A 122,268-nucleotide genomic window follows, 5' to 3' on the forward strand; every position below is an offset into this window, starting at 1 on the left:
TGTACAATTTCCTTCATTTGACAATTGTAAAAGAACCAAAATAGCAGCCACGCTAGAAGTTAAAGGTGGCAACATTACACATTTGACCATTTTATTATATTCACATTCTCATTGTGAGCTTTCTCTGTTCAGATCATTTTGCAAAAGCTTATAGAGGAGAATTCATGTATTGTAGCTTCGCCACCAACAACAAATCTGCAACCATAGATGCTTTTTTGCATTTTAAGCAATGCATCCAAATGTGTGCTAAACGGTGAACTCAAAGTTGCAATCTAACAATTATATATTCTCAAAAGCAGCAAAAGGCGGCATCCAAAGTCAAAACACTCAGACAAAATATATAAAGACAAAACTCAAAAATTATTTTCCGGTCTGGTGATAGAATGTTGCAAAGTTAACAATGCAATACTTAAAGGGGGGGGGGTGAAATGCTCGTTTTCACTCAATATCCTGTTAATCTTGAGTACCTATAGAGTAGTACTGCATCCTTCATAACTCCAAAAAGTCTTTAGTTTTATTATATTCATAAGAGAAAGATAGTCTGTACCGATTTTTCCCGGAAAAACACGACCGGCTGGAGGCGTAACGTGTGGGCGGAGCTAAAGAATCACGAGCGCCAGTAAGCTTTTGCGTTGAGAGCGTTTGGAAGCTGTGACTTTACCGTGAGGAAAAAAACATCATCCAAAACAAACCATGGCTAACAGTCAGATTCAGCCGTTTATTTATGATCCAGAATCAGATCCAGAGGCTGAAATTTAACAAGAGCAGCATCAGCAACAACGTCTCTATGTGGTATGTACTGAAACTGTATATATTTGCTTAGCGGTTTTGGAAAATGACTAAGTTCCACTTTATGTCGTCTTTTTTTTTTTTTTTTAAGCTGTACATGTGGAAAGTGCAGTTTGATGACAACATCGCATGTTGTTTACTTGATGTGCTTATGCGCCAATAGCTAAGTTAACAACACAGACATATTTGAAGCAGTTTTACTCACCGCATGCAGTTTCAACACACGATTGTGGCCCTTTTTTGTTGGGACTGCATCATCCTTAAGAAATAAACAATGTGCAAATCCGTCGTCAAACTGGGCCTTGTTTGTAAAACTAGCAGGGAACAAACACAAACACTTGCACCACTCTGTTGATGCTCTGTAAAAATAAACTCCATCCACTGGTCCCTTAATGCTGTTTTTTTTTTTTTGGTAATCTGTGCAGGGTTGTCTTGCCCTGGCAACCAAAACCACACTTCTTTTGTGACATTTGGCGACGCTCTCGCTCTGATCAGTGAAGTCTGTTGTGCTCTCAGTGCTCTGCTATACGGGAGCGCGCGCTCTTCCGGGAGAAGTGCCCTCAGGACCCATATAAGGAAATTCCGCTCCATCGAACGTCACACAGAGCCATACTCGAAAAAAACTTTCCGAAACTTGTGACAAACCGGAAGAGTTTTTTTTGGAACAGAAATACTCCTTCAAATGTACAACTTAATTTTTGAAACTTTGTCCATGTTTAGCATGGGAATCCAACTCTTTAACAGTGTAAAAAACTCAGTATGCATGAAATAGCATTTCACCCCCCCTTTAAGCAAAAAATTATATATATATATATATATATATATATATATACATATATATATATATATATATATATATATATATATATATAAAAATGTCATATTTCATTAAATGCTTCTTGATGATTATTTTAATGATTTATGAATACACACACTTTCATCCATATATATATATATATATATATATATATATATATATATATATATATATATATATATATATATATATAATTTTATTTCATTTTTAATTCCATGTGTTAATGTAAGCATTACAAGCAATTTCTGAGCAATTCGGTTGCTTCAAAGTACATACAAAAAAAAATTCAGTGTCTGATTTCCTTTTCAGTAAAGGATAAACATGGTGTTGCATGTTAATTCGTCAAAAAACACACAGTCTGAAAACACTTTAAAAAGCTACCTGTGTAGTCAGCTCACCAGTTTCTAGAGCAGAGCCTAAATCTAAGGGAGGGATGTGCACGGGTGAAAAAAATCTCCTCTCTCTTAACAAAAGTGGCCAGAGCAACCAATTGAGAAATGAGATGCACATTTAAAAAACAGAGCCTCGTCGCAGAGCGGTACCTGCTCGCTTGGAGTCCCACGGGTTAATTAATTGGGGTTGAACACACATGGGCGAGGAGTGGCACTGCGCGCCTGGTGACTCTCCGCATCTGTGCAGCCAAGTTGCGCGTGCTTTTTGTCTTTTCTCCTTGTGGAAAGTCCACTGAGAAGGGGCGCGCGGGGGAGGATTCTTAAATGGTAAATTAGCATTCTGATGAGAGCGTGCGGGGCCCCTGAGAGAGTCGGGAAAAAGGGAGGGTGGCATTAATGACACCGCGTGCACTCCCGTGACATAATTTTCCACCGGGCCCCTTCTCTCTGTTTCTCATCCCATCATCCCCACACCGTGCTAAAAAGACCCCACTATAGACCCTCTGTCCCGAGGGAATATGTGCCCTCGGTGCCTCGGGCCCCCGAAGAGTCTCAATACAAATAGCCAATTTGTAATACATATTGTGAGGAGGAGGCCGGCCTGGTTTTGTAAAGCGGTCCAGCAGCAGGATCTCATTTCCAACACTTCTCTCATGTTTTTCGCTGAGATTCACCTATCAATGGCGGCCGCGACTCGCACCTGCTCGCGAATTTGCTTTTAATTCGTTTTTCTTGTGACTACGAAGGGAAATGACTGGACTTTTAAGAGACCAATCAGACATGCACCTGTTATATGGGCCTACATGCACTCACATTTTGCCAAAATAGGATTTTTCTTCTACTTCATCTTAAAAAAAGACAAAAAAAAAACATTGATTTCCGCCATCAAATACTGGAAATGGGGGGAATAATGTGTGCGTGTTTGGCAGGGTCTCTATTATGAGCTTAATTTCAAATGCATTTATGTGTTAGGACTTTTTTTTTGCAATTTATTAGATTGAGAGAGATGCATTTTGGTGGCCGCATCTCTCCATTTTAAACATCTCGTAAGTCAGGCTTTTACACAGAGCCACTTGATTTGGAGGTTGATGGGGCGTTCTGATTGTTTGTAAAAGAGGAATTCATTTAAAAAGCCAAACCACCGACAAAACCTAAATGGGCATTTCCATGCCTCCCGCAAGAGTGCTTTTTCTCTCAGAGAAGTATGAGGGCAGATTTAAAGAGGATGAGATGGGAAGAGGAAAGCTCTCGCTGATAAGAGGGTGGTGGTGGGCTTTATTAGCGTTAGCGTGGAGAGCTGCATGCTGTTTAATGAGGAGTACTCGGGGTCTTTGTGAAGCTTTTGTGTCTCTAATGCTACTCAGCTTTGTCTGGAGGTGGATTTAGCCAGACCTTTATAGAGTTAAATTATGGCTGAATAGACCAGTCAAACCTCGGGCCCGGCCCCCTCCGTCAACATCTCATTCATTCATATTAACTAACTCTGAGCACTGGATTTGTGCATGCAAGTACTATTAGATGAAGAGTTTAATTCACTATTATTTATGCAAAAAGTAAAATTCATATAGTTATTATGATAAAGAATAAATTATATATAATATATATACAAATATACAGTTTTGTTCAAAATAATAGCAGTACAATGTGACTAACCAGAATAATCAAGGTTTTTAGTATATTTTTTATTGCTACGTGGCAAACAAGTTACCAGTAGGTTCAGTAGATTGTCAGAAAACAAACAAGACCCAGCATTCATGATATGCACGCTCTTAAGGCTGTGCAATTGGGCAATTAGTTGAAAGGGGTGTGTTCAAAAAAATAGCAGTGTCTACCTTTGACTGTACAAACTCAAAACTATTTTGTACAAACATTTTTTTTTCTTCTGGGATTTAGCAATCCTGTGAATCACTAAACTAATATTTAGTTGTATGACCACAGTTTTTTAAAACGGCTTGACATCTGTGTGGCATGGAGTCAACCAACTTGTGGCACCTCTCAGCTGTTATTCCACTCCATGATTCTTTAACAACATTCCACAATTCATTCACATTTCTTGGTTTTGCTTCAGAAACAGCATTTTTGATATCACCCCACAAGTTCTCAATTGGATTAAGGTCTGGAGATTGGGCTGGCCACTCCATAACATTCATTTTGTTGGTTTGGAACCAAGACTTTGCCCGTTTACTAGTGTGTTTTGGGTCATTGTCTTGTTGAAACAACCATTTCAAGGGCATGTCCTCTTCAGCATAGGGCAACATGACCTCTTCAAGTATTTTAACATATGCAAACTGATCCATGATCCCTGGTATGCGATAAATAGGCCCAACACCATAGTAGGAGAAACATGCCCATATCATGATGCTTGCACCTCCATGCTTCACTGTCTTCACTGTGTACTGTGGCTTGAATTCAGAGTTTGGGGGTCGTCTCACAAACTGCCTGTGGCCCTTGGACCCAAAAAGAACAATTTTACTCTCATCAGTCCACAAAAATGTTCCTCCATTTCTCTTTAGGCCAGTTGATGTGTTCTTTGGCAAATTGTAACCTCTTCTGCACATGCCTTTTTTTTAACAGAGGGACTTTGCGGGGGATTCTTGAAAATAGATTAGCTTCACACAGACGTCTTCTAACTGTCACAGTACTTACAGGTAACTCCAGACTGTCTTTGATCATCCTGGAGGTGATCATTGGCTGAGCCTTTGCCATTCTGGTTATTCTTCTATCCATTTTGATGGTTGTCTTCCGTTTTCTTCCACGTCTCTCTGGTTTTGCTCTCCATTTTAAGGCATTGGAGATCATTTTAGCTGAACAGCCTATCATTTTTTGCACCTCTTTATAGGTTTTCCCCTCTCTAATCAACTTTTTAATCAAAGTACGCTGTTCTTCTGAACAATGTCTTGAACGACCCATTTTCCTCAGCTTTCAAATGCATGTTCAACAAGTGTTGGCTTCATCCTTAAATAGGGGCCACCTGATTCACACCTGTTTCTTCACAAAATTGATGACCTCAGTGATTGAATGCCACACTGCTATTTTTTTGAACACACCCCTTTCAACTAATTGAACTAATTGCCCAATTGCACAGCCTTAAGAGCGTGCATATCATGAATGCTGGGTCTCATTTGTTTTCTGAGAATCTACTGAACCTACTGGTAACTTGTTTGCCACGTAGCAATAAAAAAATATACGAAAAACCTTGATTATTCTGGTTAGTCACATTGTACTGCTATTATTTTGAACAATACTGTATATTGCGTATATATGTGAAATGTATTTAAATAAATTATAAATGGTAATGCTAAATAATAATGAACATTTATATCATTTATATTTGTGAATAATTTTTATGTTCTTTATTTATTAAAATGTATTAACACACACACACACACACACATATACACACATGTATATATATTCACTATTATTTAATGAGATATAATAGAAATTATGCACTGAAATATGCATTTTAAATATATATATATATATATATATATATATATATATATATATATATATATATATATATATATATATATATATATATATATATATATATATAAATTCAGAATTCATGCATGCAAATATGTATTTAATGCAGCATTAATGTCGTAGCTATGCAGTAGCTGCACCCTAATTCCCCAATGTTTTATGCAGATATATAATTATAAAGTAAATGTATAAATATAAATAAATAAAAATTGAAAATTTAATGTACAAATGCATTATTAGCATGATGTTATATTATGTGTTTTCTATATGTATTGATATACTGTATACTGGCATATTTGTTAATATATAATAAATATCTACAATAAATATACTTGTATTAACCCAAATTGAATATGTAGCGTTGGTGATTAGTACACTGGATTTTTGTTTTTCTGTTTCAAATTTTTCTATAAGACATGTTAATGCATTTTATGGCTTATTCAAGCACTTGAGGGCTTTCACTGAGCAATCGGGGCTAATTAAGACACTATAGCCTTCACACTGAGCAAGTCCCATTACATCTACTGCTTTTACTGCGCAAACACCCAATCAAAGGCCACAAATGTGTGTGTGTGTGTATGTGTGTGTGTGTGTGTGTGTGTTGTGTTATCCAGAATTCAGGAAACACCTGCAAAGAGGGTACTTAAACCTTAACGTGGAGGCACAATGAAAGGTACGGCGGCTTTCAATGAGAGTTTAATATGAAATGAAAACACCCTCTTTTATGACAACACATTCTATAAAACCCATTATCAGCCAATTACATAAACTCCCTCCTTTACTGAGCCTGTGAAAGATGAGCGTGGTTTTTTTGGTGGTGGGGTAACAATTACTAGAATTCATTAAAGATTCCTAATGTGCTATAACATCTTTTTATTGTATATTAAATCAGATGAGATATAATACACGATTGAAGTCAGATGGCTATTTTATTATTCTTTAATTACTATGTTTATTTGACAAAACTACATATTTACACTTAGTTGTGCTTCAGGTGTAAAACTTGCTGCTAGGGAGTTGTATAGGGTTGTCAGGGTGTTGTTAGGTGTTTGCTTGCTAAAGAACAATTCTGTCATCATTTACTCACCTCATGTTTTTACAAACCTGTAAGTTCTGTATCAGTTACAAATTATCATTACTTACCTATAAGGTCCTAAATGGTTCAGCTCCTGTGTACCTAACTAGCCTTCTACCACGCTACAACCCATCACGCTCCCTATGGTCACAAAACGCTGGATTTTTGGTCGTTCCTAGGATAGCAAAGTCCACTAAAGGAGGTAGAGCTTTTTCACATTTGGCTCCCAAATACTGACAATGTTCAGGGTTCAGACACACTCTCTCTGTTTAAATCTAGATTAAAAACACATCTGTTTTGCCAAGCATTCGAATAATGCATCTCTTCAAAATGTGACTGCAGTTGCATCTGATCAAATGTGCATTGTTACTCTTTATCTTTGGTTAAACTAATTAATTTGACTTTGTTGGAACAGCAGCTACACTAATCATCTCTCTCTTTGTTTCTCTGTTTTGCCCGTGGTAACTAGGATTTACACAAGCTCCAGTCTGGACCCAGGACACCTGAGAAGAGATGATGCTGACCCTCAGAGGACCTCAGATGATGCTAACCCTGAATCAACAAACAGAACTAACAATTATTGCTACAAGTGTGACTGCATCATATAATAATTGCTGTTAATAATGTTCATCGTCTGGCTGACTACATCTTGTATTAATTTTTCTGAAAAATCCTGTCATACGTGCACAAACTGACAGTCATCACTTATAATTTTATAATTTTCTGTAAAGATGCTTTGTAATGACTGTAAAAAGCGCTATACAAATAAACTTGTTTTTGAAAAAGAAAATATGAAATAGAATGAAAGTCAACATCCTTCGAACTTTTCATCTGTTTGTTTTTCGCTGAAGAACGAAAGTCATAGAGGTTTAAGATGACACAAGCTCAGTAAATTATGACAGAATTGTGTTATTATTTCATTATTATCCATTTAATACAATGACAATCCTTCTACAACAACTTAAAGTCTTGCTTAAGGAAGGAATGGAGGCATTTTTCTGTTTACCAGATTTTTAAAACCACATACACTTTCATGGACAGATGCAAGGTGACCCTTGACCCTGATCAAAATTCACAAATTCTCTTAAATACCAAAACTGAGCTTGAAAGCTTTCACTCTCCATCAAGAAATCATCAGATATAACTAATAATGGCACAAATTCCCACAGATATTAACTACGGGAACTTTGAAAAACACAATTTGGAGCCGGTCACATTACATCATTCAGTCTAAAAAACAACACTCAAGAGCTTGAATATTTTTCAAGTGCATTGATCCACTGTACATAGTTAAAGTTTTTTATTATGCTGTTGCGGCAGTAACAAACCTCCATTCTCAAATATCTGTGTCATTAAACAGTTTAAACTGACTTTAACTACCTCACTTAGCAAGATTCACTTCAAGAAGAACAGTCTCTCATATATTACCTGAAAAACCATTAGCAGACAGTGGGAATGGTCAGGAAACCTGTTTGGAAACAGTCACTAGTCTTGCATTTCCATTAAGTGAAAACTGTATCTGAAAAATGACACATTTAAGCTGTAATTAACAAATTAATGGTGCAGAAAACAGAATTAAGGTCTGTTATGATGAGAGGAAAGATTTAGCATCAGTGTGTGTGAAGAAACTGTTCAAAAACACGTTTTTTCTTTCGTTATTACCGTTATAACTAACAGCAGGCAGAAATTACGATTTGCTATTTCAATCCACAGACACAATCATCTATATGAACGAAGGAAAAGAGGAAAACAAGACAGAAGATGAGGAAGAGAGAAAGATGGAGAGCAAGGGGAAAAAAATCAGTTGAAAATCAAAAAGATGAATGTCTTTCTCGTCTAATGAGCGTCTGATTGAATACTTCAGAGGGAGAACATGCAGTCGTTTAAGTTCAGCTCCTCGAAGACGACCAAAAAAAATCTAATTACAATAAAACAGACATAACATAGCTGTGAAGCAGCCACTTACGGCTAATCATATCAATTACTGCGCCCGGGGCTCCTCAGAGACACAGAGTGATTGTTTGAAGAGAAAAATTGTATTTGGTGAGCCTGAGACACTCACTCACAGCAAACCATCCATTACTCTCCATTCACTTTCCTCTGCTTCTGCAATATACTTGTACACACACACGAGTGTAATCACAAAGAGGAATGTATAGGTTACTGCTGGAATTTATGCTGTCGACTTGTTTAAACGTGTCGTAACTACGTAAATTGGATGTTAAATGAGAACAGATAAACGTAAACAAGAGTGTTATTGTTGTTTGTTAAAGATGTAGATGCGATAAAGCTGCAGGTGTGTAAATGTTTTCCATTAGGCTCACAGAGATGCTTAGGCCTCACCAATTTACATAGCAATATCTACTTTAAATAGACTCTTTGTTTTTGCTTTTAAGTGAAGTTCCTTGTATAACAAGGATAAATGCATATAGAGAGAGAAATCTACAGGTGTACACATTGCCATTCAAACATTAGAAGTTGGTAAAAATCTTATGCTCGCTAAGACTGCATTTATTTGATAAAAAATTCTGTAAAATTGTAAAAATATACTGTAAAATTTTGAAATATTATTACAGTTTAAAATAAGTGGTTTTATATTTCAATATATTTTCAAATATAATTTATTCTTGTGATGCAACGCTGAATTTTCAGCATCATTACTCCAGTCTTCAGTGTCACATCATCCTTCAGAAATCATTCTGATTTGCCGATTCTTTCTTCTTATTAATGTTGAAAACAGTTGTGCTGCTTCATATTTTTGTGAAACAATCACATAGGCCTCATCATTTAAAAGAACAACTTAGAAATTATTTTGCAACGAGTCTTTACTAAATAAAAGTTATAATTCGTACTGTAAAAACCTTAATGATTGATAATATAAATGCAAAACATTTAAAATTTTTACTTTTTTCCCCGTCATAATATTATATTCAGTGCACAGCTGCTTCTTTATTTTTTTACCCAAAGATGAATATTGTTTTAGCATAAAATGTGTCAGAACAACCTCATATGTGTGTATATGTCCATGCATGTGGACTTTAAGACCAGTCTCAAAAAGATTCACATTCAGAATTTTCAGAAGTTTTATTGTGAATCCTGATGCCAAACTCGGTGTGATTCTTTCCTCCAAGCAGTCAATATTTTACCCTGAACATCAGGCATAAATGACTGAACAATAGGTCACAGGTCCTCGTCCCAGCACTTGAGTCGCTCTTAAGTGTCTTTGTTAGAGCACAACAGATGCATTTGTAAACGCTTGTGGCAGTTTTAACCGCACAATTAATCAAGAGAGCTGCTTTCCTTTGTGTTTTTATTGTTTCTTGTTTTCTTTTGTTACAATATCTGCTGTCACGGAGCACATAGTTTATTTCAGCAGCTGAAATCCCCCAGGCCCATGTTAACAGACGCAAGGCTTTTACCGCCAGCTTTTCCAGCTCTTCTACTGAACTCCAGTCACTCCAGTTCAGTTTAATAACGCTGTGCTGTAAACTACTGGATGCCATTTACAAGACTAAGATGCATTAGGTTTTTTGACTTTACATGGTGTTGCACATAAAATTAAATATTCGACTTTTTTCTAAAAGTGATAGTTCACCCAAAAATTACAATTTTGTAATCTTTTACTTACCCTCATGTTACCCTCACACACACACAAAAATGCACTTTAAAGAACGCTTTCTCAAATGTCTTATTTTTAATAACTGAATAATGCATTAGAATCCTTACGTACTGATTAAAGTAATTCACCTAAAATGTTATTATTGTTATACTAAACATGTCGTGTCAAACCCAAATGACTTATTTTATTACGTCAAACACAAAAGGAGATATTTTGTAGAATGTTCATGCTGCCCTTTGTCAGGGTTATTATTAACTATAACCATAAAAAAGCAACATTTCGCTCCGTTTAGTTATTCTTAAACCACTCCAATAACTACAAATAAATAAAATAAAACTTAATTCATACAAATGAATAAAAACTATAGAGACATTTAAAAACAAAATAATTAACACACACACACACACAACAAAATAAAAAAAAAACTACAATTTAAATAGAAAATGTATGAAAAAAAATCTAAATATATAATAATTCACAAAACTATAATAGTATATTAATGACGCTAAAATAACACTGTACTGTCATTAAACCTAAAATTGTTTCCAGTTTTGAAAAGCATCATAAAAGTGCTTTATTTGCTATATTTTAACAATAAAACAATTTTATATGCTATATTATGTCTTATAATCATTATATCATATTGTATACATTTTAAAGCCAGGTACAGTTTTCTGAGTATAATAATATTAACAATAATAAAGAATAATAATAATTTTGAAATATGTATTACAAGGCCTGTAATGGATTATATATTCAGCTTTCTCACTCAAACAGTCAAGCAGTATTCATATAGAAACGCATGACATCAGTCTGTGCTCGTATAACCTCACGGACGTGCAGAATGCTTTCAGTAAAGCCTGATAGGAATGAAGTGTAAAAATGTAGATGATAAAACAAGTGCAGGAATGGAGAGATGAAGTGGAGGGGAGAAGAGAAGAGAAAACGGTAGTTTTATCAGAGCATGTCAGCACATGTGTGTGTGTTTGTGACACTGTCAGCAGATCGGAGACACGCTTGATAAGATTCTGTCTAATAGGAGCTGCTCCCCACGGTCGGGTCAGACAGCCGCTTCCACACACACACACACACACACACACACTCTGACAGACAGCATGAAAAGCTCAGATTAAGAAGCCCATCATGTTGCCCAGAGCTGCCCACCGAGAGACCATGAAATCAAGCTGTCAGAACAACAGAGAGAGAAACAAAGAGAGAACCACGAGTTTGTTCAAGTGTCTGAGTGAAAGTGTGGATGCTTTACATTGCATGCTCTCAGGAAAACGCTTGTCTCTGCAGTACAACTGTACAATGTTTTCATGGTAATAAAGAAGGCTGCAATTAAAAGTCAACTGAGAGAAAGTCATAATCAGTGTGCGACTGTGACTGTGTGTGTGTTCACACCTGTTGTCCTCTTTATTCAGAGCTTACCCATACTATGATAATCAGCTTCTTCCTAAATACAATTACTGCTATTGTAAAAGCATTATACATTAATAAGAGTTCTTTTAAAACAGTTCTTTCAAAATCTTTCTCAATTTATTATGACATTTTTAATGAGTTGCCACCAAAAATTTTGATTTTCACTCAGAAATTGCAAGTAAATTTCACAATTAACCCTTTGCAAAAACCCAGTACCCCTTTGTTACGGTCGCTATGTCCGATAGGCCACAAATCATGTTCTCACATTTTTAACCCAAAAGTTGGGTTAGTCCATATTTGACCCAGCCTTGGTTTGAAACAACCCAGTATTTTGAATCACAAACATTGTTTAAAGTGCTGTTGACTTTGAATTTCCTGAGAACGGGAAATTTTTACTCACTGAGGGGAGTTTTTACCCATTGTTACCACAGCAACACACGTAAAAGCACGCCACCCGAGCAATCTGCAACATCTCCAGGTTTAATTGAAAGCGCAGTGTTTACATTGCCCTAATTGGAGTCGAATCACGTCGCAATGGAGTTTAAAAATAATTACAGAAGCACCAGACGAATGCCTTTAAATCCTCAGATCTGATCCATTTCTAACCTCAATAAATCTAGTTTAATTGAGGGAAAACGCGGCGTGCCATGCGTTTTGTGAGAATGCTGTGATGAACTCCGCATTTTGAACTAAAATTACAGCACTGTGTCAAAGTCCTGCTGTTCAACAGCTAACAGTAATCTGAGTGAAGCGCTTCCCATCTCACACACACTTGGCTTTATTCGAACAGCTTTAATTGTCTTTAATAATGGAGTTGCATGTTGCTGATGGACTGTAATTCTCTTGATTTTAATAACTAAACAGAGCAGGACTGCTGTTTACAGCACCGTTACACTCACAACACACTTATTCAAAACTATGATGCCCCAAATTACTTGATTTTGGATATCTGAAACATTATCATAAAAAGGTTCCAGTCCCGGCTGCTGATTGGTCAATGCACAATTACGGTACATAAAAAACAACAAAGCCAATGATTAGTAGGTAAATTAATTCAGTATGTCTCATACAAGTACTACTTTTTATGTTTTTATTTAATTTTAAGATTTCCTGTAAAAGGATGGAATGTTGTGAGACAAACTGACTAATATCACAAAACATCACAGAATTCATCAAATCTTTTGCTAAATCCACTGACAGCAAATATGATGTCTCTTCCTGGTGATGCCATATACAAATTGGCATTTATTATTATTTTTTGTTTTTTAAAGAAATGTTAGAAATTACTGTGATTTTCTAAAGCAGAAATGTAGCGTAGAAGTTAGTATGGAGTACACAGGAAAATAGTATAACAATTTAATTCAGTTAATTTAAACAATATTTCAAAAAATAAATAAATAAATATATATATATATATATATATATAAAATTCATCACTTGAAATAAAACGTTATAATTTATTTTAATTATATATATAAAAAAAATTATTACATTAGCTTCCCCTGCTGTACTAAAATAACTGAAACTGATATAAAAATATAAATGTATATATATATATATATATATATATATATATATATATATTTATTTTTTTAAACAAAAAAGGCAAAAATGTAAAATAAAAAGAAAACGTAAAATACAAAAATTATATATATAAAACACAAAACCAGTGTTAGGTTACTGGGGAATGTTTTTAGCAATATGTAAAAAAACATTATATGGGTCAAAATAATAGATTTTTCATTTATTGAAAATCAATAGGATATTAAGTAAAGATCATATTCCATGAAGATATTTTGTACATTTCCTACCATAAATATATCTAAATTTAGTTTTTGGTTAGTAATATTCATTACTAAGAACTTCATTTGGACGAATTTGAAGGCAATTTTCTCAGTATTTCTTTTTTGCACCCATAGATTCCAGATTTTCAAATAGTTGTATCTCTGCTAAATAGTTGTCCTATCCTAATAAACAACAATCAACAGAAAGCTTATTTATTCAGCTTTGGGTCACTTTCACTTACTCACACACACACACACACTAATGTGCTGAAGTGGCTGTATATACACAGTTTTCATCAACACCCTTTACCTATAATTACTTTTACAATACAGCGCAGCATCTTGTACCTTACTGGGTAATTATTACTTCATAGCTTAGTGATCATCATGCATTATATCGACAGCGTAATGATTATGCCATCATCATGATAATGCCAGAGATAAAAGCAGGCTGAGATGAAGCAGTTAAGCGCAGACGAGGCGAGGTGAGTGTATGATGAGTGTTTTCTCTTAACAGCCTCCAGTGATGGAAGGAGATGCCGCTGAATTCTCTCTCCCATAAAACTGTCTGTGTGCACATCATATCAGCTCTGTGTGATAAACAACAAGAGCCATAATGCTCCATAAACATGTGGCTGGCTGCCTGACAGAGAAAAGCCTCATACTGGCCATAAACTACAATTTCTCTCTTAATGGGCAAATGTACTGCAAACATCTCAAACACCCATACACACACATCAGCAAATATGATGCAAATGAGACAATCAAACTACTACTCAGAGTCCACATATATATATATATATATATATATTTTTTAATCACTGTAATTTTAAGCAAATGTAACTTCTGTAAGGTACAATCATTTTAAGAAAGGCACTTCACATAGGATTGAAAGCAGCACATATCAGCATCATGTCATCTGGGAAGTGTATCAAAATCATAACCACAAATAAAAACTGTCAGCGTTGTGCTTGAAAAGCCTTTCTGAATACATTTAAATCTCACGGATTAGCAGAGAACATTGATGATCCGGTAACGAAAGCGGAGACTTATTTTTGGGGATAAAGGAGAACAGATATGAAGCCATCTTTCCGTCATCTTCTTAAAACGATACACATCCTCCCAAGTGTCAGTATAACCCAGAGTGAGCTCTATCTGAATACAGCATTTGTCCGTGCCTGAACATGTGAACAGGTGACCGTGGGATTGATGTCTATCTAGGGGTCGCTGTTGGTCAGGGCTGTTTTCAGCTGTCGCAGGAGCATAGAGCCCATCACGGTTCTCTCAGTGTTGATGGTGATCACCGCGTCAGGATCCTTCAGGGCCACCGACACCAGGACCAGACATCCAGAACTCACCGTCTTACCTGCAAACCTGGAAATACACACACAAAGGGATTGCTTGGTTGGCTTTTTGACTCCATGTCAGCTATTTTCATCGTTCAAATAGTATAAAAGAGCTAGTTTAAAACATACAGTAAGGTTTTAAAGTTTGCTTCAGATAGAAGAAATATAGACATTAAAACAACACAATTATTTCAAAATAGACACAATTTACTTAACCAATACCCTTAATCTTATTGTGCGCAATTCATCAGTGTGTATTCTCCTGAAAAAGGCTCTTCAAAAGACAAAAAAAATTTAACCAATGATTTTGAATTTACGTACATTAAATAAACTTTGAATGAGATTTTTATAAACTTAATTTGAGAATGAATGAATGAATGAATGAATATATTACCACAGTTAGTGGTAATATATTAAAGATTTACAGAATATCCTAGTATTTATCATTTTTTAATTATTGTCAAATAAAAAAACTGATGAGACATTGATGAAAGCAAACATTGATGAGACAGATTTTTGAAAAAAAATACATACATAATAAAACACACACAGAAAGAGAGAGAGAGAGAGAGAGAGAGAGAGAGAGACTTAAATTGTGTAGATCAATTCCACTCCTTATGGAATAACTCATTTAATATAATATAGCAGAATGCATGCATAGGCTTACATTTTCTGTAAAAAAAATATAGGTTCATAAACATATACTGTACAATAATTCATAATTATTTGCGAAAATCCTATCCAAAACAAATACTGGGTTTCCAACTGTTAATAACAATGAATAAGCATGTAAAAAAAGTATGTGAATAATTATGTAAATAAATACATTAATAAATATATTTAATAAAGTGCATAATTATGTGCCATACCAATATGTGAGCACTGGAGAGTGAAGGGGGAGGTGTGTGTGTGTGTGTGTGTGTGGTGAACAGGCATGGCAGTCTATTATTTGGTCTGATTAAGAAGCCATTAGGGGCCAAGGGACACCCTCCTGTCACTCACAGACTCGACCTGGTAGCCTCTCACAGACAGAGAGCAAGGTGTGGGGGTGTGCACTAAATAGAGTGCAGAGGACTAGACTTTTTACATGTAGTCATTATGGGGACATGTTTTCCAAAAAGACTATTTGCAGAACACAAGTTGCAACTGTAAGCTACAGTAGTACACGAGCAATGCAAACTTTCATTGGGACCTGAAAATTTAGCATACCTGAAAGAGAAAAAACCCACAATGCATTTCTTGTACTTTCAACAATAAGCTAGAGATGTTGTGCTATATTTAAAATAAAAAGATGTTAGGGCACAATGGAGTTGCTATATGAGCAATAAAACACAAGCCTCTTCTGCAAGTAGATAAAGCCAATTATATTTTTAGTAGAAGTTGAGTGCTTAATGCAAATCAGATATTATCATTGCAAGAACAAGGTTAAATAAATCAATGAAAAAATCCAAAACTATATAAATTAAAACTAATAAAAAAATAAAACAAAATCAAAAACTATAAACAAACAAACAAATAAAATGATAATTAAATTAAACCAAATAAATAATCTTTATGGTAAAATTAACCAAAATTAAACCAAACAAAAAGGAAATACAAAACAAAATCTAAAATGAAAAAATAAAAATGAAAACCAATGAAAATAAACTAAAGAAATATATAACACTGGAAAAAAAGAAATTAAATGAATGCTAATTAAACCAAACAAATATGAAAATCTTTAAAGTAAAAATAATAATAAAAAAATAAAGAAGATAGAATAATAATAATAATAATTAAATCAACCAGACAAATCCTCTTTAAAAAAAACTTTTTTTTCTCTAAATGGCTTGCTAATGACACGTTCTCCAAACAACAATCTAACTAAAACTGTCCAACTGTCTAATGAGCGTTTCTAAAGGAATGAAAAGTAGAACAGTTCTCAGTGATATGTGAACTAAGGATAATAGTTGACCTCTATGGGTGATGTGCAACAGGATGAGCAGGTTTATTTTCATACGATTGGAACACTTCTTGACCAAACATCTCGGAAAGGAACCGTTGATTTTAAAATGCAAAATAAACCCCAGTGCTAAAATGTAAATAGATGTATTACAACGGTATGATGCAAGTAAACCAGAGAGAGCTAGAGTTATAATAGAGATGAACTGCACTAATGAACCGTTCTATAGCGCTGTGGGAGGATTCCTGGTGTCCAGTAACCGAGGAAACGTCACAGACACGACCCTGTCCGACCTCTGCGCCCTTGTACCTCCTTCCTGTCTGTCTCTCGTTCCCTCTCTCACTGAGGAGGACCCACGTGCCTGATACACTGCCATCTGCCTCCCATTTACACAGCCTATTATACAACAATCAACCGTTTAGCACACACCCTCACACACGGGGACCCCATTTAGCACCGAGAAGCACACATACCCCCCGTCCCACCAGGAGGCCCCTCTTTTACTCCTAAACTCTGTCGCTCACACACAATGGCCACCATTTAGCCATGACAGCATCAGACACAAGAGCCATCAGGGCCACTGCTAACCAACTGGAGTCACATCTGACACACACACACACACACACACACACACAACACACACACACACACACACGTTACATTACACACAGAAAGATAGAACAACAGACAGAAAGATAGAATGACAGATAGAAAGATAAAACGATAGAATGACAGAAAGATAAAATGACAGATAGATAGATAGAAGAAATAGAACGATAGATGATAGAACGACAGAACGATAGATAGATAGAACAACAGGACGATAAATAGATAGAACGACAGAATGATAGACATACAGACAGACAGACAGATAGAAAAAGAAAGAACGATAGATGATAGAACGATAAAACAACAGAACGATAGATAGAACGACAGAATGATAGATAGATAGATAGATAGATAGATAGAGAACGACAGAATGATAGATAGATAGTACAAGTAAAAAAAGGATAGATGATAGACAGAACGATAGATAGAACGACAGAATGATAGAACGATAGAACGATAGATAGATAGAATGAACGATAGATAGATAGAAAGAACAATAGATAGATAAATAGAATGAACGATAGATAGATAGAAAGAACGATAGATAGTTAAATAGAAAGAACGATAAACAGATCAATAGAACGATAGACAGATAGATATATAGATAGATAGAACGATAGATATATAGATAGATAGAAAGAATGATAGATAGAACGATAGATAGAATGATAGAAAGAACGATAGATAGATAGATAGATAGATAGATAGATAGATAGATAGATAGACAGATAGATAGAACGAAAGATAGAACGATAGACAGACAGATGGATAGAACGAGATAGAACGATAGATAGATAGACAGACAGATATAACGATAGATAGATAGAACGATAGATAGATAGAACGATAGACAGACAGACAGACAGACAGAAGCACAGACGGGCCGATATACGAACAGACATACAGTATATAGATAGTTCTATAGACAGACAGATATTATACACACACACACACACACACACACACACAGATATATATCAGATGTAGTGTATTATATCTGTGCTGTCAGTGTGCTGCTGACACTCAGATCTCTCAGTCCCTGCGGCTCTACTAATGGAGTCAGTTTATAAAAGTCTTATTTACACACGCACTTAACACGGCCCTGAGGCACAACGTGTGTGTGTGTGTGTGTGTGATTTAACCCAAAGCCACTACATTCACATGATTTCAGTGGTCTCTAAGCATACATACACAAATACAGACAAACACACAGTATAATTACAGCTGCAGGTCCTGATACTGGACAGTTATTCGGTTTAACTCTTTCTATCTGTCGCTCATTCTCACATAAAACAAACACACACACACACACACACACACACAGAGCAGCTTTACTCAGTGTGTGTGTGTGTTGTAAACGGTGCAGTTCAGGCTCTAAATGGGTCATTGGTATTCTGGTCAGTCACCATTGGGCCTCTGAACTGGATTAATTGAGGCTGTGGGAAGAAAAGCAAAGCAGAAGCCCGGCGATGGCGAGCCGGACCGCTATCGATCCACACATACACACACACACACTTGCTCCTAATCAGAGAGAGACAGAGAGAGAGACTAAATGACTGTCGCCTCTTTATTCAACCTTAAAGACTGGAGTAGTAAGATTCCGGTTCACACGCAACAGTTATCATTCAGTCCACAGACAGACCTAAGAAACAGTTCTCAGACCAGTTTACTGGAGGATATTTGATTAATAACAGGCTCGATTAGTAGATTCACAAACGTGTTAATGTAAATCACAAAATAAACAACATAAACACAAAATAAATTTAAATGTACATTTATAAAACATTTAAATATTAAACAATTTTTGAAAAAGTGACATTTCCGTATGTATGGACCATGGTAGTACCTACTGTATTACTTTAATAAAAAAAAAAAAAAATGACAGAGACATTGTTTTGGTACACGCAGAAATGAAAATGTATACTAACACACACACACACACACAATTATATAATAAATTGGCACTGAATAAGTATAAGAAAATATTACTTTTAAATATAAAACATTTCTAACATATACATTAATAAAAATAGCAATATTTTATATATATATATATATATATATATATATATATATATATATATATATATATATATATATATATATATATATATATATATATATATATATATATATATATATATATATATATATATCTAATGGTCCTAAAATGGACTTCATATTCTTTATGCAGAATACTTCATTTCTATTTTGGGGTGACATATTTCCTTCAGATTTAGAAGCAACTTAGTCCTATAAGATTGGTACTGATCATCACTGACCCATACTGGTTAACCACTATCACTAAATGTCCTCTTCACGTATCTGCAGAAGCCAGCATTCAGAAGTTAGTCATGAAAGCAAATGTTTCGCACTGGATGCACCATATGGTAAAGCCTTATTCTGCTATCTTGTTCCTCTGTGTCCTCAAATCTACAGAGAGGGCTTTAGTCATCAATTGCCAAATGTCTGTGCCAAGCATGTTTGTGTGTGAGCATGTGTGTCTGTTTTAAGAGTCCTCTGTACTAATAGAGGTTAATGTGAGTGACCAGATGACCAGCTGTCCCTCTCCAAAATGAAGGACAAGCTTCTCTCCTCTTCCCTGAAACAAATTCCACTCACACAGCTGGGAACTAACTAACAGACAGAGGAGAAAAGTGCACCTAAACTAAAAAAGCATGCATGAAACAGTGTAGGAGAGCGGAGAACTAGAGACGGATATCACAAGACACCTCAGAAGTTAAAGTGATGACTCAGTGAAGAACATAAACAACCCTTGAGGATTTTTAAAAGGAGGACAGATGTTGATGTTGTCCTGCTTTATATAGAATTAAAAAAAAAAATTAAAAGCAAGTTACAGTCACACAGTTACATTCCTCTTATATGTTATTAATCAGCCACCAATAATTTTCTACTACTATCATGTTTAGATTTTTACATGTAAGATTATAAAATATATTTGTGAATATATATATATATATATATATATATATATATATATATATATATATATATATATATATATATATATATATATATATATATATATATATATATATATATAGGACCAGCAGTCCTTTTAAAGCAGCAATATTCCCATTCTCATAATCCTTACATCACTGTTTTTTTTTAGCACTATAATGCTTCTGTGCAATAAAAAGCCAGATTAGATGACTAGTTGTTCAGTCAACTCACCAACTAACACAACACACACACACACACACACTCAAAAAGCTTCTTATATGTGGAATGTCCACTACTATAACTATTTATGACTGCTGTGGTTTGGCTTGCTAAAAAACAACAACAGTGAGAATAGCTGTGATTCATTCGGTCTCTGTTTAGTAACAGAGAGGACAGAATGCTTTCCTTCTGTGATCTAGAGAAGGACAAGAACAGAGGCTCTGTTTTTCAAGCTCATTTAGGAGCGGCTCCCCTGGATTCCTGGCATTCTCAGACAGAAGCAGTGCTGCCCCCTGCTGCCAAACAGAAGACCCCACAAACACCCAGATCCACTAAAGACCCGGGCCAATCAGCTCTACCGGACCAGCAGATAGTCTTAAATACTGAAAGTGCATGACTTTGTGCATAAATAGCTAATAATGGCTAGGAGAAGGCCTCTACAACAAAATACTACTACTAAAATTTCTCCAACTTGGAAATAGAAACTATACATATTGAATCGTTGTCAGAGTTTCACATGAATGGAGTAATGAAGGGAAATACAGCCCTAAAAAGAGATTTCTGAGTACAAAGGACACCAGTTTGCACTGTGGGATCTGTGTTTTACAGTCCAACACTGAGAAGCCACTCAAATGAAATGTGTACCTAATTATATTGATGTGTTATTTCCTGATCAAGACTACAAGAGGCAGTTAACATCTAAACGGCCTTACAAAAATTGTTATTTACCACAACAACTCACATAGGACATCTCAGTCATTTGTTTATGCGTATACAAGTGCCTCAGGGTTTGTAGAGGAAGGATAAAGGAGAGTTTTTTCGGGACGTCTGTTAAGAAACAGCCGCGTGATTGATGACATGCTCTCATTTGCCCGATTGCGTATTCTAAATGAAATATAGGCCTTTTCCACAGACCTGCGGGCATTGATTTCCACTCAGCCCGTGTGCGCCGTGTGTCCTTGTGAGGAAGATTTTAATGCTTCTCAAGGTGCTTTCATATTCGCTCATATTTTATAATTAAATTAGCCTGCATCAGACTGCCCCAAAGTCCAGACCAAACGTCACCGTGTTTGTGTGCATATATGAGACTGAAAGGTGTGTGTGTGTGTGTGTGTGTGTGTGCGCGCGTATGAAAGTGTTGGCTGCTATAGTCCTTTAAAAAAGTCAGAAGTTGTCCTATTGTAATTTCTCCACATAATATATCTTTATAAACGTTCGAAGGATTCATACAAATGCATGCATCCCAAATGCTAAATTATACTCTATGCAAATTGCATTTTATGAATAAGAATTATGTTTTTTTTAATTACTTAAGAACAATTTGTCATTTTGATGACATTCCAAAAAGTAGGTTTTGTTAGATTTTGGCACCTTGCAAAGACACACCGACCCCAAAATTTACTAAAGAGGATAAAAACCTATGAGAAAAAGGTTTCAAATTAGGTGGAAAACAAAATACAAAAACTTAAAATGTAAATGTCCAAATTATTTCTAAGAAACAGGTCATTTTCTTTTACCTGTGTATGTTCTCCTGACTGGACGGGATCACACCTAGGTTGGCGACAGACACCACCTTTCTGTTCACTGATTGGCTGGAGACGTTCTCTGGCGTCATGGTAATTGTTGCCGATGACTCGTTCATGCCCAACAGTTTACCTGAACACAGAGATAAACATTAGCTTTACACTCGTAATAACCTAGCCTCTCCAGAGCTATTCAGGAAACGGTTCAAAAATCAGCAATTTGCACAATTTGTGTTTGTCTCATTATTATTTTATGTAAATTGTTGGGGGAGCTCAAGTTGGATGCAAACTTAGGAGAGCCATTGGTAAGTTTTGAGCTTATACGGTTTCTGTTGTATATAGCAGCAGGTGCTTTTTTATGAACTTGAAAGATGAAAAATGTTCAAAAGTGTAGATTTTTAAAGTTTCCAAAAGTCTTCTGCGCAGCAAAAACATTCTATTACTTACAGTGCACATTATTTTCAGTATTTACTCCAGTCACATGATTCTTCAGAAATCATTCTAACATGCTGGTTTGCTGCTCTAGAAACATTTATTATTAGCAATGTTTTTAAAAAGCTGCTTAATGTTTTTTAATTCAGAATTATTTAATGAAAAGAAAGTTCAAAAGAACAGCATCTAAAATATAAATATTTTTTAAAATTATAAATGTCTTTAATGTCACTTTTGATCAATGTAATGCATCCTTATGGAATAAATATATTAATTTCTACTGAGTCCCAAAGAGGTACTAAGGAGGGACCAAAATTTCTGTATGTCTTTTCAAATTATTTTTCAAAGTATCATATGTGCTCCACTGGATGACTGAATTTTCATTTCTGAATGAATTATCTCTTTTACCTTAAAACCTTAAAACTTGAATAGATGTACTTAAACTAAAGGAAACACTGTTCTGCATAAACGGCTTAAAAATGAAAGTGTACCTCTGATTCGTAGCAAGACAAACCTAGCATGTATACGTGTGCATTCTTTCATATGTAACATCTGACGCGCACAGAACGAAAGATACTGGGGGTCAAAACAATCTCGGCCTTCGGTAAGAGCATGTGTTATTTGTGAGCTGTGTTGGACCACTAGACTTGATTAAGACTAAAACTACCGGAGAAACGCTACGGCCGTGGAGGACATTAGCTGGAGACGTGAATAAGCCTCGTCGAACGGTAACAAGCACATAAAAGCAGCACGCCGCTGCTCCTTAACAAGCTTCTTCAGAGAAACACGCGCAGACAATATGGCTTAATGCGTCCAAACTGGACTAAATGAAAATGTTGTGTTGCACAGACTGGGTGCTTTTCTTTCTGAAAGGCACAACTGCGACCCACTTCAGCTTGGCTTTCAAACGGTGCGAATGAGAGAGTGCACAGTGATACGTGCAAACACACACACACACATGCACACGCTCTCTCGTTTAGGGGGCAAGGTTTTGAGAGTGCTCATTTAAAGTCTTAAATCTGTCCATTAGGCTCTATTGTAGAGAAAAAGTGGAGTAAATGAATATAGCGTGGCTTATGCTAAAAGCCTTTGCCACAGCAACCAATTAAGAATAAATGATTGGCTATAAAAAGAGCCTTACTTCCTGTTCCTCGTCTGTAAATAGTGAGGCGGGAAGCACTCTCTTCACTCATTAAAATGTGCGCGTACGCGTGTCGTCCCGAGTGAAAGTATAGGCGGCTCTCTAAAAAGACAAGGCAGGAATCCATTGAGCGTAAATGAAAAATCAAACCCGCCGTTTCTTTCGAAGAGCGTCTGCTTCATTATGTTGGCCTAATGTTGGGCCGTAAAGTGGAGAAAGGTATTCGAACGGGCCAGTTTGAGTGTGTGTGTGTGTGTGTGTATTCCCAAAAGGTATCCGAACAAGTGAGATGAACGCTAAACCAAGCTTTTCACTTCTTGGTTTCCATTTATTTGGTTTTCTCGTGCTTGTGTTTGCTTTTATCAGCTGAAACGGTTTGTTGCTTAAAGGAAGAGGGAACGAATTTGACCAAAAAAAGTTTAAAGGTGAAGTGTGTATTTCTGCATTACTAACGTTGACATGAAAATGAACAAATGACTGTTTTCAAACAGGTTTCCATACCCAGTCTGTCACTGGTCAGAAAAATTGACAGCCCTACTCCAAATTGATAAAACATCGGCTGCATATATCAAAATCTGAAACACCCTAATAAAAACACACACCAAAAAAGATTAAATGTATTAAAAATGTATTTAAGAATTCTCACTCAAAAACGGCATACTCCAATAACAAGAGGAAAGCATGGCTTTTTTTATATGAAATATTTGTTATATTTTAATAAATGACTGTCATTGGTCAAACAAACAGATAGTCCACATGGGATTTCATTCAAAATACACTCTCAGGAAAAAAAAAAAAGGTACAAAAGATGTCACTGGGGTGGTACCTTTTCAAAAAGGTACACTTTTGTACCTTATAGGTACTAATTTGTACATTTTAGTTTCTTTTCAGTCGGTCACTCTTGACGACCGATGAAATAATGATATCCCAATTTTGTCGGTATCCCAATTTTGTGAAATCTCCATTCCCTCCTTCAGGGAACGAGGGTTACCATACATAACCAAGATGGTACTTATATGTATCTTTAAGGTACCAATATGGACTCTTTAAGTACAAAGTTGTGCCTTTTGAAAAGGTAACACCCTTTTGTAACTACTTTTTATTTTGATATTTTCCATTTTTACTTTAATTTTAAAAGTTGTAATTTTGTTGTATACTTTTGTCATTTTTATAATTTTTTAATCGTCTAATAATTTTTTTTATAACATTTTATTCCAGTTAAAATTGTTATTGCAGTTTATCTAGTTACAATTTATTTAGTACATTACGGTAAATTATTTCAACATTCATTTATTTTCTTGCATCAAAAATGTTGAGCTTTTTTCCCGTAAACTATAATAACCCTTATTTATACTACAGTATCTACAACATACTTTAACAGCAGCAAATTAATTACTTGTTCAAGAGAAATATGAAGGAATTTACACTTTCAGACTGCCATTGAAAGTGAACAGTAAAACGTATTTTAAGATTTAAAAAATTATAAATATGCTCTGGACAATGTTAAAAGCTAAGAGAGCAGATGTTTTTTTTTTTAAAAGGTGTTCATATCAATCAGTTTCTCGCAAAATAATGCTTAAACCTCTAGGACCTCCGGGGTCCTGCGGAGAACAGGTCAGACACGTCAGTTCTAGTTCTCCTTGGACAACTTGTGTTGGTTGAACATGTGAAGTATACTGTGTGTCAGATTTGCCTGTCTGAGCTTTCTGCATCAGCGGTTATATTCAGAGGGACAGTTCAAAGAGCAGTGACCAGATTTAAATGTAAAGAGTTTTTTTTTCAAACGTTCACGCCTGTCACCAGCATTCAGCTTGTTCATCAACTAAACATCACAAACATAGTCATACAAGTGGTGAACATCTGAACTGATCATAAGCAGTTTTTCAAGGACGCACTGGTTAGTCTGGGCAATACATTGAATTTTAATGATACATTTGCAATAGCAGAAAATTATCATCACAATTTCAAAAATACTTTTTTTTTTCTTTTCCTCATCAAGTTTTCTAAAGACTGTCATTGAACTAGTTTCTTAACCATCCTTACTTCACAACTTGCATGATAATGTAAAGAACTAAATGTTTTAATACAGTCTATGACCATCTTCTGAGTTTGTAAGTTCAATACATTTCAGTGAATCAGTAAATCAGTTTAACATTTCTTTTGCAACATTTCACAACTTGGACACTTTTCAGTACACTGCTACATTCATAAAAAAAAGGTATCATTCTTCTATTTGAATCTAGATTAATCTATCTTCAAATGGCTTTTATTACAATCCTTATTTTTTGAGAGTGGTGTGTGCTGTAGATGTTTCTGAAGAAGTGTTATTTCTTGGTGTTTACAGCCTCAGTGTTGTGTTGTGGAAGTGCTAAGAGGTGTTTGTATTACCCTGCTCTTTGCTGAAGTCTGCTTCACTCACGGTGATGGGCAGCAGCAGCTCTCCTACCGCAGGCTGGATGGACACACTGAATTCATCTTCTTTAGTACTGAAAGAAAAGAGAACAGCACCAGAAGGTCACCACACACCTGTCCATCTTTGTGTTTCCCTTCTAAATAATCGCTACTCGTCAAAAGTTTGTGCGCTTGGTAAGAGAGTTTAGGGAAAAAAAGTATACTTTTATTAAGTAAGGATGCATTCAAATGATCAAAAGTGACCGAAAACACATCAACACGGCTGAAGTAAATTTCATTTACTTTTGAACTTTCTTTTATCAAAGGGTTCTTAATTACCATGTTTTCACACAAAAATACGAAGCAGCACAACCATTTTCATCACCAACAATAATAAAACAGGTTTCTCGAGTGGCAATCATCAGTATATCAGAATGATTTCTGAAGGATCATGTGACACTGAAGACTGGAGTAATGATGCTGAAAATTCAGCTTTGTATAACAAAAATAACAAATTTTAAAATATATTAAACTAGAAAAAATTTATTTTAAACCGCAAAAATATTTCACAATTTGTAATCAAATATAATTTTTTATAAAATAATTGTAAGAGACTTCTAAACATTTAAAAATCTAACCACAAATTTTTGAACAGCAGTACATATATGGTATTTAATACAATACAAAGTATTATAGTATGTAAACTTTTATTTTATGGACATTTTATGTCTACTTAAGGAATGTCTTCTTCAGCTCAGTAATGTTATATATTTTTACATTTCTGAGTAAGGAAAAAAAGACCAGGAATTTGTAAAAAGTAAGTAAACATGATAAATTCTGTTGTCACATGAACTAAAAAAAAATTATATGATACAAAAAAAAATTTTCAGGGAAGTTGTAACAGTATTTCACAGTTTTTGAACAAGTCAAAACATTTTACATCCACGAGAGTGACTGAAACACAATCTATTTGGTTTTCGGACCCTCCTCTCATCCCAAAAGAGTAAAAGAATAAAGTTATTGATTGTCAGCTTTGCCAATTTACTTTGTAAGTAGCCAATTAGCTGAGAAACAGAACTGTTATTACCAACCTACTGGATCAATCATCACTGATCCGCACAGAGAAAGAAAGAAAGAAAGAAAGAAAGAAAGAAAGAAGGAAAGAATGAAAGAATGGAAGAAAGAAAGAAAGAAAGAAAGAAAGAAGGAAAGGAAGAAAGAAAGACAGAAAGACATAGAAAGACAAAGAAAGAAAGAAAGAAAGAAAAAAGAAAGAAAGAAAGAAAGACAAAGAAAGAAATGGGAGACAGAAGGATGCAAGTCATTTCTATTTTCGTATTGATTAACATCATCAATGTTCGTGGCCTGCCATGGGAAAGATGACTGTCAGGTACTCTTACAAAAAAAAGACTGAAATCGGACATTAAGTTGACATCATGAAAAGCGGCAGGCTGAGCCAATAAGGAGAGCATCCAGGAGCGGGAGAACAGGGGCACCACGGAGATCAGGTGATGAGGGGAAACGGGCTTGAAAAAGATTCGGAGACCAAATAAGCATGCTAAGGATCAATGTGCAGAGTAAATCCAGGTATTACGGCATAATCTCATGACGTAGCTGTGATAGAGAGCGGCCAAATCCCTCCTTAAACTGACTCCTTGAGCTCGGCTTTGGTCCAGGGCCACAGACACGCGTGCAGGCCTGACCTGCGCCCACTCGTCTCCATGTCATTGAACTCACATTGGCTCCATTAGCACACATAATCTACCGGTGGCCCGCTCACTCCCTCCCTCTCTTCAGCTCGGCTGTTTATGGTGATGTTATTCACGCCTGGCTATTTCTCTGTATCGATCACAAAAGCCTCCGGCATAATCGAAAAGAGAAAAAACAATTACAAGCTTTGTGGAGAAGTGTTATCACTTTAAATTAGATTATTTAAAAAATGTAATGCATATTATTACCATTCACAAGATCCGGTAATAATTTATTTTTTAAAACGTATTGAAAGGGGGAACAATTAATTTTGTCTTATTTCGACCCTGTGTAAGGGATAATGAACAATACTAATTTAATCTGTATAATGACATGCTAGCGCCATCATAACGTGGACAGATTGGGAGTGTGTATTAATGTTTTTGCTGAACGTAGTTTTTAGAGGAAAGTAAACACAATCGTGCCTCGTGCTCAGATGTGTCAAAGTGGCCTGATATAAGGGTTTAAGCGCTACTGAAGCGTAATGACTCGAGGTAAGGATGGAAATTGCTAGATTTAAAGATTGTGGCTCCTCTTAATGTTGGTTGTATATGATATGTAGTGAACTGTTACCACAGCTGGAAGTTTGCAGCTTGTGTGGAGTCATTGAAGTCAACACCCATGGACACGGTTACTGACGCCTGCGGCTCCAAACGCTCTGAAGACAGAGAGAAAGATCTGTCAGCACACTGTCTGAACAATCAAAACCATAAGATCAATCTAATTCTGCAGAGAGAGAGAGAGAAAAAAAAAAAATATATATATATATAAAAATCAAAGCAAGGAAGAAAAGAGAGAAGAATGGATTGGAAGTACAAAAGATACACTAAAGTAAGTAAAGGAGGATGGATGGATGGATGGAATGAAAAAAGGAAAGAAGGGCAAAAAAAACTAAGAAACAAAAGAGGGAAGATGGAAAAAAGGGATGGAGGATAAGCGGAAGGAAGTAAAGGAAAAACTTAAAAATGGAAAGAAGTAAATGAGGGGAAAGCAAGGTTGGAAGGATGGAAGTAAGAAAAAGAATGAAGAAAATAAAAAAGCAAGGATGGATAGAAAGGAAGAAAGATGAACTAAAGGAGGGGAAAAAAGAAGCAAGGGTGGATAGAAAAAAAGGATGCACAAAAGGAAGTAAAGAGAAGGATGGGAGAAAGGAAGGATGGAATGAAGGAAAAAACAAAGAAAGGAAGGGCAAAACACAAAGAAAGAAAGAAAGAAAGCAATATTAAAAAGTGAGGAAGAATGAGCAGAAGGAATGAAGAAAAGAGAAGGAATGAACTGAGGGGAAAAAACATATGGAATATAAAATATGGGGATGCAAGGTCAGAAAAACGGAAGAAAGAAAATAGATGAATGAAGGAAAGAAAAAGAAGAAAGCGAGGATAGATAGGAAGATTGAAGGATGAACTAAGGGAAGTAAACAAAGAAGGAATGCAGTAAAGAAAGCTAGGAGACTGGAAGGAAGAAATAATGAAATTCAGGAGGGAAGGAAGAAAAGACAAAAGAGAAGGAAGGGGGGAAAAAGGAACAAAGCAAAAAAGAATAGAAAGAAAGGCCAAAATGAAGAATGTTAAGAAGGTCAGAAGAAGTTAAAGAAAACCACAATGATGGAAGGAGGAAATAACAGAATGAAGGAAGTAACTAAGCAAGAAAAAACAGAAGAAAGGAACAAAGGAAGAAGGAATAAAGGAAAAAAGGGAGAAAGGACAGAAGGAAGAATGGAAGGAAAAAGAGGGGAGTGAAATAGTTGGTGCAAAGTTGAACTGTGAAAGTGCAGCATTGTGTAAAGAAGCTTGATGTGTTCTTGATTCCTCCCAGCCATGAAATTCATCTTTGTGATGCTTTAACAACACAAGCATGGTTCAAATTAATGTTATAAACCCCAAACCTGTCCAGTGAATGACTCAAACTGCTTTGAGACAGAGAACGAGAGAAACACAGGGAATGTAAGTGTGTGTTTGTGTTGTGCACCACTGTGAGCCGTGTCTGATGAGAGGACCTCTGCTAATCGATACACTGTCTGAAATCATATCAGCTGCATTAATACAGGCTGAAGGTGTGTGTGTGCTGGACAGTCTGATTAATAACTAATATTTATCAATGTCTATTTTAATTGTTAACAGTTAATAAACACGTTAAAAATACATGGGTTGCCTTCTTGAATTCTACAAAATGTAAAGGTCTATGATTAAGATAAGACAAGAAAGACTCAACTAAAGATTGAAAATAGGACCACAAAATCCCTGACTGGAAGATAGAGAGAAAAAATAAAGACAAAATATAAACCAATGTAAAAATAAATAAATACCTAAAGCAAAAATTGTATTAAATAAATAAATAAAAATAGTATCAAAGCACAAAATAATAATAATAATAAAAATAATAATAATAATAATAGTAATAATAATAATAATAATAGTAATAATGCCTGTAAAACAGAATTCAAATAAAAAATAAAAAACTAATTGTAAAAAAAAAACTGTACTAAGTATTATGTAAAAAAACATCTATAATTTAAAATAAATAAAATGTAAATAAAAACTGTTTTTTAATAATCCATGAATTGTTAAATAAACAATTACTCAAATAAATACACAAATTGTAAAAAAAAAAAAAAACCTTAAGTAATTAAAATTAACACTCAGGAAAAATTAAATACTCAATGTAAAAAAACTAATATATTAGAAAAAAAAATGATGAATAAACAAATAAACACATAAATAAATACCCTAAGTAAAATAAACACCTAATGTAAAAAATATATATTTAATAAAAATAAATAAATAATAATAGGAATGCCTAATGCACAAAAAAATAAGAATACCCAACACAAAAAGAGCATCTATGATTAAAATAAATAAATATGAAAGTAAATAAGCAGCAGTTGCCGAATAGGTGTTGATATTGATAAGCGTGACTGTTCATGTTGTACTGTTCTCATGTTTGTGCCAATTTCAGAATGATTTGTACTTCAAACTCTTCATTCAAAATCAAGAAAGAGCACAGCAATCCGGTTCTCCATGTTATGACCCCTGTGCATCACACATTCACAGCTAGTCCTGTTCATCTCCATTTATTCACGTGTAAAGCTCACCGATAGCATTAAAGCGGTGGATGTTTAGTCCAGTTGAACTCTTCTCAGAGATGTGGATGTTCTCCAGGGCTTGGTCACTACTGTTGCTTAGCGTCAGCTGCAGGGATACCATGCTGTTGCCATAGATACAGGGCTGCCGGGTGAAGCGGTACTGGGCGGACAAACCTTTACCCGTCATCCTGTGGAGCAGCTCATGGGAGGTTTCCGGCACAAACACGGGAGAACTCGCCTGCAGGGAGACACATACATGCCAAGAAATGGTGTCAAACTGACAAACGTGAAATGCATAAAGACAGAGAAGAGAACACCTGCAGTTGGCAACAAACTGATCAGCAGCAGTGCCTTCTGGATAATTTGTGGTGGTAAATAAGTCATATTCAAGACTATAGTTGGGTTGCATTGTTCCTGAATGTGTTTATTCGAAATCTTTTTTTCTTTTTTGTCTGACCAATGGAAAATGAGGAAACCTGTATGAAAACAGTCATTATTTTGGCAATTAATCAACAATATTTATTTTTCTGTCTGACCCATGGAAAATTATTTTGCCAATTAACTGAAACTTTAAGACCTAAAACGTGTAGAATGTCAAAGTTCATATAAATCACACAAAAATACTTATTTGCAAACAGACAGACATGAAAGTAGAAAGAAAAAGGAAGTCCATAAAGAGCCACTATCAACCCATTTCCTCCTCTTAATAAAGCCACCTTTTAACTTTTTATCTTAATGCAAAATCTCTGAGACACAGATGAAGATGATAGAGAGGCATAAGGCCATTTTCATTATGAACACATTAGCAAAACATCTTGGGAAACCTTAGCAAAATGCCTATATAATGTTAGAGTAATGCTAGGATGCTTTTTATGCAGTCTTAGGTCATTTATAAAATAAGAAGTGGAAAAAGAGCTAGATTTTTTTTTCTGAAGAAAATAGTGGTTCCACAACGCATCTGTGCTAAAGTCACCAAAACAATGCTAATGTCAGTGCATTCTGGTTGCTAAGTTGTTCTGAAAAATTGCTAGGTGGTTACACAAACAATGTCGGAGGAATTGTGTTGCAACATTAAATACTTCGGGTCAGGGTTTTGCATTAAGTGTTCTTTAAACTAAAATGCAACTCCATAACATCATGAACTCATAAACATATTTATATAAATGCTCATTACTTGTTTATGATTTCTAACCAATTCTAACAACTCTTTCCAAGACTATGAACCATATTTAAAGCTTTAATTACCAATATAAAACTAAGGTCACACAACTATATTGGAATCGGTTATTAGTAGGGGTGTAACGGTTCACAAAATTCACGGTTCGGTTCGATACGATACACTGATGTCACGGTTCGGTTCGGTTCGGTTCGATACGTTTTAGATACAGCAAAATGTAAAAACATCTCAACTTTTCAGAATGCCGCAAGCGCACCGCGGGTCATGTGACAAGAACCAACCAATCAGCTTCATCCTTTCCCGTAACAAGGTTGAGAGCTCAGCCAAGATGAAGGAACAGCTGATCGTAGTTGTATATGGATTGCAATTTTGAAATAAATTTAGTAGCAGAGCTACTGCAAGCGATTTTTAGAGCTGCAAATCCATTTATCCTTCGCTGAAATTTCCGCGTCTCATGGAGAGAGCACGTCATTGTTGCTTAGCAAAGACAGACGCCTCATGAGCGCTTCTGCCCAAGCGCTTTGGAAAGGAGGAGAAAGACGTGCTTAGCGTTTTCCACGCGTTTTTAGGAGCGATATGCGATATGTTTCTAGTCTGTTAAACGCATTGGCTATTTTGCAACGAGCCTTCAGCGCGTACTGAGTGAGCGAGCGCCTGCTGAGTAGCCTAACATAAACATATAAGATGGTGTTTTTTTCTTCTTCGGGAGTGTCAGGGGCGTTGCCTGTTACGTTGTTTGGGTTATTGGGCTACCTTGTTGAACGCATATCATTATATTTCTATCTCTCTCTTTTTTTTTTTTTTTCCAAATATAATTAATTACTCCAACGAACCGTTCGGTATACATAATGCGTACCGCGTACCGAACCGAAAGCGTCGTACCGAACGGTTCAATACGAATACGCGTATCGTTACACCCCTAGTTATTAGCACATAAAATGGATCCAAAATACAGCAAAATTACATATAATTTAAAATAACATTTCTATTTGAAAATATTTTAAAATGTAATGCAAAGCTGGATTTTCAGCATCATTACTCTAGACTTTAGCGTCATGCGATCCTTCAGAAATCATTCAAATATGCTGATTTGCTGCTCAAGAAACATTTCTTATTATTATCAGTGTTAAAAAAGGTTGAAAATGTTGCGCCGGTTCATATTTTTGAGCAAACCATTTTTTTGCAGTATATTTTGATTTATAGAAAGCTAAAAGAACAGCATTTATTTGAAACAGAAAGCTCTTCTATCATTATAAATGACTTTACTGTCATTTTTAAACAGTTCAATGAATCCTTGCTATATATTGCTGCATTTCTTTCATAAAGAATATCTCCAAACTTTTGAATAATAGTGTATAAAACTGACCATCATTTCAGCTCTCAGCCATAACAAAAATAATCTGCAATTGTATCAGGAAAAATATCTCTTATGGCGCATCCCTGATTTACACTAGTTTGCTTCAAGAAAATCACTGTAAAGGCCAAGCGTCATGCCTGAAATAAGTCCTGTGACACTGGCTGCCATCAATATGACGAGTGTGGAAAGACCACTGACATCTCAATGCATTACTCCTGACTCCCTGGATTCTCTCTGGCTCGTGTGACAGCAGAACAGATCGGTGGCTGATGGCAGTTTTCTGGCTCTACACTGCACTCCTAAAAACCTGGACAGGGATGACATTTCTGCTTGCAACTTATTTGTTGGCCACGGCTCAGTCTTCAACACCAGCAATCCCTCTGAGCTACGGATTCAATCTGCAATCCAACACTGGAGTATTTTCATAGAGTAATGAGAGGCATTATAAAAGCTAAAAACTGAAAATGTGCAAAGAAAAATGGCATCCTTTCACATTCTAAATTCTGAAGTACCTCAAGGCTCTATTTGTGGACCGGTATTATTTTCACTGCTCAGTTCTGAATGCTTTAAAAATTTTAAATGTTAAAACATTAAAATGTAACAACACCAGGTCAGAATCCTCCTTTCGATTTTGCAGTAAAAAAATCTTCAGAAATATAGGAAATTGGTTTAAATATGGTAAAAATTTGTTAAATGTAGCTGAAAATTCATATTAACATTAAGTATAAATTTTTTTAATATAATTATTAAACATATTAAAAATAAAAAATATAATAATTTCTAGCAACTATATTAAATTAATGTTAAGTTATTAAAGGGGGGCTACTATGATGTTTCATGTATTCAGAGTTGTTCACAGTGTTAAAGAGATGGATTCTCATGCTAAACATGGCCAAAGTTGAAAAAAATAATTTGGATGAATGCCGAAAATCTTACTTCTAGGTTGGTACAAGTTGGTACAAAATTATTTTTGGTATTTTTATTTTATAAATATGATAAAACTAAAGACTTTTTGGAGATATTAAGGATGCAATACTACTCTATAGGTACTCGTGATTAACATGAGATTAGGTGAAACTGTGTATGTTATGTACCCTTTAAAATTATTATTATTAAATATAATTAAATATTAAATTATTCATATAACCATAATACATTATTTTAATATTAATATTATAAAACATTATATTTTGATAATTTATATTACAATACTAAATAATATGAAATAATATAATTCTTAAATCTTGATATATATAACATTAAATTATAAACAATTATATAACGGTTTAACAATGTTAATAATAATAATATGAAATATTCATTTTGATCGATGATATTGAATTATGATCATTACATTTATTTAGGAACTTATGCATTTATTATTAATACTATAATATTTATCAAAATATTTAATAAAAAAACTACATTAAATATTTAAAAGTTTTATTAATATAAATTCTAATATATTATTTTATATATAGTATTAACATTATACAACATTTTAATAAATTGCATATTAAAATAAATTTAAATACAGATAAATAAGATTACATTGTTAATAAATAATATCAAATTATATATATGTGTGTGTGTGTGTGTGTGTTTCAATAAAAAACACTAACAAAGGAGGGGTATATGTACAAAAAGTGAATGATGGCCGTTCCAATTCTGTGGAAATTTGCAGAGCTTTTGTACGGGCCTGCACATCACCTACAATCACTATGGCAGATGGTGCAACCGAAACTAGACAAACCAAAATAAAATCGGTTTGAAAACCTGACAGTATGAATGAGTTGGTTAATCTGAAACAGCAGCGTTATACAAACCCAGCAGTTATGTGCAGCTGAAAGCACCTTTAGATGCGTCATATCCTTTTGTAAGCTTCCTACAAAAACACACGAGTACACAGACACACCATGAATTTATAGCCGTGCTTTTGGAGCTGTCAAGCCGGTCTGTGTTGATAAAAGTAGCCGTAATGTTTACAGCATCAGATTTACCACACAGAAATGCACAGGTTGGATCCACTGTTTCATGATAACCGCTCCTGTCAGTGTCCTCATGGACTGGACGAGCCAATATACAACACATCGCTTATGATCACCAATATAACACACACACTTCACATCCTATAAAGTGGTCAACTCCGCTGGGCGGTGGAAGAGTAAATAACCGAAAGAAAAGGGTAACCTTGACCGCAGTGTCCCACACACACACTCGGACATGTCTCCCGTGTGATTGAGGGGCTCTATTATGGATGAGCTTAAAGGAAACCTCAGTGATGGATGACAACTCGCTCTAGTCACCTTCACATATCCCAGCATCCTCTCTGTCCACCTGCTGCCCAATTCTGCTGACAGATGCAAAACACATCCACTGGCTGGGACAAAGAGGGAGAGAGAGAAAGAAACCAGAGGAGGGAAAAGAAGGATAAACGGAGGACGGGAGGACATAAAGCAGAGAGAATTAAAAAATCTATTTTCTATTGCTGTTTGAAATCTAATTCATTTGTTTATGAGACCGTCTGTAAGAGAAAAATGTCATTTGGCGAGGTGTGTGCACGCATTGATCCTGTCAGATGTTAAAAGTCACCGTGATTAATATTGAAGGCTGTGCAAATAAATGTAAAGAGATAGGAGTTAGTTTCTTTGGTATAGCGAAATATGTAATGTACAAAAAGCAAATGTCTAATGTTGTGGCATTTTCTGGGTAACGGATCAGTCAAAAGAACTAAAATCGAAATCACATTATGGCTCAGTACACTTATCAAATCTCAGATACTTTTTACTCAAAGTATACATTGCGTGTATATATATTGCGTTTCAGAACAAAGAGTATCACGGTGTTCATTTACACATGAGCAGCTCATGATCGGGTGTTTTCAGCATCTTAAAGCGACTCAGTAAATGCTACAAACTCAATGTGCTTAACATCCATTTGGGAATGCTACTTGTGCCAGGTTCATTTTCACATTAGCATAATTTTATTTTACATTTTTGTGAACAGATGATTACAGAATTTCACCAGATTTGTAATGAAAAGCTAAGAAAACTTGCTGTCAGCTAAACACAGAAGCGTAAAGCTTGAGGGTACACTCTTCAGTAAAGAAATTAATACATAATGAAACTGTACTACTGTAAACTAAAATAAGATACATTATTTGCTCTGTTACAGTGCAGATGTATTACAATTATGTATACAATAATGCATAAAGATAAAATAATGTATTACAATATTACAATTATTATTATTATTAATTGTGAAACACTATCACAACTGATTCTGTATGATTTCAGCAGTTTTATTAATTTTGAACATTGAAATTTGAGGTATTTTGAGATATTTAGAAACTTGCCTTTTTTGCCTCCAGTAAAATTTTTAGTCATTTTGTCATTTTAATTATTTTATTTGTATTTATTTTTGTATTTTATTTAATTTTTTAATATTAAGTAAATTAATTAATTACATTATTAATATTCATTTCATATTACGGTTTAGTTTATACATTCTTATCTCAGTTTTAGTTTCAGTTATTTTAATACATCACGTCAGATGAAAAAAAAGAAAAAAAAATAGAGAGAAATGTTGCTTTGGCAACTAGCTGAAATAATAAAAAAAAAAAATATATATATATATATATATATATATATATATATATATATATATATATATATATATATATATATATATATATATATATATATATATATATTGTAGTATATATTATGTTTATAATTTAAGTAACCATAATAACCCTTTTTGAGTCCACTTTAAAGTCTAGGTCAACGTCAATGCACAAAGAGATTTCTTTTGGTCACTGCAAAGGGGTTGATGCCTTTAATTTTACTCCTAAAGTTTACCATATTGATACATCTAACTTGAAAGTACATTTTAAAAATGTATACTCCTGGACCTCCCACTGTTCACTAACCCACAGTCTCACAAAATCCTGTGGGAAACACTGATACTTGCACACAATCAAATCAAAGTGTCTTCTAGTGCTCAAAATGCCATGCTAAACGTGTCCAGTGTAAAGCACATGTGATTGACAGCGCGACTCGCCGTCTCCACGTGCATTTCTACCTTGCTGCTGAGTCATAATGAGGACGGCACTGAGCGTGCTCTGAGAAGAACGGGGTCACCGTGGCAACGCTGGCCGGCTGATGGGCACCAAATGAACAAATTATGACGCGCCCCAGGTTTGTGATGGGGTCAAACGCCCCCCACCCCGCGCTGAGCCGGCGCTCACCCTCGTTCACCCCCCGCTCGCCCTACACTGACAGTTCAATTTCCCTCCAACGCCCTGCGTTCGGCCCCCATTCGCCCCGCGCTAATTATGAATGAAAAGTTATCAGCCGGCTCCCCCGGCGCACGCTTAAACAGTATTTCAGAGCAGATCCGCACGTCAAAATGTTATTAGAAACGGGAGGAGCCCAGGCAGATAGTTTGCACGCTGACCCTGGATCGGCTAAATACCACCGCTAACCGTCCCAGAATGCATCAGAGTGTCTCTCTATTTCACACACCGTTATTTCATCTGTACCCGCGCCGGCCAAAGTCACACACTCGCAGCCGTGTCGTATGAATATATTTTCATACATCTGCATGCACACGGCTAAGAAAGACCAGCTGTGTGACGTGACACGCCATAATGAATGCATGTATGTGCGAGCGAGAGAGATGAGGTTTATCCACCGTGACTAAGATTATAGCAGCCTATAATGTATTTATGCATAGCATTGACTTTAAATAAGCCCTTTCTCTTTCTCTCAATCTCACCCTTTATTTCAGCTCTGATTAGCCTGCCCGCCGAGGCTCGTGGGTAGTATTCTAATGACCTGTGCCTAACAGCTTCTAGCTGCGCAGCGGCCCGGGCCTGACGAGCCTGTCAATCAAAGCAGCGGCGCTGACACCCGCCCAACGCACCAATACAGGTCACAGGGGCAACCCTGCAGTGATGGACAGGAGGAGAATAGGAATTCTGACAGATGGAGGTTGGGAAGTTTAAAAGTTTTCTCCGACTCTGGGATCTCAAGGATTGTGTGTTATCAGAAATCATAGTTCAACCACAGCGCTGTCAGCAAGATGTCTGGAGTTTAACAGCATGCTCGTATACTCAAAGTAATAAATTAGTATGACCTTTGTATGCTTTTTTGATGCATTTTTACATTTTATTGAAAAAATAAAATAAAAATAATATAAGAATATCAGTGATATGGAGAATATGATGGAACTGATCAGGAAATTTAAATATATGACAAAGTTAGAAAATTTGACGTACACAAAATAAAAACTGTTTAAAATTAAAAAATATTTTTCACAATACTCTATGTAATCAATAAGACTTTATTAGCCCTGCTTTACATTTATTACTGAGCAAATATACAAATAATTAACAAAAAAATGGCTCAAAATTATTTCCAGAAAAAGTAATAATAATAATAATAATAATATCAAATCAATTTTAAGCTCTTTAAGGACAAACATTGGTCAATCTGATAATAGCCAGTTCTTGAAATCTCAGTCTAAATGTTTTGAACTAGTTTAGTGCTATTTTACACAATGATTCCTTCTGGTCTAATAATACGATCATTAGACGAGCTACTAGTTTAATTAAAACTGAAATGAATAATACATAAATACATAATAATAAATAGACAGTGCACTACCTTTTAATTGTAATTGTTTTTAAAGAAATTAATACTTTATTCAGCAAGGATACATTCAATTCCTCAAAAGTGACAGTCAAAAATAAATGACAAAAGGTTTCTATTTCAGATAAATGCTGTTCTTTTCAATTTTTCAATTCATCAAAAAACCCTTGGGGAAAAAATGCTTTGAATGGTAGAGCTGCTAGCTCTAATGTAGCTATATTGTATACTGACTTTAGCTTGTGTTTACTATGCAAAAATATCTTTATGGATTCAATGTCTTTACAAATATATGCTAAAATAACCACAAAATATTACAAACAATAAGATCAAGGTCCAGATCCCGCTAAGAATCTTTAGGTTGAAATATGACAGCTGGGCAGGTCTATAAACACACCTATAGTGTGTGTGTGTGTGTGTGTGTGTATGTTATTGTCGGGGGGTGTCTGTGGGCCGCTGGGATATTACAGTTCATGTGTCAATCCTAAAAGAGAAAGACACAGATAGTTTTTGAGAAGAAATGACCACACATGCTTCATTCATCTCTTACTGACATCTCTCCCTCCCTCTCGCTCGCTCTCTTGACATCCCTCTCTCCCTGACACAGGACTCTCACGGGAGAGGAAGGAGCCGTCATACTGCAAAAGGTCAACAATCACATACGCTGACAACACACACACAGGAGGAGAAGAAAGAGGGAAGGCAATGAAAAACCAATCTATAACACAGCAGAACAAAAAGAAACCTAGAACACATAGAAGACGTTTAGATGGACACAAACAAAAGACTGGAGGGGAAATGATAAAAAGCAAGAGGTATAATGTACAGCCCAAAATAAAACCCAAACAGGATGAATATAGAGTAGAAATCATTTTATGCAAACAAACCAACTCCAAGTATTCAAGAGAGACTTATTAAACATCAACACAGAGTCAGACGGACACACACCTGTAAGGCCGATTGGGTGGGTGAGATCGAGAGCCCTTGCAGGTCAGACAGCAGACTGGGAGACAGGATGGAGCTCTTGGGTGAGGGGACCGCCGCGGGAGAGACTGTCAAACAAAACAATAACAACAGCATTAAAACCAATGTATGTATCAATACATTAACTGGTCCTGTTCCAAAAGAAAGCGAGCTGCCTAACTAAACAGAATATTGATGTTTCTGTTTTGACTCTATTTAAAGGGTTAGTACAGCCAAAAATGAAAATGAAGCCATAAATGACTCACCCTGAAGTCATCTTAGGTGTATATGACTTTCCTCTTTCAGATGAATTCAGTTGTAGTTATTTCAAAAATTGTCCTTGGTCTTTCTAGCTGTTTGATGCAACACATCAGGTGTTGCACTGCATCGGTCCATGAGAAGTTAAAAAGAGCATCCATTAAAAAAAAAAAAAAAAAAGTCTCTCACACGGCTCCGGGGGATGAACATAGGCCTTCTGTAGTGAATTGATGTGTTTTTAAATGTTACGTTAGTCAAAACATAATAATAGCTTGCGCTCACAAGCTGTTTTCCGGGGGAATGATGTATGAGGTCAGCTTTGCCCATGCACCACTCAGAAGTGAAGCACGCGGAAACGCAGCGGAGAGATCAAAAAAAACAACGGTCACTAATTAGAAGTACAAATCGAGGATTTGTAAAGAAGCATGTCAGAGGGTTTTGATATAAGCCGGGAGGAGACTGGTTTTCCTTTGCTAAAGTAAGGAAACTTTAACTCTCGTTAACAAATGTTGGTTTACACGAGACTCGCGCAAGCTAGATTAAAGTGATTTTTACATTTTGAATATGGATATTTTTTCTTACATAAATGCATCGATTCGCTACAGAAGGCCTATGTTCACCACCGGAGCCGTGAGAGACACATTTTTTAATGGATGTGCTTTTTATTAAACTTCTCATGGACCATCAGTCAGTTGCATCAAACAGCTTGAAAGATCAAAAACATTTTTTTTTTTTTTTTTTACTCTGACTGGATTCGTCTGAAGGGAGAAAGTCATATACACCTAGGATGACTTTTTCATTTTTGGGTGAACTAACTAACACATTTTACTAATTTTAACTGCATTATGCAAATTTTCCCTCAAAAAGAAACAGAGTTACACTGTTTAATATACTCACCAAAATTGATTTTAATTAGCATTTTGGTGTTTGGTGAACGTTAATTTTAGGCTCTGCACTTTTATTTCAACACTGACAAATATCGATAAAAATTATAACATCTAATTAAAGACACCTTATTAAACTTTTAATTAAATGATTAACTGTTCATGTGCATGGGTTTTTTAATTATTAGACAAATAATATTAATTCTGTAATTATTAGACATCCTACGACAATAATTTTGGCCTTGGTTCTGGAAGTATTTTTCCAATAAATTTTTCTCAGAGGGATTTTACAAAGAGTAAGAGTACTAAATATACTTATTGAACTAAAATCCCATGCTACATTGCGGATGACAATAAAATAAAAAAATATGGGGATTTAAACTACTGATTTAAAGCTGCTGCATATTTAACATTTAAGCTAAGTGTTATACATTTATTGCAATCTATCCATCTATCTATACACACACACACACACACACACACACACACACACACACACAAACGCCATTATTTAATTATTTTAAGAGTGTAGGGAGACTGATTCTGTAATTTGTAGTGCTTCATGGAGGTTGGAGTTATTTTGCTGGAACTCATGGATAATGTAGTTTTTTTTATAAAGAATTGCGTGGCTTAGTGCAGGCTGATGGCTTCAACAGAAGCATATTAACAAGCTCGTAGTTTAAAGGGGGGGGGGGGGGGGTGAAATGCTATTTCATGCATACTGAGTTTTTTATGCTGTTAAAGAGTTGGATTCCCATGCTAAACATGGACAAAGTTTCAAAAATTAAGTTGTACGTTTGAAGGAGTATTTTTGTTCCCTCACGGTAATGTCACAGCTTCCAAACGCTCTCAACGCAAAAGCCTACTGGCGTTCGTGATTCTTTAGCTCCGCCCACACGTCACGCCTCTAGGCACTCATGTTTTTCCGGGAAAAATCGGTACAGACTATCTTTTTCTTATGAATATAATAAAACTAAAGACTTTTTGGAGTTATGAAGGATGCAGTACTACTCTATAGGTACTCAAGATTAACAGGATATTGAGTGAAAACGAGCATTTCACCCCCCCTTTAAAGAAGGTCTGTCTTTAAAGTTAAACAAGTTATTATTCAAAATCAATTCCCCTATGAGGAAAATGAATGGGATTTTCACTTTAAAAACCACTATGTAGACCAGAGACAGATCACTGGGGTTTGGAAAACAGCCATCAATTCACAAAATTCCAAAACCAAAATTAAAAAAAAAAGTAAACTGTAAAATTAAAAGAAACTCGGAAAGCAACTCACAGTCATCCAGATCAAGTAGAGACACTTCCTTTTTCTCAACCTGCTGAAAAGAAACATGGATGCCAGATGTTACACATGCAGATTAATATACAGCACCACTTCATACTCACAATTTAGGATGTTTGCTTGGACTTCTCACCTTTGTGACTAGTGTAGACTGCACAGGTTTAGACCTAGTGTTTTTCTTCTGGTCCGTCCCCGAGTCCGAGTCTGAATCTGAATCTAACTCCGATCCGGATTCAGATGAACTCTCAGACGAGGAACTCTCAGAGGCTGATTCACTTTCGGATCTGGATTCACCCTTTACAGCATTCCCATTCTTCTGCTTCCTATTCCAGTTAAGCACACAGAAACAGAAACAACTGAACTATGTGTTTGAGTTCACCAGACAAATTAATAACTGCAAAACATCCTGTAAACCCACTTCACTTCTAAACTTCATCTATTTCTTATGCACTTAACACTACAATTAATGATGTAAAAAAACATGTTTGAATATTTATTCACTGGGTCATTTTTGACAACCTAAAAAAAAGAAAAAAAAAAAAGAACAATATTTCAGTATTCAAGCATAAAAAAGGGAAACTGTTTGATACAGAGAGAGAGCACAAGAGAAAAGGTTGGCTAAATCAGCAAATGGAACAATGACTGTTTAATTGTAAAATGATTAGATGGATTAATCTGGCTTTTGGATTTCATCTGCTCAGAACAAGTGACATGCACACACACACACACACACACACAAAGCAACTAACTGAAGTGTGCAAAGTTCAACGGCAGCATTAAAGCAGGTTGTGAGTGTGTATTAATGAGAGCATTTCACGGTAGTTAAAGATGCAGACATGAGCCTTAAATTATGCTCAATAATGACAGAACAGCAAACAAAACAGGAAAAGAGTGTATAGTGTGTGTGTGTTAGGGGTTTAATTACCACGGCTAATAAAGGCAGCAGGGTCAACTACAGGAGCGTTACATCACAACAATTAACAGTAACTCTGAGTGTGGACAGAATAGAAAAAGTCATCATGTTTGTGTGTTTTATGCCTTGCAAATGTAAACATTTGGGTTTTGAATGAATTAACATTCTGCTGCTTTCAAACTTGTTACTAATGTTAGCAAAATTGCAAAAGTGACTTTTGAGAGTTTCGGAAGCATTACTTAAAATGGGTTTCTATTCAAAAACTGATTCGCATTGTATGCCATTACTTTTAAAAACAAAATGTGCATTTAGGAACTTACTGAGTTGCATTACAGCTCCTCAATTAAAAGATATTTATGCGTTTTAAACTTAAGCTAACTAAATATTCAATGAAAAACAAATGTTTCTTTTTGCACACAGAAATGCACTGCTAAAAATAAAATGCATAGTTGTGGTGGGACCAGCGAAAACGTTAAATTACTGAGAAAACATCCTTAGTGTTGAGGCCTGGCATGTGTGTGAGGGAGAGAAAGAGAGAGAGTGTGTGTGTGCGTATGAACAGATGGAGGGGGAGATTATTGGTGCCACATTTTATTAGTCACGTTTTATGCTGCTGCATACACAATCACACAAACACACACACACACATTATTTACCTCCTGCACTTATATAAAACCCAAGTTGTACATTGTGCATCCACTTGTGAACACACTTGAGCAAAACACACCGATATATGCGATTAAAATTACCAAAGTCAATCTTGCATACCATCTGTCTATACATTTATGCACAGAAACACTTGAAAATAGGCAATAGCATGAAGTATAAGTATAACGCGCTGGAATTCATAGCACTTATTTTGTCGGTAGCGTTCAGTGGGTGTTAAGTAAACAAGCTTAACTTCTGATGAAGGTTTAGGCATACCTGTTTTGAGTTAGTGTACATATGCTATTCATCTTGGGTTAAATTGAAAAACCGCCAGGAATTGATTTAGAAAGAATTCATGTGATTGGTCAAGACTGGTCAATTTAAATGAGGTCTTTTACACTGAGTGAGACCAGTACCTGTCTTTGCCGTCCGGTTTCTGCTGTTGTAGTTTTTTGTTTTTTAGAGTTTTCTTCTTCTTTTCTGAGTCTGATTGACTGGAGCTGCTCTTATTCGAATCATCGCTGTTCTCCTCACTCTCAGATTCGCTTTCTGATTCTACATGTGCACAAAAACAGGTTAAGACAAACCTCAGATTTGCTTAAGCATCCTTTTACACTAAACAACCAAAGCTCAAGTTTTGCCTTCACTGCTGCTGCTGCTGTCCTCACTACTGCTTCCCTCTTCCTCCTCTTCCTCCTCCTCCTCAGAATCAGAGTAAAACTTCTCACTGGATTTGCCAGATTTGGATTTACCATGCACTGGTGCTCCGGTCTCTTTCACCTGCCCCAGTCAAAAAATGAACAGGAAATGAGGTCATAATCATTTGAGACTTGGTAACATCACCGCACTCTGAATGATCTGTATGCTACAGCACTTTTATTACATAAGACATTTTAACATTATATGATGATTATCTTTTAAAAATAAGAGAGAGTCTTACCGGTTCTACTACCTCAACAATTCTCACTGATTGGTCAGGAGCGACAGCCGGCCAATCAGAAAGCTCCAGGTATCCAATGGCCTGGGAATTAAGCGTATGAGAGAGCGTGCCAAGCTGAAACCGGTCTCGATCTGAAAAAATGACAAGAGATAGATCAGTAAATATATGTTGATACCATTAAATATTATGCAGTGGCCAAAAACATTTAACGTTTTAATTTCAAAGCAACAGCCGATAATTTGGCCATCCACTAACACGAACATCAATTCAAATGGTAAAACTTTTCAGTGAAGGTTATTCAAAAATTAAAGTAAAAGTACAAATAAATGAATAAAATAGAACTGTATAAATATAAAAGAAAAAAAAATTAAAAATTAAAATTTCCTGAAAAGCCATTTGATTCTGCTTTCTAAACACTGGTAACATGAGATTAATCACAAATTATTATATTTTATTAATATTAAGCAAGTAATTTCCAGATAATATATATTTTTTTATTTTTCACTTAAAATAGATTATTAATATGACAATATTATAATACTTCATACTAATTATTGATATAATCGTGAATATAATTCTAATTGTTATATCGTAGTAGATTCTATTATATATTGTATAGTCGATCAGAATCAATCATGTATATAATATCACAATAAAGCTGAATCTGCTGTAATCTACTCCAATATAACCTAATAAATATTCAGATCCTTTATAGTTTCATCACGTATCAATGTGGCATAAAAAAGTTGGAAAACAAATTGTACTGTTCTGAACAAGCAGACAGTCAAAAGTTTTGCTATGCAAGACTCTTATCTTCTAGTCATAATAAACAAAAAAGCAATAAGTGTCCACACAGGCCATCGGAAGACCTGCTGGGTAATTGACATTAAACTGGCAGAAATGCCACGGCATTCAGGTCTGCCCGTGTGCCCTTCTCACAATACGCCAGGAATGTCCCGTAATAACCAAGGTATATGAACGCATAATCACTGCAGCACTGCAGAATATAAACGAGCGCATCCAAACCACCAATATTAAAAATGACAGCAACATTTAAATGTCTCGCAAATGTTATAAGCTATATTTATACCACAGTAATGAAATAAAGACTAATGGCTGTATGTTTCAGTATTCTGATTTATATGACTCTATAGTAACCATGGGGACAATTATGAAATCATTGTATTAAAACAAATTAGAGCCAGAAACAGCAGCACAGATTTGAAATCAGTAGATTATCAATTCACACTACTGATGATTCGCCTTCGTTGTGCAGATCATAATGTCACAACACGTGTCTTCAGGTGACTTAAAAACACACAAAAATACGCGTCGCTTCGAGTTTCACCACAGCGAAGCATAATCAGCCCTTACAAACTTTATTACCTCCTATTAAGAGTAGGACACGCTTTACCAAGCACCGAGAACGATACTCAGCACAACTAAAATGACCCCCAGCGACAACCGGCATCAATCACACAGAGCGCATCCTTCACACTAAACCCAAATGCATCCATCCGTCCATCCGTGTATCTACAGGAGCAAATGAGTAACACCCTTTTCCTGCTGGGGAGCGTAATTACTCTCGTTTGATTGCAAGTGAAGTGTGTGAACGTACAGGAGGTAGTAGTAAAGCGATGAGTGGGCGTGTGCAGGGCGGATGGGACGCCCCGTTATCAAATTACGCAGAATCCAACAATTCAATTCTGTGCAAAAGGAACAGAAGGCGTAGCCTACAAATCCACACAGCTAATCTGGAGAGAAAGAAAAAGCCCAGTTCAGAGGCGGGAAAAAAATAAGTGTGGCATTTGATAGAATCGGTTGCAGAGTATTTCTGCGTGCTGTATTGATGTTTACGGGTTAGCGCTGCTGTCATGGCCTGCGGGGATGAATTCCCATGGCAGTATTGTGTGTTTCAGTTCTGAAGCCCTGCTGGAATGGAATGATGTGATGAAATGAGAGAAATCGATGTCAGCATAACTCTTGAGTTCTTATAGAGGTGGTCGTGTCATTTAGAATCAGAGCGTGATGGTAAACTGACACCTTTGGATTTTATTAACTGCTCCAGCTGTTTTATCATGCTACAACGCTTTAAAAGGTGAGCGATATAGGATATAGATTACAGATCTGTGTTGGTAACTGGAAAGGTTGCAGGTTCGAATCTTGCACAGAATGTTTTCAGGCATCCCTTAGCGTATGAACTGAATTTCCATCACTTGTGAAATTATGTTTATTCATATAATATATCATATTTAGGGCTCAAGCCCGAAGGGGCGAAGAGCCCTATTGTTCTTCTAAGGATTATTCTTGTTATTAGGGCTCAAGCCCGAAGGGGCGAAGAGCCCTATTGTTCTTCTAAGGATTATTAGGGCTCAAGCCCGAAGGGGCGAAGAGCCCTATTGTTCCCCTAAGGATTATTCTTATTATTATTATTATTATTTTTTTTATTTTTTTTTAAACCTTCCGGGCATTTTTGGGGGCCTTAACATGCTCAAAAACTCTTGAAAATTGGCACACACATTGGAATCTGCGGCCATCAGGACGCCACAGAGACTGGGACCCGGGCGTGGCACATGGACTCTACAGCGCCCCCTGGAACACCTTCAGAAATCTTGAACCATAGCTCACACACACTTGCATGTATTTATATGAAACTCAGTACACTTCTAGATCTCATTGAGCCGAACAACTTTCGCGCTCTATGTCATAGGCTCCGCCCAACAGGAAGTTAGCTATTCAGGGCTGTTTAAAAAAAGCATGCTCTGGAATTTAATATACTTGTCATAGGTTTTTTACTTGATTGCCACGAAACTCGGTCAACATGATCTCAAGACATTGGGGATGAAAAATTGCGAGGGGATTTTTGATATCTCGAACGGTTTGCTCGTGGCGAGGCGTTGAAATTAGAGCAATAAATGAGAAACAGGAAATGCCTAATAACATCCACATACATTGCCTGAGTTTGATCAAACTTCATCGGTTTGTTCGCTGTATGATACCAATCGTATATATGTGACTATTAAGAGTCAACGTTATAGCGCCACCAACTGGCAACAGGAAGTGTGTCATTTTCCAAATGCTTTGAATTCAGCATCTTATTTTTACTCGATTTGCTGCAAACTTCATCAGAATAATGACAAAACACGGCCGATGAAAATCTGTTGTGGGGATATTGATATCTAATATAGTGTTGCCATAGCAACATGTCAAACTTGAATATTCTGTTATGGTGAGTTTGAGGCAGACAACAAGCTCAGATTTACATGAAACTCAAAACACATATCAGTATTAGTGATAGCTAGACAATGGCAAAAGCTTTTAAAAGGGCGTGAAGGAGGCACTCTATAGCGCCACCTTTTGTCAAAAGTGGGGGGGTTAGTTTTAGCTACAGACGCCAAACTTGGTACATAAATTGTTCTTTTCAAGACGGACAACTTTCTAATTCACAGTCATCAGCTACGACCAACAGGAAGTCGGCTATTTTGATTTGAATATTGAAATTGAGCTCTGATTTAATGCATACTCCTCACAGGAAATGTTCACTATACTCACCAAACTTTGTCTACATGTTGAAAAAACATTGAGGAACTTAAATTGCGAACGGATTTTGGTTAGCTTGAACGGTTTTGTCGTGGTGATTTTTTTAAATGACAGTAAAAAGGGAATCATTAATTGTCTTGTATTTTTAAATTGCAGCTTCCAAACACTTAAAAAAAAAAAAATTCATACAGAGATCAGATCATTCTGAGGACATATGCATAGTTTCATGACTTTACAACACTGTATGATTAAAAGAAAATTAAAAAACTGTCAGACATCTCAACTCACTCTGTCCCTCTGTTTGAGGAATGTATGTGTGCTGAATGAGTGTGTGTGTGTGTGTGTGTGTGTCTGTGAATGGGGGATGGGCATGAGCTGAGTGGCAGACACAATGAGAGAGAGAAAGCGATAGAGAGAGAGACTTAATCATCTCTTTAATCACCAGAAAAAAAAAAAGTATTTTAAATTATTTTTTGTTGCTGTTGCTAACATTGCTGTTTTCATTACAGCTTAAGAAATCTCTTAGGCCTTATCCTTTTCTGACAGTTTCAGGAATTAAAAACAAAATTCTAAAAATACTTATTTGTGCTGCAAATAATAATTTCAATCTCATTTGATACTGACCTATTCCATCCTGTGACATGACATTTATCTTAATTTACATAATCTCATGGATGTAACAGTAAAACTGTTCAGCTCGCAGATGAAGACTAAGCTGTAATGCAAGCAGAACTTTCACAAATGCTTGTTAATCATTTAAGGGATTTGATAACACTGTAAAATAATGTCTAATTTGTTAACATTAGTAAATGCATTGGTAACACTTTATAATAACTGCACTCATTAGTAAATAGTCAGTTCATGCTTTATAAAGTCTTGTCCCAACTTAAATGGTCATTAATAAGCAGCTTATAAATACAGCTATAAATAGCTTGATCTTGGTTTATAAGCACATTTATTAAAAAGGAGAGTAAAGGGTCAGTTATCTTCCTATGAAAAATAAAAAAATGAAAATAAACAAACAACAACACAGATTGATACAGAACTCAGAAATGTTATTGTGGATTTATGATCAAATCAGCCTGTAAATGAATCATACTCCTCCAAGAAGACACAAGTAGTTCACACCAAACTTTTTCAACATGATGCCAATATACTGAAGATGTTAAATTGCGAATGGGTTTAAGATACCTTAAATGGTGTGGCCATACCGATTTATTAAAGTAACATAAAAAAATACAATAGTTATTTTACTATATCTTTAACATTATTCATTCCAACTCTTCATAATTTTTTATATACGTAGAAGTCATCATTTGAAAGAAGCACAGTAAGTTTCATAGCTTTATCATGTCCAGGAGCCAGCATAAAATTAAAACTATCATAACATATAAATCAAGCTTGCAATTCTTAGTACCAATAATGGCCACCAGATGGAGCTATAGGATTACTTTTAAATAATTATTGTAGAAACGAATATGATTTAAATCATTTATAGAAATCTTTCAAAGAAAAATATGTATTTTACTGATAAAATTACCCTCACTTAATTAGAATAATATGCTGAAGTATTGTGAAATACTGTGTATTAAGAATAATTCTTTATAGGCTTTATGGACAGATAAGTTTCGAGTGACTCTTGAAGGATCAGTACCACATCCTCTTTTACCACTGTTTAAAGAATTTATCTTACAGAACAGGTGCGAATGAATTTTGGATGGTGATTTTTTGAAATAACAGTAAAAAAGGAACCAGTAAATGTCTTTTATTTTTTTAAGTGCAGCTTCTAAACACTTCAACAAAATGTACACATAGAAGACAAGTCATGCTGAGGAAATATGCATAGTTTCATGACTATACAAAACTATATGGATGAGAGAAAATTAAAAAACTACCATACATCTGATGTCACTCTGTCCCTCTGTCACTGTAATGTGTGTGTGTGTGTGTTTGTGTGTTAAGTGTTTGTGTGTTAAGTGTGTGTGTCTTAAGTGTGTGTGCTGAGTTTGTGTGAATGTGTGGGAGAGGGGATGGGCTTGGTGTCAGAGAGAGAGAGAGAGAGAGAGAGAGAGAGGGAGGGAGACTTAATCATCTCTTTAATCACCAGCAGAAAAAAAATAAGCAATTTTGTGTTGTTGTTGTTGTTGTTGTTTTTTCATCATTACAGCTTAAGAAATATCTTAGGCCTCAACATCAACTGTTGCTGCTTTATATAGCCTTCTCCCAAAATTAATAGTCATTAGTAAGCATTTTATAAATACAGCTATAATTAAATTGTTCATGGTTTATATGCACATTTATTTTGAGGAGATTAAAGGCTGTAATCTAACTAAAAAAATAATAATAAAATAAATAAATAAATAAACACAGAACTCAGAAACATTTATTTCAAGATGCAATAAAAGAAAACTGTACACTATATATATATATATATATATATATATATATATATATATATATATATATATATATATACAATTGCATAAGTTTATATTAATTTTTTTATCAAGTGTACAGCTAATAATAATAATAATAATAATAATAATTATAATAATAATAATAATGCATTTTATTTAAGGAGCCTTTCAAACCACTCAGGGTCACCGTACAGTACAACAAGTAACAACAGTAACAATATTAAAACAAAAAATAACAGCAAATAAAAATGTCAATAAAAAAACGCAATAATATTAGAATAGCACAACATATTGTGGAATACTATATTAAGACTTTATATATAGGCTTTATGAACAGATAGGTTTTGAGAGATTCTTGAAGTACTAGCATCACCTCCTCTTGTACGACGGTTTGAGGAAAATATCTTCCAGATAGTACCGCCGCTCCCTATATGCAGAATACGCAGTCTTCGTAGGGCACCAACTCCCAGAGGGGGCACCATCCCAGTAGCTCAAAAAAAAATAAAACATGCGCCATTCTCCCATCCGCGCTCCCGACCGCTCGGACATTTGCGGATGAATGTTTGTAATTGATGGATGGACATCTATGCCCGGGTAAAAGACATCAGCAATCCGGCACAGAGAAAAGAAAAATAAAGTAAAAAACAAAACAAAAACAGGCATAAATTTGGCTTGACATTGGACATTCGAGAGTCTCAATTTTAGGGACCTTCTCTAAAGTTACATGTGATATTGTTATACACTTTTCTAACGTCAGTAGCATTTGAAGAGAATTACTTACAGTCATAAAAACAACTGTAATTGTTCATCTACGTGACAGCTATAATGCACAATTAAATTGAATGTTTGATATTTATTAAAACAAACTGTAAGTCATAGATAAATTATGCTACTTTTTCACATGGACTCAATAGCATTTGAGGAGAAAGACTTGCAGTCATAAAACAATTTTAATGTGTTAATTTAGGTGTCAGCTACAATGCACACCTTATACATTTATATATATATTAAAATAAAGTGTTACTAAAGTTATATATATTGTTCTGTGTATGTGATTTCAAAGTCTAGATGGGTCGGATTAACCCTTTAACTGCCGTATCCCTTAAAACTTGATTGCCAGAGGGTTACTGTAAATGCTTATGCCCGCTGGGCACAGTTTTCCCGATGCCACCGGGGTGGCGTTGCACTGACGGCTTGAGCCCGCCATCGCTGCTTGCAGCTATATTTAGGGCTCAAGCCCGAAGGGGCGAAGAGCCCTATTGTTCTTCTAAGGATTATTTAGGGCTCAAGCCCGAAGGGGCGAAGAGCCCTATTGTTCTTCTAAGGATTATTCTTCTTATTATTATTTTTTTTATTTTTTATTAAACCTTCCGGGGGTTTTTAGGGGCCTTAACATGCTCAAAAACTCTTGAAAATTGGCACACACATTGGAATCTGCGGCCATCAGGACGCTGCAGAGGCTGGGACCCGGGCGTGGCACAGGGACTCTACAGCGCCCCCTGGAACACCTTCAGAAATCTTGAACCATAGCTCACACACACTTGCATGTATTTATATGAAACTCGGTACACTTATAGATCTCATTAAGCCGAACAACTTTCACACTTTATGTCTTAGGCTCCGCCCAACAGGAAGTCAACTATTCAGGGCTGTTTAAAAAAAGCATGCTCTGGAATTTGAAATACTCCTCTGAGGTTTTCAACCCGTTCGTCACGAAACTCGGTGAACATGATCTCAAGACATTGGGGATGAAAAATTGCGAGGGGATTTTTGATATCTCGAACGGTTTGCCCGTGGTGAGGCGTTGAAATTATGGCGAGAAATGAGAAACAGGAAATGTCTAATAACATCCACATACATTTCCTGAATTTGATCAAACTTCATTGGTTTGTTCGTTGTATGATACAGATCGTATATATGTGACTATTAAGAGTCAACGTTATAGCGCCACCAACTGGCAGCAGGAAGTGAGTCATTTTCAAAATGTTTTGAATTTAGCATCTTATTTTTACTCGATTTCCTTAAAACTTCATCAGAATAATGACAAAACACGGCCGATGTAAATCTGTTGTGGGGATATTGATATCTAATATGGCGTTGCCATGGCAACGTGTCAAACTTGAATGTTCTGTTATGGTGAGTTTGAGGCAGACAACAAGCTCAGACTTACATGAAACTCAAAATACATATCGGTATTATTGATAGCTAGACAATGGCAAAAGCTTTTAAAAGGGCGTGAAGGAGGCACGCTATAGCGCCACCTTTTGTCAAAAGTGGGGGGGTTAGTTTTAGCTACAGACACAAAACTTGGTACATAAATTGTTCTAATCAAGACGGACAACTTTCTAATTCACAGTCATAAGCTACGATCAACAGGAAGTCGGCTATTTTGATTTGAATGTGTATTTTTGAGATTTTACAGTTGTGAATTAATGCATACTCCTCACAGGGGAAGTACACTATACACACCAAACTTTGTCTACATGAAGAAAAACCATTGAGGAACTTAAATTGCGAACGGATTTTGGTTAGCTTGAACGGTTTTGTCGTGGTGAATTTTTGAAATGACAGTAAAAAGGGAAACATTAATTGTCTTGTACGTTTAAATTGCAGCTTCCAAACACTTCGAAGCATTTTTTTATACAAAGATCAAATCATTCTGAGGAAATATGCATAGTTTCACGACTTTACAACACTGTATGGATAAAAGAAAATTAAAAAACTGTCAGACTTCTCAACTGGCATGATCTCACTCTGGCCACCCTGTCTGTGTGAGGGAAGGGAGGGGGAGAGGGAGGGGGAGTGTGAGGGGGTTGGTGACTGTGACAGTGTGTGTGGACTGTAGGGAGGGGCTGTCTGGCAGAGAGAGAGAGAGAGAGACCTAATCATCCCTTTAATAATCAGGAAAAAAAAAATTGTATTTTTATTATTGTTTTTGTTGTTGCTAATGGTGGTGTTTTTTCCTTTCATTACAGGTTAAGAAATCTCTTAGGCCTTATCCTTTTCTGACAGTTTTAGGGATTTAAAAACATCCTAAGAACCCTAATTTGTGCTGCAAATAATAATTTCAAACTCATTTGATACTGACCTATGACAACCTGTGACGTGACATGACATTTATTAATCTCATGGATGTAACAGTAAAACTCTTCAACTGACAGATAAAGCTTCAAATGCAAGCAAAACTATTTCACAAATGCTTATAGGTCATTAAAATCATTACAAAACACTAATAAATTATTTAAGGATTTGGTAACACTGTAAAATAATGTCTAATTTGTTAACATTATGCAGTATAACATAGTATGCAGTCTTCGTAGGGCACCTACTCCCAGAGGGGGCACCATCCCAGTTGCTCAAAAAAAAAAACAAAAAAAAAAAACATGCGCCATTCTCCCATTCGCGCTCACGACCGCTCACACCTCATGTTTGCGGCTGAATGTTCGTAATTGATGGATGGACATCTATGCCTGGGTATAGGACATCAGCAATCCGGCACAGAGAAAAGAAAACTAAAGAAAATAAAACAGGCATAAAGTTGTCTTGACATTGGACTTTCTAGAGTCTCAAATTTAGGGCCGGTCTCTAAAGTTACATGTGATATTGTTATACACTTTTCTAATGTCAGTAGCATTTGAAGAGAATGACTTACAGTCATAAAAACAACTGTAATTGTTCATCTAGGTGACAGCTATAATGCACAATTAAATTGAATGTTTGATATTTATTACAACAAACTGTAAGTCATATGTAAATTATGCAACTTTTTCACATGGGCTCAAATGCAAATTTGAAGCTCAATAGCATTTGAGAAGAAAGACTTGCAGTCACAAAGCAATTGTAATGTGTTCATATAGGTGTCAGCTACAATGCACACCTTATACATTTTTTATAAATATAAAGTGTTACTAAAGTTATATATATTGTTCTGTGTATGTGATTTCAAAGTCTAGATTGGTCGGATTAACCCTTTAACTGCCGCATCCCTTAAAACTGATTGTCAGAGGGTTACTGTAAATGCTTATGCCCGCTGGGCACAGTTATCCTGATGCCACCGGGGTGGCGTTGCACTGATGGCTTGAGCCCGACATCGCTGCTTGCAGCTATATTCTTGTTATTATTATTATTTTTATTTTTTATTAAACCTTCCGGGGTGTTTTGGGGGCCTTAACATGCTCAAAAACTCTTGAAAATTGGCACACACATTGGAATCTGCGGCCATCAGGACGCCGCAGAGGCTGGGACCCGGGCGTGGCACAGGGGCTCTACAGCGCCCCCTGGAAGACAGTCAGAATTCTTGAACCATAGCTCACACACACTTGCATGTATTTATATCAAACTCGGTACACTTATAGATCTCATTGAGCCGAACAACTTTCACACTTTATGTCATAGGCTCCGCCCAACAGGAAGTCAGCTATTCAGGGCTGTTTAAAAAAAGCATGCTCTGGAATTTGAAATACTCCTCTGAGGTTTTCAACCCGTTCGCCACGAAACTCGGTGAACATGATCTCAAGACATTGAGGATGAAAAATTGCGAGGGGATTTTTGATATCTCGAACGGTTTGCCCGTGGCGAGGCATGGAACTTATGGCGAGAAATGAGAAACAGGAAATGTCTAATAACATCCACATACATTTCCTGAATTTGATCAAACTTCATGGGTTTGTTCGTTGTATGATACCGATTGTATATATGTGGCTATTAAGAGTCAACGTTATAGCGCCACCAACTGGCAGCAGGAAGTGTGTCATTTTCCAAATGCTTTGAATTCAGCATCTTATTTTTACTCGATTTACTTAAAACTTCATCAGAATAATGACAAAACACGGCCGATGTAAATCTGTTGTGGGGATATTGATATCTGATATAGTGTTGCCATGGCAACGTGTCAAACTTGAATGTTCTGTTATGGTGAGTTTGAGGCAGACAACAAGCTCAGATTTACATGAAACTCAAAACACATATCAGTATTCTTGATAGCTAGACAATGGCAAAAGCTTTTAAAAGGGCGTGAAGGAGGCACTCTATAGCGCCACCTTTTGTCAAAAGTGGGGGGGTTAGTTTCAGCTACAGACACCAAACTTGGTACATAAATTGTTCTTTTCAAGACGGACAACTTTCTAATTCACAGTCATCAGCTACGATCAACAGGAAGTCGGCTATTTTGATTTGAATGTGTATTTTTGAGATTTTACAGTTGTGAATTAATGAATACTCCTCACAGGGGAAGTACACTATACACACCAAACGTTGTCTACATGAAGAAAAAACATCGAGGAACTTAAATTGCGAACAGATTTTGGTTAGCTTGAACGGTTTTGTCGTGGTGATTTTTTGAAATGACAGTAAAAAGTGAAACATTAATCGTCTTGTATTTTTAAATTGCAGCTTCCAAACCTTTAAAAAACATTTTTAATTTAGAAAACCAGTGATTCTGAGGAAATATGCATAGTTTCATGACTTTACAGCACTGTATGATTAAAAGAAAATTAAAAAACTGTCAGACATCTGATCTCACTCTGTCACTCTGTGTGCTGACTCTGTGTGTGTGTGTGAGTGTGAGTGGGGGAGGGGTGTGAGCTGAGTGGCAGACAGACAGAGAGAGAGAGAGAGAGAGAGAGAGAGACTTAAACATCTCTTTAATCACCAGAAAAAAAACTGTATTTTAAATAGTTATTTTTTTGTTGTTGTTGCTAATTGTGCTGTTATCATTACATCTTAAGAAATATCTTAGGCCTTATCCTTTTCTGACAGTTTCAGGGATTAAAAAAAATCCTAAAAAACCTTATTTGTGCTGCAAATAATAATTTCAAACTCATTTGATACTGACCTCTGTCACCCTGTGACATGACATTTATTTGAATTTACATAATCTCAAGGATGTAACAGTAAAACTGTTCAGCTCACAGATGAAGACTAAGCTTTAATGCAAGCAGAACTATTTCACAAATGCTTATAGGTTAATGAAATCATAACAAAACACTTTTAAATTATTTAAGGATTTGGTAACACTTTAAAATAATGTCTCAATTGTTAACATTAGTAAATGCATTGGTAACACTTCATAATAGCTGCAATTCTTAGCTAAGCATTAGTAAATAGTCAGTTCATGCTTTATATAGCCTTCTCCCAAAATTAATATTTTAGTAAGCATTTTATAAATACAGCTATAATTAAATTGTTCATGGTTTATATGCACATTTATTTTGAGGAGATTAAAGGCTGTAATCTCCCTAAAAAAATGTAAAATAAAAAATAAAATAAATAAAATAAACAAACACAGAACTCATAAATATTTATTTCAAGATGCAATAAAAGAAAACTGTACACTTGAATTTATATATATATAAATATATATATAAATATATATATATATATATATATATATATATATATATATATATATATATATATATATATACACACACACACAATTGCATAAGTTTATATTTAAAAATGTTTAGCAAGTGTACAGCTAATAATAATAATAATGCATTTTATTTAGTTTTAGCTACAGACACCAAACTCGGTACTTAAATTGTTCTTATCAAGACGGACAACTTTCTAATTCACAGTCATAAGCTACGATCAACAGGAAGTCAGCTATTTTGATTTGAATGTGTATTTTTGAGATTTTACAGTTGTGAATTAATGCATACTCCTCACATGGGAAGTACACTATACACACCAAACTTTGACTACATGAAGAAACAACATCGAGGAACTTAAATTGCGAACGGATTTTGGTTAGCTTGAACGGTTTTGACGTGGTGATTTTTTGAAATGACAGTAAGAAGGGAAACATTAATTGTATTGTATGTCTAAATTGCAGCTTCCAAACACTTCAAGGCATGTTTTCATACAGAGATCAAATCATTATGAGGAAATATGCATAGTTTCATGACTTTACAACACTGTATGGATAAAAGAAAATAAAAAACTGTCAGACTTCTCAACTGACATGATCTCACTCTGGCCACTCCGTCTGTGTGAGGAAAGGGAGGGGGAGAGGGAGGGGGAGTGTGAGTGTGAGGGGGTTGGTGACTGTGAATCTTTGGTGACTGACAGTGTGTGTGGATTGTAGGGAGGGGCTGTCTGGCAGAGAGAGAGAGAGAGAGAGAGAGAGAGAGAGAGAGAGACCTAATCATTCCTTTAATAATCAGGAAAAAAAATCTATATTTTAAATTGTTATTGTTTTTGTTGTTGCTAATGGTGGTGTTTTTTTTCCTTTCATTACAGGTTAAGAAATCTCTTAGGCCTTATCCTTTTCTGACAGTTTTTGGGATTTAAAAACATCCTAAGAAGCCTTATTTGTGCTGCAAATTATAATTTCAAACTCATTTGATACTGACCTATGACAACCTGTGACATGACATGACATTTATTAATCTCATGGATGTAACAGTAAAACTCTTCAACTGACAGATTAAGCTGCAATGCAAGCAAAACTATTTCACAAATGCTTATAGGTCATTAAAATCATTACAAAACACTAATAAATTATTAAAGGGTTTGGTAACACTGTATAATAATGTCTAATTTGTTAACATTAGTAAATGCATTGGTAACACTTTATAATAACTGCACTCATTAGCTAAGCATTAGTAAATAGTGCATGATTATAAAGCCTTTTCCCTTATTAATAGTCATTATTAAGCAGGAATACATCTCTAATTACATTGTTCTTGGTTTAAAAGCACATATATTACAAAGGAGATTAAAGTTTCAGTTGTCTTATAAAATAAATCAATAAACACAACCCAGTTTGATTCAGAATTCAGAAATATTTATTTCAAGATGCAATAAAAGGAAACTGTACACTTGAAAAGGTTTTGAGCGATTCTTGAAGGATTAGCATCACCTTCACTTGTACGATGGTTTGAGGAATATATCTTCCAGATAGTACCGCCGCTCCCTATATGCAGAGTATGCAGTCTTCGTAGAGCACCAACTCCCAGAGGGGGCACCAGTTGCTCAAAAAAAACAAAACAAATATGCGCCATTCTCCCATCCGCGTTCGCGACCACTCAATAGCATTTGAGAAGAAAGACTTGTAGTCACAAAACAATTGTAATGTGTTCATATAGGTGTCAGCTACAATGCACACCTTATACATTTTTTATACATTTTAAAATAAAGTGTTACTAAAGTTATATATATTGTTCTGTGTATGTGATTTCAAAGTCTAGATTGGTCGGATTAACCCTTTAACTGCCACATCCCTTAAAACTTGATTGTCAGAGGGTTACTGTAAATGCTTATGCCCGCTGGGCACAGTTTTCCCGATGCCACCAGGGTGGCGTTGCACTGATGGCTTGAGCCCGACATCGCTGCTTGCAGCTATATTTCTTCTTCTTATTATTATTTTTTTTATTTTTTATTAAACCTTCCGGGGGTTTTTGGAGGCCTTAACATGCTCAAAAACTCTTGAAAATTGGCACACACATTGGAATCTGCGGCCATCAGGACGCCACAGAGACTGGGACCCGGGCGTGGCACAGGGGCTCTACAGCGCCCCCTGGAACACAGTCAGAAATCTTGAACCATAGCTCACACACACTTTCATGTATTTATATGAAACTCAGTACACTTATAGATCTCATTGAGCCGAACAACTTTCGCACTCTATGTCATAGGCTCCGCCCAACAGGAAGTCAGCTATTTAGGGCTGTTTATAAAAAGCATGCTCTGGAATTTGATATACTTGTCATAGGTCTTTTACTTGATTGCCACCAAACTCGGTCAACATGATCTCAAGACATTGGGGATGGAAAATTGCGAGGGGATTTTTGATATCTCGAACGGTTTGCCCGTGGCGAGGCGTTGAAATTATGGCGAGAAATGAGAAACAGGAAATGTCTAATAACATCCACATACATTTCCTGAATTTGATCAAACTTCATTGGTTTGTTCGTTGTATGATACTGATCGTATATATGTGACTATTAAGAGTCAACATTATAGCACCACCAACTGGCAGCAGGAAGTGTGTCATTTTCCAAATGCTTTGAATTCAGCATCTTATTTTTACTCTATTTACTTAAAACTTCATCAGAATAATGACAAAACACGGCCGATGTAAATCTGTTGTGGGGATATTGATATCTGGTATAGTGTTGCCATGGCAACGTGTCAAACTTGAATGTTCTGTTGTGGTGAGTTTAAGGCAGACAACAAGCTCAGATTTACATGAAACTCAAAACACATATCAGTATTAGTGATAGCTAGACAATGGCAAAAGCTTTTAAAAGGGCGTGAAGGAGGCACTCTATAGCGCCACCTTTTGTCAAAAGTGGGGGGGTTAGTTTTAGCTACAGACACCAAACTTGGTACATAAATTGTTCTTTTCAAGACGGACAACTTTCTAATTCACAGTCATCAGCTACGACCAACAGGAAGTCGGCTATTTTGATTTGAATATTTAAATTGAGCTCTGATTTAATGCATACTCCTCACAGGAAATGTTCACTATACTCACCAAACTTTGTCTACATGTTGAAAAAACATTGAGGAACTTAAATTGCGAACGGATTTTGGTTAGCTTGAACGGTTTTGTCGTGGTGATTTTTTGAAATGACAGTAAAAAGGGAATCATTAATTGTCTTGTATTTTTAAATTGCAGCTTCCAAACACTTAAAAAAAAAATCATACAGAGATCAAATCATTCTGAGGACATATGCATAGTTTCATGACTTTACAACACTGTATGACTAAAAGAAAATAAAAAAACTGTCAGACATCTCAACTCACTCTGTCCCTCTGTTTGAGCAATGTATGTGTGATGACTGAGTGTGTGTGTGTGTGTCTGTAAGTGGGGGATGGGCATGAGCTGAGTGGCAGACACAATGAGAGAGAGAAAGAGAGAGAGAGAGAGAGAGAGAGAGAGAGACTTAATCATCTCTTTAATCACCAGAAAAAAAATGTATTTTAAGTTGTTATTTTTTGTTGCTTTTGCTAACATTGCTGTTTTCATTGCAGCTTAAGAAATCTCTTAGGCCTTATCCTTTTCTGACAGTTTCAGGAATTAAAAACAAAATTCTAAAAATACTTATTTGTGCTGCAAATAATAATTTCAATCTCATTTGATACTGACCTATTCCATCCTGTGACATGACATTTATCTTAATTTACATAATCTCATGGATGTAACAGTAAAACTGTTCAGTTCACAGATCAAGACTAAGCTGTAATGCAAGCAGAACTTTAACAAATGCTTATAAGTCATTAAAGGATTTTATAACACTGTAAAATAATGTCTAATTTGTTAACATTAGTAAATGCATTGGTAACACTTTATAATAACTGCACTCATTAGTAAATAGTCAGTTCATGCTTTATAAAGTCTTGTCCCAACTTAAATAGTCATTAATAAGCAGCTTATAAATACAGCTATAAATAGCTTGATCTTGGTTTATAAGCACATTTATTAAAAAGGAGAGTAAAGGGTCAGTTATCTTCCTATGAAAAATAAAAAAATGAAAATAAACAAACAACAACACAGATTGATACAGAACTCAGAAATTTTATTGTGGATTTATGATCAAATCAGCCTGTAAATGAATCATACTCCTCCAAGAAGACACAAGTAGTTCACACCAAACTTTTTCAACATGATGCCAATATACTGAAGATGTTAAATTGCGAATGGGTTTAGGATACCTTAAATGGTGTGGCCATACCGATTTATTAAAGTAACATAAAAAAATACAATAGTTATTTTACTATATCTTTAACATTCTTCATTCCAACTCTTCATAATTTTTTATATACGTAGAAGTCATCATTTGAAAGAAGCACAGCAAGTTTCATAGCTTTATCATTTTCAAGAGCCAGCTTAAAATTTAAACTATCATAACATATAAATCAAGCTTGCAATTCTTAGTACCAATAATGGCCACCAGATGGCGCTATATGATTACTTTTAAATAATTATTGTAGAAACAAGTATGATTTAAATCATTTATAGAAATCTTTCAAAGAAAAATAATATGTATTTTACTGATAAAATGACCCTCACTTAATTAGAATAATATGCTGAAGTATTCTGTAATACTGTGTATTAAGAATAATTCTTTATAGGCTTTATGGACAGATAAGTTTGGAGTGACTCTTGAAGGATCAGCACCACATCCTCTTTTACCACTGTTTAAAGAATTTATCTTACAGAACAGCTGCGAATTAATTTTGGATAGCTTGAATGGTTTTGTCATGGTGATTTTTTGAAATAACAGTAAAAAAGGAACCAGTAAATGTCTTTTATTTTTTTAAGTGCAAGTTCTAAACAATTCAACAAAATGTACACATAGAAGACAAGTCATGCTGAGGAAATATGCATAGTTTCATGACTATACAACACTATATGGATGATAGAAAATTAAAAAACTACCATACATCTGATGTCACTCTGTCCCTCTGGGTAATGTGTATGTGTGTGTGTGTGTTTGTGTGTTAAGTGTGTGTGTGTTAAGTGTGTGTGCTGAGTTTGTGTGAATGTGTGGGAGAGGGGATGGGCTTGGTGTCAGAGAGAGAGAGAGAGAGAGAGAGAGAGAGAGAGAGAGGGAGACTTAATCATCTCTTTAATCACCAGCAGAAAAAAAAGCAATTTTGTGTTGTTGTTGTTTTTTCATCATTACAGCTTAAAAAATATCTTAGGCCTCAACATCAACTGTTGCTAGCCTACTCCCAAAATTAATAGTCATTAGTAAGCATTTTATAAATACAGCTATAATTAAATTGTTCATGGTTTATATGCACATTTATTTTGAGGAGATTAAAGGCTGTAATCTTCCTAAAAAAAAAATAAAAAAAAAAAAAAAAAAAAATAAACACAGAACTCAGAAACATTTATTTCAAGATGCAATAAAAGAAAACTGTACACTATATATATATATATATATATATATATATATATATATATATATATACAATTGCATAAGTTTATATTTAATTTTTTTTATCAAGTGTACAGCTAATAATAATAATAATAATAATAATGCATTTTATTTAAGGCGCCTTTCAAACCACTCAAGGTCACCGTACAACAAGTAACAACAGTAACAATATTAAAACAAAAAATAACAGCAAATAACAATGTCAGTAAAAAACCACAATAATATTAGAATAGCACAACATATTGTGGAATACTATATTAAGACTTTATATATAGGCTTTATGAACAGATAGGTTTTGAGAGATTCTTGAAGTACTAGCATCACCTCCTCTTGTATGATGGTTTGAGGAATATATTTTCCAGATAGTACCGCCGCTCCCTATATGCAGAATACGCAGTCTTCGTAGGGCACCAACTCCCAGAGGGGGCACCATCCCAGTAGCTCAAAAAAAATAAAACATGCGCCATTCTCCCATCCGCGCTCGCGACCGCTCTGACATTTGCGGATGAATGTTCGTAATTGATGGACGGACATCTATGCCCGGGTAAAAGACATCAGCAATCCGGCACAGAGAAAAGAAAAATAAAGTAAAAAAACAAAACAAAAACAGGCATAACCGGATTAACCCTTTAACTGCCATATCCCTTAAAATTTGATTGCCAGAGGGTTACTGTAAATGCTTATGCCCGCTGGGCACAGTTTTCCCGATGCCACCGGGGTGGTGTTGCACTGACGGCTTGAGCCCGCCATCGCTGCTTGCAGCTATATTTCTTATTATTTTTTTTATTTTTTATTTAACCTTCCGGGGGTTTTTAGGGGCCTTAACATGCTCAAAAACTCTTGAAAATTGGCACACACATTGGAATCTGCGGCCATCAGGATGCCGCAGAGGCTGGGACCCGGGCGTGGCACAGGGACTCTACAGCGCCCCCTGGAACACCTTCAGAAATCTTGAACCATAGCTCACACAGACTTGCATGTATTTATATGAAACTCGGTACACTTATAGATCTCATTGAGCCGAACAACTTTCACACTTTATGTCATAGGCTCCGCCCAACAGGAAGTCAGCTATTCAGAGCTGTTTAAAAAAAGCATGCTCTGGAATTTGAAATACTCCTCTGAGGTTTTCAACCCGTTCGCCACGAAACTCGGTGAACACGATCTCAAGACATTGGGGACGAAAAATTGCGAGGGGATTTTTGATATCTTGAACGGTTTGCCCGTAGCGAGGCGTGGAAATTATGGCGAGAAATGAGAAACAGGAAATGTCTAATAACATCCACATACATTTCCTGAATTTGATCAAACTTCATTGGTTTGTTCGTTGTATGATACCGATCGTATATATGTGACTATTAAGAGTCAACGTTATAGCGCCACCAACTGGCAGCAGGAAGTGAGTCATTTTCAAAATGTTTTGAATTCAGCATCTTATTTTTACTCGATTTACTTAAAACTTCATCAGAATAATGACAAAACACGGCCGATGTAAATCTGTTGTGGGGATATTGATATCTGATATGGCGTTGCCATGGCAACGTGTCAAACTTGAATGTTCTGTTATGATGAGTTTGAGGCAGACACCAACCTCAGATTTACATGAAACTAAAAACACATATCAGTATTAGTGATAGCTAGACAATGGGAAAAGCTTTTAAAAGGGCGTGAAGGAGGCATGCTATAGCGCCACCTTTTGTCAAAAGTGGGGGGTTTAGTTTTAGCTACAGACACCAAACTTGGTACATAAATTGTTCTTATCAAGACGGACAACTTTCTAATTCACAGTCATCAGCTACGACCAACAGGAAGTCGGCTATTTTTATTTGAATATTTAAATTGAGCTCTGATTTAATGCATTCTCCTCAGAGGAAATGTTCACTATACTAACCAAACTTTGTCTACATGTTGAAAAAACATTGAGGAACTTAAATTGCGAACGGATTTTGGTTAGCTTGAACCGTTTTGTCGTGGTGATTTTTTGAAATGACAGTAAAAAGGGAATCATTAATTGTCTTGTATTTTTAAATTGCAGCTTCCAAACACTTTAAAAAAAAATCATACAGAGATCAAATCATTCTGAGGACATATGCATAGTTTCATGACCTTACAACACTGTATGATTAAAAGAAAATTAAAAAAAAACTGTCAGACATCTCAACTCACTCTGTCCCTCTGTTTGAGCAATGTATGTGTGCTGACTGAGTGCATGTGTGTGTGTGAGTGTGTGTGTGAGTGGGGGATGGGCATGAGCTGAGTGGCAGACACAATGAGAGAGAGAGAGAGAGACTTAATCATCACTTTAATCACCAGAAAAAAAATGTATTTTAAATTGTTATTTTTTGTTGCTGTTGCTAACATTGCTGTTTTCATTACAGCTTAAGAAATCTCTTAGGCCTTATCCTTTTCTGACAGTTTCAGGAATTAAAAACAAAATTCTAAAAATACTTATTTGTGCTGCAAATAATAATTTCAACTCATTTGATACTGACCTATTCCATCCTGTGACATGACATTTATCTTAATTTACATAATCTCATGGATGTAACAGTAAAACTGTTCAGTTCACAGATGAAGACTAAGCTTCTTTCACAAATGCTTATAAGTCATTAAAGGATTTAATAACACTGTAAAATAATGTCTAATTTGTTAACATTAGTAAATGCATTGGTAACACTTTATAATAACTGCACTCATTAGTAAATAGTCAGTTTATGCTTTATAAAGCCTTGTCCCAATATTAATAGTCAGTAGTAAGCAGTTTATAAATACAGCTATAAATAGCTTGTTCTTGGTTTATAAGCACATTTATTAAAAAGGAGAGTAATCTTTTCAGTTATCTTCCTATGAAAAATAAAAAAAATAAAAATAAAAAAACAACAACACAGATTGATACAGAACTCAGAAATTTTATTGTGGATTTATGATAAAATCAGCATGTAAAAATGAATTCATACTCCTCCGAGAAGACATAAGTAGTTCACACCAAACTTTTTCAACATGATGCTAATATACTGAAGATGTTAAATTGCGAATGGGTTTAGGATACCTTAAATGGTGTGGCCATACCGATTTATTAAAGTAACATAAAAAAATACAATGGCCAAGTCTTAACTTATCAATTTCTGTATTGCATTTGTGTTTGATATTTCTCACAGGCTTTACAGAGTTAAAACTCTTTTTTTAGCGCATTTCATCTGTAAAAGAAAACATGCCCAATAATTCTGCACACATGAATATAAGGAGTTTTTCTCTTCCAGCTTTCCTGGACTATTGTATAGCACTCATAAATGATTAAATAAAAAATAATGGTAGTTATTAAGATTGATATGGTTTGGAATTGGTAAAATGTGCTTGGAAAAAAATCACAATAAAACAATGTTTTAATGTTTAAGTTTGGAATATTAACTGACATGAATGAATGCTATATAAATATTGTTTGTGTTAACATAATGTTTAGAAATGAAATATTATTGTAAAGTGTCACTAAAGTTATATATATTGTATATTAGCTTTATCATGTCCAGGAGCCACCATAAAATTAAAACTATCATAACATATAAATCAAGCTTGCAATTCTTGGTACCAATAATGGCCACCAGATGGAGCTATAGGATTACTTTTACATAATTATTGTAGAAACGAATATGATTTAAATCATTTATAGAAATCTTTCAAAGAAAAATAATATGAATTTTACTGATAAAATGACCCTCACTTAATTAGAATAATTAGGAATACTGTGTATTAAGAATAATTCTTTATAGGCTTTATGGACAGATACGTTTTGAGTGACTCTTGAAGGATCAGCACCACATCCTCTTTTACCACTGTTTAAAGAATTTATCTTACAGAACAGGTGCGAATGAATTTTGGATAGCTTGAATGGTTTTGTCATGGTGATTTTTTGAAATAACAGTAAAAAAGGAACCAGTAAATGTCTTTTATTTTTTTTAAGTGCAGCTTCTAAACTCAACAAAATGTACACATAGAAGACAAGTCATTCTGAGGAAATATGCATAGTTTCATGACTATACAACACAATATGGATGATAGAAAATTAAAAAAAAAACTATCATACATCTGATGTCACTCTGTCCCTCTGTCACTGTGGGTAATGTGTGTGTGTGTTTGTGTGTTAAGTGTGGGTGTGTTAAGTGTGTGTGCTGAGTTTGTGTGAATGTGTGGGAGAGGGGATGGGCTTGGTGTCAGAGAGAGAGAGAGAGAGAGAGAGGGAGGGAGACTTAATCATCTCTTTAATCACCAGCAGAAAAAAAATAAGCAATTTTGTGTTGTTGTTGTTGTTGTTGTTTTTTCATCATTACAGCTTAAGAAATATCTTAGGCCTCAACATCAACTGTTGCTGCTTTATATAGCCTTCTCCCAAAATTAATAGTCATTAGTAAGCATTTTATAAATACAGCTATAATTAAATTGTTCATGGTTTATATGCACATTTATTTTGAGGAGATTAAAGGCTGTAATCTTCCTAAAAAAAAATAAAAAAATAAACAAACACAGAACTCAGAAACATTTATTTCAAGATGCAATAAAAGAAAACTGTACACTATATATATATATATATATATATATATATATATATATATATATATATATATATATATATATATATATATATATATATATATATATATATATATATATATATATACAATTGCATAAGTTTATATTTATTTGTTTTATCAAGTGCACAGCTAATAATAATAATAATAATAATAATAATAATAATGCATTTTATTTAAGGAGCCTTTCAAACCACTCAAGGTCACCGTACAACAAGTAACAACAGTAACAATATTAAAACAAAAAATAACAGCAAATAACAATGTCAATAAAAAACTGCAATAATATTAGAATAGCACAACATATTGTGGAATACTATATTAAGACTTTATATATAGGCTTTATGAACAGATATGTTTTGAGAGATTCTTGAAGTACTAGCATCACCTCCTCTTGTATGACGGTTTGAGTAATATATCTTCCAGATAGTACCGCCGCTCCCTATATGCAGAATACGCAGTCTTCGTAGGGCACCAACTCCCAGAGGGGGCACCATCCCAGTAGCTCAAAAAAAATAAAACATGCGCCATTCTCCAATATGTGCTCGCGACCGCTCGGACATTTGCGGATGAATGTTCGTAATTGATGGATGGACATCTATGCCCGGGTAAAAGACATCAGCAATCCGGCACAGAGAAAAGAAAAATAAAGTAAAAAACAAAACAAAAACAGGCATAAAGTTGGCTTGACATTGGAAATTCGAGAGTCTCAAATTTAGGGACCGTCTTTAAAGTTACATGTGACATTGTTATACACTTTTCTAATGTCAGTAGCATTTGAAGAGAATTACTTACAGTCATAAAAAACAACTGTAATTGTTCATCTAGGTGACAGCTATAATGCACAATTAAATTGAATGTTTTATGTTTATTAAAACAAACTGTAAGTCATATGTAAATTATGCTACTTTTTCACATGGGCTCAAACGCAAATTTGAAGCTCAATAGCATTTGAGGAAAAAGACTTGCAGTCATAAAACATTTGTAATGTGTTCATTTAGGTGTCAGCTACAATGCACACCTTATACATTTTTTATATATATTAAAATAAAGTGTTACTAAAGTTATATATATTGTTCTGTGTATGTGATTTCAAAGTCTAGATGGGTCGGATTAACCCTTTAACTGTCGTATCCCTTAAAATTTGATTGCCAGAGGGTTACTGGAAATGCTTATGTCCGCTGGGCACAGTTTTCCCGATCCCACCGGGGTGGCGTTGCACTGATGGCTTGAGCCCGACATCGCTGCTTGCAGCTATATATTTAGGGCTCAAGCCCAAAGGGCGAGAGGCCTATTGTTTTCCTTAGGATTATTTTTTATTAGGGCTCAAGCCCAAAGGGCGAGAGGCCTATTGTTTTCCTTAGGATTATTTTTTATTATTATTATTATTATTATTATTATTATTATTTTTTTCCAACGTCTCGGGGGCTTTTGGGGCCCTTAACGTGCTTAAAAAGTCTTGAAAATTGGCACACAGATTGGAACCTGCGGCCATTAGGGCCGGGCAGAGACTGATACACGGGCGTGGCACAGGGGCTCTACAGCGCCCCCTGGAATATGGAGGGCCATATATCATACATTCTTGCTCGTAGACGAATGAAACTCGGTACACATATAAATCTCATCAATCCAAACAACTTTTGTATTGCATATCATAGGCTCCGCCCAACAGGAAGTTGGCTATTTAGGGTTTAGTATTCAAATTTTTCGTCAAAGTTGTGGGGGCTTTTGGGGTCCTTAACATACTCAAAAACTCTTGAAAATTTGCGCACACTTTGGAATCTGTGGCCTTTAGGAGCCTGCAGAGGCTGGGACCCGGGCGTGGCACAGGGGCTCTACGGCGCCCCCTGGAACACAGTCAGAAATGTTGATGTATAGCTCACACATACTTGCACATATTCATATGAAACTCAGTACACATATAGATCTCATCGTGCCGAACAACTTTCGTATTGCATGTCATAGGCTCCACCCAACAGGAAGTCAGCTATTTAGAGTTATGTAAAAAGCGCATGCTCTGGAATTTGAAATACTTGTCATAGGTTTTTTTCTCGTTTACCACCAAACTCGGTCAACATGATCTCAAGACATTGGGGATGAAAAATTGCCAGGGGATTTTTGATATCTCGAACGGTTTGCTCGTGGCGAGGCGTTGAAACTATGGCGAGAATTGAGAAACAGGAAGTGTCTAATACCATCCACATACATTTCCTGATTTCAATCAAACTTCATCAGATTATTCATTGTATGATGTCGATCACATATATGTGACTATTAGGAGTCAGAGTTATAGCGCCACCAACTGGCAGCAGGAAGTGTGTCATTTTCAAAATGCTTTGAATTCAGCATCCTATTTTTATTCGATTTGCTTCAAACTTCATCAGAATAATGTTAAAACACAGCCGATATGAATCTGCTGGGGGAAATTGGATATCTAAAATTATTGTTGCCGTGGCAACATGTCAAACTGGAATACTTCTCAGGTGATTTTGAGGCATATAACATGCTTAGAATTTCATCAAACTCAGAACACATATCAGTATTAGTGACAGCTAGACACTGGCAAAAGTTCATAAGAGGGCGTGGAAGAGGCACTCTATAGCGCCACCTTTTGTCAAAAGTGGGGGGGTTAGTTTTAGCTACAGACACCAAACTCAGTACAAAAATTGTTCTTATCAAGACGGACAACTTTCTAATTCACAGTCATCAGCTACGACCAACAGGAAGTTGGCTATTTTGATTTGAATGTGGATTGTTTTTTACATTTAGCTGTGAATTAATGCATACTGCTCAGAGGAGAGTAACACTATACACACCAAACTTTGTCTACATGTTGAAAAAACATTAAGGAACTTAAATTGTGAATGGGTTTTGGATAGCTTGGATGGTTTTGTCGTGGTGATTTTTTTAAATGACAGTAAAGATGGAATTATTAATTTTCCTGCATTTTTAAATTCCAAACACTTCAAAACCTTTTTTCATACAGAAAAAAAGTTATTCTGAGTAAATATGCATAGTTTCATGACTTTACAACACTGTATGGATAACAGAAAATTAAAAAACTGTCAGACATCTCCTCTCACTCTGTCCCTCTGTTTGAGTGAGTGTGCTTAGACTTCCATTGTCTGAGAGAAATAGCGCCCCTACAGGTGCAGTTACCGGAGTTAAAGAGGGAGGAGACTGTCTTTTGGTTTCACTTTTAAATCGGTTAAAATACAAATAAATACTTGGATTTAATTCACACTGACAAGCTAAACCAACATATATGATTATTATCAGGTCAGGGCTCATTAATAATTGATGTGTGGTCAGTGATACGTGAGAAACACGAGAGATGAATCACCGCTCTGAGCAAGAGCGTGTGGAATGATGAGCTCAGAAAAAACGAGTTTATTCTTGTTTTATAGCTATTAAAAATAAAGTATTGCAGCGATATCACACAATTCACCAATTAGAACACACCAAGAGCTAAATTCAGATGTTTTTGAACTGTTTGTGTGAAAATGAAATATTTGCGGCTGCCTATATGAAATCACTGCTCCGATCAGCGCGCACAGTGTCACAAGTTCAAAACTAACGAATTTATTCTTGTTTAAGAGCTTTTTTAAATAACTTATTGCCATAAATGCACACAATACATCCATTATAACACAACACGAGCTAAATGCAGGTGTTTGTGACCCGTTTAAGTGTGCAAGACTATTTGAAAGCGCGACTGGCAGAATAACATATATCTCTCGAGCTGCAGGATTCTGCCTTTCGTCATAAGAACGAACACATCACGGACAAGATTATTTCAAAATACATAATAGCTTGGCGAATATAAACGAAAACAATTTAATATTAAGTGACCGCATATACCTGCTTCTGTCTTCAATTTTAATCTATATAAAAAATTAAACTCATTAATCTTGGCTGCTTTTTTAATGTGTGTAGGTATTTATTTATTATTTTGCTCTAACAAGACTTAATCTATATTTAATTAAATCAATTACATTTTATTTTACATTTGATTTGTCCATTTCTGCATCTAAACGCCTAAAAACCTAAAACATGCTCTATTATATTATTGTTAGCAATTTCTTTATCGTCCAATTTATCTGGTGTACACGCTTTTATTTTCATAATAAACTTGTTTGTTAGATTATACACAGTTACAGTGGTCTATAATAAATATTAACAGGTTTTATTCAAGCTGTTTAGAATGATTGCGTAGGCTAATTTTTTTAAATGTAAATAAAAAATAAAATAAAATAAAAAAAACATTGGAAAAGAATAACTGTTGTAAATTTTTATAAATTTTGTATAATTTCATAGTTTATGCATTATAGTTATAAAAACAAATAAATTTAGCCACTCACATAGAAATCTTAGGCCTTATCCTTTTCTGACAGTTTTAGGGATTTTTAAAAATCCTAAAAAACCTTATTTGTGCTGCAAATAATAATTTCAAATTAATTTGATACTGACCTCTGACATCCTGTGACATGATATTTATTTGAATTTACATAATCTCATGGATGTAACAGTAAATCTGTTCAGCTCACAGATCAAGACTAAGCTGTAATGCAAGCAGAACTTTCACAAATGCTTGTAGGTCAATAAAATCATTACAAAACACTTACAAATCATTGAAAGGATTTAATAACACTGTAAAATAATGTCTAATTTGTTAACATTAGCAAATGCATTGATAACACTTTATAATAACTGCACTCATTAGTAAATAGTCAGTTCATGCTTTATAAAGCCTTGTCCCAATATTAATAGTCAGTAGTAAGCAGTTTATATATATACAGCTATAAATAGCTTGTTCTTGGTTTATAAGCACATTTATTAAAAAGGAGAGTAAAGGGTCAGTTATCTTCCTATGAAAAATAAAAATAAACAAACAACAACACAGATTGATACAGAACTCAGAAATGTTATTGTGGATTTATGATAAACTCAGCCTGTAAATGAATTCATTCTCCTCTAAGAAGACATAAGTAGTTCACACCAAACTGTTTTAACATGAAGCCATATACTGAAGGTGTTAAATTGCGAATGGGTTTAGGATACCTTAAATGGTGTGGCCATAGCGATTTATTAAAGTAACATAAAAAAATACAATAGTTATTTTACTATATCTTTAACATTTTTAATTCCAACTCTTCATAATTTTTTATATACGTAGAAGTCATCATTTGAAGGAAGCACAGTAAGTTTCATAGCTTTATCATTTTCAAGAGCCAGCATAAAATTAAAACTATCATAACATATAAATCAAGCTTGCAATTCTTAGTACCAATAATGGCCACCAGATGGTGCTATAGGATTACTTTTAAATAATTATTGTAGAAACAAGTATAATGATTTAAATCATTTATAGAAATCTTTCAAAGAAAAATAATATGAATTTTATGTATTTTACTGATAAAATGACCCTCACTTAATTTGAATATCAAGCTGAAGTATTGTGAACTGTATATTAAGAATAATTCTTTATAGGCTTAGGGACAGATATGTTTTGAGTGACTCTTGAAGGATCAGCACCACATCCTCTTTTACCACTGTTTAAAGAATGTATCTTACAGAACAGGTGCGGATGAATTTTGAATGGCTTGAATGGTTTTGTCGTGGTGATTTTTTGAAATAACAGTAAAAAAGTAACCAGTAAATGTCTTTTATTGTTTTAAAGTGCAGCTTCTAAACACTTAAAAAAATTGTACACATAGAAGACAAGTCATTCTGGGGAAATATGCATAGTTTCATGACTATACAACACTATATGGATGATAGAAAATTAAAAAAACTATCATACATCTGATGTCACTCTGTCCCTCTGTCACTGTGGGTAATGTGTGTGTGTGTGTGTGTGTGTGTGTGTGTGTGTTAAGTGAATTAGGTGTGAAACTATCAGGGAGCATTTAGTCTCCAGCGCCAACATTTTACAGAACTGCCACTTTCCTGGAGTCTCAGAATTACAATGTGTTAGGTTCTGAGAGATCTAAGATTCCAAAAAATGATTTAATTAGAATACCATGAAGTATTGTGAAATACTATATATTAAGACTTATATATATAAGACTATATATAGGCTTTCTGAACCGATTAGAGTGACTCGAAGGACCAGCACCACCTCCTCTTGTCTGATGGTTTGAGGAATATATCTTCCAGAATCCGGGATTAAGATTTAGGAGCTCATTTTTATTCCACCTCCTTTCCTGAAAAGTCTGTCTTGCAGAATTGACTAAAAATTAATCTTCACATTAATTCCTAATTATTTTGCAATTTTTTTTGTCAGTTCTTCTTGACCTGTTTTTTTTTTTTTCTTCTTCTTTTCTGACCTCATGACCCAGTCAGCATTTTTGTACAATGGTCAAGTCTTAACTTATCCATTTCTGTATTGCATTTGTGTTTGATATTTCTCATGGGTATTTCATAATTTTCGACTTTGAGTTAAAATAGTTTGAGTTAAAACTCTTTTTTAGTGCATTTCATCTGTAAAAGAAAACATGCCTAATAATTCTGCACATGAATATAAGGAGTTTTTCTCTTCCAGCTTTCCTGGACTATTGTATAACACTCATAAATGATTAAATAAAAAATAATGGTAGTTATTAAGATTGATATGGTTTGGAATTGGTAAAATGTGCTTGGAAAAAAAATCACAAAACAATGTTTTAATGTTTAAGTTTGGAATATTAACTGACATGAATGAATGCTATATAAATATTGTTCATGTTAACATAATGTTTATAAATGAAATCTTATTGTAAAGTGTTACTAAATATATATATATATATATATATATATATATATATATATATATATATATATATATATATATATATATATATATTGTTCTGTGAATGTGATTTTAAAGTCTAGATGATTCGGATTAACCCTTTAACTGCCATATCCTTTAAAACCTCACTGCCAGAGGGATATTGTGAATGCATGTGCCCGCTGGGCACAGTTTACCTGATGCCACCGGGGTGGCGATGGCATTGGTGGCTTGAGCCCGCCATCGCTGCTTGCAGCTATATTTAGGGCTCAAGCCCGAAGGGGCGAAGAGCCCTATTGTTCCCCTAAGGATTATTCTTATTATTATTATTAGGGCTCAAGCCCGAAGGGGCGAAGAGCCCTATTGTTCCCCTAAGGATTATTCTTTTTCTTATTATTATTATTATTTTTTTTATTTTTTATTAAACCTTCCGGGGGTTTTTGGGGGCCTTAACATGCTCAAAAACTCTTGAAAATTGGCACACACATTGGAATCTGCGGCCATCAGGACGCCACAGAGACTGGGACCCGGGCGTGGCACAGGGGCTCTACAGCGCCCCCTGGAACACAGTCAGAAATCTTGAACCATAGCTCACACACACTTGCATATATTTATATGAAACTCAGTACACTTGTAGATCTCATTGAGCTGAACAACTTTCGCGCTCTATGTCAAAGGCTCCGCCCAACAGGAAGTCAGCTATTCATGGCTGTTTAAAAAAAGCATGTTCTGGAATTTGATATACTTGTCATAGGTTTTTTACATGATTGCCACCAAACTCGGTGAACATGATCTCAAGACATTGGGGATGAAAAATTGCGAGGGGATTTTTTATATCTCGAACGGTTTGCCCGTGGCGAGGCGTTGAAATTAGGGCAAAAAGTGAGAAACAGGAAATGCCTAATAACATCCACATACATTGCCTGAGTTTGATCAAACTTCATCGGTTTGTTCGATGTATGATACCGATCGTATATATGTGATTATTAAGAGTCAACGTTATAGCGCCACCAACTGGCAGCAGGAAGTGAGTCATTTTCAAAATGCTTTGAATTCAGCATCTTATTTTTACTCGATTTGCTTCAAACTTCATCAGAATAATGACAAAACATGGCCGATGTAAATCTGTTGTGGGGATATTGATATCTTATATATTGTTGCCATGGCAACGTGTCAAACTTGAATATTCTGTTATGGTGATTTTGAGGCAGATAACAACCTCAGATTTACATGAAACTCAAAACACATATCAGTATTCTTGATAGCTAGACAATGGAAAAAGCTTTTAAAAGGGCGTGGAAGAGGCACTCTATAGCGCCACCTTTTGTCAAAAGTGGGGGGGTTAGTTTTAGCTACAGACACCAAACTCGGTACAAAAATTGTTCTTATCAACACGGACAACTTTCTAATTCACAGTCATCAGCTACGATCAACAGGAAGTCAGCTATTTTGATTTGAATGTGGATTTTTTTTTTACATTTAGCTGTGAATTAATGCATACTGCTCAGAGGAGAGTAACACTATACACACCAAACTTTGTCTACATGATGCCAAAACATTTTAAACAACTTAAATTGCCAATGGATTTTGGATAGCTTGAACGGTTTTGTCATGGTGATTTTTTTAAATGACAATAAAAATGGAATTATTAATTGTCCTGCATTTTTAAATTCCAAACACTTCAAAACCTTTTTTCATACAGAAAAAAAGTCATTCTGAGTAAATATGGATAGTTTCACGACTTTACAACACTGTATGGATAACAGAAAATTAAAAAACTGTCAGACATCTCATCTCACTCTGTCCCTCTGTTTGAGTATATGTGCTTCAGACTTCCATTGTCTGAGAGAAATAGCGCCCCTACAGGTGCAATTACCGGACTTTTACTTTCACTTTTAAATCGGTTAAAAATACAAACAAATACTTAGATTTAATTCACACTGACAAGCTAAACCAACATATCTGATTATTACCGGTTCAGGGCTCATGGATAAATAATTTCTGGCCAGAGATACGTGAGAAATAGGAGAGATGAATCACCGCTCTGATCACGAGCGTCTGGAGTAAAGAGCTCAGAAAAAACGAATTTATTCCTGTTTTAAAGCTTTTAAAAATAAATTATTACAGCGATATCACACAATCAACCAATTAGAACACACCAAGAGCTAAATTCAGATGTTTTTGAACTGTTTGTGTGAAAATTAAATATTCGCGGCTGCCTGTCTGAAATCACCGCTCCGATCAGCGCTTACAGTGTCGAGCTCAAAACAAACGAATTTATTCTTGTTTAAGAGCTTTTTTAAATAAAATATTACCACAAATGCACACAATAAACCCATTGTAACACTGCAAGAGCTAAATGCAGGTGTTTGTGACTCGTTTAAGTGTGAAAGACTATTTGACACCGCGACTGGCAGAATAACATATCTCTCGAGCTGCAGGATTCTGCCTTTCGTCGTACGAACGAACACATAACGGACAAGATTATTTCAAAATAGCTTGGCGAATATGAACGAAAACAGCCAATTGAACATAAACTGTAGAGAAATAAATCTGAAGTGGATCTACTGGATTTGAATATTAAGTGACCGCATATACCAGCTGCTTCTGTCTTCAATTTGAATCTATAAAAAAAATGAAACTCATTCATCTTGGCTGCTTTTTTAATGTGTGTACGTATGTATTTATTATTTCGCTCTAACAAGAATTAATCTATATTTAATTAAATCAATTACATTTTATTTTACATTTTATTTGTCCATTTCTGCATCTAAACGCCTAAAAACATAAAACATGATCTATTATACTATTGTTAGCAATTTCTTTATCGTCCAATTTTTCTGGTGTACACACTTTTATTTTCATAATAAACTTGTTTGTTAGATTATACACAGTTACAGTGGTCTATAATAAATATTGACAGGTTTTATTCAAGCTGTTTAGAATGATTGCAGTAGGCTAATTTTTTTAAATGTAAATCCAAAAAAAAAAAAAAAAAAAAAATTATAAAAAACATTGGAAAACAATAACTGTTGTACTTTTTTTTTATACATTTTGTATAATTTCATAGTTTATGCATTATAGTTATAAAAACAAATAAATGTAGCCACTCACATAGAAATAGGCCTTATCCTTTTCTGACAGTTTTAGGGATTTTTAAAAATCCTAAAAAACCTTATTTGTGCTGCAAATAATAATTTCAAACTCAAAAAGTAAATAGTCAGTTCATGCTTTATAAAGCCTTGTCCCAATATTAATAGTCAGTAGTAAGCAGTTTATAAATACAGCTATAAATAGCTTGTTTTTGGTTTATAAGCACATTTGTTAAAAAGGAGAGTAAAGGGTCAGTTATCTTCCTATGAAAAATAAAAAAATAAAAATAAACAAACAACAACACTGATTGATACAGAACTCAGAAATTCTATTGTGGATTTATGATAAAATCAGCCTGTAAATGATTTCATACTCCTCCAAGAAGACACAAGTAGTTCACACCAAACTTTTTTTAACATGAAGCCAATATACTGAGATGTTAAATTGTGAATGGGTTTAGGATAGCTTAAATGGTGTGGTCATAGCGATTTATTAAAGTAACATAAAAAAAATACAATAGTTATTTTACTATATCTTTAATTTTTTTCATTCCAAACTCTTCATATTTTTTTATATACGTAGAAGTCATCATTTGAAGGAAGCACAGTAAGTTTAATAGCTTTATCATTTTCAAGAGCCAGCATAAAATTAAAACTATCATAACTTATAAATGAAGCTTGCAATTCTTAGTACCAATAATGGCCACCAGATGGAGGTATAGGATTACTTTTAAATAATTATTGGAGAAACAAGTATGATTTAAATCATTTATAGAAATCTTTCAAAGAAAAATAATATGAATTTTATGTATTTTACTGATAAAATGACCCTCACTTAATTAGAATAACAAGCTGAAATATTGTGAACTGTATATTAAGAATAATTCTTTATAGGCTTTATGGACAGACACGTTTTGAGTGACTCTTGAAGGTTCAGCCCCACATCCTCTTTTACCACTGTTTAAAGAATTTATCTTACAGAACAGATGCAAATTAATTTTGGATAGCTTGAATGGTTTTGTCGTGGTGATTTTTTGAAATAACAGTAAAAAAGTAACCAGTAAATGTCTTTTATTTTTTTAAGTGCAGCTTCTAAACACTTCAAAAAAATGTACACATAGAAGACAAGTCATTCTGAGGAAATATGCATAGTTTCATGACTATACAACACTATATGGATGATAGAAAATTAAAAAACTATCATAGATCTGATGTCACTCTGTCCCTCTGTCACAGTGGGTAGTGTGTGTGTGTGTGTGTGTGTGTTTGTGTGTGTGTTTGTGTGTGTGTTAAGTGAATTAGGTGTGAAACTATCAGGGAGCATTTAGTCTCCAGCGCCAACATTTTACAGAACTGACACTTTCCTGGAGTCTCAGAATTACTCGGCGTCAGGTTCTGAGAGATCTAAGATTCCAAAAAATGATTTAATTAGAATACCATGAAGTATTGTGAAATACTATATATTAAGGCTTTATATATAGGCTTTATGAACTGATTAGAGTGACTCGTGAAGGACCAGCACCACCTCCTCTTGTTCGATGGTTTGAGGAATATATCTTCCAGAATCCAGGATTAAGATTTAGGAGCTCATTTTTATTCCACCTCCTTTCCTGAAAAGTCTGGCTTGCAGAATTGACTAAAAATTAATCTTTTTTCACATTAATTCCTAATTATTTTGCAATTCTTTTTGTCAGTTCTTCTTGACCTGTTTTTCTTTTCCAGCTTTCCTGGAGTATTGTATAGCACTCATAAATGATTAAATAAAAAATAATGGTAGTTATTAAGATTGATATGGTTTGGAATTGGTAAAATGTGCTTGGAAAAAAATCACAATAAAACAATGTTTTAATGTTTAAGTTTGGAATATTAACTGACATGAATGAATGCTATATAAATATTGTTCATGTTAACATAATGTTTATAAATGGAATCTTATTGTAAAGTGTTACTAAAGTTATATATATATATATATATATATATATATATATATATATATATATATTGTTCTGTGAATGTGATTTTAAAGTCTAGATGATTCGGATTAACCCTTTAACTGCCATATCTTTTAAAACCACACTGCCAGAGGGATATTGTGAATGCATGTGCCCGCTGGGCACAGTTTACCTGATGCCACCGGGGTGGCGATGGCATTGGTGGCTTGAGCCCGCCATCGCTGCTTGCAGCTATATTTATTATTATTATTATTATTATTATTATTTTTTTCCAACGTCTCGGGGGCTTTTGGGGCCCTTAACGTGCTTAAAAAGTCTTGAAAATTGGCACACAGATTGGAACCTGCGGCCATTAGGGCCGGGCAGAGACTGATACACGGGCGTGGCACAGGGGCTCTACAGCGCCCCCTGGAATATGGAGGGCCATATATCATACATTCTTGCTCGTAGACGTATGAAACTCGGTACACATATAAATCTCATCAATCCAAACAACTTTTGTATTGCATATCATAGGCTCCGCCCAACAGGAAGTTGGCTATTTAGGGTTTAGTATTCAAATTTTTCGTCAAAGTTGTGGGGGCTTTTGGGGTCCTTAACATACTCAAAAACTCTTGAAAATTTGCGCACACTTTGGAATCTGTGGCCTTTAGGAGCCTGCAGAGGCTGGGACCCGGGCGTGGCACAGGGGCTCTACGGCGCCCCCTGGAACACAGTCAGAAATGTTGATGTATAGCTCACACATACTTGCACATATTCATATGAAACTCAGTACACATATAGATCTCATCGTGCCAAACAACTTTCGTATTGCATGTCATAGGCTCCGCCCATCAGGAAGTCAGCTATTTAGAGTTATGTAAAAAGCGCATGCTCTGGAATTTGAAATACTTGTCATAGGTTTTTTTCTCGATTGCCGCCAAACTCGGTCAACATGATCTCAAGACACTGGGGATGAAAAATTGCCAGGGGATTTTTGATATCTCGAACGGTTTGCTCGTGGCGAGGCGTTGAAATTATGGCGAGAAATGAGAAACAGGAAGTGTCTAATACCGTCCACATACATTTCCTGATTTTAATAAAACTTCATCAGATTATTCGTTGTATGATGTCGATCGCATATATGTGACTATTAGGAGTCAAAGTTATAGCGCCACCAACTGGCAGAAGGAAGTGTGTCATTTTCAAAATGATTTGAATTCAGCATCTTATTATTACTCGATTTGCTTCAAACTTCATCAGAATAATGTTAAAACACAGCCGATATAAATCTGCTGGGGGGATATTGATATCTAAAAATATTGTTGCCGTGGCAACATGTCAAACTGGAATACTTCTCAGGTGATTTTGAGGCAAATAACATACTTAGAATTTCACAAAACTCTGAACACACATCAGTATTTCTGATAGGAACTTAAATTGTGAATGGATTTTGGATAGCTTGAATGGTTTTGCCGTGGTGATTTTTTTAAATGACCTTACAAAGGGAATCATTATTGTATTTTTAAATTGCAGCTTCCAAACACGTCAAAGAATTTTTTCATACAGATGAAAAAGTCATTCTGAGGAAATATGCATAGTTTAACGACTTTACAACACTGTATGGATAACAGAAAATTAAAAAAAAACTGTCAGACATCTCATCTCACTCTGTCCCTCTGTTTGAGTGTGTGTGCTTAGACTTCCATTGTCTGAGAGAAATAGCGCCCCTACAGGTTCAATTCCCGGACTTTTACTTTCACTTTTAAATCGGTTAAAAATACAAACAAATACTTAGATTTAATTCACACTGACAAGCTAAACCAACATATCTGATTATTACCGGTTCAGGGCTCATGGATAAATTATTTCTGGCCAGAGATACGTGAGAAATAGGAGAGATGAATCACCGCTGTGATCACGAGCGTCTGGAGTAAAGAGCTCAGAGAAAACGAATTTATTTCTGTTTTAAAGCTTTTAAAAATAAATTATTACAGCGATATCACACAATCAACCAATTAGAACACACCAAGAGCTAAATTAAGATGTTTTTGAACTGTTTGTGTGAAAATGAAATATTTGCAGCTGCCTATCTGAAATCACCGCCTCCGATCAGCGCGTACAGTGTCCAGCTCAAAACAAACGAATTTATTCTTGTTTAAGAGCTTTTTTAAATAAAATATTACCACAAATGCACACAATAAACCCATTGTAACACTACAACAGCTAAATGCAGGTGTTTGTGACCTGTTTAAGTGTGCAAGACTATTTGAAAGCGCGACTGGCAGAATAACATATATCTCTCGAGCTGCAGGATTCTGGCTTTCGTCGTACGAACGAACACATCACGGACAAGATTATTTCAAAACACATAATAGCTTGGCGACTATAAACGAAAACAGCCACGTGAACATAAACTGGATCTACTGGATTTGAATATTAAAGTGACCACATTTACCACTTGTTTCTGTCTTCAATTTTAATCTATATAAAAAAGGAAACTCATTCGACTTGGCTGCTTTTTTAATATGTGCGTATTTATTTATTTATCTTTTTATACATTTTGTATAATTTCATAGTTTGTGTATTACAATTATAAAAACAAAAATAAAATTAGCCACTCACATAGAAATAGCTTAGGCCTTAACCTTTTTCTGACAGTTTTAGGGATTTTTAAAAATCCTAAAAAAAACTTATTTGTGCTGCAAATAATAATTTCAAACTCATTTGATACTGACCTATGACATCCTGTGACATTATATTTATTTTAATTTACATAATCTCATGGATGTAACAGTAAATCTGTTCAGCTCACAGATCAATACTAAGCTGTAATGCAAGCAGAACTTTCACAAATGCTTATGAGTCATTTAAGGATTTGATAACACTGTAAAATAATGTCTAATTTGTTAACATTAGCAAATTCATTGATAACACTTTATAATAACTGCACTCATTATTAAATAGTCAGTTCATGCTTTATAAAGCCTTGTCCCAATATTAATAGTCAGTAGTAAGCAGTTTATAAATACAGCTATAAATAGCTTGTCCTTGGTTTATAAGCACATTTATTAAAAATGAGAGTAAGTTATCTTCCTATGAAAAATAAAAGATAAAAATAAACAAACAACAACACAGATTGATACAGAACTCAGAAATTTTATTGTGGATTTATGATAAAGCCTGCAAATGAATTCATAGTCCTACTCATACTACTCCATACTCCTTTTTCAACATTATGCCTATATACTGAGATGTTAAATTGTGAATGGGTTTAGGATAGCTTAAATGGTGTTGCCATAGAGATTTATTAAAGTAACATAAAAAAATACAATAGTTATTTTACTATATCTTTACAATTTTTCATTCTAAATCTTCATAATTTTTTATATAAGTAGAAGTCCTCATTTGAAGGAAGCACAGTAAGTTTCATAGCTTTATCACTTTCAAGAGCCAGCATAAAATTAAAACTATCATAACATATAAATCAAGCTTGCAATTCTTAGTACCAATAATGGCCACCAGATGGCGCTATATGATTACTTTTAAATAATTATTGTAGAAACGAGTATGATTTAAATAATTTATAGAAATCTTTCAAATAAAATAATATGTATTTTAGGAATTTTACTGATAAAATGACCCTCACTTAATTAGAATAACAAGCTGAAGTATTGTGAACTGTATATTAAGAATAATTCTTAATAGGCTTTATGGACAGATACGTTTTAAGTGACTCTTGAAGGTTCAGCACCACATCCTCTTTTACCACTGTTTAAAGAATTAATCTTACAGAACAGGTGTGAATGAATTTTGGATAGCTTGAATGGTTTTGTCGTGGTGATTTTTTTGAAATAATAGTAAAAAAGGAACCAGTAAAAAAAAGTGCAGCTTCTAAACACTTCAAAAAAATGTACACATAGAAGACAAGTCATTCTGAGGAAATATGCATAGTTTCATGACTATACAACATTATATGGATGACAGAAAATTAAAAAACATACATCTGATGTCACTCTGTCCCTCTGTCACTGTGTGTGTGTGTTTGTGTGTGTTTTAAGTGAATTAGGTGTGAAACTATCAGTGAGCATTTAGTCTCCAGCGCCAACATTTTACAGAACTGCCACTTTCCTGGAGTCTCCAGAATTACAATGTGTCAGGTTCTGAGAGATCTAAGATTCCAAAAAAATATTTAATTAGAATACCATGAAGTATTGTGAAATACTATATATTAAGACTTTATATAGGCTTAATGAACAGATTAGACTGACTCGTGAAGGACCAGCACCACCTTCTCTTGTCCGATGGTTTGAGGAATATATCTTCCAGAATCTGGGATTAAGATTTAGGAGCTCATTTTTATTCCACCTCCTTTCCTGAAAGTCTGTCTTGCAGAATTGACTAAAAATTAATCTTCACATTAATTCCTAATTCTTTTGCAATTCTTTTGTCAGTTCTTCTTGACCTGTTTTTCTCTTCCAGCTTTCCTGGACTATTGTATAGCACTCATAAATGATTAAATAAAAAATAATGGTAGTTATTAAGATTGATATGGTTTGGAATTGGTAAAATGTGCTTGGAAAAAAATCACAATAAAACAATGTTTTAATGTTTAAGTTTGGAATATTAACTGACATGAATGAATGCTATATAAATATTGTTCATGTTAACATAATGTTTATAAATTAAATCTTATTGTAAAGTGTTACTAAAGTTATACATATATATATATATATTGTTCTGTGAATGTGATTTTAAAGTCTAGATGATTCGGATTAACCCTTTAACTGCCATATCAAGTTCAAGTTCAAGTTCAAGTTCAATTTATATGTATAGCGCATTTACAACAGCCTCCTGGCTGACCAAAGTGCTTTAACATAAGAGCAAGAATATTACACATACATAAAAATAGACCAGACAAAAAATTTAAAACCACCCATTTCAAAATGTAGCATAACACAGTAGTCAGTACACTAAGGAAAATAAAAAAAGTTTTTAGCAAAGATTTAAAAATAGACAAGGAAGGGGCCAGTCTGATCTCTAAAGGCAGGGTATTCCAGAGTCGTGGCCCAGCCACTGCAAATGCACGCTCCCCTCTACGCTCCCCTCTATCCTTTAAAACCTCACTGCCTGAGGGATATTGTGAATGCATGTGCCCGCTGGGCACAGTTTACCTGATGCCACCGGGGTGGTGATGGCATTGGTGGCTTGAGCCCGCCATCGCTGCTTGCAGCTATATTTATTATTATTTTTATTTTTTATTAAACCTTCCGGGGTGTTTTGGGGGCCTTAACATGCTCAAAAACTCTTGAAAATTGGCACACACATTGGAATCTGCGGCCATCAGGACGCCGCAGAGGCTGGGACCCGGGCGTGGCACAGGGGCTCTACAGCGCCCCCTGGAAGACAGTCAGAATTCTTGAACCATAGCTCACACACACTTGCATGTATTTATATCAAACTCGGTACACTTATAGATCTCATTGAGCCGAACAACTTTCACACTTTATGTCATAGGCTCCGCCCAACAGGAAGTCAGCTATTCAGGGCTGTTTAAAAAAAGCATGCTCTGGAATTTGAAATACTCCTCTGAGGTTTTCAACCCGTTCGCCACGAAACTCGGTGAACATGATCTCAAGACATTGAGGATGAAAAATTGCGAGGGGATTTTTGATATCTCGAACGGTTTGCCCGTGGCGAGGCATGGAACTTATGGCGAGAAATGAGAAACAGGAAATGTCTAATAACATCCACATACATTTCCTGAATTTGATCAAACTTCATGGGTTTGTTCGTTGTATGATACCGATTGTATATATGTGGCTATTAAGAGTCAACGTTATAGCGCCACCAACTGGCAGCAGGAAGTGTGTCATTTTCCAAATGCTTTGAATTCAGCATCTTATTTTTACTCGATTTACTTAAAACTTCATCAGAATAATGACAAAACACGGCCGATGTAAATCTGTTGTGGGGATATTGATATCTGATATAGTGTTGCCATGGCAACGTGTCAAACTTGAATGTTCTGTTATGGTGAGTTTGAGGCAGACAACAAGCTCAGATTTACATGAAACTCAAAACACATATCAGTATTCTTGATAGCTAGACAATGGCAAAAGCTTTTAAAAGGGCGTGAAGGAGGCACTCTATAGCGCCACCTTTTGTCAAAAGTGGGGGGGTTAGTTTCAGCTACAGACACCAAACTTGGTACATAAATTGTTCTTTTCAAGACGGACAACTTTCTAATTCACAGTCATCAGCTACGATCAACAGGAAGTCGGCTATTTTGATTTGAATGTGTATTTTTGAGATTTTACAGTTGTGAATTAATGAATACTCCTCACAGGGGAAGTACACTATACACACCAAACGTTGTCTACATGAAGAAAAAACATCGAGGAACTTAAATTGCGAACAGATTTTGGTTAGCTTGAACGGTTTTGTCGTGGTGATTTTTTGAAATGACAGTAAAAAGTGAAACATTAATCGTCTTGTATTTTTAAATTGCAGCTTCCAAACCTTTAAAAAACATTTTTAATTTAGAAAACCAGTGATTCTGAGGAAATATGCATAGTTTCATGACTTTACAGCACTGTATGATTAAAAGAAAATTAAAAAACTGTCAGACATCTGATCTCACTCTGTCACTCTGTGTGCTGACTCTGTGTGTGTGTGTGAGTGTGAGTGGGGGAGGGGTGTGAGCTGAGTGGCAGACAGACAGAGAGAGAGAGAGAGAGAGAGAGAGAGAGACTTAAACATATCTTTAATCACCAGAAAAAAAACTGTATTTTAAATAGTTATTTTTTTGTTGTTGTTGCTAATTGTGCTGTTATCATTACATCTTAAGAAATATCTTAGGCCTTATCCTTTTCTGACAGTTTCAGGGATTAAAAAAAATCCTAAAAAACCTTATTTGTGCTGCAAATAATAATTTCAAACTCATTTGATACTGACCTCTGTCACCCTGTGACATGACATTTATTTGAATTTACATAATCTCAAGGATGTAACAGTAAAACTGTTCAGCTCACAGATGAAGACTAAGCTTTAATGCAAGCAGAACTATTTCACAAATGCTTATAGGTTAATGAAATCATAACAAAACACTTTTAAATTATTTAAGGATTTGGTAACACTTTAAAATAATGTCTCAATTGTTAACATTAGTAAATGCATTGGTAACACTTCATAATAGCTGCAATTCTTAGCTAAGCATTAGTAAATAGTCAGTTCATGCTTTATATAGCCTTCTCCCAAAATTAATATTTTAGTAAGCATTTTATAAATACAGCTATAATTAAATTGTTCATGGTTTATATGCACATTTATTTTGAGGAGATTAAAGGCTGTAATCTCCCTAAAAAAATGTAAAATAAAAAATAAAATAAATAAAATAAACAAACACAGAACTCATAAATATTTATTTCAAGATGCAATAAAAGAAAACTGTACACTTGAATTTATATATATATATAATATATATATATATATATATATATATATATATATATATATATATATATATATATATATATATATATATATATATAAATAAATATATATATATATATATATATATATATATATATATATATATATATATATATATATATATATACACACACACAATTGCATAAGTTTATATTTAAAAATGTTTAGCAAGTGTACAGCTAATAATAATAATAATGCATTTTATTTAGTTTTAGCTACAGACACCAAACTCGGTACTTAAATTGTTCTTATCAAGACGGACAACTTTCTAATTCACAGTCATAAGCTACGATCAACAGGAAGTCAGCTATTTTGATTTGAATGTGTATTTTTGAGATTTTACAGTTGTGAATTAATGCATACTCCTCACATGGGAAGTACACTATACACACCAAACTTTGACTACATGAAGAAACAACATCGAGGAACTTAAATTGCGAACGGATTTTGGTTAGCTTGAACGGTTTTGACGTGGTGATTTTTTGAAATGACAGTAAGAAGGGAAACATTAATTGTATTGTATGTCTAAATTGCAGCTTCCAAACACTTCAAGGCATGTTTTCATACAGAGATCAAATCATTATGAGGAAATATGCATAGTTTCATGACTTTACAACACTGTATGGATAAAAGAAAAGAAAAAACTGTCAGACTTCTCAACTGACATGATCTCACTCTGGCCACTCCGTCTGTGTGAGGAAAGGGAGGGGGAGAGGGAGGGGGAGTGTGAGTGTGAGGGGGTTGGTGACTGTGAATCTTTGGTGACTGACAGTGTGTGTGGATTGTAGGGAGGGGCTGTCTGGCAGAGAGAGAGAGAGAGAGAGAGAGAGAGAGAGACCTAATCATTCCTTTAATAATCAGGAAAAAAAATCTATATTTTAAATTGTTATTGTTTTTGTTGTTGCTAATGGTGGTGTTTTTTTCCTTTCATTACAGGTTAAGAAATCTCTTAGGCCTTATCCTTTTCTGACAGTTTTTGGGATTTAAAAACATCCTAAGAAGCCTTATTTGTGCTGCAAATTATAATTTCAAACTCATTTGATACTGACCTATGACAACCTGTGACATGACATGACATTTATTAATCTCATGGATGTAACAGTAAAACTCTTCAACTGACAGATTAAGCTGCAATGCAAGCAAAACTATTTCACAAATGCTTATAGGTCATTAAAATCATTACAAAACACTAATAAATTATTAAAGGGTTTGGTAACACTGTATAATAATGTCTAATTTGTTAACATTAGTAAATGCATTGGTAACACTTTATAATAACTGCACTCATTAGCTAAGCATTAGTAAATAGTTCATGATTATAAAGCCTTTTCCCTTAATAATAGTCATTATTAAGCAGGAATACATCTCTAATTACATTGTTCTTGGTTTAAAAGCACATATATTACAAAGGAGATTAAAGTTTCAGTTGTCTTATAAAATAAATCAATAAACACAACCCAGTTTGATTCAGAATTCAGAAATATTTATTTCAAGATGCAATAAAAGGAAACTGTACACTTGAAAAGGTTTTGAGCGATTCTTGAAGGACTAGCATCACCTTCACTTGTACGATGGTTTGAGGAATATATCTTCCAGATAGTACCGCCGCTCCCTATATGCAGAGTATGCAGTCTTCGTAGAGCACCAACTCCCAGAGGGGGCACCAGTTGCTCAAAAAAAACAAAACAAATATGCGCCATTCTCCCATCCGCGTTCGCGACCACTCAATAGCATTTGAGAAGAAAGACTTGTAGTCACAAAACAATTGTAATGTGTTCATATAGGTGTCAGCTACAATGCACACCTTATACATTTTTTATACATTTTAAAATAAAGTGTTACTAAAGTTATATATATTGTTCTGTGTATGTGATTTCAAAGTCTAGATTGGTCGGATTAACCCTTTAACTGCCACATCCCTTAAAACTTGATTGTCAGAGGGTTACTGTAAATGCTTATGCCCGCTGGGCACAGTTTTCCCGATGCCACCAGGGTGGCGTTGCACTGATGGCTTGAGCCCGACATCGCTGCTTGCAGCTATATTATAAATTATGTTCACTACAGAATTATATTTTACGACTTTTCCAGACTTGAAACACTACACTTTCTTTTGCAGTTTCAATCATTCAAAAAAATAAAAATAAATAAAATAAAATTTGCAGTGACTGCAAATACAAAAAGTCATTTCTAGCTGATAAAATGTTTTACTACTTAACTTGCAAAATAATAAATAAATAAAAATTCTGAGGCTTAAAATTATTTTATATATTTTTAAATAAATATAATATATTTTATAAAAAAATACAATATAAATATATTTTTTAAACCAACACAGACCGTATATATATATATATATATATATACACACACACACACACACACACACACACACACACATCTAAAATGTTTTAATACCTAATTACAAATATTATTAAATATTGAATTTATGTAAATACTCAGACATTTAAACAATTCTTTAATACTTTTCAAGACCTGAAAACCTGCATACTTTGCATTTTCATTCATTTTTAAAATTATTTTACAAAGACTGCAATATATATATATATATATATATATATATATATATATATATATATATTCACTAAAGAAATATAAATGACTATGTGACTTTTCAAGGTTCTTACCTTTGAAGGCAGACTGCAGGACAGGAGCCGGTTTGGGCGCCATCAGGATGCGGCGAGCGTATTTGCTCAGGGCTCCGCTCTTCTCGTTTGGGACGATCAGCTGGCGAATAAACCGTGTTCGGTCTCTGATGTCATAGTTCTGATCATACTTGCCCAAGTTCAAAATGTATTGAGTCAGCAGTTTAGTCTGTATGAGATAAAGTAAGAAAGATAAAACATAGCCAAAACACCCACCCGCCCAAAGTGTGATTTGATTTGACCTGTTTGGAATTGGTCAAGTAGAGTTTGGCAGCAAGGTTGACCGTCTGAAGTTTGACAATGTCCTCCTCGCTGGTGAAGGTCTTGGCCATCTTTCGTAGAACGTCGGGGGCGATTTTAGGCACGTGCTCACAGTATTCGCCCATCAGCCACAGGATGCTGGCCCTCGCCATCGAGACCTAAAGAGGAAATAGACACAAAAATACAGTCTTATAAATACAGTCATAAAGGGTTAAACTTATAAGAATCAGACTGTGGTTGCACACTATAACACTACAGTTGTCTCACAGTGATGTTGTCGAAGAGTTTGGCCATGTGTTTGATGATGTCACTGTGCTGTGACGGCTGTGTTTGCAGAAGTTTCTTGATGACTACGACGCTCTCTGCGACAACAGTCTCTATGAAGAGAAGAAACACAGGAATACACTGTTTTTACTGTAGTAAGCTAACAATAACTAACCAGTGTTGAGGAGTAACTAAGCAGCAACTTAACAACATTTGTGAGATGAGGAATTAATACGCACGCTCCTATATATAAATGTCCTCTCTTTTATGCACAGTAGTTATTTCAAGTCAGATAAATCAAGTCCTTGTGATCCATTTTGTAGGTAAATGCTGCAGTTTACCATATTTTGCACTTAAATATTTATAAACATTTAAGAAACTATATTTTTAAAAGTGTTTTCTACTTTTACCAGTTGTACAGTGTGTGCCATTTGTGTTAAATATTATTTATATTCAAATATATATTTAGCAAAATCAACAAATCAATTAATTAAAAAAATATGATTACAATATAATTTCAAAACATTGTTTTAAAATTATTTAAAAAACGTGGTCTTTAAAAAAATGCAAAAATATAAACATACCTAAAATATTAATACAAATAGTAATAATAACAACTATTTAGAATATTTTAATGTAATTTATGGCAAAAATGATACAATTATTCAAGGAGAAATCCTTTAAAATGTCCATTATTAAATTTCTGAATAAAAACGTTTAAAAAAAAATACTTTTTATTACAGTGATTTAAATTTAAGAAATTATTCCATGAATCAATAATTGTTTGCACTTTTCAATAAATACGAAGAAGATATTTTGCAGTTTTAAAGTTTAACACATGTATATATAATTTTATTTTGAGACTATGACATGGATTTGTCAGAAGTATATTCAGGTTTTTATCTCTGGAGATAATGGCTCTGTCTTTATCCTCAGTTTTGTCTTTACACTGCAAATCATTGAACTTCATCATACTGCCATCTGAAGGCAACCAGAAGCACCACTGATAACTAAGCAATAACTTCAAAATCAAAAGGCTCCAGCGAGGTGAGTGTGTGATTACCGTCTCTGTTGGACAGCAGCAGGACCAGGCCGTTGAGGCAGGTGTCGGTCACTTCAGAGATGTCAGTGGCACAACGGCCGATGGCCTGGATGGTGGCTGCCGCAAACGCCTTATCCTGACTCTTCACATACGTCTGGAACACACAAATAGCTGCTTAAACCTGCTATCCCTCAGCTGTGTTTCTAAATCTTAGTATTTCCCCCCCTTCAGAATCAATTTAATTTATTAAAATGTACCTGGAATTCTCTCAGTATGGTGGAGATGTTTGCTTCATTAGCCAGGTTAGTCAAAATCTCCAGCTAAAGGATTTAAACACAAGCCACAAAGAGAAGACACAACACATCAGCAGCAGGTAACGACAGTTTCATGGCTACTGTACATTAACACAAACACAAAGACTGAATGAAGGTAAGTCTATGTTTTACCTTGAGTATTTTGATGTGCGTGGCATCTGTAGACCTCACATAGAAGCTCTTCATGAAGGGCTCAAACATTCCCTAAAAACAGCACAGCCATTACCTCAGGGCTTTAGATTTAGTGATTACATAAAGACTTTACCTCAGATTTTAGTGTTTGTCATTTTCCCTTTTACCAAACATTTTACCTGCATTCCTCAGTTTAACAGAAAATGTCTCTGATCCACTCTACGTTCAGACTATTGCCCTTACTATTCACCTCAGATTATACTTAATTTACATCAAATTTGTATCTCTGATTTTCAGTCAGTGTTTACCTCAACCAATACCCCAGATTTCACCTCAGGTTTTCCTCAGACATTACTTCAGTACATTTCAGGACTAGGCTAATTTGGCTCTACCTCAAATTTTAATTGAGCATTTACTTACCTCAAGGTTTACATCCTTGAGGTAAGTAAATACATCAGATAAAATTACATCAGTTTATCTGTGGCTTAAATTAGGCCTATTCCTCAAATTTAAACTAAGCATTTGCCTCAGATGATGTGTGATAAAATCAATGTAAGATACTACCCTTAGTCTGCTTGGGACATAACTGAAGCCAAACTCAGTGTTTACCCCATATCTTACCCTACAATTAAATTCATTTTTCACCAAAGATTTACTTAGGGGGCCGTTGTGGCCTAATGGTTAGAGTCTGACTTGTAACAGAAAGGTTGTGGGTTCGATTCTCAGTACCAGCAGGGATTGTAGGTGGGGGGAGTGAATGACCAGCGCTCTCTTCCACCCACAATATCAAAGCTGAGGTAAGACCCTTGAGCAAGACACCGAACCCCCAACTGTGTGTGTTCACAGTGTGTGTGTGTGTGTGTGTGTGTGTGTGTGTTCAATACTCACTACTGTGTGTGTGCACTTGGATGGGTGAAATGCAGAGCACAAATTCTGGGTATTGGAAACCTTCTTGGCCACACATTTATTACTTTTTATTAATCATTTTTCACCTCATGATTTCCCACAGAAATGAGGCCTACCCTTTGATTTTACCCCAGTGTTTAAGCCAAATCTTACCTTATGATTAATTTTACTTCATGATTTCTCACAGAATTGATCCTTACCTCTGATTTTACCTGTTTTTACCTCAGATCTTACATTATGATCGATTACATATTTAACTTCATGAAATCCCTCAAAATTAAAGCCAGCCTCTGATTTTACCTCAATGTCAATCTAACCTTGCAATTTACTTAATGTTTTACCTTATGATTTCTCACATAATTTATCCCTACCTCTGATTTTACCTATTTTTACCTCAGATCTTACATTATGATTACATATTTAACTTCATGAAATCCCTCAAAATTAAGGCCACCCTCTGATTTTACCTCAGTGTTTACCTCAAATCTAACCTTGCAATTTACTTAATGTTTTACCTCATGATTTCTCACAGAATTGATCCATACCTCTGATTTTACCTCAGACCTTACATTATTATTTCATATTTTACCTCATGATTTCTCACAAAATTGATCCCTACCTGATATTACCTGTTTTTACCTCAGATCTTACATTATGATTTATTACATATTTAACTTCATGATATCCCTCAAAATTAAGGCCACCATCTGATTTTACCTCAATATTTACCTCAGATCTAACCATTGCAGATCTGCAATTGAATTAATGTTTTACCTCATGATTTCTCACAGAATTGATCCATACCTCTGATTTTACCTCAGATCTTACATTATGATTTATTACATATTTTACATGATATCCCTCAAAATTAAGGCCCATCCTCTGATTTTACCTCAATATTTACATCAAATGTGATTTACTTCATATTTTACCTCATGACTTCCTTCAGAATTGAGGCCTACTTCTAATATCACCACAGTGTTTACCAAATGGACTAATACATTTAGGCCTAACTGATTTTACATCATTAACACTGTTCATAATATATTGGGGTTTCATAAGACAAGCAGGATGAATGTTTCAGTGAGTCTGAAGTACCTTCCTCTGAATGGACATGGTGGCGATGTTCTGCAACACAATGAACTGAACTTCCCTAAAAGAGCCAAGAGTGAAACCAAAGCCAGGGATTAAGAATGACAGATTTGATCTTGATATCATCTCCATCTCATTTCTCTCACAGTGTGCATGTTACCTGTGGCTCCTCAAAAGCCTCACCAGAGACTTGGCGATGATGTTAAGTTCATGTTTAGGAGCCAAATGCCAGTAGAGCTGAGATACTGCCATCACAACCTGACAAAGTGAGATGATTAATGCTATAAATGAAGAGCTATGCCTTTAAATGGGTACTTAAAGGGGTACCAAGAAACTAAAACACAATATTATCATGCCTTTTCCATGGTATGTTTTTTATAAGTTGAGAAAAAGAGAAGTGTACATAAAAAGTAGCTCATGAAAGGAAGACAGATTAATGGAAGACGTGGTGGAGAGTCCCAGAGATATGAGAAGTGAGAGAAAGAGGAAGGTTTGAGCGAGGTTGAAAAAGAGATAGATGGTGATAGATTAGGAAGCCTTCAATGTATGTAATGATTTTGTCTTCCCCAAATTACTTTGACCCCAATATACGAACAGGACAGCAGACTTCAACACATCAGAGAGAGAGAGCTGATAAAGACAGAGTGCAGACTGAGTGTAGAACAAAGCAGGACAAGTTTTAATCAAAACATATCACACACACACTACAAAAAACACACATACACAGACCTTGAGCTTCCAGGTTGATGGAGGACTCGAGTCACTCTGTGTGTGTGATGTAGGGGGAATAACATTTTCTGAGCACATTTCTAAGGCTGAGTGTGTGTTGCATGATGGAGTTGTGTCTGATACAGCCTTGGTCCCGCTAATATTCTGATGTTCAAACACACTCACACTCAAACACAAAGCACACACACACTCAGGTGCATCCTGAAGGCCTTCGCTATTGCTCAGTTGAACAAGAATGAGCATAAGAGAGGGAGAATGAGAAAACTGGAGAGCGCAGGTGTGTGTATAAATGAGAGTATGTGAGTGTCTTAAAGAAATATTACAGATCAAATATGAAATAAGAAAGAAGAAAGATATAATTATCAGTTGCAATGGAGCAAACCTTATCTAAAGGAATGAAATCAGCAATGATTGGCTAAAATTTAGCTATCTTGTCAGAAGCGAAAAAGGAGAAATAATGGGCCTAAATAATAAAACAACTGCTTATATATAATTTCTCAATTGCACTGTACAATATGTAGAATTTTTACATTAATTCTTATTATTATTATTATTATCAACTAATACTGAAGTAATATTAAACATAATTATGATTAATACTGTTGCATAAATATTCCAAATGGCAAAATGTTTATATTTATGCTGCTTTAATAATATTTACTATACTAATATTTATTATATAAATGTTTAAACTATACTAAATGCAATGACTAACGGGTGTATCACTAAAAAATAATAATAACAATGTAAAACATTTAAAACAATAATTTAAATAATAAATTGTAATTATTAATAAATAATAAACATTATTTATTACAATATTAATTACAATATATATTACAAAATTAATATAGCTGTATCAATATTTAATATGGCAGAATTTACTTAATCATGACAGATTTGGTCCAAGAATATTCCTTTAAACAGAGGTCAGTGTGTGTGTGTGTACTCACTGCAGTGTTTCTGCTCTGGAACAGTGGTTTAGTGTTTCTGAGCAGGAGTCTGTGGTCTGGATCCATGATGTACGGTTTGACCTGCTCCACTTTCCTCTCCTCCTCTGAATCATAAAACGCTTTCTCACTGTTCTCGTCAAACACAGCGTCCTACAATAATAAACACAATTAATGAATACATTTTTTTTTTTTATCCAAAAGGTCATTAAACCAACTCTAAAAATGATCAAAGGAACACCAGCAACTTTCTCTCCTGAGACCATCACTACAGTCCACATAAAAAATCAGTCAGAGTTACAATAGAAAGTCCTCTCAATCCCTACTTCCTACCTGAAACCCTCAACGCTAGCATTGAAAAAGAAAACAAAACGTTTAAAAATATTTAAAATAATAAGGAAATACTACTTGTGCGCAAACACACAGACAGTAGCTGACCTCTCTCCACGGGCTGACAAACTGCGTCCTGGCGTATCTGGTCAGCATGTGTATGATGACCACCTGACCCCACTCCTCCACGTCCACCAGCAGGTTACACAGCTTGCGATAGTTCTTATGGATCAGGTCGATCCGCTCCGGACAGACCTCCTCAAACGCCATCACCACGCTGCCAGCAACCAGCTACAACAAAAAAAACACACAGGATAAACAGCACGGTTAGAAGACTTTCATCTAAAGTAGACAAGATTTGAAGTGGATCAAAAAATAGTTCAAAATTGTCCTAAGACCAGAACGCGTTTTGGTTTTAGGGCAACTCTGATGAAAGGTTCTGATCCACTTCAAATGCTGACTATTGTTTTATTCACCAGTTTGAACTGTTTTTACACTATTTGGTAAAATAGTAGAGCAAAGTTTAGAATTCTTGATTTTGATTGGTTGTCACACATTACAGACAGACATACACATGCAAACATACACAAATATATAAAAAAAAAAAAAAAAAAATATATATATATATATATATATATATATATATATATATATATATATATATATATATATATATATATATATATATATATATATATATATATATATATATATATATATATATATTTATGCTTTTGTGACATTAGTTTTATGCTTTGGTACTCGTGGAAAGTGTTGGTTTGAGAAAATCGGGTATTATTGTAATACCACCTAACTGAACCTCGCTATAAATATACATTACATTTGCACACATGAAATGAAGAAAAAGCAACTGTACACATTTGCTCTTACACTGTCTGAAGTTATAAAACTGTGCAGAGACACACAAACACATGATGTGCACACACACACACACACACCAAAGCTTCTGTGCAATTATCACTCACCCGCTTCTCCTGCAGCAACCCTAAAGTTGTGCTGGAGGTTTATAATTGCAAATTAAGCTGATTAGGTTATATATGCGTCGTAATTATAAACCTCAGTGTGGTCTCAAAACAAACAGATGCTTGGAAGATGACAACCTGTTCTGCTTCCCACCAAGCTAATATAACCCACCACTCTCACTTTAGACTAATGAACTACAGTATATGAGAGTGTGTGTGTGTGTGTGTGTGTGTGTGTGTGTGTGTGTGTGTGTGTGAACAACACACACACACAGACAGAGAGAGTTTGAGCAGGTCAGGTGCTTCATTCATCATCATGTGACTTCAATTCCAGCTCTGAGGAACGAAATGACATGTAACTGATCACTTAGACCTTTACAGAAAGGGTAAAGGTTTAAAAATAAAATTATCCTTTTGCCACATCAGCCGGTGGCAGGTGAATTGAGAAAATTAGCAGCCTATAAATATTACACAACAGCCATGAATGAACTCTTTCCTCACAAGACACAACATTTTCCGGGGGTCCTATTACACATCTCCTGAATGTGTCTAGAATGCCCCGATCAAATACACACTCGAGGAAGACGCAGAAATGAGCGATCTCATATGTACGCATATGCATATATAAAATAATGCAATGATCAACAATAAACCACATATAAATGAAAACTGTCTAATGTTACAGAGTGAAATGTAGATCCAGGAAACGGTAAAGGACTGCGCAACCTTTGGGAGTACTGATGGGAGCCATCTACTGCATCTTGGTTTTGATAATATTACAGAATATGATCTAGATGTAGTATTTGATTTTAAAAAAAAGTGATTTTCTCAGCTTTTTGCTCAAAATGTTGTTTTTTTTTGTGATACTTGCCTATATTCAAGTGTTGATTAGAAAAGGAATATTTAAAGCTAGAATGAATCTTTTTAATTGTTTAAAAGTAGAGGCTTTTGTTCTTTGTTTTGATTCATTGCATGTTCACATATTTATACAATATAACATTGAAATTTTAGTGTAAGTCATCAAAAATGCTGGCAGTGGCTGGCTACTTTTTTCAAAATCACTGGCAGGGAAAGAGTTAATATTTTGCAACATTTAGCCTATTATTTACAACACCAGAGATGAGAGTTTTTGGCTTGAGTTATTCTGATAAGAAAAAAAAAAAAAGTTTTTTTTTTCTTGTGTGCGTGTGTGTTATATATATATATATATATTTATATATATATGTGTCTGTGTGTGTGTGTTAACTATTGTAAACATATCTAAATGATATACTTTTAATTCTGATAAACAATTTACAAATAAATTCATGTTTATCAATTTATTTTATTTAACAAATACAATATCATATACCTATACAACTAAATCTAACTAATTATATAAATGTTTCTTGTTATTTGTAATCTATTTAAATTTTTGATTCTTATACTATACAATTTTAATTATATGAATATAAAAGTTTTCTGATAAATAATTTAATTTTATAAATATTTGTATATCGTATTATACGTTGAATTTAATTTAAAATAGTACTTTGTTTTATATACATACGTTTATATCGATTCATTTTATATAAAATCTTAATCTAACTGATATACTTTTTTCATATATATATATATATATATATATATATATATATATATATATATATATATATATATATATATATATATATATATATATATATATATAATTATTATTTTTATTTCTCGTTCCCATAACTATAAAATGTTAATACATATTAACTGTGTACTATAGATTTGGCACACAATCACATTCCAGTCAACATGATAAACAAGTTAGGTCAAAAATAATCTTAAAGTAGTCAGACTACATTACCAAATAAATGTAATCCAAATTATGCATAACAGTTTATGTTATGTTAAACAATCTTAATTTCTTTCATTTACTCCATCTATCTTTCTATTTCCCGTTCATCTTTAGCTATCATCTCTCCATCTTTCAGTTCCCATATTTCCCAACAGGAGCTCCAAGGTAAACTCCATCCACCATCAACAAAGCTCTTCCTTACACACACCTCTGCTGTCTCTGCTGCTTGACAAGACCTTAATGGAAAAATTCACACTAAGCAAATGGTTCCTCTAATAACAATAAATTTCCTGTAAAATTATGAAGGGTACAGGACGTTTCCCTGCATCATTTTGTCATGAATTCTAATTAAGGCCGGGCCGCACTGATGGGAGAAGGAACAGGGAATGCTGGGTCATCAGCGAGCGAGGAGAGATAGAGAGAGACGCTGGAACGCCGCAACTGTGATTGATGCTGTGCTTGCCATCAGATTGAAGACACACGCTCATATTTCATCAACGGGAACACATCCCAACGAGCTGCCTTTAGCAGCATACAGGGGAAGCTCGTAGAGATGTCTATTATGTCCCAATAAACATTTCCAGCGCATACTCGGGAAGCTCTACAGGTGAAATACAGCCCTGCGCTAAAAGCCTATGAGGACAATGTGAGCTGAAACCCCTCACACATAACTCAGATTTGAGTTTGAAGATAATGTGTTGCTGAGACTTTGTCCAAGGCCTCTGCGGGAATGTGTTGAGTTCAGGAAGTGTTTATGTTACTGCCAGAAGCGTTTCAGATAGAGGGAAGTCAGACAGAAATGAATGTGGTGTTGTTACACCATCTGGTGGCTGTACGCTGTAAATTAAAGTTAATGGAAAATGATGCATTAAACTTGATAAGCTTATTTCAGTTCAGCTCGTTTTTTTACATTTATAACAGCTTTTTTTTTTAAATACAGCTGGTCAGATTGTAAATCCAGTCAATTTCAATCTGATAAAAGCTAAAGAAAAGTTTTTCAATATTGTACAGGCAGATAAAAAATATATAATTTATTTTAATCCCATGTATTTATTATTTAAATTTCCCACCTGTGTTTAGAAGCAGAATTAAATTATTCTATTTATAATTTAGTCTGATTTAATTTAATACTTTTATTGTATTACCTTTATTTAACTTTTTTACTTTTAATTTATTAATGTATTGTATTACATTTATTTTACCTTGTTACTTTTATTTTAATTTATAAACTGGTTCTTTTTTTTTTTGTTGTTAACTATAATAACCCTGTTCCAAACAAACTTAAAAAACACAAAAATAACAGAATATAAATTCTTTTTAATCTATATATATATATTTTTTTTAAATTATATTTTTCAAGTTTACACAATTCGTTGCAACACTTGCTATTAAAAAAAATGTTTAAAGGAAAAACAATTTCATAAAGTAAACAATTTCCAAAGACCATTTAATCCTATTAAATCTTAATATGTTTTACATTTTCATCACTAATAAAATTCTGATGATAATAATACACATATAGTAAAAAAAACTGGTCATGTGTGTGTATGTTTGTGGAGATTTTACCGTGCTTTTGTCTTTCAGGAGTTTCTCAATCACTTCGATCAGATGCTCTTTCTGATCTGGGTCCAGACTGGAAGAGAAAATCAGAGACCTCTGTAAAACACTCGCTCGTTAACATTCAGTGAGCACATCTGTGTGAATGCGTGAATAACCTGTAGAGTTTCTGAATGGCATGAGCGGCGGTTTTCCGCACGTAAGGTGAAAGGTCAGTGGATGCTTCTTTGATGGACAGCATCATGATGGGGACGATGATGGGAACTCTGATGCTGGACAGGACCCTGAGAGCGCTCGCTCGGATCAGCTGATTGGGATCCTACACATCAACGATGAAGACGTGTGTTAAGTGCTGATCCAAAATACAGGCAATACTTTCATTCTGAGCGGCTGAGCCTAATGAGAGGAGACTAGTGCTGCGTTATTTGTGGAGAATTTAATAGCATTTTTTCTGAAAAAAAAATTAGCTGTCCTTGTTTGTAAGGCAGCACACATTTTGGCCAAATTTTTTGGAGTATATATTAAAATGGCAATGAAATAATAATAATAATAATAGCAGTAATTACAACATTCCATTATTATTATTAATAACTAAAAATAAAATAAATATAGAACAACAAATAACATTATTACTGCTATTTTATACATTACTAAATACTTCATCAAATAATTGCTTTACTATATATTATATTACTAAAATAAAAAAATAAATAAAAATCAAGCATTTAAGAAAAATAACAGAATAAAAATGATTTTATTTTACATTACAACTACAAATTACAGAACTAATATTTATGGCTGCCTTTATTTCTTCCTTTCACATGTTAAATCATCAAACTTTCATTCTGATGGTAAACCACCATTTATTTTTATTTATTTAAAACACAGCCTTTGCAATATGTTAGGCATGGAATATTGGTAAAACAGGTTATTACATTAAATTCAAATACTATAAATTTATATTACTTAAAATAACTAAAAATAAAAATGTAAGAAAAATAAAAACAAAACAACATTTTTTTTTATTTTACAGCAAAATTATAAAATTACAAAACGAATATTCAGAATGGACTTAAGTTCATTCAATTGTAGCCTTTGTGATTTGAAAATTGTTTAAAGCCATATCATAATTTCAGTTTAATTCTGACTAATCATGACGGTCTAGTGAGGGGCGGGGCATCGTGTAAACCGTAAAAGAGAGCATCATGGGAGAGGAAAGGGGCGGGGCTTACCTTGAGCGCCCGCTGAAAGGTGCTGATTGACAGGAGGGCGAGATCCTGCTGTTCCTCTGCGTACCGGACGAGGTACACATACACCAGCTTCTTCAGCTAAAACACACACATTCAATGTCTTCATTACTATTCTGGGTTCATTTGCTTCTGTTTCAGTTTCCTACAGAAATACATCAGGAAAGAAACAAAGCTTTAAGAAGCACACAAAGAAGAATCATCTCCCAATCCCTGCTTTAACAAACTCATTTTCCATCTTTATAACTCTGCGTCTGTCATGAAACAGTCTGATCAGCTTGTGCTGATCAAAGGTGAAGGGTCAAAGGTGGGCTCTCCGAATAATTGCGTCCAGCTCTCGGGGTGATGAGAGGTCGTTAGCGATCAGGGAGTCATGACGACGCATTCCATCATCATCACCACGGCGATTACCAGCCAAATGGAAAAACATCACTCACTTCATAAAGAGAGACATTACCCATCTGCCCCTCTGTTTAATCACATTTACATACTGCGGCCTGCTGATCAGGGATTGGAGCAGCCGTGCGCATAATAATTAGACAGCGACTAAATAAACCGCTGGCATTTATGAAGCAGAATTATAGGAGGAACAGAAAAACAAACCTGATGGAGAGAGAGATTGTTTTATCCACGTAAGATAGTTGTTACCGGGTCAGTTATTGTTATAGTTATAGTTAGAGTACATTCTGTGAATTAAACCAGAATTTTAAACCAAAACCTCAAAAGCATCCACCTGAAAGTGAAAAAATTAATTTATTTATTTATTAATTTATAAAATCTAAATAAAAGTTAATTAAAATGGACTAAAATAAATTACTGTAAAATAATAAAATTACAAATAAATTTAAATAAAGACATTATTTCATTATTACTAGTGAGAAATAATATATATGGGATGAAAATAAAATTGCAAATTAACGTATTGACTCATGATATACAAAAAAGACCTCTAACTAATAGCAAGAAACACATAGTAATATTTTCCAAACTATATTTGATAAATATTTATAATACTACTTAATAAATTAAAAGTAAAACCATTGCAAAACAATAATAAAAAAAACCTTCAAGTAAATGTTAAATTAAATATTGAAAAGAAAATGTAAACTTATTTTAAGGTAGTTGTCAACATTTTCATTTAGTTTAACGTGATGTAATTAAATACCTAATTTTTCTTTTTTACTGAAATACTTTTTTTTTTATCAATAAAAACAATATAGACATGTTTAATAAATAAATAAAAATTGTGAGTCTGTGAGTGTCGGTGACATCAAGTTTACATTTTTCTAAATTTAAAAATAAAAAACTGCAAAATGATTTTACAAAGTAATTAATAAAAAAATAATAATATCAAAATATTTTTTACCATTAAATAAACACATTTTACTGAAAATCATGGGGTTCGTGTGTGAGTGTGAGTGTGTGTGTGTAACCCTGCAGTGAATGGATCAATGCTCACACCTGTGGTCTCGTGTGTGTGTGTGTGTGTGTGTGTGGATCGATGCCAGCGTCCCCGTGTCTCTGAGCTCCAGAGAGCGACAGCGTTCTGCACACAGCTGCCCAGCACTGAGCATCAGACGTGGGGGAGACAGAGAGGACGTGACTGGGCCCCTGGACCACCAAATTACACACCAGCCCCTCAAAACAGCAGCCGTTTTCTTCAGCCAACCACCACTCGCGTCTTTCCATCATCCTGTCCAGACAATCTTCCTTCCATCTAAACATTCATTCTTCATCAACAAGGGCTTCCCTGTGAGAAGCCCGATCAAAAATAACCACTATCTACAGGGGTCCTCACAGCTGCCGAACACTTGTGTTCAGCAGTCGATTTTCACTCTCAAGTCAAAGCAAAAAGCGCAGTGAGGAAAACTGATTTGAGCATGTTTTGGTGCGTTTTATATATTTTCTTACCTCAATGTTTTTGCTTGCAACATTCTTCACCACCGCTGGGAAGAGTTCAGATGCATTCTTTCCCTTGGCAATCAACTAGACAGAAAGAAAGAAACATCTGATGAGACAGAATGAAGCAGCACACTGATCCTGAGTGATGAATGCAGACATTAAATCAGAGACTGGATCTTAAAGGGACAGTTCAGCCAAAAATGAATATGCTGTCATCTTTTTCTTACCCTCAAGTGGTTCCAAACCTGTGTGAGCTTCATTCTTTAGATTAAATTTTTGAAGAATGCTGGTAATCAAACAGTTGCTGGTTCACATTGACTTCTGTAGTATGGAAAAATACTATGGAAGTCAATGGGGACCAGTTTGCTTACCCACATTCTTTTTTTGGGGGGTGGTGAACTATCCCTTTAATACCAGCTCTCTGTCTGTTAGGATGACTTACCCCCACAATCCTCTTCATTGCCTCCAGCTTCTGAGAATCTTTGTTGCTTTCCAGCATCTCCTTCAGATCCTCATTCCTGTAGAGAAAGCAATGATTCAGCATTTCAGTAATTCATATTTAAACACAGTGAAAGAAGGATTTGGTTCATTCAGATTATGTACTCTTATAAAAATGCACCAGTGAAAGTTATAAAGTGTAAGCAGGGCTTTCATATTGGTGCCAGTGATTTACCATTATTCCACAGCTTCTGTTCTTTTATTGTAAATTAAATAAAAATAAATAGTATCTGTATTATCAAGAAATAGCAGAACCACAAAAAAAATATATAAAAAAATATCTTATATATATACACATATATACATATACACATATATACATATAAATACATATATACACACACACACACGTACATCTTACATATATTTTTAGAATTAGTTTAATATCTTAGAATATTTTAATAATTAAGCATTATTTTATTATAAATGATATTTATACATAATTAGAGATTTGTATTTAAACTAGAGCTTCAGTTCTCTAATTGTAAATGAAATAAAAATTAAAAGAATGTATGTATCCACATTTGTTTCAAAAACTCAGAACCATTGAAAAAAATTATATATTTTAAAAATGTATACATACACACACACACACAATACATATACTTTTAGATTTTTTTTTCAATAATATTTTAGAATATATTTTTAGAATTAAACATTAATTCATTATAAATGGTATATTTATACATATAACTAAATATTTATATTATTTAATTGCATATTTGTGTTTATATTTTAACTATATTGAAAATTATTTCAAATGTTATTATATATTATAAATATTATAATAAACTATAAACTGGGCAATTCTATTGGTTTTAAAATACAATACACATTTTTATCTTATTTTATTTATTTTTTACCTGAATAACATGTTATCAATTAACAGACAACAAAGACCGCGAACATACAAATGTTTTATTATATTAAATCTCTGGATAATTCAAGTAAATACTTTAGGTTGGGTTGGTTGACAAAAACTATAATAATTCCAGGCCTTCATTACCAAAAACCCAGTAAAAACCATCTCAATCCCAGCTAATGGAAACTGCTGGTCATTCCTCCATCCACACAGTGCTGTCATTTACATACACACCACGAGAGAGCCACATTCTTCAGACAATGTGACGACAGTCTGCCATTATTCAACCAAAGGAACTGAAACATAAAACCGGACTATAAGGATGCTCATACCATCATGTGAGTGTTTGAATAATTCAACCAATGAATAAGAAGACAAACTGATAGACAGAAATATTTAGAATGAGACAACAAAAGAGCTAATGAAGCAAATAACAAAACACACAAACACAAGATCCCGGTCTGATTTTAACATCTTTTTCAACCGCCAAAGTGGTTGAAAAAGCATGCTTTCTTGGCTTTACTTGAGCATTTCTCCTACCCTTTGCTTGGTTTCTCCTCGTCACTGCTTTTGTGCTTGTTGGTCAGAGCCTGTTCCTCCGAGCCGAAGTCTGATTTCAGTGTGAGCTGAAGGTTCTCAGCCGAGACGAGAGCGTTTCGCATCACTCCGACGGCATCCAAGCGCAAGCTGCCCAATCCTCCGTTCATCTTGTACATGAACAGAATTACTAAAAATCACAAACCACAGCAGTGGAAACAATCCAGAAGATCCATACAAAGCCCTGGAAGAGCCATCCACTGCAAAAAGCTCCTCAAGCCTTGCTTATCTTCATAAATCCATTTAGAAAACATTTAAACGTGATTATGAGATCATCCATTTCTCCAAACCAGCCCAGAAGACCAGATCTAAGAAGCTGAAGCTAAAGCTAAGAGAAAGTTTGACGGCCAATGTCTACTGGTTTCTATGAAGAAGACCAGAGAGGGACAAGACAGCGCTATCCTCCAGCCTGACTCAATCATCTGGTTAATGTCCACGTGCAGCAGTCGCACAACCATCCAGTGTGACCATCACACACCAATTAGATCCATGAGCGCGAGGGTACAATGTTTCACTCAAGAATTCTCCTACTTTCCTTCAAAGATCTCCTGAGATCTGGTCAGTTGTCCGAAGAAGCTTTTCACTTTTGGTTCTCCATTAGAGGACAATGAAGCCTCAGGAACAGATTGGTTCGAGAGAAAATCAACCTCAGAAGATCCAGAGCTTGCAAAGCTGCATCCATTTAAGCACCAGTTGTGACTTGTAGCCAATAAAGGAAGTGGGTGAAATGGAAAGATAGTCCATTTAGGTCAAAACGGCACCAACTAAACCATCTAAAGTGCTAAAGCGACTCATATCCAATCCGGTCGTGGTTGTGGTCACCTCCCTTTAGAGGAAGCGTACAGCCTCTTATCTTCAGACCGAGGTTTTCATCACCTCTTCGCTTGTGTTCGTCGTTCACGGCAGTTCTGCTTATCCTGGTAACGTGAAACTTCAAATATAACAAGTCTGAAACAAGAATAGTGAGACGGAGGAAGGAGCAGGAAAAATATTTTGTGAACCTGTTTCTCAAGAACAACAAGGCTCATTGAAAACAGTGGAATTAATCAGTCAGACTGAACCAGAATCACTCAGCTGATCAAGATGCATAAAATGAAGTCCATACAACTCATGCAATATATTCAGTCTTTTCAAGGCGTTTGATAGCTTCCAAAGAGAAACAGACTGAAATAAAGCTGATAAACCTCCCTTCTAAGCTGTTGACTGCTGCAACAGAATCAATGAGTTTAACCTGCAAACCGGAGCAGAAAACAATGAATTATTATATGATTTTATCAAACAAAACAGATTAACCGAGTTTATAATATAGACTGAATTATTCGTTCATGAATTCAACAACAGGTTTTTGAATGAAAGCAGTCCACACGACTCATGCCCTATATTTATACAAGTCTTCTAAAATCATATGACAGCTTTCAGAGAGAAACTGACTGAAATTTAAGTTACTATTTGTTCATAATCTTCCCCTTCACTTGGGAATCGATTCAAATGACTCATTGAGTTGAAACAGAATGGAAGCAGTGAACAAATCTTTATTTTGAGCCAGTTTGGCAATGAAAGCTGTTTAAGCGTGTTCACAAACTGGATTGAATGAATCATTGATGAGTTGAGCTGAACTGATTTGTTCTCCAAATAAAGTTCAACTAAATAACTCACTCAACAACAGGCTCTTGCATTAAAGTAGTCCATACAGTCTACTGAAGTCATATTACAGCTATTTGACAGGGATGGACCAAAATTTGAATTGTTATTTGCTGAATAAAAAACTTTCACTGCAAATGACTCAGAACTAGAAAACAGAAGTAAAGAAGCTGGTTCTCATGAATAAAAGGATATAATCTTGATCGAGTCACAGACTGGACTGAGTAATTAGTTCATGAATCAATATGATTTAGGAGTCATTTCAACTCACTGTCTTGAATTAACAGCTGACTGAAGAGGAAGATTGTTAGCGAATAATAGCTTACATTTTGATTTGTTAATCATACAATTCTATCATACAACTTGAAATACAGTGCAAGAGTTCATTAAGCATTTCAAGCCAAGATTACAATGTTTGTTTTTTATCTAATATGTCCAGTGGTTGCTTCCACAGATAAAGGAAAGCCATACAGGATTGGCACAATATATAAAGGGGAGTACATTTCCATTAATCAACCAAAATTAACCATTTGGTGAACTCCCCCTGCAGTGCTGTTCTCCTTGTGTCTCTGCACTCATGAGTTCAGTCTCCTGCTTGCAGTCATGTGAGAGTGCCAATTCAGTTAGGCCTAAATAACATTAACCATTCGTCCGTTATAACCCTCAACACACCAATAACACACACACAATCAGCTACAACTGAAAACCAGCATCTTGTAATCAGGAGGCGGATTTAAACAGTATCCTCTTAACAGCAGAAAGGAATCCATACGATCTAGTACCAATGAATGAATAAATGATGACACGATTCTCTGACGTCCCATTAGATTAGAAACAATTACCAGGCTCATTAATGTAGGAAGCAGCAACAGACTTCCTGTCTAAGGATGGGACTTTGTCATTCAGTACTATAATTGTTGGAACAGATCCCTTAGAGCTAAACGGAGTTGAGATCCCATAGGACGTGGACATGAGGGTTTGACGTTGTCAACCACAAAGAGTCTGGAGAAGACAAACACAGTGTGTAGATCAGTCCAGTCCCGTGAGCTCCAGGCAGCACCTTATGAAACGCATTAGCGGGAACAATAGTGTCACGTAGAAGCCAGAGTGAGCCAGGTTTAGTTTCACTAATACTGATGTGATATCGGCATCAAAAGTTAAAATAGTGCTCTGATACTACGACATACTGACCCCTAGAGGAGGAGGAGGACATGAGATTACAAGACAACACAAGATTAAAAATGTTGAAACACCACCAGAGAATTATGGGATTGTTTTTTAGCAACACACACACACAATATATATATATATATATATATATATTAGGGCCGGGACTCGATTAAAAAAATTAATCTAATTAATTAGAGGCTTTGTAATTAATTAATCGAAATTAATTAATTTTAATCGCATATAAATATTTGACCTGAGAACAATGAGAAGTTTTTTTTTTCACATGGATTTATAGTATACCATTGAATAATGACTAAATACATAAGCTTAAGCAACAAAATATTGTTTATTTTTGTTCAACCAAGTCTAGCAGACCAGTGAAATTTTTGCCATTAAGTGTAGCAATAGCATATTTAGAAACAATTTAGAAATAGTACATTTCAGAATTTCAGGAAGCTTATAGGTGCTGGAACCTTCTGTAAAGTGTTTTTTTTAAGTAAAACACAAGACTGTCAATTACATTCAGAACATTGGAAACACTGACTATTAGAAAACATCTCTCTGTTGCTTCAGAGGCCATAACATACTAAGTCCAACTCTCAATAACCTTGGCCAAAACAATAAAGAGTTCAACATAAACTGCCAGTTGCACCAACAAAATAATACATAGTTCAACATAAAGTGTAAAGTCCACGCTAGCTGCTATATGTTTTGCGTTGAGGTGATACTTGAGGTTCGATGTGCTGCGGTGATATGCGAAGCGAACGCTAGTTGGTGCTTCAGTATAATCGGTCCGCCGAAACTCATCCAGTGAGAAACGTTCCGCGGTGTTATTAAAAATGCGGGAATTTTTTTTCTGTAATTAATTAATCTTAGTTAACGCGTTATTTTTTGTGTAATTAATTAATCTCAATTAACGCGTTAAAGTCCCGGCCCTAATATATATATATATATATATATATATATATATATATATATATATATATATATATATATATATATATATATATATACACACACACACACACACACACACACACACAGATTTAATAAGTTTGGTTACAGTTTTTTTCTTCAATTTTTTTTTTTTCATTTAAAACTATTTGCCTATATACAGTACACATTTGTTTATGTATCTGTATATAAATATTATACATCAAATTAATTATCATGCACATTTAATAAATATTACTAGCAATATATCTCCAGTCTTGCTAGAAATATTTCATATTTAATTAAAATAACAGGCCAATGTGTGTATCTATTTATCCATCTATACCCTTATTTATCCTCTGATACGTGCAGATGTGCTATATATTAATAATGTAATTTCATTAATTTATAAACATACTTTTGCTGTAATTGTAATTTAACTCAATAATAGACACTTTTGCTATGAAGTAGTTTATTACATTCTTAAACAAAACTCTCACACAAGGCATGTTCGCAAAATTAACAAAACTCTATAATGTCAGCCAGGTACATAATATCTTTGTGATGATTTTGCATCAACCATGAAAAAGACAGAAAAGCAAATGAAGAGCTGTCTGAAATGTTCTTCTAAAATCAGTATTTTTTTCTCATGCTTCTATGTTTCTGTGTTCAGTTTTTTCACTTTAATGGCAATGAAAATAAACTATTTCATGTCATTAAAGTGAAATTCCAAACGTACACATAGGAGCCTGATAAAAATGCTGTATTGTAAAGTGACAAAACTGTGAACTGACCCAAAACTCTCTCACACTGGCATTTAAGTAATAACTCTTTAAGGCTGCTTAACCTGCTCTCCATGCAGATATAACACAGGCAGCTGATCTCTCAAATGAAGCAGAATAGTTCCAACCTTACAATATGTTTAAGTAACGTTACCCAAATGAGCAGTTCGCAAAAAGAAGGCGTGTCCACAGGACACCCAAACATACGCAAAAACATTCTTCCTCACATGCTCTGACTACAGTTCTCACACAGGAACCACTGTGGAAGTGAACAGCATATTAATGCAGATCATGTGAGTGTGTGTTCCGGGGTTCTTACTTCTTGTAGTCGGCGCTGAAGAGTCCTCCGCTGACGCTCGCGGGGATGCTGCTGTTCTCGTGCGCAGCGTCCACCCCGGACTCCAGCGAGCCCTGCTCGTTATACGACACATTGTTGGTTGACATCCCGAACATTCACACCGATCACTACAGCACCGCGACCTTCTTTATGCTCCGATAAACGCAGATGAGATTTAACGATGCTGCGTTTCTAGTTTTCAAGGAATTAATCGAAAGATAAAACTTTTTTCACTCCCGAGGGGCAACTTTTCCTCTCTTCCTCTCTTCAGTCCGGAAGTGAGCTGGAGTTAAGTCACGTGACTGTCACATGACAGCAGCGTGACGAACACCGAACGTTCTAAACTGTTACCAGTGTTCTAAATTCTCTATAATAGATCAGTGAGTGTTACTAATATTTTATACATCGTTATATGTTATCGTTTCCCCCTCCATATAAATATGTGACTGAATCATTTTAAATGGTCATATTAATGTAAGTAATTACATGTAATTTAATCTTATTAATTTTTTTTCAACATTAGACTAAAAACACATCATTCTTCTCTCTTGTTATACAATTTGGATATTTTTCGTATTTGTATTCATAAATTAAAAATTTATTTATTTTTTGTATTTTTTATTATTATTCTCATTAATTATTCATTAGATTATGGCCCCCAAACTTTACAATTATAAGAGAACTATATCTGTTTTTATTTATTAATAATCTTTTCTTTATGATCCTAATTAATTATTAAATAAAGCCCCCAAACGTCCCCTCTCACTCTTTGTATTTTTATTATTTTCTTTATTATTAATTATTGGAGCATTAAACATTCCTAACTTGGGGATGTAACATTTTCTCAGCCCTTTACAAAAAATTCTGTGATGGTTATTATGATATAAAGATGTATCAGATGGTAATACCGTGCTACCTTTGATAGAATTTAATATAAATAAATTATATATTAATAAATTATGTATAATGCGTTAGTGTTACAGTAATACGTTCTTTTTTTTCCATTTGAAGTGCTTGAAAACCCATAGCGATTCCCATAATAACCAGCAGATGGCGACAAATCCTGATTAAAAGTATTATTAAGACACGTCCTGTTTTTGTCACGTGCTGCTGCTGCTGCTCTGAAAGACCATATTTGTTTTCATACATCTAGCCATTTCACATTTATATATATTTTATATACTATTTGAATAAAAACATGATTTTTCTAGATCTCTATTTAAAAAAACAAAACCCACACAAGCTCAATAACTTCTTAACCTCACCGCTTTCTTTTCTCCAGACTTCCACATGTCTGACCCTTTCTTTTCTCCTCACCTACATTAATGGCCCTAAAGTCCCCTTCACATTGTAAAGCTTATGGAGAGGTGAAGAGTTACTCTCAGATGATTGTTGACCAGAGCTGTCGTGTCTTATTGTCAAGGCTCTGAAGATCTGGAATCTGAATCTGCTTTGAGGATGGATGGTTTTATCTTGTAATGTTTCTAGAGCAGAAGGCCAGGGGTCTGCCGGCCTCAGGGTCAGTTAACAGACGCGTTCATGGTGTTTAAAGGAAGACAGCACTGCGACTTAGACTGTTTTTGATCTGGAAACATTCCCTCCACAGGGTAACACAGATATGTTTTTCATCACAGATAGAGAAACACAAGAGATAGAGAGGGATGGATTGAGGCTTTCTCTGGAAGAAACAGGAAACTGAGATGCCATTTCCTGATATTCCCGCTCATGTCTGGCAGTCTGGGGCACAGTGATCTGATCATCTGACTTCAGCCGAGCTGGAAATATAAACATGTTGAACATGTTTTTGTCCTTTTGTCTTTCCCTTCATATTGTTCCTTTCCCGAAAGTAGGTTATTTTTTTCTAGAAAACAAGTGAAAGATGATTTCCTGTTGTCAAGGACAAAAATGAAACAAATTCTAAGTAAATTCTAAAACGTCAACGTTTGAGAGATATTTCAGATTTGATGTGAGGAAGTTGAAAGGTTAAAAGTCTTATTTTTCTGCAGAACAGGTCTTGGATTGATACGTGAGGACCAGATCAATGTGTGTGTGTGTGCGCTGAAGTGTGTTTAAACAGTGATTAGCAGCTGAATGTTCATGAATCTCTGCTCAGAGAGGTGAAGCAGAGAGAGCGAGCGCTCAGCTTTAACCCTTTCTCTGTCCCTCTGACCTCTTTCATCTGTCCTCCCCTCTTCCTCTGTGAAGTCTCAGGATTGTCCCGTCAGTTCATTCATCCTCCACCAGTCAAGCTCTAGTGTTAAAAACACCAAATGAGCACTAAACACTTCATATACACACCAATACTGACTACACAAATCAACTGCATACTTCACTTTACAAAATCATAGAAATCACAATATTTGCAGCACACTTCACATTAGTAGAAATACACTAATAAAATACTATAATAAACAATACTGTTGCACACTTGCTCTACACACACACTTATGTAAACCACTATACCCATAAGGGATAAAAATGTAATTTTCTAAATTTTAATAAATACACCAAAAAATGAAAATGATTTAAAATGATTAAAACGTTATTTTTAAGTTATATAACATTTATTTATTTATTTAGCCCTTTCTAGCAAATATTGCTGTATATTTTGGCATTTGAAGGTTAAGCAATGTAAATGTTTCATTAGGAAAACATATTTCCTACACAGTGTTGTTTATAACATACATTTAGCATATGAAATATTTAGGACATATTTTTTGTTTATATATTTCTTCTATGTATGCGTGTCTAAAGTATCTAGATCTAGCCTGTATACATATATTGTTTCTCTTTTGATGTCTGTTCAAAAATAGTAGTTTATTTTAAATTTGCAAGCAAAAATATAAAGTGTAAATATTTAATGTTATATAGGAGGTTGGTGACCAGAGCCAGTTTATTCATTTATTTATGTTTATTATTATTTATGTACTGTGTGCGGCGATTTTCTTCCAATAGGGGGAGTAGTTAATTTATCTTTATAGATCATCATATTTATTTTAAAATTTAAATATTTATTTTGTTTATTTAAACATTTTAATTAAAAAAAAAAAGATTCAAATAGTTCCACACAGGTTTAAAAACACAGGTGTCACTGAATTATGTGCATTAACTTTATTTATTTATTCTTTTTTTTGCATCAAGAAATTAAGAAGCTGATCTTTTGATCTTAAACCTGCTCCTTTGGGAACAGATTTTCATTGGCTGCACCTGTCCTCCCTCACACACACACACACACACACACACACACACACACTCGCAGACAGTGATTTATTGGGGGTCGACTGCTGTGTTTGTAAACAGACTGTGGGTCACGTAACCTCAGAGAGCCTGACTTCTTATCTGCACCACACACGCACGCACGCACACACACACACACACACACACATGAAGAAGGAGTGAGAGAAACTCAATTATTTTACCATCTCAAAGTGGAACAATATTCACAGAAGAGAAACACATGAATCAGTGTGTCCTGATGATAAATGAAGTGTAGACGGTTGAAAGTGGACATTGGCTACAGATAAACGTACACACCTGTTACACACACGCACAGAAACACACGACTGTCAAACAACATCATGAAGATCCACCCTGAAGAGACAGAGAAGCCGAAAACTAGACAAAAGTATAAAAAAATGAATTTGAAAACACCAAAACATAAATGACCTTTAAGAAACATTTAAACAAACAAACAATGAATGAGAATGTATTATTTATATTATATTTATTTCAATAAAAATTACATAAAATAATATGATAATATTTAACATGCTAAGACGTTCTTTTAAATATGTTTTTCATAAATATTTTGAAAATATCTCTCAGTTATCTGTGGAAACTGCAAATGCTGGCATGCAGCCGTTCATGACTGAAGGGGCAATTTTGAAATGATGATGTTACAGGAAGGTGTCACACTTCCGCTGACAGCATCCACTGTTGCCATGGAAAAATAAAAACCATGCGCATAAAAAAGTCACTCATAAAACACATCCCAGAATGCAGCGGGGAAATGATGTATGGTGGACAGGATGCAGCGAGGATGTGAGTAAGTGTGCAGAGAAACTCCTGAGGAAAGCTAGAGGAAACTTTAGGGAGTGGGAGAGAAATGCCAACCGATAACTAACATCATCAACAGCCACCAGCTAAATTTACACCTCAGCAGGAAGTGACCTCATGGCCTACATCCTGTCCTGTCTCGCGGCTCTTTTACCCTGGACAGGAAAGAACCACCCAGTGCACATGACCTTTGCGTGACCTCCAGCACCCGACACTTTCTCTCGGTAGACGTCGTGCTCATCCAGGCCTCGTGAGTGAGTGTGTGTGTGTGTGTGTGATTAGTTTTATATCCTGAGGGCCATCAGACAGGATTTCACAGCCCTGTAACTCTTAAGAGTCTCTCTTTCTCGTGATATCTCTTCTCTTCTTCCATATGAAAGTCGGTGTAGATATTGAATGACAGGCTGATATTAAAAACCACACTCAGTTACGTGATGTTGACCCTGCAGGCTTAGAAGAAGAAGATGGATGTGACAACGTGTAGAAAGAAACTCCATAAAGCAGCAACGTGAATCTACGGGGGATCAGACAGAAAGAATAAAGCAACTTAGTTACATTTTTAATAATATTGCAATCTGGTAAACATTAAAACATGGATCATTCTGGTCCAGATCTTTTTTTATGTTTTACTAAACATGAACATGCACACAACAGGAGTTGAAAGTGCGTGCATTTTATGAACATATACTACATAAATTATAATTTATTATATATGTTTATATTACTTTTATTATTATTATATATTTATATATACATATACATACATATTTATTAAGTATTATAAAATATAAATATTGTTAAAAAAGAAAGAAATGTATAAATAAATCTAGAATATAGATTAAAAATATATATAAAATTGTATATATATATATATATATATATATATACACACACACACACACACACACAATTGTAAATAAAATATGCATAAATAATCTAGAAATGTATAAAAAATACATAATGTACTACTTACACATAGCTTTATATATATGTACCTATATATAGCTGTATTATTTAGAATGTGAAGTAATATTGTATAAAATATATATTAATTTCTAGCAATATGTATTTATACTCAAAGTCAAGCTACAAAGAAAGAAAGATGGGTATAATAATAAAAAATATAAAATCCATATATATATATATATATATATATATATATATATATATATATATATATATATATATATATATATATATATATATATGGTGATTTGACTTCATATTTATTAGGTATTATAAAATATAAATATTGATAAAAAATATAAAATTATTTATACATAAATCTAAACAAAAATGTATAAAAGTAATGTACTATATATACACACATACATAATTTTACATTAAGTTTTTTTATTTTACATTTATATTTATATCATGTTTTGAAAGATATTCATATTTATTTTTAATGAAATATTCTTATAGTATATATATACTTATAGTATATAGTATATATATATATATATATATATATATATATATATATATATATATATATATATATATATATATATATATATAATATTATAGAAATTAAATCTTTCAAAATAAAATCCTTTGCAGTACAACATAATAACATAAGTAGATAAATCACTCCACAGTTGCTATACAGTATATCGTGAAGGTGATTTCATGATGACTGACATTAGTTCAATATGAGTCCCATATGATAAGTTAATAAAGCCCATGGATCGGGTTCAGAGGCAGCGCTAGAGTGTGTATCTGTGGGAATATGTCTGTTTTAAGGTCTTTGCCATCTGGGTCCACATGCTGAGAGCAGGAACAAAAGGCCAAGAGAAGGAAGTTACGAAGAGAAGCGACCCAGAATAACGAGTGAAAAGAAAAACAGCAGGAGGGAGAGAAAGAAAAATAAATAAATCACAGGTGGAGCTGAGACGAGACGCTACGACATACACCTGACAACACAGAGTCACAGAACAACACCAGCACACACTCCTGTAAGTCCAGAGCTGTTTCTGTGCTACTGTTAACACAGAGTAAATCAACCCACTCCCACACAAACACAAACACAAGCCCACTGGACGGGAACAGAGGTCCTTCACCGCAGACCAAGCACGAGGGGTGGATGTGATTGTGTACAGAGGAGTAGTTCTCCCAAACATAAAAATGTGCTGAAAATACTAATCCTCAGGCCATCCAAGATGAAGATGAGCTTGTTTCTCAAGTAATCCACACCACTCCAGTCCATTAATTGTGAAGTGAAAAGCTGCATGACTGTGGGAAACAAATCCACCATTAAGACATTTAACTTCAAAAAAGTCCTCTGTTCATGATATTGCTTTCTCCGGCGGGGGGGGGGGGGGGGGGGGGCGGGGGTTGGTTGGGTTGGGGGGTCTTCTTGTCTGAATCAGGAGAGAAATATGCACAAGCACCGATTACAAGCAAAAAGAGTTTTATACAAATATGTGGGTGGGTTTTGATGTGAAAGAACAACAGGGGATGGACTTTTCCACTAAAAGAAACGTTATTATCAATTACGGACAAAAGTAATATTTAAAAGCTTTAACAACGGATTTGTTTCTTCCAAACACACAGATTTCCATTCACAGGATGTTAACTAATGGCCTGGAGATGTGTGGATTACTTATGGATTATTGAGATGTTTTTATCAGCTGTTTGGACTCTCATTCTGACGGCACCCATTCACTGCAGAGGATCCATTGGTGAACAAATGATGTCATGCTATATCTCTCAAAATCTGTTCTGATGAAGAAACAAACTCATCTGCATCTTGGATGGCCTGAGAGTGAGTAAGGTTTCAACGTTTTTGAGGTCAGTGGATGTTTATGCAATTTAACAGATTACAGTCTCTTTGTGCAATCTCAAATTGATGATCGAATAATAAAACATCCAATTTGATTCACTTTCTCCATGATGTCACCATCATTTTGTATGTCTGTCTGCGGTGTACCACAGCTGTTTGCTTTTTGTGTAACATTAGTTTTGCCATTCTGAGTGAAATGCAATCCTCTGCACGCTCTCTGCATAACATTTCTTCAAATAAACTGCCTTCAGCTTCTTCCTCTCTGCTGATTTTAGTATTACTGATAAACTATTTTAGTTGTTGTTAACTTGTTAATATTTTTTCAATAAGATTTTCTTTTCAGATTTGGTTTTCATTTTAATTTTAAGTTTAGTTCTTGTAATTTTGTTGTTTTTGTCACTTCTATTACTTGTGTGTTTGTTTTTAAACGTCTTCATTTATTTTATCAAGCTTCAGCTTTTCATTTTATTTTATTAAGTTTGAGTTATTTTAGTACTTTATCTTGAACTAAACAAAAATCTGAAAGTTGGCTTAACAAATATAGCTAAAATAAAAAAGTTTATTATATAATTTTTTTTATATTTTATTGTTTTTTTAAATAGTTTTAGCTTTTGATAATAAACCTAATTCCATCTTTTCACAATTCAATCAAAAATGCAAACTCAAACGGTTGACGGTAGCCATTCACTTCCATGGGAAAAAAAAAAAAAAATCTATGGAAGTCAATGGCCACCGTCAACTGTTTGGTTACCAGCATTCTTCAAAATATCTTCTTTTGTGTTCATCAGAAGAAAGAAGCTCATTCAGGTTTGGAACAACTTTAGGTTGAGTAAATGATGACAGAATTTTAATTTTCGGCTGAACTATCCCTCTAAACTGCAGATACTACTGAACTAATGAAATAGAAAGTCAGTGGCAGCATATTTTTGGTGGGTGTGTTTCAGGATTCAGTACTGTTGGCCACACAGGAGGGCAGCCATGCTGACATCACTTCCTGTCTTTGTTCCTGACTTTATTTCCAAGCTTTGCAATATAATTCCTCAGAGACGTGAATGGAAAGACCCAGAAGTCTATCAACATCTTGTTTCATTCTTGTCTAGCTCACTCAATGCATACAGTTGTCACGTAAACATGAAATGTGGTGTTTGAGTCAACATGACTCTGTATTTTCAGTATTCACAGTCTGTGTGTGAGACGTGCTTCTTTCTCTGTAGGAAACGTCTGTCAGCACTGAAGTGATTTGAGGGTTACTGCACATTTTCCACCCAACATTAATATCACTGTGTGTGTGTGTGTGTGTGTGTGTGTGTGTGTGTGTGTGTGTGTCTGTGTGTGAGAAAGAGAGAGAGAGAAACATAATTCTTTCTGTTGAACAACCCAATTCAGATCAGCACGCAATGTTTTTGTATTGTGCAATTTAACATACATTTATGTCTGTGCTTGCAGGCTATATTTCTGAAACCCAATTTGTTAAAAATGTCCTTGAAAATATAGAACATCACATATGAAAATAAAATAAAATCAACACAAAATAGTAATACCTTGATAACACTATATAATAAATAATAACACTTTACAATAATGTCCTATTACTTAACGTTAGTCAATGCATTTCCTGCATTTGGCAATGCATCTGTTACAGAATTAATCTTTGTTGACATTAGTTAATAATATACTGTTCATTGTTAGTTCAATTAATGTTAGTTAAATAATATTATCAGGTACATCTTTAGATTTTGAATAGTGCATTAGAAATGTTGAAAATAATACTAAGATTATTAAATTCTTTAGAAGGATTTTTCATCATGTTAACCAATGCTAAAAAAAATAAAATCTTGTTATAAAGTGTTATGAAATAAAACTTCATTCACACAAAAACAAATCACCAGAATAATCATTTAAAAATGTCAAATAAGTAAATGTAAACAGTGCTATTTTAGTATCATTGAATCATAATTAGATTTTTATTTTTATCTTTAGATATTTTTATTTTATTTTTTAGCTTAATAATTTTTCTGTTTATTTATCTAATTACATCAGGTTAAACTAAATGAAAATTAAAAATAAAAAAATCTTGACAACTAGCTGAAATATAATACGTTTTTGTATATTTCATTTTATTTAATTTAATTTAGCGTTACAAAAATGCTTTTTTATGGTTTCAGTAATAAACCTGGTACATTCTCCCTAGCATGAGGTAAAAAGAGTGAAAACAACACGTTATTTGCTTTGTTATTTTTTCATATAGTAAGAGTGATATCATAAACTCAACACTGACAGCTTAAACTGAAAGCACCCTGAGACCATCAATCCTAAAATCACCCTAAAACACACTCACACACTGTGCACCTCATGAAGTCACACATCCAGGGCGCGAGGTTCATTAAAAACGTGTCAGAACTGTCACTATCTGTGACTTTCTGTCAGCAGAACTATTAACTAAAATAACACACATGCACAAACACACACACCTGGGGGAATTATGGTAATGCATAACATACATTATAAACACAAATACACAGATCAGTTGTTTAACTGAACTAAAATGCAATGCATTACAAGTCTGGTCAAGCAGATATTTGGATATGAATTTTAATGAACCTCTGATTGGTTCCTTATGGAACTCATAACAGTGCAGAAAGCCAATCATCTGTGAGAATTAGCACTGAGATGAAAAGCATGACCTCTGATTCGCTGTGTCAGCACCTGAGCTGCAATAACATGCGTGAATGAAAACTGAGCGGCTAAACTCCAAACACATGTCTGGAAGGACACACTAACTATTATATATGAAAGAAGTAAGTATGTGCACTACCACTGAAAAGTAGGACTTAGTTTTTTGTCTCCTGTGCTCACCAAGGCTGCATTTATTTGATTAAAATACAGTAAAAACCTTTACAATTATTAAATATTCTTGCAATTTAAAATAACTGTTTTCTATTGAATATACTTTAAAATGTAATTTATTCCTGTGATGTAAAGCTGTATTTTCAGTCTTCAGTGTCACATGATCCTTCAGAAATCATCCTTAATTGCTATTATTATTATAACTGTTGAAAACAGTTGTGCTGCTTCATATTTGAAATGTGTGGAATATGTGGAAACTGTGATACATTTAAAAAAAAATCAATTCTTTTCTTGCTGACACCGGCTCTGTATACTATGCATACACATAACCTTATATTTCAAGTGCGATGAATAATTGGTATTTAATATGATTTGTAACTTTTGATTTACTTATTTTCCAGACTCCCAGGAGTAAAGACATTTTCACATACACTGAATTCAAATGATCAAATAGAAAAGATGTGAGATCATGTGACAGCAATTCAGAATACTACTGTCTACACACTTCCATGCTGAGTAGGGTTATATTTAACAGTAGTTTTATTTATACTGTTTTTCACACTCTAGGCACTAAAGTGTATTTAGTCGGCACTATGTAGTATAAACTGTGCAGTAACTTAACATGTTAAATAAGTGAAAGAAACAATGGGAGAGAGAGTTTAAAAAACACATACTATCCACTGCATGTGTGTTACTGAAGGGATTCAGTGTCTAAACACTGTGAAGTCCAGGAGTCAATGTGAGTTCAGGAACAACAGACACATGTTCTGTCTTTCACTCAGTTTATTTCTCTTTTCTTCTCTCTTTTACTCTCATTTTCTAATGTTCTCTCCCAGAGGAACATTACTCAGAAACCACTCTTAGATAATGAATTTCTCGTTTATGATTCATTAAAGTATCAACTTTGTCCAAGATGTTTCTCCTAAAAATCTTTGGTAAAAAAATAGTTGACAATGTACAGTAGTGTAAGACTATAGTACATCTAATAAATAGAGAGGGCGAATAACAGAAACATTTTCCTTGGAAGAACTTGATTTTTTTTTTTTTTAGATTCTGTACTTCTCCTCAACTTCACTTTTTACTGTAAAGAGTTGGCACAGACAGCAATGCCAAGGTTTTGGTTTAGATTACCAGGGAGTGCATGAATTAATGAAATGTATATCCTGAATGCAATGTGAGTTGCTTTGGATAAAAGTGTCTGCAAATGCATAAATTAGGAAGTAATGCTACAGTTTTTAAATATGAATGTAAATTGCAGACAGCATCTAAACTGAGGAAAGTTCTCCACTTCTCTCTGAAAATCAATGTTGACACAGATATTCCATGAAGCACTATGAGTGTATTGTAGCCTATACGTGTGTGTGTGTGTGTGTGTGTGTGTGTGTGTGTTTGGCTGTTCCATTGCTTCCCTCAGCACTGAGGAATCCAGTTGCTATAATGATTGAGCCAATCTGACATATTTCCACAAACACACTCACACATGTAAAACCATATGTGCTCACACACACCATCGTCTTTTCCAGTGGTGATGTGTGACAGCAGGTTCCTGTTTGTTTCTGTTTGACAGGATTGTGCAAAACGGCTGAGTTAGAGGATTTTAAAGAGTTTATACTGTCAAATAATAATGATTCACCACTGAGATCTGAAATATGATTGCAGAGCAGGATCTATAAACATCATTTACTGATATACAGCAGTTCAAAAGTTTGGGGTCAGTAAGATTTTTGTAATATTTTTCTTCTGCTCACTACGGCTTGATTTATTTGATCAAACCATACAGTAAAACCTGTAGAATTATGAAATATGATTACAATTTCAAATAAAGGTTTTCTATTTGAATATATTTTTAAATGTAATTTATTCCTGTGATCAAAGCTGTATTTTCAGCATCATTACTACAGTCTTCAGTGTCACATGATCCTTCAGAAATCATTCTAAAATGCATTTACCAATACTGAAACACATGCTGCTTGATATTTTTGTGTAAATCGCCATTTGTTGAGGTTTCTTTAATGAATAGAAAGTCCAAAAGACAAAAGTTATTTGAAATAGAAACCTACCCAAAACAAGTAAAAAGAGAAATAATAAATAATACATTTTTTTAAAATATGAATGTCTTCACTGTCACTTTTGATCAATGTAATGCAATTTAATGCATCTTTGGTGAAATTTTTTTTTTATTTCTATAAAAACCAATTAGATATTAGATTGTAGTCAGATAGACAGACAGATAGACAGACAGACAGACAGACAGACAAATAGACAGATAGAGACGGATAGAGACGGACAGACAGACAGACAGACAGACACGGATAGACAGACAGATAGAGACGGACAGACAGACAGACAGACAGACAGACAGACAGACAGACAGACAGATAGATAGATAGATAGATAGATAGATAGATAGATAGATAGATAGATAGATAGATAGACAGACAGACAGACAGACAGATAGATAGATAGATAGATAGAGACGGATAAACAGACAGACAGAGACAGACAGATAGATAGACAGAGACAGATAGACAGATCAACCTGAGATTTTAAAACAGGAAATCCCAAATGTCTCAGTCAAAGCACAAATAAATACACAGTTTTACACACAGGATTATGGAAATGAGAAGTTGATTGTCCATTACAATAATATTTACTTTATATAATGCCCTCCCTTTCTTCCTCATTTTGAATAAACAATTCAAATATATTTTGTTGTGAAACCCAGATTAATCAATCAAATCAATGGCAGAAGCCAACAAAGTTGTTATGTGGCTTTTATGATACACAGTAAATGAATATGTGAAATGAACAGCAGATAATTTTGTCTCCTCTCATTCTCTTCAGCTCTCACTCTCTGAATCCCATCCGTCTCTTTCTCGCCCGGCTCACATGCTGACGCAGGACTCTTTCCTTTAAGCTCTTACTCTCATTGTTCACCATGACCCAAAGCACAATCGTCCTCTTCCACACACT

At 34.8% G+C, this 122,268-nt stretch overlaps 1 protein-coding gene and 1 long non-coding RNA gene across 3 annotated transcripts; both read right to left on the bottom strand.

Annotated features, from left to right (window-relative positions):
* Positions 1-14,163: 14,163 nt before the first annotated feature.
* LOC127985676 (AP-3 complex subunit beta-1) lies at positions 14,164-109,897 on the bottom strand. Of its 2 annotated transcripts, none has more exons than XM_052587729.1 (27): positions 109,590-109,897; positions 103,230-103,305; positions 102,797-102,871; positions 100,871-100,966; positions 99,797-99,957; positions 99,648-99,714; positions 95,379-95,561; positions 94,944-95,093; positions 93,422-93,519; positions 93,268-93,322; positions 91,264-91,335; positions 91,075-91,137; positions 90,839-90,971; positions 89,779-89,888; positions 89,493-89,669; positions 89,233-89,419; positions 44,868-44,998; positions 44,569-44,707; positions 44,344-44,482; positions 42,500-42,689; positions 42,361-42,400; positions 39,919-40,022; positions 30,795-31,023; positions 28,277-28,361; positions 25,952-26,049; positions 21,985-22,123; positions 14,164-14,761 (listed from the first exon to the last, which is right to left on the bottom strand). In XM_052587729.1, exons 1-27 carry the CDS (start codon positions 109,721-109,723, stop codon positions 14,605-14,607), a joined length of 3,288 nt encoding a protein of 1,095 aa, XP_052443689.1. In that variant the 5' UTR covers positions 109,724-109,897; the 3' UTR covers positions 14,164-14,604. The 2 variants fall into 2 exon arrangements, with proteins under 2 accessions (XP_052443689.1, XP_052443688.1); XM_052587728.1 differs by having other exon boundaries at positions 42,361-42,403.
* On the bottom strand, positions 48,865-62,649 carry LOC127985677 (uncharacterized). The gene is made up of 2 exons (XR_008160682.1): positions 61,487-62,649; positions 48,865-49,598 (listed from the first exon to the last, which is right to left on the bottom strand). It is a non-coding gene; the product is annotated as an uncharacterized LOC127985677 (long non-coding RNA).
* Positions 109,898-122,268: the final 12,371 nt, after the last annotated feature.

The sequence above is a fragment of the Carassius gibelio genome, chromosome B21, assembly GCF_023724105.1.
Source record: "Carassius gibelio isolate Cgi1373 ecotype wild population from Czech Republic chromosome B21, carGib1.2-hapl.c, whole genome shotgun sequence".
Lineage (NCBI taxonomy): Eukaryota > Metazoa > Chordata > Actinopteri > Cypriniformes > Cyprinidae > Carassius > Carassius gibelio.

What these genes read in the sequence shown, in the direction of transcription:
- LOC127985676 (XM_052587728.1), bottom strand. Translation starts at nt 109,723, where the DNA reads ATGTTCGGGATGTCAACCAACAATGTGTCGTATAACGAGCAGGGCTCG. An exon ending in ACTTGACCAATTCCAAACAG is followed by an intron (nt 89,420 to 89,492) that starts GTCAAATCAAAT and finishes TATCTCATACAG; the next exon opens with ACTAAACTGCTGACTCAATA. An exon ending in CCACCCAATCGGCCTTACAG is followed by an intron (nt 31,024 to 39,918) that starts GTGTGTGTCCGT and finishes GTCTCCCTGCAG; the next exon opens with GCGAGTTCTCCCGTGTTTGT.